Consider the following 144179-nt stretch of genomic DNA (forward strand, 5'->3'; position numbering starts at 1 on the left):
CCACCCTGGTCATGGGCAGCCTTGCCAGCCTCGGGCAGTGAGCACAGCACCTCGTGGCTCTTCCTACCCACTGCCCCAGGGAAGCTCACCCAGACGCCTGCTACAGCCCAGCTTGTGATAGAGAGACTGAGAAAAGCTGCCGATACATTTTTCTTCGGTGTTTTCAGTATCTTTTTTCCAGTTTTTAACCAACATCTTCCCTGGTTCTCAGCTGCCTTGGTGGCTATGGCCCAGGACATGGTGGTGGCCGGAGAGGGGCAATGGGTAAAGATGTTACTGGTTCCATTGTTTGAGGGATATGGAGGTGGACTGGTGCATGCATGGATGGGGTCCCCAACAAGTGTCTTTCTTACCTGGTAAAGCCACGTGCTGAATGTAGGAAATGTAAGTGGAGAAAACGGTGCAGAAGGGAAATGGAAGATGGCATCACCCAACAGCAAGGCAAGCTTTCACCCTCAGGAAAAATTCTGCAAAAGAATCAACAGAGATTTTAACGTTTTCACTGCAGTTTATAAATAAATAAATAAATACATAAATAAATATTTTATATATATATATATATATATGCATGCGTGTGTGTCTATGTCAAATTCCCCAGCCGTGGTATGCTGACCACTCAATTGAATCTGTGAAGAACATTATACAGACCTACAGACCTAGGAATGACAAGGATTTTACAAGGGGCATATACACACACAGGACCCTGAAGCCTAATAAGGAAACTCTTTACCATTTGTTTAAAGACTACATAATTTATGTTTTTCATCATCTCACAGCGGAGAGAAGGTTGTTTACTTTGATTTGTTGATGCAGCAATTTTAAACATACTGTAGGGTATGTGGAGTCTATCTGGAAAAAAAACATCTTATTGATCGTGCTGTAACCAGCCCAAAAGCCATGGCATGTAAAGAAGAAAACTGTTTGTAAAGAGTAATGTCCCATTGTCATTCGTGTTATGCACCATTGCCCGTTATGCAATGTTTGTGATTGAAGCCGCCTTGCAGGAAGAATTACAGGAAAAATAAAAAGCAAAGTTATAAATCCCAGATTTGAGTTTTATCTTGGAGGCAGAAGGAGGGAGAAGTACCCACAGAGTCACCGTGGGGTGCAGTGCTCCTGAAACCTGTGAGCTGAGGTTCAGGCTTTCGGGGGCAGGTAGCTGTGAAACCAGAGGAACAACAGTGAGGTGACTCCATGGAAAATCTGCAGTGATAAATTGTTTGCTCTTAATATAAGCAGGTTCATAAACCAATCATCTGATCCCTGAAGCTTGAGAGAGACCAGATACCAGAAAGTACATTTTCAGCTGCAGAGCTGGCAGAAATCATACCTGGGATCCTGACCCAGGTATAGCATTACATTGTGCTTCAAACAGGCTTGAATATTGGAGATGTCCTCGCTAGGTTATCCAGCACTGTCACGTACGGTTAGGCTCTTGGAAGTAAAATGGGCTTCGATTTTATCATTGCAGGCAGAGAATTGTGCCTTGGGTGCACAGAGTCAGTCTGACGGTGCTTCAGGAGCACAGGGCGCTCTTTGCCAGGCTGCCAAGCAAAGCACCATCAGCTGTGGGGCTGATTGTGGCCCATCACTGCTACCTGGAGGTGAGCAACCTGGGCAAGCCCCAAAGATGCAGCAACCTCTGGGGTTGCCCGTTCTCCCAGGGTGCCTGGCCAAAAGGTCCTTTCTCAGTAGCAGAGTGGGTGCAGTGATGATGCCAACTCCAGCTTGACTGCGGGAACTAAGCTGAAGATGAGGGTGACACCATGATTTCCCTCTGTGCACATCTCATCACCCCTTCCACCCCTCATTCCCTGTGGCGAGGAGTTTAAAGCCCCTCCATTTGCTCCGGTATCCTCGCATCTTCTCTTGTTTTCATTTGCAGTACACAAGTGTGCTGACAATTGTAAATGGGGCAGCAGACCTTCAATTCTTTAAACTTTTTACAAGAAAAGAGTGCACTTTGCCTAATATGGGCTGCTCCCTGGGCTCTTTGCTTACATCTATAATTTTAAACAGAAGGAGTGGGGTTTTGCTGGTGGTTTTAATTCCCTCCTTGCTCTCATTTCTTTTACTGTAAGGAAAATGTGGCCCTGTAGTTTTACTTTTGTGCAAAGAGTTTGCTTTCAGGCAACACAGGAGAGGCGATTATTTAAGCCTGATAGCACATTTTCATAGAACTAGTATTCAAATTGTAGATATACACTGAAAAAGCCAGGTTCTGCCTTCAGTTCCTGAGCCGGATTGAAGTAGGTGGGCTAACCAAAAGAAAGATCTAATTCGAACCTCTAGCTTTGTTTATAGCTCCTGCTTTTTCCATCCTGAATGCTCTTAACATGAATTGTTACTCTTTTTTTCGGGGGTAATGCCTGTCTTTTAAGCGTAGTTCCTAATGCAGCTGGGAATTTATTGGCAATATCTCTTATCAGAACTTCTTGCGTTGTGCCAGACATTCATTGCAGCATTTTATAGAGACAGTAAAAAATCACTTCATTGTGCAGGGACTAGTCCCTGTCCTTTCGCTTAACTTTTTATTAGAGAGAGAAATCAAGATATCGAGCAACAAAGTGACTAGTGGCTAGACTGGACTGGGAAAATCCTCTTAACTCTTCCTCCCCTTTTCCAACTGAGATATTTTTTGACAAAATGGACTTTTAGCTGCATTGAAGCATTTTGGTTTCTCTCAGGAAAACCTGAATTTCTTTTACAGAGTAGAGAAAGGGGTTTTTTTTACCTAAAAATTGTTTCTGCTAGCAAAAATGTTTCAGCAGAAATGTTTCAGCTAAATTTACTAATAGCTGTGTGTCCTCTGTTCTTATCTATTAGTAGGATATATTCCTGTCAGTACTTGAAATTAAATAGATAGCTATAAATACAAGGTAGGTTCAGCCTCTGAATTCTTATGTTCAGATGATTCACTCTGAATTCTCTTTCTTCATGGAATAATTCTTATTTTCCTGTTTGGGAAATGCACTTACTTTATCTTCAATGCCCATTTTGCAGTGAAGACCTCATCAGTCGCCGGGTATTAACAGCATAAACATGCAGACTCTTTTCAGCATCTCACCCTTCTGTTCCCTTAATTTGTACTGTAGTGATACTCCAGTTGTCATTAAAAATACATATAGGACCTGCTGTTACGATAAACTGCAACAGCTAAAGGAGCATCAGTCAGGGCGAGGGTGGGGAGACCATCACCGCTATGTCTCTTTTGGAGACTTTGAAAGCCTGAAGTTGATGCCTGCATGGTTCAGTGCAGTTGTCCAGGTACCAGGATGGTACAAGGTGGTGTGACAGCTCACCCAGACGCACCAGCCCACTCCAGTGACCCATCTATGTGCTTATTAGCTCCAAACCAATCGTTCCTAACCCTCTCTCCCAGCCACTTGCAGCTGCCCTGCCCCATGCTCTTGGTCATGTTTGCGGGAGAGTACTGGGATTTGGTGAGGACATTGGCAGAGGGGAAGACCTGATTTCTGTTTTCTCTTTCCCTTTGCTGTTTTCCAGACAGATGAGTTTCCTGGGCTGGCTCACGGCGATGTTGCACGGTCAGGTATGTAGCAGGAGGGTTTCCCTAGTGTTGGGGAGTGAAAAGCATGGAAAGTTTCAGGGACGCTGAGAGCAAACCACGCTGTTGAACAGGACCCCCTCAACCCCCCCGGTAGAGCCCAGGTGGCTGGAGCAGCTTCTTGTGAAACCGAGGCCAATTGCCTCCAACAGGCTCTTGATGAAGCCATTATGTTTGTGACTAACTTCTTAAATATCTGCTTTCCTTCTTAGGTTCTCTCAAGAGCCTCCTGCTCCGCAGTTGACTCACACGCTAGCAGGTGCTGCTGGCAGAGATGGCACGTGCCGGATTCTCCACCCCTGTCTCCATACTGAGCCCCAGTGCTGCATCCCCAACCCTGGGGAGGGATTCTGCCCAGACCTGTCCTGCCACCAGTGGGGTCAGAGAAACAATGCTGTGAAGTAGCTCACAGCACCCAAAGACCCATCTAGGTGAAGGGAAAAAAAAAAAAAAAGTCAATTTTACTGTTTGTTTTACCTCTCAATGAGGAAGAAAGGGTTTTGCAGTGAACAAGAGCCCTGGCATCAGAAAGCAAAGCGCTTTTCACCCGGAAACTGTCTCATAATTTCTGTGATACATTCATATTTCTAAGAAATCACCGTTTTCAGTGCTGAGTACTGCATGGAGCAGATTATGGTGTTGTGGCTGGGCAGTCAGGGTAGGCCTGTGAACGAGTTAAGTCAGCTGCGTGGTGGTGATGAGAATTGGATTTAACTGCAGCTGTTACACCCCTGACAAATGAACCTGCCCTCCTAACAGTCTTTCTTAAGGGAGTGACAGGAGGGGGCAAACTCACACGATGCTGTAATGAAATAATCACCGGAGCACTTGTCCGAAAATTGTGCATCTTGCATTGCCTGAGAGTGAAGTAATTCAGCAACCTCAGCCCTGTGCTCACTATGCACTGAGACTAAGCGTGGACACAAGAGATGTACCTCATTTCATGGGTCAAGCAGGAAGTCAAGAGAAGGGGTTGCATTTCCTTGGGTCAGGGCAAGGGGATTTTGGCCCTGGTGCAGCTGCAGGGTGTGTCCTCTGTCTTCTGGCAAAGTCCTGCTGTGGTTAAGGCATGATTTGGTGTGCTGTGGGCTACAGGAGAGGAGGGCAGGCAACCACACGTCACACGCTCTCTTTGCGATGAAGTTCCCTTGGTGGCACATAGGTCACATCCTGGTGCAGCAGCTCCATCCATCTGGAAAAGACTAGGAAGGGTTGTGCAAGCAGCGAAGGCTGCCCAGATTCCCAATTGCTCTGCATGGATGCTGGGTTTAGCCCATTGAGACTGAAATGGCACAACCCAATTATTATGGGAGCTACAGCTGCTTCTTTGCTCCAGTGAGCCGTTTGCCAGCCTTGCTCTGCTCTCTTCGCTGCTGGAGGCCCTGCATAGCGTCAGCGAGGGCCGTGCAAACCAGCCATGAAAAACATCACCTCAGAGATCTCTGCAGCAGGAGGAGAGAAGGCAGCAGTTGTCTGTGTGCAAGGACCTCACACCATGTTATTAACGTTTAGTGGCAGGGAAAACATCATCAGGAAAGACTTTCCTCCCCAGCGCAGGGGCGAGGCCAAGTTCTGCGTTGGGACCGTGCTGAGCCAGCTAGTGGATCTATACAATTTCCAGACCCCTTCCTTGCTTGTCCTTAGCCTGGGAGAGCAGATACAGCACCACTGAGCTCATTCCTGCTTTTCCTTCCATATTAGGCAGACCCCTAAGTGTCGTGTCCTTCACAGAGCTAATATGATCTCCAGATAGCAGCAGATGGCACTCGATGGCTTGTGTGTGTTCTGTCCACAACTCCTCATGCATGTTTCACCCCAATCTGGGCTTCAATTCCCTCCCCCAACATTATACCCCATCCCATCGTGTCTTGGGGGTGCAACCACTGGACCATGCTCCTTCTCCTGTATAAGGATATCCAGCTGCCCCCAGTGGGTGTGGGCTCCTAGTGTGTGGGTACCACTTGGATCAAGGCTACAGATGCTGCAGAGAAATGTTCCTCAGAGAGGTGGCAGAAATATCTTTTCATCTTGGCCGGTGGCCTCCCTGTGGCCTGTCGCAAACAATTAAAAAGATAGCAGAATAACTGAAAAACGACACGTATATTTTCTTCACCTGGACCTCTGCTGATGTCTCCTCCTCCCTTCCTGCACTGTTGAGCTGCAGAGGAGTGAGATCATCCATGCAGCGGGTCAGCCCTTGCTGCCCCACCTGGTGCTCCTATGCTAAATATAACCAGGATGAGTGGCACCAGCAAACACATCTAATTGTCATGCAGCTGATTTTTATGGTAGATGTCTCGTGCTGATTTTCCACAGTAGTTATCTTAAAGATGGAGTGTGCACAGAATGAAAGCCTTGGAGATGCTTTACAGATGCTTGTCTTTAATGAGTGAAACTTGTACAGAATCTTGTCCTGAAAACAGTTGGATTTCAGATGTTTGGAATATCTGCACAATACATTTATCTTAGCTTGTGGCTTCAGCAAGGAGCACATTGTGCATTCTGTAACCACGGAGCAAGGGAATTTTGCCTCTACCTGACAGAAGAAATGGTCTAGCAATTGGTTTTGCATGATTAATGTAACCAAACGTTAAGTGTGCACATGAAATGGAACAAAGTGTTGCTCATGCAACTCCCGCAACGTGGTAATCAATCTGGGTCCAGAGCTGTGAATTTATTTTCTGGTGGGCAGATAGATAAAACCTTCTTTAATGCACAGTGAAGTGACATAATCCCAGGTGGGCAGAAACAAAAGCTTGATTTCACGTGGTTGATTCCCACAAATGAATCCATCATTTTGACACTTGGTGTAAACCAGAAGATGAGAAACAATGGGCTTGCTTGACAGTGAAGAGTAGATTACACTTAGGGACATGGTTTAAGGGAGTGTTAGGAATGGTTGGACTCGATGGTCCAGTGGGTCCTTTCCAACCTGGTGATGGAAATGATTCTATGATTATATGGGTCACCTTCTTGGGCAACAATATACCCTCCACCTGATAATCTTTTTTCCGAGCTGCTCAGGTGGTATCCTCAAGCACGGATCATGGCAAAGGCCAACTGGCATAGCTCCTCGTTCCTCCTTTGCAGATACTGCCAGTCCCGTGTCATCCTCTGCCATTGGTTTCTCATCTCTGAAGGTATTTGGCCTCAACAGCCGTCTCTTCAGAGCCTGAGCAGAGTTCACTGCTATGTGCTGAAATTCCCTTTTTTTCCCCAGCTATCAGGGAATGGTAGTGGCACCCTGAGGTCTTCCAGCGTAGTGGAAAGGTCATTTCACGTCTCATCCTTAATGCCTTCGAGGCTAACTTAAACATAGATACTATACGAGGAGGAAAAAGCTGAGACCTGGGACAACGTTCAGACATTTATGCTTTCCCCTCCCATCGCAGAGCAGCCTTTGCAGCCAAGGGGAGAAGGTGTGCACTTAGCTCAGAAAAATAAACAGTGTTCTCTGCTGCATTCCTGGACGTAATGTTTGCAGATCTGATATTCACTTGTGCCGCTCCGGCAAGCATTAGTTGGCTCTAATACTAAATATTTACATAGCATGTGTCACGTGTGAGCTGTGAGGAGGGGAAGCATCATCGCTCCCACTTACAGGGGAGTTAAGTCACTTGTCCATAGCTCTGGAAAGACCCTAGCAAGACCTAATAGCCAGCAGAGCCCCAGGACAGAGGGCTGCTCTCTTTCCCTGAGACTTTGTGAGCCATCCTCTTGAGGAAAGGTGTCCCTTGGCGGTAGGAAAGGAGCAGCAGGGAACTCAGCACAGGCAACTGGATAAACCTTTGAGTGCCCCATGGAAAATGAGGCCCTTGCATACACCGTGGTGGTATCACCGGGACCAGGCAGCTGGACCTGGTGCATGGCTTAATTTCACGTGGGAGACGATGCTAGAGGATTTAAAGGAGCAGCTGTCCCCTAACTCCAGAGATGACCAGACTTCTGAGAGAACTCATCTCTTCCAGCCTGCACAGCAAACAAATGCTTGCTCTTTCTGTTGACAACAAGCCATAAATTATCCTGTTATATAAAAGCGAACGGTAGCTCAAGGAGCTGTGCTCTGGCCAGCGAGTAGGCATTTTGTTTCAGCAGGGAAGGGCAAAACCTTTGCCTTTAAGTGAGATGCCCCCAGTTTACCCAGGTTGTTGCCCAGCAGCGTGCTGGCTTTCTATAGGTTTGTACAGTAAAGGTCGCAGAGATAGCTGGGGAATAACACACTCCTCTCCCTCCATGTCATGCGGACAGAGCTGAATGTCTCTTAGGACTGGTTGTCTCCTGCATGTTTATTTTATTCAGTGGTATCATGTCAGTGTGTCTGTCTAAATATAGCTTCTGTGAAGAGCATTTCTAAGTTTCCTGTTACAGTTTCAGTCGCAGTTACCTTACAGTAAATGGAGGAAAATCAATGTAATCTCCATTACATGCTGCGTCTAAATGTGCCTTGCTGGAAATTCTGTCCGGATTGATTCTCCTCTTGTGGAAACCGCCCATCCTCTCTGCCCCTCTTTCTGTCTCTCTCTGTCTCTCTCTCCTTCCTTTTTCATTGGAATAAACCACAATTTTATAATTTAAAAATCCTCACTCTCCTTTGTCTGATGTGCCCCGCAGATAAGGCTCTCTCAGGAACTGACAGTGCAGAAACCATGGAGTCCCTGGACAGAGTTGCAACTGCAAAGCCTGGATTAATTGACTCAGTGGCATTTGGACATGACCGTTTCAGCAGCTTCTACAGAATAAATTGAGCAGAAGTGTCAAATTCAAGGTAATCTCTGAACAGCAAATATTAGCCTAGAGCTTACTTCTTACATCTTTTACAGGTTAGATGATCCTAGAAGTAGCGAGAAAATGATTAATTTAAAAAACCTTATTCCCTTTGCCATGGTGTTTAAATACAGCTCTTTTACCCATCTGCACTGCCTTCCAGTAACACGTATCTGCAGATACACAGAAAAAATACTATTATCAAATCCCTGTAGTGTCAGTGTCAGCCGGTCACCAGTAAACAATCACAGCTATAAAATGATCCAACAGATGTTATGCTAGAGATGAGTAGTCCAAAATAGAAAGTATAAAAATACATCTGCAGGGCCAAATCACAACCTCTTTTTTATGCCTCGCTCTGCCATTTCTGGCCCACAATCAGCTCCTCGATTCCAAATGTAGGTAGTCCTGCAGCCACCAGCACATGCTGGGATGGGACAGGGTGGGGGGATGTTGTCGTATGGGACCCTGCTCTCATTATCCTAAACAGGTTCATTTGAGATTTAGTATTATAATTATTATCTGCCCCTCAAATATCTCTGCACTCCAACACCAATTTGCCAATTCCAGTAGATTTCAAAAACGGTGCATATTAATGTATACTTTTAAAGACTTGGAGCGGAGGTAGAATTTAATGCCCGGAGGAGTTGTGTTGGTATGTGCAAAAAGAAAGGCATCAAAGCCTCAGCTGCTGTAGAAAAGGGGAGTGGGTTATAGCAGAGACAGATCAAGTCACAGAAGTGGATGACACCACTGTGCTGCTTATGGTAAGATGGGGCTGGATCTGGAGTCCTACGCTCCCGTCATGTGTCTCTATTCCATGAGTCCAGCAGAGCTGTTTCATCAGAAGACTTTGGTTTTTTTTTCTAGCTTCCACATCTGAGATTCTGAGAACAAAAGGAGACCAGAAAGTCCTCAGGAGTTAAGGAGCTGCTTTACATAAGGATATCTCTCAAAGCCAGGAGAAAAATGCAGGGTTATTTTGTGAATTTTTTAGAAGGAGGGACCTAGAAAAGGTAACAGCAACATCCTCTCTGCGGAGGAGGGTGCTGCAGACAGGAGGACCCCAAAGAGGGACCCTACAGGCCTGTCACCATCACGTCCTCGGGAGCTCGTTCCTACAAGTGAGGAGCAGATGACACCAGTCATTTTTGCCTGCAGTTGTGCTATCTTGGGCTGTGATCCTATCAGACCTTGTGAGTCAAACAAGACGAGGCCACGACAGCAGCTGGCTGGGACATTTCCAGGAAAAAGAAGCAAGCAAGCAGCCTTTACAAATTTGCTTTTACAAATCTTACCCTCTGCTCAGTTCAGGGCCCATGCAAGGAGAGTTGGACGTGGGACAGAGTGGGACACTAAAGCCTCAAATCCGGAGTCGGTTCAAAGACCCCAGTCCAGGGCTGTGACATGGTATGGGCACGAGGTAGAATTTCAAAGATCTCCTGAGCTGTCTAAAGAGTTTCTTTGGCTTTAAAGGTTGTGTCTTCTGCTTAGGCTAGCATCGAACAGAGATGAGTGAAACCGACACAGACCCTGAGCAGAAATGGGACCTGCACAGCCAGAAAGGAGGGATGGGATCAGCGGAAGGGAGAGAAGCAGGTAAACTGCTGGGAGAGAGTAAGATGTTCTGCTCTGATCTCTGAAGTAACCGGCTGCTTCGATAAGAAACAACAATGGCCAAATAAGCCCTGGCAATTTCCATCAGTGCCAAGCTCCAAAGCAGGAGAGACGATCCAGACGACACAGGCCGTTGGCACAGCAGATATCCTAATGCCCAGGATGGGGCTGGCTGCCTCTCCAGCCTGCTTGGGAGGGCTGGTGTGTGATGAGCCTGACCCTCCAGGCATATCGGTCCATGCTGGTGCAGCATGTTCATCAGCCACAAACCCACGGAGCAGCTGTCCTGTGTGCTTTCACTTCCCTGGAGCAGATCTGTCTGCTGGAAAAGGTATGGGAGGGCAGTGCCTGGTCCCTTGGGCTACAAACACTGCCCTGTCTCTGTTGACAGGAGAAATGCAGATTATGTATTTTGATGGCTCTGGGGACAGTAGCCTGTAGGAAATAGTCACTGTTGTTCCTTCCTGCCTGTGGTTGTACCCCAACAGTACAAGACAACCCCATGGTTCTATGTTTCGGATGAGATGGGGGTCAGAGGCTTAGCAGCTCTCTGCAGGCAGCTCTCCGGCAGGTGCTAATTTCCTGTTTCACAGCACTAACAGACAATTTTAATGTGATCACAAGACCTCCCATTCCCCAATGCCTTTGTCTGGGGGTGAATATGCTCGCACCATCTCAGTTTCACAGACTGAACCGTGGGACACCATACGCATGTGGCAATACAAGAGCTACCAAACCCACAGAGGTGGCTTTGTAACGGAAATCAAATGAGATGTCCTCTAAAACACATTGTCTGGAAAGGTTGCAGCTCAACGCCAATGCAGGTGATGGCCCTCCAGTGCTGCCCCAGCACAGGCAGTACACAAACTCTTCCCTGCCCAGAGGATAGTGCTGCCAGGGACAGTGTGCTTCAACTGTCTGCACCCTCCACCCAACGCCTTCTTGAGCTTGGGCATACAGAGCTATCTGGAATGTTCATATTCCTCATAATAAAACCAGAACAACTTTTCAAGGTTGCCTAGCTGGTGTTTATTTTCTTCTGAGGTGGCTCGTACGTCTCTAATTCTTCACAGATTAATTCTTGCTCCCTGTGTTGTTTGGGTTTTGGGTTTTTTGGTTTTTTTTTTCCAATTTTACAGAGACTTGGAGCTGAACTCATTTACTCTAGAAAGAATGCTTATTGCTTCAGCTTCTCGACCCGGGTTAAAATCAATAGCATTAAAGTTTCTTTTAAACACTTTACTTTATCAAAGCAATTTTCTCAACATTCCAGCCTGCTGTCAGTTTTTTTCACTGTTATTTGCAATGCATTAGATGTAGTAAGAGTATTTCACAATCCCATCTGCTTTCAAAGACCTTTCTAACAAGGCCTGCAATGAGACTATAATTCATTTGATGACCTTGGTCAAAAAAGAACACAGGACCCAAGGTGCAGCACGTGCAAAGGGGTTGATAAACTCACAGGTCTTCTTATAAAAAGGGGTTTATGTGTTAATATCTTGCCAAAGCTGGCTGGCCTTGTGTACATCCAGCAACATTGCTAGAGAGAAGCTAGCTATTTATTCAGCTCATTTGAAAACCTTGAAATACATTTCTGCTCTTAAATACACCCCATAGGCTGGCAAATTTTTGTGCCCATGAGCTGATGTTTGCAAATACACTGTGCCGTTTTCTTGTCAGCTGAACAAATGCGCGTGCAAAGTTGCTCAGCTGCAGAACTTGAAAAGTATAATCAGAGAGAAGAGTTTGGAGGAAGGAAGGTGGGTGAATAAATTTGCCACGTGTGAAATATCTGGGCAGGTAAGTCCCCTAATGAGAGGGCAGCTGGGTTTTTCATGTGTGGTGTCCTTCTGCAGTGCAGACTTGCTCAGCTGTTGCAAAACAGGGCTGCAGCAGACTCATCACTTCCATGGGGTTTCAAGCTCTACACGGACCAGGCTTTGAAATTTCCCCTTACTTCTTAAATCAGGTCACCTCTTGGGTGCTGGTTGAGGCATTAGAAGTCTAATTTTAGGCTCTTGGCTGCAGTGAGCATCCCTGTGAATGCTCAGCTCCTCTGCCAAGCTTCTGTAGGCTGGAGTGGAAATTTGCATCAGGGAAGCTTTACTGTCTGCGCTCCGAGTAAGGAATAAGAAAACAAGATGTAGAAAGACCATCTGGATAGAGCGACATCTGAGAGGGCAACACGTGCAATGGAGACAGAATTAGTTATTTTGGTTTTCAGCATAGTTTTAGGGCCAAACCTGTGATGTTTCCTTGTCTTTCCACCCTCCTCACATCAGCTCCTGGCAGCTGCAGGCTGCCACCGTGCTGACTGTCCCTGAAGCCTGTCGAGCAGTCCGTGCTCTGTGCCAGCACTAGGAGTTACCCATAGGAAAAAAAACTGAACCAGAGAGTAAGTGTGAGCAGCATGAGATGCTGTTTGCCCTGTTGTCCCATCTCACATCTGCTGCAAGCAGGGAGGGAGATGAGAATGGCAGAAAAATTGTCTCTTGTGGGAAAAGAGGTGGGAGCAGGAATGGATGGCCAAGACTTTTAGGAAGACAGGGATGTCTGCTTGCCACCCTATGCCTGTGGTTACACATACATAACTAATATTCTGAGATAGCCCTTGGGTTATCTGATGATGCAGATTTGCTAAATACCTGTTTGCAAAGGACAGTTCTTTCACAGTAGTGTAACTTATCTGAGATGCAGGCTGTATGCATGAAAATACAGTTCTTTGAGCTCCTCAATTCAAAGCACTGTGATGTGATAGTGAGATACATATTATAGGGTCTTAAATCATGTCTAGAGCACTGATTACTAATTCACATAGTCCTGTCTCAGCATGCACCGGGATCAGGATGAGACCTGGGAGAGATTCTCCGGGGATGAACTATTCAAGTGTTCCAAATTCCTGCTTGGCGTTTGGGAGAGTTTATTGCTTAAGTGCTACCTTCATTTTCCAGCATTTCGACTTGGAGAAAGCCTGTGCTGCTTGCAGAGAAGATCCTGCGGATGTTTTGGACACAGCAGTTACATCCAGCCCCTGCCTTACACAGGGTTATAGACACAGGGCTGCTAGCAGAGAGTCAAATGCTGGACCTTCTAGTGGAATGACCTCTGCAGGTCAAAATTTCACCAGGAACATTCCTGCTCTATTTCATACCTTTTTTTGCATTGTTTCTTAGAACGTAAAACCCAATTGAACAGATCGGCACGGTACCACTCAGATAAATGCAAATGTTTTCCAGTGTTTGAAGGAACAAGGGTGTTTACCGTGTCCCTTCACCCCAGGTCTCCTGTGCCCATTTGCTACACAGCATCTTGATAGGTAACTGCATCGCTAGCTTTACTCCAGGTGTTCATTACACATTTTACAGGGAACATCTGGCCCACTCCTGCATTTGCCCCCACTGAGCCACTGAGGGATTTTTGCCTCTTCAGAGATTCTGGAGGATGAACCTGCAACTGATCAGCCTCCTGTAAATGGGTGGCTGATTTTCAGAAGAAAATATTTTTTTAAATAATGTCTTTGTATTTAAATGACAATGTTAAAATTCTACTGTAAGTTCTAGTCCAACATGTCATACCCAGGGGTGAGATCTGTGGGATATCTGAGGCAACCACTCCGACAGTGCATCCAGAGACATTAAGTAAATAAGGCGCTGTAGGTAATAAAATATATCCACGGGAAGAATTTAAACAATCATCCTGAGCCCACTTGTGTACATGTCCTTACAGACCCGTACACAGGGATTGCTTTCAGCAGCTGTGTATTCCAGGGCATATTTCCAATGGTAAGAAAAATACTCAATTTAGAAAATAGTGACTTAAGGGCAAAACCTCTGTTTCCCCAAGCACCTCTGAGAAACCCCTAAATGCATGAAGCTCAATACTGCTACTGAGCTGTTCATATTTAAATGAGTCCTACCTAAAGAAGACCTAGTTTGCGTGCTGAAGATGACTTTAGATAGGGGAGTTAATTAGTTTGCAATCCACAGCTGCAGATATCAAATGGAAAAGCTTGTTGTTTTACCTAGCTCCACAACTCTACAGAGGAAATAATGGCCAGGCACTGAAATTGAGATTTACTCCAGTAGCCTCAAGTGAGGGCTGCTGATAAGCAGCAGGAGCAGTCGGGTGGTAAGGCAAGCAGACAACATTTCAAGAAGCCGCAGGGCAGGGCCTCATTGGGACAGCCTGTAACAGATGCTGCAGACACTTTCTTGACCAGAAAAAAGGTTCTGGAGGGAAACACAATGGCTCTGTAAAGAGGGAAAAGCAATTCCCCCACATATTTCCCTCCCCATGTCCTTTTTCTGGTCAGCTCTGTGGCCAGAAGTCCTGGAAAACCGGTGAGTGCTCTTTTTCTTCAATAGCATTTGGTGTTGACTGCACCTCATAAGCCAGATATATCGCTTCAGGAGCTGTGCCAAAACAATCAAGGCAAAAAGAAGTCTTGCTATCTTCCTGCGTAATGAAAGTTAACGTAGACCCTTCTCTGACAACGATGAAGTTGTATTTATTTGCATCCATCCTGGTTTGGCCCCATGGTTGCAAATAAAACCATATCATTTCCATCAAGACAGAAAGGAGCCAAAAATTTCCCTCTGATTTCGGAGAGCTCTTGAGGTGGGCCTGCTTCATATTTCCAAGAAAAACTGTGAAACCTGAAAGAATTAAGTCAAAATCCTTTATCATTACAGTGTGAGACTCTTGGATTTCTTGTGGAGGAGATAGGAAAAAGATGTTTGAGATTATCAGAAAGGCAACCTAATGATCATGGTTACTAAGGTCGTATACACGCCACAGGCAAAGGTGTGTGGACAAGCTCGCACCAGGCTTACGCTCCCCAAGCTGTTGCTACTGATCCTGCAGGCATCTCTGTGCTGGGCTCGGTGGAGCTGCTGACCCCACAGGTGACCCAGCCTGAGAAGCTTCAGCCTGTAGAAGTCACGCTTCCACATGAGGATGGAAGAAAGGATTTCCTGATGGAGAATGATGGAGCCATGAGGCTTCCTGGGGCCCTCCATGGTGTAGGGTGCTTCATTTGTGCTGTGGCACAGGTCCTTCTGCTCCTGGGCACTGTGGGCAATGATGGCAGATAGCTGTGTGCCACCAAGCGCTTTCTTTGCAGCCCACACTGAGCAGATCTGATCCTTTGGGATCTGATTTCTTCTTTTGTGATGATTTTCATCAGTGCTGAAAAGCAGCTGTGCAATGAATTCAGTGCAAAAACATCCCCTTAGAGAGGTACCAACACACAGCTTACTGGGGAAAACACCTTCCTGTAAAAGAGCCTTTTAAGCACAGCTTGGTTTAACTCCACACACTCTCAGTGTGGCAGCGATGCAAAATTAAGAGCTTTTGGCTCATTTGTCTATAATTAAACTGAGCAGGAGGCAAAATATTCCATTATGACAACTTCAGAATAGAAAGAAATAGGTCTGAGCAGATGTAGATTTGCAGGATAAGCAAATTAATTCAATTCTACTTAGTTCCCTTTACTGTTTGAATCCTTTGTTCCTTGATTTAGAGTGTCAAATACAGCATTCATGCTGTATTCATTACAAAAAACACATGCCAGGAGAGACAGATTAATCTGCAGGTAGAAAATACATCCAGTATCCTTGTAGGTCTGTTGTATTTCCCTACTGTCCTGCAACCTTCAAGACCTTGGCTTTCACCCAGGGACAGTGTTCTACAAAGAAATACACCATTCTCAAAGCCTTTGCAAGTGAAATGATGCCTTCAATGCTGAAACCTCTCAGGATTACAGTGCTGTGTTAGGTTTTAATAAATAAGCAGACTGAGCTTCCCGGTCTCCGAATTTTCAGGTGAAAGCATCGTGCCTTTTAAAAGGCTGTTTGGTGGCCTGGTGTTGGGAGGCAGCCAGACTGACTTCCACACGCAGGGCTGGGTGATGAGTCCCTCCCTGCAATGTCCACCTGTTGTCACCCAGGGCAGCACAGTCCTTGAGGCTGGAACTTTTCTTGGAGGACTGGAAAGCCCAAGCCTGTAAATAGTGTTAATGCAAATCACTTGGAAATAAGTTCAATTGAAAACAAGCAAGAAAGCAAACAAACAAACAAAGGATATTTCCTGAAGTCACACGCTCTTTCTGAAAAATTGAGCTTGGGTTTAAAGGAATTTTTCCTTCAGAGGTCTTGGAGAGGTCTGTGGCTCCTCTGACTTCCAAGTTTAGACTGAGACATAATTCAGCCCTTTTAATAATTGAAAGGCATTTGAGTCTTCTTATTCCAAAGGAGCAGATAAGCAGCTTTCTAAGTACTAAAACTCAGGCTTGTTTTATAAGGGGCATTAGTACAATAGTCTTTCTGTGCTTAATAGTGTGTTTCATACCCTAATAGGAATATTAGTGTACACACAGGCTTAGGGGAATTGTCTGATATTTTCATTGTTTGGCATCTGCATTTCCTGAAAAGTGAATATCAAACTATTGTAAATTAAGACTGTATCATGAGCTGAGATGCATGACCTTTGTTGTGAATATGAGAATTCACTGATACGCTGAATGGCAACAGCTTGGTGTTCTAATTTGGTAAAGGGGAGGTGAGCACATACAAAAAATCAGTCCTGAAACACAGATCTCTTGGCAGAGTGTGGATGGTGGGATCACAGAAACAGGTCGAGAGAAACACGGGATCCCTGCCTTTGTACTGCAACACAGGTCCTGAAGTCCTGGTTCTTCACTGACCATTTATTACTTACTGGATTTATGTAGAGAAATGTTGAAAATAGCAGAAATTTTAGAAGAGTTAATTTGATCTGAAGCATCCGTGCTCTGCACACAAACGGCTGGCGGGTGTGTTGAACATTGCATCAGTTTAATGGCCTGGAATATCCGCTCTGTATCGAATACTGTGCACAGTATCTAATGTCTCTGGGTAGTACAAAGAGACAGGCACACAACCTTGTGCCTCAGAGCAACCCAACTGCCCAAAACCAGTTAAAGGGAGGGAATTAATTCCTGACATGCACAGACGGCCCTTGTTGACTCCAACACCTCATCCCTATAGACCAGCCTGGTGTGACACCAGGGGAGACCTTATTACTCTCTACAACTGCCTGAAAGGAGGTTGTGGAGAGGAGGGAGCTGGGCTCTTCTCCCAAGTGACAGGGGACAGGACAAGAGGGAATGGCCTAAAGCTCTGCCAGGGGAGGTTCAGGCTGGATATCAGAAAAAAATTCTTCACAGAAAGAGTCATCGGGCACTGGCAGAGGCTGCCCAGGGAGGGGGTGGAGTCGCCTTCCCTGGAGGTGTTAAGGTGGATGAAATGCTGAGGGACATGGTTTAAGGGAGTGATAGGAATGGTTGGACTCGATGCTCCAGTGGGTCCTTTCCAACCTGGTGATTCTATGATTCTATGACACGGCAGAAAGTGTGCTGCTTCGCTGGCGAAATGAGAGGAGCTTCAAAATGCCCCAATGCATTTGATTGCTTTCCTTCAGGTAAACACTTCACTTTTGTTTTGTACACTGTATAGGATGGGTATTTGCAGCTGGAGAATGTCTGCAGTGGAAGGGCACATTGCACGAGACACCAGAGTACTGCCCCTACAGTCCCATGGGCTCTTCCCAAGTACCAAAGGCTTCCTTGTGCTGTGAGTCTTGACTGGAGGTGGGTCCTGAGCCCCTGACGCATACAGAGTGGTCCTGCCTGGTTCCAGATTCCTTTTCCAGACCTACCTGCTTCCAGGGGCTCAGCACAAGGTCTGTACTTATCTTGACAAATCACCAAAATTCGTATTCCACATAAAAGTTCTAAGAATGGCATGTGAGGAAAACCAAAGTTCCTCATTTTTGTGTCAAGAGTAAATGCTCTGTGTTAATTCTGCACTGCTATATGCACATTTTGAATGTGCTTTATGAAGGCAGCAAGGCAAAAATAGATCTCCAAGCACCAGTCCTGTGATGCTGAACTGCCACAGTCAGCTCCAGCCCTCAAGACCATCTCTGAGCTTTTCCAGAAACAAAACCTTACAGAACAATGTTTTACAAGGAAATGAGTCACTTTGTGTTGCATTGCATGTTTCCATTTCTTCTCTTTCCCCACCAGGCAGCCCTGGGTGGGTGCCCGGGTGCTGATGGCAGAAGAAAAGCTGGAAGAAATGCATCGTCCTGCAAGCAGAGCTTTGGGGCTGGGTCTGTGGGATGCTTGTGCCTCAGGCCCATGGGATGCTTGTATTTCAGCTCTGTGGGCTTGCCCTCTTCAATAGCATCACTAAACCATTCTGGAGCAACCACCTGGAGGCAGAGGTGCAAGGGAGTGGGCAGTAGCCAGAGCCCCTGCACTCGGAGGCTGGCTGCATGAGCCCAGTTTCTCTGGAAAAGCATCTAAAAATAGCCATGGGAGATATGCCACAGGCTGTGCACTCCCCGTGCCAGGTTTGTTTTATATTGCAGTAGTGCTGGGAGTCAGGCCCAGGCCACGTGCAGCGCCCGCCCAGGATCAAGGGCCAGGGACTGGGGGGAGGCATGTCTGGGCAGCCGCAAGCCAGCGACCGCGGCCAAACGCGATGCCCTGCAGCCAAACGCGATGCCCTGCGCTCTGCACCCCTTCCCTCCGAGCCATAATTCTAGCTGGGTGTTAGTCAGGCTCCCGTGGTACCCTCATCCCTCTGACCCACATCCAGAGCTGCTCGGGGTGATTGTTCAATCTGAGGAGGTCACACGAAGGATCGAGGTGGTCTCAGTTTCTTTATCCCTTGTAAGAGGGTTTGCACTATAAGACGATACCTTACTCCAGAGCAGCCTGGTCAAGTGGAAATCAATACTAGCTAAGTAAATGCTGATCATCCTGCTTAGAGACTTGAATTAAAAAGCTTTACCAATCAGCCTTGATTGATAGAAAAAGGACAGGGCATTAGGATCAGTCATGCAGCTTTAGAAGGCAAGACCATCACCTCAGCTTTTTTGCTTCTTTTCATGTTTGCTGACGCCTCCCCTATTAATCAAACTAGGAGCAGAGCAGTATCATTACCCACAGAATATTTACGCATCATTTCTGCCAATGAGAAAAAACCAAATCAACATATTAATGTCCACCTAGGAGCTAAATCCTGTGCTAGAGAGAGCTGTCACTCTGCTGTGATCAATAAACCCGTTAGCCTTTGCTCAGTGCCTGGGCTCTGTGAGAGCCCCTGCAATCAGATCTTATTATTTTGATGTATTGGTGTTATTTTGACTGTGCTCATCTGAGAAACTGGGATCAGATTGCATGGAAGAGCAATAAAAGAAAGATAAAAAACAGAAGCCAAAAAAAAAAAAAAAAAGCCCACAAAGGCATTAGAGGTAAAATAAAGTCATTTGAAAAGATGAAGCTGGCAGCATGACCAGGAAGATACAGCAGATGAAAGCGTTGGGTACAAAGCTGGGCCATCTCCTGCGTATTCCTCCGGCTGTGTTCTGCCCGGGAGCTGCTCAGTGAGACGCTGCAGGGCTGCTTCAGACGGGGCAGCCTCCACCCTTACATCAGCTGGCAGGGGATGCAGAGATAGTGACTGCTGCAGAGGGCCAACGTGAGGATGTGTGTTTTCCATACATGCCCAGCATCGGCCTAGTGCTGCTCCCTTTTTGCACTGGGAGTTTGTTGCAAGCCTCCAACTCCCTACTCGGTAACCATATTGCATAAATATGAGACAAAAGTATTGGAGGCAGAGGTTGCTCACCACAGCAGATGGGGTTTTCTGAACAACTAACTATAGTTGTGCAATAACTAAGCACAGATTTTGAACGTGATATTGACTGCTCTGCCTGCTTCTGAGGTTTCTGCACTGATGCTGGATCCCCAGCTACCCCAACCATGATAGGAAGAGACAGATTAGATCCTGACATTCATCCCAAAGACCAAGGAGACACATCGTGGATGTGCCCCTCCGTCTCCTGTTGCATCTGGAAGGTCCCAGCCCCTGGGGCTGTGTTTGTCCTCGCTATGCCTTAGGCTCACCTAGGGGGTTGCAACCCAGCAAACCCACCAGAGCTGGAGCCAACGTGCTGCAAAACTGCCCTAGGGCTCCACACATGATTGATAGCAGCACAGAGCGGTGGGACTGGCAGAGTGGATTAGCAGCTGATGGATTGCTGTAACTCAAGCTCTCACATCTCCGCTGCACCGCCAGCTCCAGGGTCACCAGTGCTTTGGCTGACCAAACCTGGCCAGGCCACCGAGCTTTGACTTAAAGTCTACTGAAGTATGAAAGCTGTGGAGGGGGAAAACCCAACTAACATCTCTGGGGAGACCCATGGGGAGTGTTGAGGTCCTTATAAAGTCCCTCACCAGTGCTTTGGCTGACCAAACCTGGCCAGGCCACCGAGCTTTGACTTAAAGTCTACCAAAGTATGAAAGCTGTGGAGGGGCAAAACCCAATTAACATCTCTGGGGAGACCCGTGGGGCCTCTTGAGGTTCTTATAAAGGCCCTCGCTTTCAATATTGAATAGGAAAGACGAGCTGGAGATGGCATGGCATGTGAGTGCAGTACCTCTGGTTTTATTTTCCTGATTTTATCGGAAAAGGAGCACCCCGAAACCCCAGGGAGGGAGCGGGGAGAGCTTGAGGGACGTAACGAAGGAGGTTACGCAAGGAGCAGAGCAGGTTATCAGTGGGAGTGCATTCCTGTGGGGCTGAGCGGGCTGGGCAGCCAGGGCCTCTTTCACAAGCCGTGGGGATCTGTTTGCACAGCGCCCGCCGTTTTTCCCAAGAACATTTCTTAAATTGTTTCTAGCACTCTCAAGTGCGTGATTGTGCCTTGTCCAGTTATTCCAGAGAAGTATAACCTGAACACCCCATCCCCACAAACACACGACGATGCTTCCAGCGGGACCTGCACGGTGAGGCGTGTTTTATTCACCACCAGTTCCACTGACCAGAATTTCTCATTGGAAACCCAGTTAGTGACTGTGGCCATGAAACCCATCCCCATGCCCAGGCTTGTAGGAGCAGTCGCAGCTCTGGAGGGGACCAGCAGGCTGAACACACAGTTTCCCATGGCCTCAGCCCTTTCTCATGGCTCCCGGGAAAGCTTCAGAGGTGGCAGCCAGGCTGTGCCACCCACAGGGCACAGCCAGCACCTGGCTCTGCCCACCAACACTTGCTGGGGGCTTTGAAATAGGCTGGAGAACAGGACCAGATACCCCAAAGCAGTGGGGCAAGGCTCATTTATTTTCCTACCACCTCTTAAAAACTCCAACAGGACAGGGTTCAAACCAGGATGTGTTTAGATGTGATGGACAGGAACTCGGATGGCAGTGTTCAAAGGGCTCTCATGAGGGTGGCCTCAGTCCCAGGAGGTCCCCACTCTCACACGTGCTGCTCGTGCAGCACCTGGTGCATCCCCAGCTGGTTGGACTTGGCCAAGCGAGGGCCGGCTGCTGGCTGCCACAAGCATATTTTTAACTATCATAGCAACATTTTGCTCTCGTAAAACGATAAAATCATCTTTATCTTACTATTGAATGCTTTACCGATCGTATCTATACCCTGAGCACGGAACCACAGGGATTTTTCTGTTGTCAAGGCTGGGGTATGAGAGTAGCCATTAATTGATGATGGTCAACAGCCATTCTTGCATTGCCCATTCCCAGCTCATTTTCATCGTAACCAAGGGTCTGAAAGGAGTTTCTCAGAGCACGATTGTTTTTGAATGTTTTATTAAAGACTGAAGCCAGCATAGGATACTGATTACTTCAGCCGCAAAGCAGTACAGTGCTTGGCTGGCAGGGCTTAATACTTATCTGATTGTATTTCCAATTACGAGAAATGCACTGAGGCCAGTCCTGAGGCAGGCCAGAGAGCTCCCGGCGCTGCAAATCTGGGCCATTTAGCTACGTTATGACTTCTTCTCTTCCCTCGTGATTCATCTGCAGAGCAATTAAGGCCCTTGTAAAAATGTGTTCCCAATTAAAGAACAAGACTGGCTTTCAAGTATTGGACAAATGGAGGAGTAACTTTTGCAGTAGCACTGTATTCGTTAGAGCATCCTTCTTCTAGTTGATAGCAAGGAAAATCCTGTGTGAATGAAGAGTCCTGTTGGGAACCTGCTCTAAAGTCCATTGAGTCCTTCCTTAAATTAAATTTGAACCTGGACCGGGGCTGACGCTTTCAGAGTTCCACATTACTGCTGTGCTGTTTGCGATGCAGAGAAGGCAAAACCCCTTTTGAGAGGCTGAGCCTAAACAGGAGCTAGATTGCAAATCACTGGTACCTGCTGGCCAGACTACTTGGCAGCATCCCTGGGACTGCAGAGACTGCGCTGTGCCGCTGCTCAGGCAGCATCCCTGCCCCGCTGCTTACCTCCTCCCTAACGCAGCCACCGAGACCAAAGCTGCAAATCCACCGTGTATGCACGGGCCTTATTCTGATCCCTCTGAAGCAGCTACATGCTTCAGGCGGTGGCTCCTAACAGCTTCAAACAACCCTATTAATCTGTGACAGCCTCCCCTGCCAAAGCACGCAGGGTGGCGAAGGCGCAGGGGGCACAGCAGGAGCTGCACAGCCAGACTTTTATGGCCACAAAGGCCAAGTCGCACCTGCTAACAGTTGTGAATAGACTTGCAGACAGCACCAGGTGTGCCATTTCAACAGATTTCACAACTGGGTGTGCCTTTCATCTATGTTTAGAGCCCCGGCGACGGGATGAAGCATGCTTGGCAATTGTCCTAATTTAGCAAAAATCCTATTTGTCCAGCGGGTCGCCCTGCTCGGTCAGCACGTGTATTTCAGGGGCAATTATATCGATTGCCCTTGGCCTGGCCCCGGCCGTGGCCCTGCGGGGAGTTGGAGAATGCCGCCTTTATCGTTGGCGGGGAGGGATAGTAATGAGGGAGCAGGTGAAAAGGCAAGCAGCCGCCTGCCAGGGGAGCGCTTCCAGCAGTGCAAGGAGCATCCCCGCCAGCCCAGGGTAGTGTGGGTGGCTGGGGGACCCCACACCCCATCCCTCTGCCTGCCCCCACCCAACCCATGGTGTCATTCAGCTCATTTATTTAAAGTGTCAGCCTCTTAGAGAGGGCATTTTAATCATCTCTCTGTTTGGTGCTCAGTAGCACAAGTCCTGAGAGTAGCTCAGAGCTTGTAGGTACTTTACAAACAGGGCAATAGACAACAATAATAAATCAGATCTGGGTAATTGCAAGGCACTGGTGACGTCTCTTCTGCCACCTAATAGTGAGCCTGACAGAGACATTATATTTCAGGATTTTATAATTCCAGGCTTCATTAGAATCCTGAGTCCTAATTTCAGGTTCTTTAGCTTATCTCTGTAACCCAAAGCCGTATCGTAAGGATGAGAGAGATGCTAAGATTTGGGTTTTTTAAATGCAGACCACTCGATTATACTCAATAAAACAAAGGCGCTGACCTCATGGAGATGGTTGGATGAGATCAGATAAGATTTTTGCAGGCTGGAGTTGGTATTCATTAGCAGCAAGTGGGGACTCTGCTTTATGGACCAATGTGTGGTGACACGTCCAAAGGATGCATCTAAAACACAGACATGATTTCAAGATTCCATTAGAAGCACTTTTTTCCTGGTTGGGATTAGCTGATGTATATCGGATTTGCTCTAATTATGATCTTTGAAATGAGCAAAGTGGTATCTGAAGTGCTCTGGTTGTACTTACACAAATACAAATCATCTACTGCTTTGAAAAAGAGTTCAAGCTCTTTCTCTCACATGTTCCAAATTTCCTAATTCCTCATAAAAATCCCCACCAAATTTAACAGGGAAACAGGAGAAAGATGGAGATACATCAATATACTTAATACTGCAAAGGCAAATACTGGACACGACACCGTTTTATGTACAGCTTTCAGTATATTGCATCACCACAGTTTCTGTGGAAAATTCCCAAACCGTGGAAGGGAACCAAAGTAATCCCTTGACCATTTCATTTCTGTTTGAGAATTAGAGACTGTGGGTATGGCTGGGTAGAGCACAGAGCCTGGGTGCTGCATCCCTTGGGGTGTGAAGGCTTCAGAGCCACCGCAGCCGCTCCCCCCCGCCTCGAGTTTTCATGTCTGATACCCTGAAGAGGAATGGATGGGGAGGTGGAAGCGATGCTATTCAGCTTCGTGGCTGGATTTATGGATCGTGGAGGAGCGCTGAGGGACTGCCCAGCTCACACAACTGTCCTTTGTCACAGTTATCCAGAAGAGAAATATAAACTGCATCAAAAAAATGGTTTGTCTGAAGCCCATAGCTTGTACTGATAAGGTCACCTTGGAGCACAGCAGAGGGCTCATGCTGTGTGGCTGTCCCTGTGCCCTTGGGACCCCCTTCACCTCCCTCTATGCTGCTGCACCATGCACCCCCTCTTCCCGCACAGCAACTTCCCACTTCATCCCATGCCTGGGAAATGCCTGCTGCTGCTCAGGTGGTGGTCCCTCCTCTGCACCCCAGAGCTGGGCTGTGGAGCACACAGGCTTCAGGCTCCTACAACTTGCAAGCCCTGCGCTCTGCTGTCCAAATGATGGGCAACAGCCTTCTGCTGACCAGCTGCAGTAGTTTCAGCTGGATTTTGGCAAGTCTAGCACCACCCTTGGTGCTCCCCTAACACATGTAGTCTTGAGGAGGGACGGGACTCGAGAGAGACAGCCACATGTCTTGGAAAATATGTGCGTGTTTCAAACTGTCGGGCTCAAAGACACGCAGCCAGGGCACAACGAGCTGGCACCAGCTGTGTGATGCACAAAGGTGTCAGGGTCTTCATCCTTCTCCATGCTGGGTATGGCTGTGACTCTCTTTGGTGGTCTCATAGTTTGCGATGTGCGTATTGCGTGGTGGCACAGCAGATCCAACACTGGCTGACTGCCCTCCTCCTGGGTTGTGGATTCCAAACCGAATCATAGAATCATAGAATCACCAGGTTGGAAAGGACCCACTGGATCATCGAGTCCAACCATTCCTAACACTCCCTAAACCATGTCCCTAAGCACTTCATCCACCCGTTCCTGGAACACCTCCAGGGAAGGTGACCCCACCCCCTCCCTGGGCAGCCTCTGCCAGTGCCCGATGACTCTTTCTGTGAAGAATTTTTTTCTGATATCCAGCCTGAACCTCCCCTGGCGGAGCTTCAGGCCATTCCCTCTTGTCCTGTCCCCTGTCACTTGGGAGAAGAGCCCAGCTCCCTCCTCTCCACAACCTCCTTTCAGGTAGTTGTAGAGAGTAATAAGGTCTCCCCTGGTGTCACACCAGGCTGGTCTATAGGGATGAAGTGTTGGAGTCAACAAGGGCCGTCTGTGCATGTCAGGAATTAATTCCCTCCCTTTAACTGGTTTTGGGCAGTTGGGTTGCTCTGGAGTTTTGTCTATGTGTAATTCTGAGGCAAACAGTATAAATATATGAACACTGCTTTGAAAAGTTTCAAATTCTGCCCCCCTCCACTACACTGATTTGTTTCTCCAAATTACTGCAGTATACAGCAAAACCAGGTTTTGACACACGCTTATTAGCCTGACACTAAGGAAATCAACAAGTTACTGTGTAATGGTTTTGATTATTTTGATAGATACTTTGGTAACTACAGCCTGGAATAAAAGACATTATTATACATATTGTAGTGATTTGTAAAGGCCTCAGCAGGGATTGGGACATATTGTACTCAACACTGTAAAGATGCAAAGCAGCAGAAACCCTGCCCTAAAAACCTTCTGATGTAAATACATCAGACAGACAGAATCGATTTACTTTTCGTGGTAACTCAGCCCTCGGCTCACCACAGAGCTGGTGACAGGTCAACACGAACGTGACTAAACTGTCACAAAAGGTGTCTGACTCCCACAGACGATGGCTTTCTAAGGACCTTTCCTCCCTGACAGTGGGAGAACCAGCACTTACCACTCCTAAAAGCACTTTTTTTCTTAAAAAAAAATTATTTATACACCTATTTAGACACGCAGCGATTTTAAATCAGCCACTGGACACCACCACACACTTGGGTTGCATTTATTCCAGTTGCTATATGAAAGTTTGTCTATTTGCAATACTCATCTACTAAACATGCTTAGTACCTGAGTCATCCCAGAAGCATATGTAATGTAGTCATGCTAATTAACATTAACTCAGTGAATAATATGAACCAGTGCATAATTAAATTGCCAGAGTTGATTCTCTTCCATTCATGCTCTTAACAGCTTCACATGTCAGTTATTCCACATCTGAACTATGCTGATAGAAGAAATATTAGGCGTTTTAATTAGATGGTTTTATTCAATCAAATTGCGTTGCTTAGGACGCCTGTGCAGGTTGTACAGGCTGCAATGTAAACCGCACAAATGATGATAAAATCTCCCAACGAAGCATGTGTGATCATTCGATTTCACGGAGTGTTATCGGAGGGGTAAGTCCCATTCTTCCCGTTTGGGTGATAAGGAAACTGAGACCACAGAACACCTCAGAGAAATCACTTGTATTTGTCACCTTGGAGCAAAATTAAAAGAATTCGGCCTCTCAAGTCTCACTTCAGAGGACAAAGTTCGATCTAATTAATCAAGTATTACCCATAAAACAAACAAAGAAGGCCCCATCACTCATCACTCTATCACCACTGCTGATGCTCAGCATTATACTGGGAACAAACAGAAACACATACTCTTACAGCTGGTCTGTTGTCGAAATGACACATGAGCAGAAGGATTTACAGACAGGTTTGCTTATGAAATAAAGGTCCGCATGTTCAGAAATGCAAATGTTTTCTCTGCCCAGGAGCTAAACCCTTCTGAAAGCTGTGCAGAACTCAGGAATGCAGTTAGTAGATCTGTGACCATTAAGTTTAGCTGCCTTCCTCCCCCCAAAATTCAGAAAACCCAGTGAATACACAGCTATGTACAGACCACGGTGACAGGTTTGTACAGCAGCTTCTGGCCCTGAGCACCTCTTTAAAATAGTGGGAGAGCAGTGCCATGAAAAAGGAAAACTGGGCCCATTTACTCAGCCTTTGTGGAAAAATCAGCATTTGCCTCCCAAAGGCAAATCCTGGCCTAGTGAAGCCAGTAAGGTTTTGTTAATGATAGAAATTAGGTCAGGATTTTAATTCAGATTTTACTTCCGAATTTATTTCAAGAAAGATTTGCTTTGTGATACGCCGAGTTGAACGAGGCGAGCAGTCTTTTGTATCCACAGAACCAGCAGAAAAGCCTTTCTTAAAATCAAGGTGCTTTGATTTTATTTTTTTGGTAGCTTGGGTGCTATGTTTTCTTGGAACCACATGAAGCTGAAGATGACACCCATCGTCTTTGGGAGAGTCTCATCATAAGCAAACTTCATGGATTCTTCTAAAGGTATCTCTACAACTTCAATCAGCTCTCCTTCTTCAGGCTGACCACCTCCCTCACCAGTTCTCATCTGGTCTGTTACTTCTGCATAAAATAATGTCTGCCTGGAACCCGTCACACCAACTCCAGACCTGGAAAAAAGTAGAGAGAAAACTTATAGATAAAAAAGAATGGAGCTAGGAATTAGGAATGCAAACCTGGATCCTTAACTTTCTGTCACTAAGCAACATCAAAATGCACGTTCTTACCTTCTGTCAATGTAATTTAGAACCTATCCATGCAGTTTCACGAAATTGATTGCAACTTTCATGCAGAAATATCAGCATTTTTTAATATATTTGCATATGAGAATGATCTGTCTTCAAATATATTCTGCAGCTTTGGAAAAATATTAGTTTGTGAGAAAATAAAAAGATATAGTTTTTTGAATTGCTGAAACAATTGTTCTGCCTATACTGAAGTCAATAAAAGTTTTTTCAACCGACCTTGGTGAGAGCTGGACTGCACAAAGACTCACAGAGATTCACAAACAGCAGAATGAAGGTCTTCAGTGTATCTGTGTGCTATGAAGCTGCATTTGCTTGCTTGTTTTTAGATAAATATTTAGATGTTTTACTCTTAAGAAGATTATGTCCATCCACAGCTGGAGTCCTCTACTCACGGACTGGATAGGTACAAGAATAGCAAGGCAGCCTGGAGTCTTTCTCTATCCTTCCTGAACTTTAGCCTTGACCCAAATGGACCACGGTAAGCATACATGTATCTGAAGTAATTCAGTCTCCCCGCTAAATTTGCTACAGTGGATTTAATTGAGGATATTTTGGATTATGTAGTCTTTCTTCAGCTAGACCGCTTGCTGTGTTAACTCCTTATTTGTTAATCCTCTATTTCCTTATGACTATTTCATTGCGATATTATTAAATAAGGGATAAGAACATAATCTACTCATATACTCCTTCCAAGAAAATATTCACATTCTAATTACAACTTCTTCACGTAACATGATTACAAGCAACTTTTCACATCGAATTTGGATCCAAAGTTCACTGAAACTGTGAATGAGGTACTAGGGCGAGGTAAAAAGTTGCTTCCATATTATCATACATACAGAGGACTCTAAGATCAGTAGCAGTGCTAATGAGTGCACATCAGTACTCATCCACCCATTAGCAACTAAATCTTTCGAGCATAAGTCACGACCCATAGTAGGAATTAATAATTTGTCTCTCAGTTTTCCAAGAACTCTGCAAATTATTTTGTTTGGAGAACTAACAACGATTATTGAAGTTAATTTCTTACATCACTCTAGACTCTTTATTTAAACACAAAATAAGGAGCAAAGCAGTGAATTATTTTACTAAGACTGCTATTGACACATTCTGCAACTTTAGGAAAGATGTTTCTCAACACCAGCATCATTCCTGTACCTCTACAAAGTGCTCCATAAACTTAGGCATCTTTGGCACTTCCAGGAACTTTGAAGGCTGCTACAGGATTTCTTTCATTCTGCGTTCATCACTGTATTTCAGTGTTGGTAGTGAGGGTTTTGATACACATTTTAACTGACAAAATATGACTTACAGGTCACCTACAGGATGCAGCAAGAGGCCACAGTAGCAGTTATTCCTCTCACTTCTACTCTCACTACAATACACGACCTCCTTCCTCATTAAATCTGATTCAGTATTTACTTTCCCTAAGGACCTCTTTTTCCACAGCCACTGCCCTTGGCATTCATATGCCACTCTGATGACCATCAAAGATGGTTTGCCAATAAAAGAGCCATCCAGGGCTGACAGTCATCCATGGGCTGACATGTGCCACTGTCACTAGATAAAAATGTCTTCTCAGGACTCCCTGTGCCACAATCCCTTATCTCTTCTCTACTGGGAAGCTGCCTGGAAGCAGAAACCAATGCAAAATTTGCAGAAATACACACTCAAAGGAGGACATCCCCACATGTTTGCTCTTTCTTACCTGAGTGCCTAACTTATCTTCCTCTGGTGCAATTTTGCCATGACTTATTAATTAAAAATCAATAAAAAATTCCAAATGAGCTATAAATAAAATCAAAATGTGCTGGTAATAACACTCATGTTGTTCTATTCTATAATTTCTCTCTGAAAATAGCAAATTTAATATTTCTAAGACTACTTAGAATCCTCTCATTATTTGAAGTAGACTTTGGAGGCTATTGTATGACATTATTTACAAACATATTCACTTCCTTGATTTATCATCTAACTACCCGTCCATTTCAATAGTTTCAGACAGAGGGTGAAACATACAGGAATATAATTTAGTTCATAAAAAAAAGGCATATTTCTTACGTTCTTTTAATTTGATATTTCTCTAAATGCTCTGGCTTACTCTGCCAGTTGATCATTTTTGCACACGGATTTCTGTGTGGAATGCTCTTTACTAAATTAAACATTCTCCAATCTTGCTTACTCTTGTCTGTCACATTTCCAGACAATTAGATATTAACGTATCTTGTCCTTAGTAACTTGTCCAAAAATCAACGCTATTGACATTGCATTTCCTTAGTACCTATGATTTTTACAGAAATCAAAAGTTAGCAGGTTTGTTGCTTTGAAGCTGTTCTGAGCCTACATCTCATTGAAATAATAAAATGTTTTAGCACAAACCCTTGGATAATGTGTATACATTTCAGTGATTTGGGGCTGGGAACGGAGGAGAAAGAGAGGAGAGAGGGAGAAGGTTGGTCTGCCTGGTAAATAGGCAACGGGTAGCTGCTACGTTTTCAGTATTCTTTCAGGTTTAGCGGTCACTAGAAACTTCATAGGCTTTTGCACACTTATTTGTACTTTCTGAGTATGATGCAGTCTATAACGCAAAAAAAAAAAGGAATTTGGATGTGCCTTTATTTGTGGTTCTATTGCTTTCTCTGCTACCTTCTTATTCTATCGCAAGTCTGGGACATATGCTTTTTTCTGGGACATATGCCCTAGTATTTCACATTACAAATAAAATGCTTTTGCCATGGTCTGAAATGAGTCACCTATTAACAGATTACGGCTATATTCATTAGCTTTGCATCTGTGGAAATCACAGGGGTCAGCACACCCGAACTGCAAGTGATGAGTTTCACTCTGGGAAAACTACCTTCCTTATAAAGGTGTCTGCCTTTCCCAGTACAGGATAGTCTTGGTTTGGGGGAGGGCAAGCAGGGTCTGAACTCACAGCACCCGCCCAGGGTGAGACTCTGGGCTCCAATTCCGCTCCACGGGTTTAGCACCATATCGCCCAGACCAGGCACGTCATGGCTCATACTGACCCAGACCTCCTAAGCCTGGCTTGACCTAGCTGACTGTTCCAGATGTATTTTGATGTGTCTGTACAGTGCTTGACTCTTATTTACCACTGTCGGACAAATGCAAATGATCTTTACAAAGCACAGCTCTGTTTTTCCTTGGCAACTTTATCATGAGGATCAGCTTCCTATGAGCAGTTTACAGCGGTTTCAATTAACAGCTACAATATTCTTTGTCAAATCATCAGGGCTTAAGCTCACATACTTTGTAACTCCAACAGAGAGAGATTTTCAAAACCAGAAGCCTATTAGTGCTAAAATGTTAGTGTTGCTTCAGAGACAATTAGAAACCTCCATTACCTTAGACAACAGCAAGCGTGCCGACGTGAGGATACCAAAGTGGTGTGGTTTTCATCACAACAGCAATTGAGATGCAAGTATAACACACCAAAACAAGACCGTGCTGCGTTCCCGTATTTCATTTTAAATAAACACTCCAACACCGTGACTAAATTATGCCATGGCTTTCAAAGCTGTGGGCAACACACTTGTAAGCGACAGCACGGGGAAGAAGCAGTTTCTGCAGTACCACTGCAAAGTGCTTCTCCTCACCTCCTGCCCAGGGGTGGGACGGGCTGAGGAACGAGGCTGTAACCAGAGTATTTTCTATCTACTTCCTTCTTGGAGCAGGGAAAACACGAGAGACAGATTGTCATTGCAATCTGTTTTTGAAACACAGCAATAGCAGCTATCACAAAGCCTTTGTTTAGCTCTTCCCTGTTATTAAATGCATAAGGAAACACGTAGCACACGAAACAGAGCTCACAAAATGGGACTTTTCATTTGCCACATCTAAGCCTTCATAAGCATAAATATACACGACATACATATTTTTTTATCACAGGTATGTCATTGCTTTAAAAACAGAAAAGTTTAGCGTGCCTAAAAGCCCCAAGTGACACTGAGCCCACCTTGTACATTTGCCGAGGCTTTAGTAACTGTGAGTTTCTTCTTCAAACTGAATGCGTGTGCGCATACTGCGTATTTGTAAGCAGGGTTGAAATTCAAAGCACATACTCAAGATCAGCTTTTCCTTCTTCTCACGTCTGGAAGCTCATCTATGCCAACCAATTATTACATTCATGATTATTACATTCATAACTACTACATTTTTAATTTGAAGGAATAAATGTGTATGAGGAAAAAAACAGTATCTCATACTCTACTCATCAGCTGCGATGGGGGGAACAAATAAATGACTTATCATTGTGAAAACTTTTTAGTTTAAGTCACATTTCTGACAGACAGCAATTAAAAGCTACGTTTATTATAATTTCTTAATATTTAACAAATATAAAATCTATAAACAATCAATACTTGGGGCCTACGGGAAAGCTGGAGAGGAATTATTCATAAAGGCTTGTGGGGATAGGATGAGGGGGAACAGGTATAAACTGGAGAGGGGCAGATTTAGACTGGACATTAGGAAGAATTTCTTCACCATGAGAGTGGTGAGGCACTGGCACAGGCTGCCCAGAGAAGCTGTGGCTGCCCCATCCCTGGAGGTGTTCAAGACCAGGTTGGATGTGGCCTTGGGCAGCCTGAGCCAGTGGGATGTCCCTGCCCATGGCAGGGGGGTTGGAACTGGAGGGGCTTTAAGGTCCCTTCCAACCCAAACTATACTATAATACTATGATACTACGATACTATGATACTATGAATACTTACCTGTTCCTATCAACACAGAAATACATTTTTTTGGTTTAAATCTGACAGAGTTAATCTGAAAATTTCCAAACGCAGTATACTCTTTCATAAGGTATAAGCCATATGGATGCAGAGTTTGGTTATGTAGTGAATATTTAATTCATGTTTACAAATAAATATGACACAAATCTCTGTTATTTATGCTGAAATCAAGATCTATTTAGGCATGCACCATGTAAACTGATGAATAACAACTTGCAGCTCCTATCGTCACTTCTTAGGAACTTCGTACAGTTCTGACATTATAAGCAGCAGGTGCAGGAAAAAAACCCATAGAAGTAATTAACATAAAATTATATTACATTATGCCATCACCCAACAGGTGTACTAGCAGGTGATCTTTCTAATTATAATGCACTCCAACATTTTCAAGGCTATTATTCTTTCTACATAATAACCTGGGAACACAATCCATTTTTTCCTCCTTGCACAGCGGCTAATAGGTATAGCACAGTAATTGGAAGATCCAATATTAATTCTCTGAATACTCTTCTTTGTTGTGCACTTTTGGAAAAAAATCACATGTAGGAAGATTAAAGTAAGTACCACTGTTAATATAGTCAGGCCCTTAAACCAATGTATCTGATTTTTTTGCAGCAGGACCGGGAACCTGCAGCTCCTATTGCATCCAGTTCAGAGCCAAGTGTTCATCACAGTCTCTGGGAGAAATAAAGAAGGAATGAAGCAAAAAGGAAGTTGAACCAGAAGCTCTGGTTTGATCTTACCCTGATGCCCTGAAGCACTATTTAAGTCCAAATAATTCTATAAATATTCTTCAAAAAGACAAAAATTTTCAAGAACTAATACTGTAAATTGCAATAGCAATAATTACATCTTCAACAACAACATATTTCCCTGCCCCTGTCTTGTAAGAAACAAGTCTCAAGGAAGATAACTGGAAGTACTTCAACTTAAGAAATGAACTCACAGCTGAATTTCACATGGGATTCAAACTGAAAACTGCAGGGATACCATGACAGACAGAAAATTCGTTATGCCTGATGTATGAATAAACCTGAAGTTGTTCATTTACTAAATTTTGCATGTAGGGAAAAAGACCCCAAACAAACTGGATGGAAGCTCACAGATTTATTTTAGAGCATTTAAAAGTGAACAATTTAACTGGCAACCATTTTCATGAAGCCTCGGTTTTCAATTATACTACTACCGTATTGGCTCCATATTATTATTGAGCTAAATCTCTCCTTTACACCCATCACATCCACCATCTATGCTATTTTTGACTGAGGCCATACATACAGTCGATAGGAACTCAACACACCAGTAGGCATCAAAACTTTCAGGAAGCTTCCAAAAGGAGACTAATTGCTGCCAGAGTAGAAAGTAAACTTTTTTAATACCAAGATGAGTTACTTATTGTATGGCAAGCACAAAATTAGCGATTTGCATAGCCACGATGAGAAGAGGAAACTCACAATGTAGGACGCAAACACTACAGAATTTCTTCAGCCTAATTCCTACATCTATCTACGCAGCAAAATGAACAATTTCCCTTTCAATTTACCTTCTAATTGGCATTTTTCTATATGAGGAACAGACATTTCTGATTCCTCTGACCTCCTCCAGTCCCTCTTATATGTTTGTCTGTTTGATTATCTGCCCCCAACCCAGTCTCCTTCACTTATCCATGCCATACTGATCTCCAACTTGTTTCAAAGATTTTTACTCAGCATAAATTCTCATTGACTCCACAGCTACTCTGTGGATCATCCAAGGCAATTGAGTTTGAGATGTGCTTAATTCAGCTCCTGACTTCTGTCTGAGAAGTATCACGTCACAGGAGCTTTGACAGAGCTTAAGAAAAGTGTCCAATGGTTTATTTGTGCTTTTGAAAGATCTGTAGCGGTATTGTTGTTAAACTTTGCTGGTTAGCTGAGACATTAAAAAAAAAAATTCCCCCAAAACCACTGCCATGTGCCCTGATAATAAATGAGGAAAAAAATGCTACCTTCAGATCACTTCCAATCTTAACGGCTCCCACAGCCTGAGAATAGAGCAAAGTTCTACCTGAACACAGTCTCAGTACTTTCCTCATTTTGTTAAAGAAAATTTTATTCCACCACCATGAATGTACTTTTCCTGAATCCATACAGTCCTCAGCCCATGTTTTCTCTGCATTGGTCCTTCATTGCTTCTTCTTCCTTTTCTACCTGAGGTTCTTCTATCCCATTTCCCTCTCCTGCAGTCAGTTCTCCCTACACATTGTCCCTGATTTCCCGTTCTCCACTCACCAGACACAGAACCGTATTGTCCTCCCTAGCCCAAAAACGTTTCTACCTTTGCATTTGATGTATCTCCTGCTTTCCATATAATTCTGTCAGGTCTGGGTCGAGTCCTGCTTTTATTCTGGTCAGGCAATTTCTTTCGCATGAACGCGGCTCTATAAGGGTGTCACTGGGCGTACGAGACAACTCCTTGTGTTCATACCAAAGGGTGTGATGACATAGAAATCCTTGTTTGTACAAAATCCTTTTTACTGTGCACTCAACTCTGAGCTTTTGTCTACAAAAATCTAATCAACTTAACCCCATAATTATGAATTATAGTTATCTAAGCATTTTAATATTTTATTTGCATCAAGAAAGGAACAACAGCTAACAGATTTGTCAGGAATGTATCAAGTGCAGTTCAAACAAATCTCAGCTAGGATACGATAAACAGATCTTGTGGATAGGGGCAGCAACACAAACAATATAACTCCAGTTTATCAAGGCTTTGAACACTACCTAATGTCAGAGTTTCATCAATAAGTTAGGAGATCAGGGTATACTCAGAAATCAAAGACGTTGTGAAATAGGTGCAAAACTAGTATGAAATGGTACTCAGAATGGGTATCACTGTCAAACTGGAAATAGAAACTAAATAGGATTCCACTGGAGTACATCCTCTATTCAATAATTTAGTATTTTGTTTTAGGACTTCTGTGTTGAAATACTATAGACTGCAGGTAGAAAAGCTGAGGTAGATCATTTATAAGAAGCCAGAGATGAATATTAGAACACAAAATCATCCCAACCGCTTGGAGAAATGGTGTGAAAAAATAGTGTACAATTCAGTGAAGACCAGTTAAAGGCTCTGTGTTCAGGCACGAATAATGAACAGCACAAACAGATACGAGGTAAGTGACAGCACCGTACTGCTGCAGAAAACAGTTTTGAGATGGTAAAGGCATTGTGGACCGCAAGGCAACAACATAACGCCACTGCAAAAAAAAAGTAAACATCATACTACAGCATCTAAACAAAATAACCTGTAAGACTAAGGAAATAATGCTTTCACTCTATCTGACATTGGCAAAGCCCCCACTAAAATACTGTGCTCCACTTTGGGCACTATGTTTTTAAGAAATATGCAGACCAGATGGAGAGAAGGCAGAGGACAGCAGAAGGAATGATCAGACGTCTAGAAAACATGGTCTAAAGAGAGAGCTTAAACCAACTAAGATGGTTTTGCATAGCCAAAAATAAAATAAAGGGGAGACACGTTCAAACAAATCCACGGAAGGTGCAGAAGTACTTCATGCCCACTGGGAACAGAGTAGTAAGTCTTGGACTTGAAGTAAAGAAAGGGAAATTCAGGCAAGACATGAGGAAAAACTTGTTCATGGTACAGATTAAGTTGACACTTCAGACAGATCACAGAAACCCTCCACGAGATGCTATGAAATGATCAGATTCTAGAGAAAGCACGGTTCTGTGTTTTTCAGAAGTCATTTAAATCCACCAGAGACTGATCTTTGGAAGAGGTCTAGACGCGATCCTCCCCAAATTCCTTCCAATTCTCTTTTTTCTAGGCTTCACTCTAACCTGATGCACAGGATCAATAAATAACATAGAGCAACCATTACATGGGTCACCGGGATGGCAGGTAACAGTAGAAGTGCATGATGGAAGTATTAACAGCATGCATGTGCATTAATGTATGGCTGTATGTCAATGTTTTGTATTGACAGTCACTGCATGAAACAGCAGCATAAATAAACCCCAGAAGTTCTTACATGTAATATAGCCATTACAGAAAAAAAATGTCCGTAGCAGACCAGAGCGGAAACGATTACTTCCTGCCTTTGCAACAAATCCCCAAGGATGACACAGATATGCCAATCTTTGGCTGACAGAAGAACAACAGGGCATTCCTAATAGGAAGACCATAACATTTAGGATAAAATTCTAATAAAGAGCACAATGAGGGTGATGAGGCACTGGAATAGGTTGTCCAGGGAAGTTATGGAAGTTGCCCCATTCCTGGAGGTGTTCAAGGCCAGGCTGGATGAAACTTTGAGCAGCCTGGTCTGGTGGGAGGTGTCCCTGCCCATCGCAAGGGTGTTGGAACTGGATGATCTTTAAGGTGCCTTTCAACCCAAAGCACTGTATGCTTCTGTGATTCTATGAAGTCCTCAAAAAGAAACTCTAAAATACTATCTGCAACCTTTCATATTAATCTAAAATAAGAAAATACTATCTGACTTCAGCACAGATCCTCATGGTCAGAAAGCTGTGCCCACAGAGACAAAGCGGGATTGGGGGATTAACCTATTAACTCCTCTTCGCATGGGTCTCCACAGAGAAAACTCTAATTGTGTTCTCTCTTTGCAAGTCAGTGCAATTATAAAAAAAAAAAGCAACTGGAAGAACAACCACCTGTAAGATACAAAGACATTTATCAAGCAAAAAAACATACAGTTTTAGACAGATGTAAATTGTTAACATTGAGTTAAACTTCTGCACTGAAGCTACTAACTTTTGCAGCTACAGAAATTATATCCTACGCTTTCTATTCTCTGTTTATGTACACAGACACGTATTTATACACATGTATATATCTGCACGCTGTGGCCTGTCAGTGTCACCCAACCTATGAAATTCTAGAGACAGCTTTTGCTTATACATCCATCAGGCGCTTTTTCTTTCAGCAGAACAAACCTCTAATCTGGTTTCAAGGAGTTGTAAAAGACAGCTCCTGTGATTCACCCCCTCTCCTCAACAGAAGCACTGCTTGTTAATCCAGCAGGAAATAACATTTGCCAGGATTGACAGCTGTGGATTTGTATTCAATTCCCAAATTAAAAACCAATGACAGGGCCTACTTCAATGGAGACGTCAAGTAAAATAAAGAAAGTAAAAAAAAATTCTTTCTCTGTAAAACACAAACATACATACATTTTGGATAACAATAGTAAAAGCTGGGGAGGAGATACAATGGGATTTAAGCTGTGTGCAGTTTCTCCTAAGGGTTTTTTGTTGGCTTTTTTTTTTTTTTCCCCATCCAACAGCTATTTTTCCTCTTACATATTAAGTTTGCCTTATTCCTAATGTATGTTTTAAAACACATTAAAATCCATTTTGGTAACTATTTAAAATCCTGAAAAAAAATACAACATGAACATTTTCACAGTCAAAACAGAAAATCTTCATATATTACATTAATTATTGTAAAAGTCAAAGAAGCCTTAATTATGATCCAAATATTATCTAATAGCTAGATCTATTGGTACAAATTCTCATGTTTCTACAAAGTTGTGTTGATGGAAAATCAGAGTCCATCTCGAGCGGCTTCTATTGTTAATCAGAATAATAAAGATCACAGATGGAAAATGCCTGATGCAGTAAAGACAGGCTGCTTTCTAGCACTGTAATAAACTGCTCTTAAGAGCAAAATGCAACTTTCCCTAGTTTTTTTGAATAAATCCCAATAGTATCATTCTTACTCAGAATGTAATCCTGTAATTATGAGTTTATTATCCCTCAAGTCTCACTTGCAGAAAATTACACCTTTCACATAATTTCAGATGTCTAAGTTTCTCCAACACACGGCTAATACAAGAGAGCAGGGGACGTGATAAGACAGTCAAACCGATCCAGAAATTTGTGAAACAACAAAATGCAGTGTTTCATTTACTGCTATTTACCTGTAGGAAGTGATCCTCCTTAGGTGAGTAATGGGAACACGATAGCCACACTCTTCTAAGACTTCCGCACAGGCAATTTCTTCTAAAGAAAGGTCTGGTTTGTCTACAATGCCAGCACAGAGTTCATAGGTGACTCCTACCGAAGCAGGTAAGGGATCCTCCAGGCGACAGAAGCTCTCCTTGTCCTGATTCTGAAAGACTTGAGGATGATGCCTCTCTACTTCACACATGTAAACCGCTTTAGGACAAAAACAACAAAAAAACCAAAACAACAAACTAAAGAAAAAGAAGCATGAAGGACAGCAAGCAATTCAGTTGTGTTACCTATTAAAATTATGACACACTGAAATAGGAATTTTAGAGAACATAGATTCTTTCGCCACTATTGTAAAATTATTCTTTAAAATCTATTTCTGCTTAAATAATTTGGAATGAGTTCATGCACACCTTAAAAAAACCCATATATATTCCCATATATATGGAAGCTAGTTCATCCAAGAATTCGTCGTCCCAGAAGCTCCAAGCAGCTTCCATTTGTTGGGCAATGCGGATATCAGGATTTAATTTAAACTATGCAGTTATCTTGCAGGAAAGTTGGGTTGCTCATTATGTACCATGGGCACAATGATGAGTCTTTCAGCCTGTCAACTCAGCTGTTATTTAGAAAGGGTATGAAAAGCATGTATGTTTGTTTGAAAAAAAAAAATAACCTCTTTTGAACATATAGTTCCTCGCACAGATTCCTGTGTCGAGCCTGGAAAAGACTTCTTGAATAATCTACAAACAGCTGCCACTGTAATGTACTCCTAAAGAAAGCGCATATGCCAGATTCTAGTCCTTATTCAAGCAAAACCTCTCACTGATGTTAACAGAAATTTTGCGTGAGTGAGAACCACAGGACTGGATGCTAACACAGAAAGAATCACTACTGACAATTCCAATCATCATAACTGTGCTTACAGGTATAATCCCACGTGTTTCTCCTTTGAAATTCCTCCTGTCCATGACTTTGCTCTTCATGAAAGGTTACCATGAGGTTATAAAATGTCCTGACTCAAACTATTTTAAAATTTGAAATTATTTTTTTCCATTGAAATACTTTACATACGTATCTCATATACGTATAAGATAGTTTTCAAATGAGCTTATCTTTTATTTCCCATTCTAAATCTTACAGAACTGGTATATAGAGGAGCTCAAGTTTAATGGACAATTTTTTGTTCTTCCAGTCACTGGATTTAGCCTATTATTTCTCAAAAACATCATATACAACAAGGTCCCTAAAGCAATGTTGTCATATAAAAGTCAAGTGCCACTGTGACTCTTCAAGCAGTCTCTGGGGAGGAGTCTATTCCCCAGAAGTTTGGGCCGAGGGTCCTTCTGTAATATTTCTTGCCTCAGAAGCACGATATAGTGAGATGAGAACCTGAAAGGGAGATCTCTACATCAGTCCAACAAGAAAGATGAAGTGCAGAAGTTTGTCCCCAAATTATTCTTTTTCCAGATTTAAAACTTTCAAAGTTGATTGCAGTAGATGCATTTAGGCCTTTGAGATTCAAACATTTAAGGAAAGGAGGTTCCATTTCTTAGTTGGAAAACATGACTACAGCTCAGTTTTCTTTTTAAAAGGCAGCAAGAATGTGGCAAAAAAAATAAATATTTCAGGCAGGTTGTGAAGGACAGATCCTCGAAAGGTGTCTAGTGTTGTTATTCTAAAAAAGCCTCAAAGCTATGACAGTTATCATAAATGACAACTACTTCCAAGATCTCTCCAAGATAAGACAAATACTCTTTATATTGCTTTCTCAGTATTGACTCATCCAGACCAGTAAATACAAAAAGAAACAATGCACACATCCCAGTAAAACAGCTTGGGCACTAAAAGACGATGCAGGTAAGAGCGTGGGGACAAAAATATGAAATTATGATTAAAGTAACTCTGTTACAGGTCTCCCGAAACCCTGAAACCCATCCTGTTCCCATTCTCTTTCTCCCTCAACACACTGAGCTCCAAGTAGATCAAAACCTACGTTCCCAAAAGGACCTAATCCAGCAGTCCTCTTCAGAGCAAAGTCAACACTCAAAGCACACTATCAGCTTTTCTCTGTAGATAAGGAAGAGAAGATGTGGTGTTAGCCACTTCTGCAAGAGTCTAAAAATTAGAACATTCACTGAGGAATCACAGTATGAATTCATCATCAGCAGGCTCAGAAAGTTTCAAACTCAAATTATCTTCCATAGATGAGCAAAGCCTGGAAAACCAAGATGCCTGCTAGGATCTGGGAACAGAACAGTCCCCCATACCTCTCCTGAAGGTGCAAAATATACTCCGCAAGCGATGCACGAGGGCAGATAAAGAATCAGACAGAAAAGCAGTCTTATTTTCCAGGGCATACCCTTCAAAGGTTGTCACCTTATTGCAAATGCACTAAGAGCTTGGAGAAGAGAAACTAGAAGTCAGAACTCGGCTCCCAGCAGAGTCACCCACCCACTAGTGCTGTGTCTGATTGCTCCCTTGTCTTCTGGTGGCTTATGCCGCTCTGGTCAGAAACTGCCACTTTGTCATCACCAAGCAGGCTCCTTCATCACCAGATGAACACATGCAATAAGCAGGAATACAGTGAGCACTCAACCAGCTAGTGCTCATTAAATACTTTGACTCATTACCCCACAGTCACTCTGCTGTAAGAAATCTCAGAGTGGAAATGCCAGGACAATTGATGCACTCGTCATCCTTCCTTTTGCATCCTTCCTGCAAAAGGATAGATGGCTCATCCAAACTCATCAAATAACATCATAACTGTTATTCAAAGCAGCCTTGTGAGATGATTCATACACAGGGACCTGTTTGCTGCCCCTAAAGAGAAGAAAACAACAGTAGGGACTGAGTGGTTAGCAGGATTTAGCTGACTGGGGAACCTGCTAGCTTTTCTTTAAACTTCTCATTTCTCTTTGATTGCAGCGGTCTTTCGCACCTCCTGAAACAGAACGTGACTTATGATTCAAACCTTTGATACTTTCCATTTTAAGTCAATAAAAAAACAAACATCACAATCCATTGAAAGGTCATTATACTTTCAGTGCTAAAAACAGGGCGCGTGTTCATAGGTACCAGACCTAGTGTTTCCCGGGAACATATTTTTAAATTGTATTTGAAAACATTTGGTCAACTGACTACCAAAATGAGCACTGCCCAAGGCCTTGGCCAATCAGTGACCAGTAAGGAGCTAATATGGAGACTACTAAGACATACGTGGAAGTTTTTTCTGTCTGCTCTTTCCAAATGTGTCATTTTCTGATCACTCAAGATGCAATAAGCCCACAGTATACTGAAAAACATGGTCCTTTAGCCTCACCTTGATTGTGTGCTCTCGCCTCCCCACGAGCCAGCACAAATCCTTTCAGGACAGTAACAAAGGTTGCCTTATCCTCAAAACGTTCTGTTTGCAGCCATATAAGACCTCTGGTGTGGCTGCATAAGGGCTGGTGCTTCCAAAAGGGATGGGTGGGAATGTACCTATGGGGAGGGTTGACTGGCTTTACAAGCAGCACAGACTTCAGTGGGAAAACCTGATCACGACACTTCACCCTAAGGAAAGGCCAGCACATATGTCAACCAGCACACATGCAGGGGACGTGCCTGGATGAGTGGCAGCTGTTTGTCAACAAGTAGCACACCATTGCCTTCCTGGTGGGACCTGGAAAGCAGCAATTGATGAGAAACCTGGGGGTGCTGGTTGACAGCCGACTGAACATGAGCCAGCAGTGTGCCCAGGTGGCCAAGAAGGCCAACGGCATCTTGGCTTGGATCAGAAATGGGGTCACCAGCAGGTCCAGGGAGGTTATTCACCCTCTGTACTCAGCACTGGTGAGACCGCACCTTGAATACTGTGTTCAGTTCTGGACCCCTCACCACAAGAAGGATGTTGAGGCTCTGGAGCGTGTCCAGAGAAGAGCAACGAAGCTGGTGAGGGGGCTGGAGAACAAGTCCTACGAGGAGCGGCTGAGAGAGCTGGGGTTGTTTAGCCTGGAGAAGAGGAGGCTGAGGGGAGACCTTATTACTCTCTACAACTACCTGAAAGGAGGTTGTGGAGAGGAGGGAGCTGGGCTCTTCTCCCAAGTGACAGAGGACAGGACAAGAGGGAATGGCCTGAAGCTCCGTCAGGTTGGATATCAGAAAAAAATTCTTCATGGAAAGAGTCATTGGGCACTGGAACAGCTGCCCAGGGAGGTGGTCGAGTCGCCTTCCCTGGAGGTGTTTAAGGAACGGGTGGATGAAGTACTTAGGGACATGGTTTAGGGAGTGTTAGGAATGGTTGGACTCGATGATCCAATGGGTCCTTTCCAACCTGGTGATTCTGTGATTCTGTGAAAAGCCCTAGCCTTTATTTTTGCTTTGCGGAACGGGCACCAAGGCAGACAATAAACATGGAATGGAAAGATCACTATAGTGAAGTAAGTAGTGTGAAGGCATCGTTTCCATCACCGAACTACTATGCGACGTCTGACTGGCCACTGTCCCTGAGGCCAGGTTTCTGAGCAGCTCCAATCTCTGGAACAGTTTAACTCCAAGAGCAGTCCAGTCAACTAAGGCAGATCTGACACTTCTGTATGGATGATATAATGAATGTGTCACTGTTCAGTACATATATATGTATGCACAGGCATGAAAGCTTCTTCCCAAGATTGCCTCAAAGAGAGCAACCACTATAGAAGCCTTTATATTCAGCTTTATATTTTTATTCATGGCGAATAAAAACCATTGCATTATAGACAAACAAATAAATAACCACTTTCAGTTTATAATAGTCAATATAGTGCTTCATGAGAAATATGCACTGTCAGTATAACAGTGCTGCACAACAGCGAGGAGCCTGTCAATCAGCGTTGGTAAGAAAGGACAGCATGGCACCATCCTAGAAAGTTTCCTACAATGTCTACCACGAACAGTCTTGAAATGGTCTCTTAGCAACAGTCAGTGAAATAGCTTGTGATTTTTTTAATTAACATGCAGAGAATATGCATTTCATTTTTAACATCCAAAAATTAAATACTGTTTTGAATTAAAATAGCTGATACAAAAGCTCAGGGAAAAAATGGAGTATATTAACCTAAATCCATAATAATAATAATAAAATGAAGCTGTCCACGTACTGATGAAAAAGAATACAGTCCTGAATTTCCCTCATTGTAAAATATACAACATTAAAAAAGAGGAATATTTAAGATCAAAAAAACCCGGGAATAGTGTGCTTCTACTCAGAACCTGTCTACTAAATACTCCATAGGTCATGAAGGAACTTCAAATAAAAGTAATCACTTGCATGATCATTGTAGAACTGTTTATAATTTCATTCAAAAGAGGACAATGGTTAGCCCCCAAGCAGAACGTAAGACATCCCTGATCATTCATTTTATCTGTAATGGAAATTTCCCTGGTTAGAAATTCTGACCAACTGAAAAGGGTGGACTATCTTACAAAGAAACAGAATATAGAACAAAGATTTTATCACCACAGATGCACCAACTTCTAACTGCTAAACCCTTAAAAGCTTGCTGCACTAGAGAGCAAAAGTAAATCTAAAAAGAAGAGGATTACCTGGGCGGAACTGCTTCACCACAACAAAGCACTGCCGAGAAGTATTAAAGATCAGGATTGACACACTGAGGAAGAAGATAAAAAACAAAAGATCAATGCTTTACGAAGGATTAATGCAGCACTATTAAACTTATATCTTGTGAATTTAACTATATAAATACATAGAGGACTTATTACTAAAGTCATAATGCAACAAGATCCTTGTCCAAAATCCATCGCAAGTGATAGATAATGGGTTGTAGTACCAAAGCCCATGAGAACTTACACAAAATTATGTCAATTTTGTCTCCTGACACGCAAAGTAAGCCACCAATAAATTCCTTCTCCCTAAGAAAAAAAAGAATCGAACTCAAGGATCACTGCTATTAGATAGATATTAATGAGAAAAAAATCCTTCAAAATAAAACCATTTTCTTCTTTGATGTCAGTCGCAGATCAGGATAGCCTAAGGCACAGTCCAGTCTCGTTCAGAGCCAGACTTTTCTGTATAAGCACAGAGAATCTCCATTCTTTGGCTACTGGCTGAGCCTGGGCCGTACAAAGACACCACCAAACCCCAATTTTGTACAAATTTAGACCAGAAGTAGTTTTAACTCCTACCACATTCAGTAGTTTAAAAGTCACATTTTAATCTTTCCCCTGTCCTTTTTGGTTGTTTGACAGGTATGTCATAGGGAACCTGGACAGGCTGAGTATTTGGAGATGCTCTATATGTGTGGAGTACTGAGGAGTACTGAGTGCAATTTTTTCCACTTAAACTAAAAAAAAAAGAAAAACAAAGTCTTTCTCCTTAGTTGGTAGCCCTCCAAAAACAAATGTATATTTTGCACATTACCCTGGTAGCATTCTCTCATTTGTTATGCCTCACTGTATGCAGTTGGAAAGTTAATTCACTATTCTATGAATTCGACAATAGATTAGACTAACAATGGCATATTTGCAGAGTTGAGTCAAACTTTCAACTTTCCTCGTAAAAGAGCTGTATGTTTATTTTCACTATTTGATTTAATAATGAAGTCTCAGGCTGCCAGAGAAACTGCTATTTGATGATTATTAAAAATAATGTTAATGTTTATTATAATAATATATAAAAACCAAAACAGAGGGGAGAAGTCCAGATGTTAATATTTATATTCATGGGTGCTATTCTCAAAGCCCCATACTGTGTATTAATGGCTTCCTGCCCCAGGAGATGTCATTTGTAGGCAATTTTAAAGCAAAAGGTTTAGCTTTTGGAGAGGCTGGAGGGAAACATTGACTCCGTTTACAGGTATGAGGGTTCTGACCTAACACCAGAATATCTCGGCGTTATTGTATAGGCTGCTGGAAGAGATGAAATTAAACCACAGCCTATAATGTTTTTGAGTTTACGTAAGTATCATTCTTTAATTTTTCTTTTTAACCCCTGCATGACTGTTCCTCTCCCCAAAGCGGTACTGTCTGAGGGTAAGCACTGAACTAATAAAAAGGTAAAAGGAACTATTGCTGCTGAACCTTTGCTTTTTGACCACGGGTCTAAAGATGTCCACTGCCTGAAATTGGAGACAAGAGAATAGGCTTCCTGAAGCACACAGTTGCCCTTTACCTTTCTTTAAACCCACTACCCCCCTGCCCGATCTCTCACTTGGCTTGCCTTCTTCAGCACGTCTCATTAAATAACTCATACCAACTCATTAAAAATGGCTCAGCTATTAGGCATTATTTTTTCATAAGAGTCAATCACTTGAGTTTTTTTATAGAACAGATGGGAAAATTAAAAACAATCTGTCAGAATTAAGGAACGAGATCAAATTAAGCTGGAAAGGAGTAGCAGCAAGTTATTACAATTGTCTGCTTCTCACACCATCTTGAGACGAGAGGGTACAGAAATGGCAGAAATCTGTAGAACTTTCTATTTAATTACTTTTAATTTTCTGAGAGACTGACAAACAATTCTGAACATAAATTTACATTTTTTAGCAAACCACAACACACAAGTTCTAACATTTTTTGTCAGAGCTGGAGAGTCATGGAGGAGAAAGTTGTGCGTTACACCTTATTAGGAGGAGTGTGACATGACAAATGTCATTTGGTATTTCTTTTTCCACAAGAAACAATATAACGTGAAATACTTTCATAGGTTAGTAGTTTTGTAAGTTCTGAAAATAAATTTGAAGCTTCATTTAGGACTCTCATTTGAGTATTATAGAAAGTTCTAGAATACTGTTCAATTGATCTAAGTGGAGGATGCCCTGAGTGACTGCTTTCAATGGGTTTCCTGACAGCTGCAACAACCCAAACACATGGGTTTAGCTGTTGAGTCTGACCTAGATGGTAAGGAAAGTCTTTATCTTCTGGAGTTTTAAATCATCATACAAAGAATCCACTACAAAATTATTTTGAGATTACTATTTTTATAGATGATATAGGCTACCGAAAAGGACTACTACAAAAGCAGAGGTGCAAATAAATCTTTCATTGGTATCCTACCACAGGATATTACAAGTGTTCGAAGTTTCCCTTTAAAATATTACAACCAAACCTATTTTAGAATATTACAGATGCACGTATAAGCTTTAAAGTGATCAATACATTTCAATACATAAAATCAAACATTCACAATTACTTTTGGGAACACTTTCATCAACAAAAGATACAGAAAAGAAACAAAGCCCAAGCTGTGTGTTATCAGAGAAAAATCACACAGGAGCACTAGAAGAGAAGAAAAAAACAAACAAAGAATAAAAAAAAAAAAAAGCCCAGACAAATTTCCTGAAAAGGCAGGAAACCTAGACAAGAATTTAATCCGAAATGGATAACAAAGGTCCTAACCTAGCAAGAGGCTTCATGTGCCCATGTCCCAAAGAAGAGCATAAGATCGCTTTTTTATTTTTCACAAAGGAAAAGAATACTCAGATGTAAAAGGATCATGATGGATCCAAATCTTGCCTCCATACCTTTAAAACAAGCTATAACGCATCTGCAGAAACGAAATACTGTCTCAGGTTAGAGCTGCCAACCTTTTGATTTTTGGTGGCTGATTATTACTATTTACCATATTCCATAGCTGTATTCCATACAGCTACTCCTGCAGCAGCTGACACTCAGGGAAATTGTTGGTGTAAAATGAGAGGTCATTAATGCAAACACAATGCCACTGAGCCACAGATCTGCACCTGGGACTCCCCAAGCACACAGCACAACTGTCACATGTAGGTATCACCTTTAGTACCTCCACAGGCAAGAGGTGGCTGAGAAGAGAACTCTTCAAAATATGGTTTATGTGACATTTAGGAGCTATAATATCCTTCTGTGAGGCACAGATCACCTTGGACCAATGATGGAGATTTGGCTCCCTTCCACTGCTTTATGGACTACAACCGAACAGAAAGATGACACGCTGAGATGTTGTTCACGTTTGTTGGTGCACGTCTGTTCGGTGTGTTCCATGGCTGGTGAAGACCACAGGCACGCTCAGCCTTCAGCCTACCCCTCCTCGGCTTCCTCCTGTAGCAGCTCTTGCTCCCTTTATACATACAGTAAATCACCCCTCCTACTACAGGAGACATTTCCTACAGAAAGCAAGCACGTAAACAAGTTGCTGTGCAATATGTAGGAAACTGTGCATAAATACAGGAACAATTAGGCAGCTTAGGTGATTTTAAGAAAGACATGTACCTCAAATGTCAGCAAGATGTATCTACAAAGACCAGCTACCCTGTACTTCAGCTTTTCCTGAACTCAAGTTTGCAGTTAAAGTGTGCCTGGTCTTGGTATCTAACAAAACGTTTTCCTAAAGGGATTCCAACTATTCAGTCAAGGATCTCACCAAGCAGTTGACCATTTAAACTTCAAAGAAAATCCTGGCTGAAACACCTAAAAACTAAGATTCTTTAATAGGTATTTGGCTTCTCTTCAGTTCTCTTCTTCTCTCCAGGTCAATGCGCAGAAATGACGCACAAGTGACCCATCGACAGCTGCAATACAGGAGTCCTGTATCTTAATTCCTCCTCCACCTTTAAGGCCGTCATTGAAAGAGACGATATCCACCTGTATACAACCTTTAGAGCTGAAAACACCTCTTACAAGAGTTCAGAAAATTACTCTACTGTGTGCCACTCACCTAGGAAACTATTTCCAAAGCTTTTCATCACTGCAACATATTATTTATTGAGCCCACGGTAACTGATGCTTCATGACATTCCAGCAGAGCAGACGTTTATACAGAAATACTACTGCTACTCACACACTCAAACTTGAGAAAGGAAGGTGAGCAATGTGAAAAACGCAGCATTTGACCGCAGCTGTTTAGGAGGTAGGGGCCAGATGAAAACTGACATCCTGTTAAAATGTGCACGTACACACACAAGCACGGAAAGTGCTTTTGAAATATATCCTAGTAATTAAGATCAGCAAATGAGCGTTGCCAAAGCTACAAGAATGTATACTTCTAAGGATCTGGTAGTTGGAGAAAGGCTTTAGGGGGTTGGGTGGTTTGGGTTTTTTTGTGGGTTTGGGTTTTTGAGGGTTTTGGGTTTTTTTTTGGTCTGAACCTTTTTTTTTTTTGCCTTTTTTTGTTGGGTTTTTAATTTTTTTCTTTGGTTTGTTTTGGGTCTGTTTGGGTTTTTTTTTTTGGTAGAAATCTAATTTCACCTTGCTGTCATTTGGCTTGGTAATCTTCTATCTTAATGACTTGTCAGTTGTTGACCTTGGCTACAGTTAATCCACAAGCAACTGCTAACACTTACTAATTGCTTTGCATAAGACAAACTTTTAAAATCCTTTAATAAATAAAAATTGATTCAGCCTTTCATTATTCCTAAATATGACCTTAATGCACGCTTTACAAATGTGAATTTGCCAAAGTAAAAAAAAAAATTGAAAACAAAAAAATCCCAGGATAATAATAACAAAAGAAAGGACAAAATCCTCTCGTGTTTCTGTGAATGAAATAAGACTCTCAAGGCTGGAGATGAGGATCTGTAAAAGATAATCTTGTACTAATACTATAGTATGCTAAGAAATTGATGAGGTAATACAGGCAAAGAAACTGACCTTTCTTCAACCATTGTAAGGGCAACTTGGGATCTCCTCGTGTAAATGTCTAAAACAGGTATGTGCTACACACACATTCTAGAATTGAACAAGGGAAGATAAAGTACCTAAAAAAAGACTTGGTCACATTGAAAGCTTGGGCTTCCCCGCTATTATCCTCAGTCACTTCCACCTACTTCTAAAGCCTAAAAATTATCTCAACATTAGCTTAATGTCTACACCATTGGTTGTGCTGCTTACAAATAATAACCTTAGCTCTATAGTGGAGACTCTAGAAAATAATGTTATTAATTTAAAAAAACAAAAACAAAACACCCAGTGCACCCGAGCCTGTATTATTTCAGTTCCCACACTTGAGGAGGACACTGAAAAAAAAAAAAATGGGAGATTCTGCAGAAGACAAAAAGCAAGTAATTTATTTAATTAGTCCCCTTGACTCTCAACAGATATTTTGGTATTAAAAATCCCTTTGATACAATCAGAAGAAAATAATGAAATGTAGCGTGCAACCACAGAAGTATTTAAAAGAAATTTATTCATCTCGGGTGGAATGCATGGGAATATAAAACATATATATCATATTTTTGCCTATATGGCTCATAAAGGAGTAAATCAGAATGAAAGGAAAGTTAGCAAAAAAAAATAAATTAGATGTCCTGTAATTATTTTAGCTTAAAAGTATAAATCTGTTTTTCTTCTTGAAGTTATATGAATTTGGTTTTCTTTGTTCATACAGTATTGACAAATTCATCTTTCATGTTGTTTTCTGTCTCAAGAAGATAACTCCATCAAATCTTTTTGAAATGTTATGTTTGAGAAATACCCCAGATGAGGATTAAAGTACTCCAGTGAACAAGCGTAGTTTTCTTCTTCAAATCAGAAATGATTATGCTTTCAATTTTAAAGTGGTAGTCGAAAAAGCCACAACCTTGTGTAATAGATAACAATCCAAAGTAATTCTTTGTGAAGACTCATCCTTCAGGAGGGCCTACTTCATCTCCACTTATTTCAAAATTATTTTCGATGACCATCAGAAAGAACTGTATGCAGACTCTGTGCTATATATGTATTCAAATTAACCATCCATTTCACAGCTGGACACATCCCTGAAAACTACTAATGGGGTATCTAAAGCGCTGTCGTCTTCCTTTTATCTGAGCAGCACCTACTATTTTAAGCTACATTTTTCAGAACAGACACGTAATAAAGTTGTACCCTTTGATTATTCTCAGTGCAATTCCTTTAGTTTCCCAGAGCTTTAACCATAATGCAGGTAGTCCTGAGATTAAATGTGTGTGCTTGCACAGTCTTTACTCGTTAATTTAAGTCTTCCTTCAAAGCATTTTGCATTTTTCAAAGGCCAACACCAATCCAATTGGCTGCTTAAAATGCAGCCTATTACAAAAGCAAAGCTATAAGCTCTTGACAAAAACATTCAGCCTTTCATACTAATCACAGAGAAAGTGGATTTGGAAAAAGATAATTAGAGATGTCTAGAAGACTTCTGTATTCTGATGAAATTTGAATGCTTTCTCCAGTACAACTTAACTATTTAATACTAAGTAAACCAGAATAAAGTGGAGAGAGACGTATGCTTAAGAAAATAAACATTACTTTGGAAAAAAAACCAAAAGGAAGATTGGTTTCAGTAAACTGAACTGCAGCAGGAAGTCATAAAGCAGGAAGCATATGTTTGGTTAATCATCAGATCACTGGAAAAATGAATGAAGAAGTGCAAGTCCATAGATGCGCACTCTTGAAACACAATCTCTATCTACTTGTAAAGCAGTAATTTGTACCCAGCCAGCCAATATGCTGCAGGACACTACTTTGGAATAAATAATCCTCCCAGCACCCTGTTTTCATATGACAAAGGAAAAAAATAGAAAGTAAATTCGACTGCAAAATAAATGAGACATCAAAGCATGTTGCTTCTCAATAACATTCTTTAAGTGTCATATCTTGGCTGGTATCCCAGGATACCCGTGGAAATGACACATTGCATCTCAATGGGATTCTTTCAACAAAATATTTTAATAAATAAATTCAGGTTTTATCCTAACTTATTTGGTTAAATAAAGCTCTGTAGGCATTATGTGCAACAGATGTCAGAGCCTGATGGGCTTTTGTTCCAAATCCTAATTATTTGTGAAACTGCCATTTATAAATGCTGTCACATAATAAGACCAATAAACAATCCATCTAAATACCATAATTATGACTTCCTTCTGAAATGGCAAAAATCAAAGTCCTAAAGCATTTTTTTTCAAGGACAGTTCACAAAATAAAAAGCCTGTGTTCTGCCCTACCTAAAGTAAGGGACAAAACAGCAACTTTGTTTCTCACTTACCAAAATCCAAATATGAAGTGAATAACACAACCCTTTGCCAGGCATAAACGTATAGTCTCACCATTATTCACGAGAAACACAGACTAAGAAAGTCAGTCAATTTCCCCATTTTGAGAATAATGTTTTCAATAGTTTCGTCTCTTCCAAGAGACCTTTTCAGATAAAATTCTAAAATACAGACACTCAAAATATAGAACATTTCATAGCTTTCAGAAGATTCTTTTTACCGATACCAAATACAAGCCATGACCATGCTACTGGCCTCAGACCACATAAAACTTTGGCACTCTTCATAAAGAACAGGTTTAATTCAATATCTGGAAGCAGAGGGAAGCATCTTCTTAATTTCAGTGACTATAAGAGAACAAAATTACCCGCTTATTTTGCGTATTATCGTAAATACTAAAAAAATGAAATTCATAAAGTTTTAAACACAAGATGCCTCTAAATTGGCTACCAGAAATCTGGATTTAGAAATTTGGGACTAATCAGACAAAACTCCTGCACAACTGTTTAGTTTTAAGATTTTTTATGGATTCTGTTCTTAAAATTAGGCAAACATTCAGCTTCCTAATGAAGTGATGCCCTCAATCAAGATTTTATTGCCATTTTACCCTGTTTCAGTGACACAGCAGAGAAGAGTTGATATGCTATATGGTGCTTTCATGTCACATATTTAGGAAGGTGAAAGAAGAATCTGATAATTCAGCTTTTGATTTTGCATTTTTCTCTGATAACTTCAGAGCACCAAACACATTTATTTTTTGCCTCGTTGCTATGATTTTATTTAGATTGGATCCTAAGGTAACAACATAATAAGACATTTTGAAAGACAGTAAATACGCCTGCAGAATTCCTGGCACACGAGCAGAGAATCTGTCAAGTCTTCGCTTAAAATAAGCCCCCAAATCGAAAAACAAAAAAGCACAGCATTAAGTGCATTTTATTTGCAAATATCATATGCAAACAAATCATGTAATTACTTGGGCTGCAGGAAACTAATAGGGTACTACGTTTTTTCCTTCTAATAGCAGGAAAAATATCATTTTTCTGATAGCGTCCTTGATAAACAGATATCACGTCTAAACCTGAGCGTTTTCAATAACAGTGATTACAAAACGTGCCTTCCTAGATTGGTAAAAATGGTTTCTTCGTGTTTAAATTAAAAAATACCTTCCACTTGAGACACTATTTCTTGTTCTATCATTGATTACTGATGAAATTAAAATGATTCCAGGCTGCTTTGTAACATTCCTTTACATTTTTGTGATAGGTAGTAATTTTTTCTCTTCAGTTGTGTTATCCTTTGCATGAACACGCCCGGCCATCATTACCTTCTCTCAGCTATTATTTCCCTAAACTTTTCATCATTTTTGTTGTTTGTTGAACTATATCCAATTTATTTTAAACAGTGCCTTATCTTCTGCATTATCTTTGAGGATAATCATGAAAATTCTACAGGTAAGATTTACAGCACATCACTGCACATAAAGGGTGCGTGCCACCCAAGAAAGATTTTTTTAGTTTTACCTAGAAAGATATTAAAAAGCTGTATTTTACTCATGTTACAGCTACTGTGATAATTCTTGCACAAAGGAAGCATCTGAGTTAAATTTCATGGTGTCTTATAATACATCAGGACATAAACCAGAAAAATACATACGGGATTAAGTTTCCATAAAGCCCAAATGATCTGGCGTATGAAATAGGAGAAGGAATTTCATCCACTGCTATAATGTGGTCAGGGCACATGACTTCCACTCTGTCTCCATAGCTGCCTGCTACAACCAGGGAGCCAGAATAGCAACCCTGGCTCCTCCAGGCCACTCGTGAGGCTCCAGCGACCCATCACCTGGCCACCTCTCGTGGACACAGCTCGGGATGCGACAGACTCCTCCCGGTGCAGCTGTTTGGTGGCAGCATTCCTTACTCCCCTCTGTGCAGCCGCACACCCCAACTTCAGTGGTGCTCAAATATCAGCCATCGACCAGGTAACTTCAGAGCACAGTGATCGGTTGAGGATATTCATCTTCCCGTTCTAAGTTATGCTCATTTTTCATTTGCCTCAAGAACTTCCTTCTGTTTATCCCCGGCGCTGCCATCCCACACTCAACACACCGAGGTGCAAATTGCGATGCTTTCCATCGCTCTGCAAACTCCCTCCTGATGGAAAACTATACTTTTCAGTTTTCTTTGTAATAGATGAGCTATAAAGCCTCATTCCCGAGCAAACAGTTAAATTAAATTAGGAAATAATTTGTTTTAAATGTGAAATAAATTAATCTCTTATACGGCAGGATATTATTTCCTCCTTTCAGAGAGCTAAGAAAAGACAAAAGGTTTTTCCATTAAGAATTTGGTTTTTCCATTAAGAATTTTCCATTAAGAATTAATTCAGGAACTATTACTGAGCTCTTTACACGTTTCTGTAGTTGAAACCAGCAGTATAACAAGGGTACAATGCAGAGTTGTAAGGTTTTTGCTCCTAATACCTTTTCCTTGTCACATGATTATTTTCAGGGTTAAGAGGAAATGACACAACAATCTCACATGCAATTTAGCCTCCTCATTTTTTTTTCTTTAAAATATAGTGTACTTTATAGTGAATTTTTCATACCTTTAAATAGAGAAGTAGATATAATTTTGCTTTACGCCCATTCACAATGCAATTTGGAAGCTGTTCTATTTGTCAACCAGCAAAAGGTACGGTTATGTTCCTGTTCTTGAACGTTATTACTCAAAGCACAGAAGCAAGCAAATGACTGTACACTGACCTTCATCGGTTCCCAAATTATGTTTTTTATAAGCCTTGAATCTGTTTAAGGCGATCTGTGGAAATCTGAAACAAACTCGGTCTATTGCTTTATAAAGTAGATGGGTGTAAATGAGTTAAATGTTTCATTTCAGGCTCTTAAAATGTTAAATATAGAAAAAAATAGGATGAGGGAGACTAGAACTGGAAGGTGAGGTTTTAGAGAATATTTTCTAGTTACAGGCATCAATGATTATTTTGTTATCTTTGGTAAGTTTCCATTTCTGACAGAAAACCATCAGAAATCTGCAGAAGGAAAATGTCCTCTTAGTATATTTATTTTTAAAGGCATTGACCTTAAGATAACATTTAAAAGAAATTTAAGAAACATTTAAGATTTAAAACATTTAAGAAAATTAAGAAAAAACCTCCTCCCCCCTCAAATCACACCACCACAAATTGCTACCGCGTTTGATAGACCCAAGGCTAAGAAGCACATTGAAACAGATCTTGCATTTAAATTTTAATCCCTTGCACTCCACTTGATTTTCATAAGGATATGTTTAATATTGAGCAAATGCCTCACCTGAGTATTCCAAGGAAAAGTAAACTTAATTAGAAAAGCGTAAAATAATAAAGCGCATAAAATAACTGCAGAAAGCATTTTTCACTGTATGTCACTGCCTAACACGACAGGCCAGGATTACCTAACACTTAGGAGCAGCATCTCAATAATCCTTTTCAATAATTATAATGGAAAAGAGTTAATAGAGGATTTTTAGTTTTCTCCATTTGCTTTTAGTTATCTTCACCATTGTTTCTCATGACATAATAAAACCTTGCAATGAGCTCTGATAACGTTCATCTGCATGTTTTGAAGAAAGGTTAACTTAAATGTAACTCTGCAGGACAAGACCAATAGTAAACATATTTTCCAACAGAAAAAATGGCTTATAAGTTGACAGACTTCTTGACAGGCTTACAAATTTTTGACAGTTGTAAGATGGGAACTGTAACATTCACTAAGTATTTAATCTACTTATAAAGGCATAGAAACCTTCAGGTTGTAAAAGGCTTTTGGAGATCATCTCATCCAACCTCCTGCTCAAAATCAGGCTAACTTCTAAGCTAGGTCTGATTTCTCAAAGCCTTGTCCAGGCAAGGTCTGGATTTCTCCAAGGACGGAGGTTCCTCAGCCTCTGTGAGTAAAGCTGTCCAGGATTTAACTGCTCTCCATAGATGCATCTTTTTGTTCTGGCTCTTTCTCCTGTTACAATTTAAACCTAAATATGGTAAGAAATGCTGCTGCTTTTGTAGATACCGACACTCAGTTCACTTCTAACAGCACAGGTTTTGAAGGTTTGCCTTGGTAACAGTTTATAGTGTGACCAGTTATAACTTTGCACAATTTTTTTTTTGGCTTTTAAGTGGCATGGAGGGATTGAGAGTAAGCATTTATTTGTTCAGCATAAATTACAATTATGCAAAACAGAGGTGAATCCAGGACTGATACTCTAGTTCTGAATGGTCCTAATCTTAAATTCAGGAGCCACACACTGTAGACTCAAGCCCAGATCTGAAATAACTAAGAAGAAAGAAAAGAAAAAGTGGTCTCCAACAAAAATCCTGCTATTTCAGCTTGTGCTGCTGTTACGCCAGCTTGCATACGGTTAAATGATCTTGTCCTACTGCAATATATGGTGAGACTTTAAAAAGGTGACTCAGAGTTAAGGCAAATGAAATTACTACTGCTGTCGTCATGGTTTTGTCTTTAATTTAATCAGCTGTTTATCTGAACAGTTGGAAATGATAAATTTATACAAAAATAACTTCATCTCTCTTGCTAAATATTTTCCTGTATTAAGTTTATCATCAGATACAAAGCTATTGAATATTGATTTATATTGAAATGAGAAATGAGAAAGAACACTACGGTCCTAAAGGAATGCAGCACACAAGCCCTCAGTTCACCGTCATACGGCATGAAATTCAGTTTTAAGCACACATTTACTTGTGCTGCTGGAAGAGGATGACAGACAAATACACGAGTTAAGATCAGTGTCTGGTGGTATACGATTAGAACAGTACTTTTTTTTTTATTCAGCACCATTAAATTAATTATACATATTAATTATATGTAAATATAATACGTACATATCGGCACTTCTGGCATATAATATGTATAGATCGGCACAGATCTGGCATTCCAACGTGCATGTTCAATATATTTAAACTGCCTTATTTAAACAACTTGGAGCATTTCACAGTGTCACTGCATTTTCAGAAGTAAAATAAGTTTCGAATACTTTTGAGTAAGTATTACGGAAAAGGAATCTTCATTGTAGAAAACCCCTACAATCTTCCTGGAGAAGACATACGAACTAGGAAATACTAACCAGCAGGACATGTATTCTGGAAACCTCTCCTCCTCTTCAAAATTTTATCCTGCATTAAGAGTGATGAACTTCTAAGAGCTCTCTAAGTATAAAGTCCTCTATAATCTTCAGCAACTAGACAACATGACTTTTCCATATAACTAGCATCACAGCTATTCTATTAACATACAGTAAATGTAGGGCTTTAATGCTTTATAAGGAATTTTGAGCCTGAGTAATTTATCTGATATTAACTGGCTTCATATTCACAAATAGAATTCATGTAAAACCATGGATTTCCTCTACAGAAAGTTCATATTCTTACCTTTGGTGTCAGAAGTTGCATTGAATTTACTTGTGAAAGAGTGTTAGACATTCTACAGTTTAAGAGTAGTCACTAATAAGTTAGGATGGCAGCTGTTGTACATCTGAAGCTAACAAATGTTATGTGACCAGCGATGACTGGCATGACATGTGGCTGTAGCCTTTTTATACAGTTATGTTCTCAACTATTTTAAAAATGTCCACAAAAGTCCTTCACAAATACTGTTCCCAAGAAGTTCATGGAAAACTGATCCTTTAATATTTACTCCACTCAGTTAGTTGCATATATTCACACATTATCACAGAGCGAGAATCAAAAGTTTAAACAAAAGTAGTAATACAAATGATTCATTTAGAAGTCATGTTCTCAGCACTGTTGACTTAAGGCTGGATTCACTTGCTTCAAAGTACAGGGCATATGTTAAATTTCCAGCAATCAATTATCATTTCAGCCTTTGTATCTGCGATTAGAAATCCAGGCACATGCCCATATGGATAGACAAAGTGCAAAGACAGAACTGTCTTCCAGGCAAATTCCAAAAGCAAGTGTGAAGTTCAGTACTGAAATATCACTCCCTTTTCTGTCCTCATTCTCGAGCAGTACAAGCATTTTTGATCTATTTAATATTTTCTCGGTCTTCCTGCAGCTTTAACCTTCAGAAGCTTTATATTGATAAAAGAAGTCGATACCACTTTATGTCCATCCCAGGTGCCTACACCAAAAAAGACTTACTGTAAGGATTAAGAGGGTTTCAAGAGAGAAGAATTTCCAAAATGCAATTGATTTTACTCCCTTCACGCACAAGAAACAAACATCTCAAACATTTCTCTACACGATTCAGGCTACAATTTTTTTTGTCATTAGTGTTTTGCTACACTGTTACACTTAATAGAGTTAGAAAAGTTTTTTTCTAGGGAAAAGCTGATATCTTTGCATTTTATAGTTATCTTCTAGTCCCTGAATTTTTGGTGACTAGATGAAATATTTATACCTTAAAAAATGACATGAGACTATTTTAGTATTTAATAACTCTGAGACTAGGTCTGTTTCCCCTAGTTGTTATAATTTTGCCTGAACTGATCTTTGAAGTGAGGAGTTAACTGCTTTTCTTCCCCGATAGAAGAAATACAACTGGAAAAATAGAACAAAGTTGCTGGACATCCATTTCTTCCCGTGTGCTTAGGAGAGGGCTTTGGAGTACAGACCAAAGGACCCAAGAAGTTCCAGGCATTTGTAAAGTTGCTTTAATTAGGCCTTACCTGAAACATCCTTATATAGCAGTGATGGAGAGGATTAAAATAAAAAAATAAACATAATACTAGGAGTTGCTCAAACATAAAACACAATCTCTACTTTATTCCAAGTAATTGCCAGAGAAAAAAAATCAAGCAGCATGACCATAACTTTAGATTGCTTCTTAACAGCCTTTATATTACGACAGTACCTGGGACTGTATATTCACAGGTGAGAAAATACGGTCACATACTTTGGACTAGACCATTTAATGGCACAAATAACAGTGTTAAGTAGAGGGGAAGAGGGCAAGTTCTTCTTTCAACTGATATATTCACTCTCAAAAAAAAGATTTCATACAATCCATACTTTCAGTTCCTTATGCTATGTGATCATTAAAATACAAAATACATCATGTGCCAAACCCCTAACATTCGAGCAGCTGAGAAAAGACAAAACTTACTGAAAATATAATAAACCATGAGGAGATTTAGAAATTCTGTCTAAAGTAGTGAAGAACCACGTGTAATATTACACAAGAAGTGAGAAATGAAGAGGAAATTGGAGGACAAAGACGTGACTCCACATCCACAAGATTTGGCCAATGGAAGAGAATACAGTATGAAAAACAACATAAAGACAAAAGTAAATAATGTGATTCTATCCGTTACCTGTCATGTGTCCTCATAAAATCCCAGAACTTCTTAGTGCCATTCTGGGGAGAGAAAAAAAATAAATCAATCAGTAACATTAATTCCAACTGAAAAGAAACTGTAATGTAATTTAAGAAATCATAGCTGGTGTTTCTTTGAAAAGTTGGTATAGTCGATTTTATTTACCTTTATTCTGGATTTTGAAAGTAAGTGTTATAGATGATGAGAACTGTCTTAGGACAGTACAAAATCTTACATCCATAATATTATGCCACCAGCCAGCTTAAGACTGTAGTAGTCTTTGGGCTCAATTTTGGCCACAGTATCGACTTCAGATGCCCAATCCAATTCAGATGTGAGGAACCTATAAACAGCTACATTTTAACCAGTAAAAAATCCCACAGATCTAAGATAATCCATGCCCGGAAATGGTCTTATCTGAGGAGGACAGCTCAGCACTTGCCTCCTAACTAATATTTGGGAGTCAGAAGCCTTCATTCTAAGCCCTTACAAGGCCCGACAGCTGTTACAGCGCACTGCTTGCGGTGGCAAGGATATTGTCAAACAGTAGGCTTGAAGTCACTGCACTCATCCAAGGACTGGGAGACTTAAAAAGGATCCTTTTCTCAAGCTGGGCCAACTTCTGTACTCAGCTATCTTAAAAGAATGACAACCACTGCAGCACAGCTGAAACCAAACCTTGAAAACAAGTTTTCTTCCACAGTTTTATTGAACACATACACACACGCCTACATTTATATTATATCTTCTATGATCAACTATATCAGTTCATAGATACCAATTAACAAAGACACGTATATAATTCTTTACCCTGCTTATTAGAAGTGTGAGGATATTTTTCAGCTGAAAACCAACTCAAGACACTTCACTCCCAGGTCAGTTTTAAGCCTATATAAGGAATCAGTATGTAGCCAGAGGAAATTCTTTTGGTTTATACCTTTCTCTTATTAGCAAGGAAAGAACTAGACCTGCTGAAAACCTACACGCCTAAAATACGCTTGATGTGAAAAGTAGAACAAGCTCTCTATAATAAAGTATGGTTAAATGGATGATCAAACCCTGAGCAACCGGTTAATGATTTAAAGCAGGTAAATGTGAGCAATGTTAGAAGAATCAAGTTCAGTTGGTGGGTAAAGGTGCCAACCAATATAGACAGGCCCTTCAGCTCTATTACAGATGTCATGGCTACCAAGTACACAACAGCTGGTGGGGATTAGATAACAAGCACTGTGGTTCAGAGATTAAGCTCCTGAGCTTTATGAGTTTACTAAGCTTTTTGGAAGGGTGACCGTTTGCTTGCTAGCTGGGTTTTCCTTGATTCCCACAACTCTAATTATAAACAGTTGTTCACTTCAAGAGAAACTCTAGTCTACTCTTCCATCGGTGTCCACACATACCTTCTGTTAGCATTGACAGGAATCAAACGCATGCGTTAGAAGAGAAGTCCTGTCGTTGCTTAAATGCAGTATAACGTTGAAAGAGAAAGAAAGAGAGCAAATTTTCAGTGTGAGTTTAAATATAAAAGCTGTTGTTTATCAAGCTGAGCATATATCCAATCTGTTCCACCTGGTGAGAGATAGAGGAACAACTCTGAAAGGACTGTGACACAATACAGAACTTCAAGACTTGAACTTCATAGCATAGGCTGTATTGTGTGGTAAGACAATTTAAGGTATTAAATGTGTAAGGTGCGCTCAATCCTTTTGTAGGTTTATTTCTACCTGTAAGACACATATTTGTGGGTTTTTCTCTGTTTGCAGATTGCTGTGCAATTTCCTATTTGACATGAGTGAGTTAGGAAACCGAGGACCAAGGATAATATCTTCTGCATGTACTTTCATATTGGTTTTTTTCTGTTTTAACCTTTCTCTGCCCCAAATGTTAAGACGTATTACCATCATCATTTCTCCATTTTTTAATGTCCACTTACAAGAAATGTGGTTGTCCTGCCAACAGAGACGACAAAAAGGACTGAAATAAGGCTCTTCTTGCATTAATTTATGCTCTGAATCCTGTGATACTATTTCCTAATGTGTGATTCCAGCAGCAATCTTCCTGCCTCTTTCCTCCTGCCACCATTTTGCAAAATATAGAACCTGATTACTTTGGAGCACTTCTGAAAGGGTTTCAAATAGCTGCGGAAAATTACACCCTAGAGAATGATCCTCATCCAGATGGGATCCATCAGATTTCAATGACCTCTCCTCAAGGATGAGCCTATTATCATTAACAGAAATCCACCTCCCAGACGTTTGCATTTTTTCTAACAGAAAGTAAAAGAAGGAACTTAGTATCTAAAAAGAAATTAATCAGGAAATAAAATCTATGTTCTCTGCTTTCTAAGTAGCTGACCAACATGCAAGGCACTTTCTCTAGAATAAGATTTGATTACGTTAAGATTCAAATTCAAAACCAGCCTGAGGCTAAATCAATTTGAGTCTGCCCATTCAAAATGTTGGTTATCATCCTACACTCTGACTGGACCATGTTTGTTAAGCTATTTTCTGCCTATATTTGAATAAAAAATTATTTCATATGATCAACCTGCACCTGTCCAAATAAATAAATCAAAAACAAATGAAACATTCCAACATCTCATTGTTTATAGTGGCAGAAACTCAAATGAGCCCCATTCATGCCCTGTTGTCCAAGTCAAATGTAATTTGAACCTAACTGTATGGAGTTGAGTTTCTATTGTACCCAATGCGTGGTTCTTTCCTAACAGACTCGTATGAAGGTTGCTAATTATTAATAGCATGTAAACAGTTACCAATGGTTCTTATGCTGCTTTACATACTTTACAGAACATTAATCCTAACCAGTTTCTAACCAACTATATCAAGCTGTATGTAATATCTCTATCTTATTTTTAAGACAAAAATATTAATTGCTGAAACTGATCAAGATTCATGCTTTTAAAAGCCATGATTACTTGTTAAACTGTTCCGTTCCACGTATCCTGGCCTTTAACAATGCTCTCCTATCACCACAGATAGCTGAAACAAATTAAAGGTATCACTGGTCAACCTCACTGCCAAAAAAAGAGAAATATCTGTGAAATACAAAAGCGCTCTCAAACTCTTGATGTTCTTCATTTTAATAAACATATATATTTGCATTATTATCAAATAGACCATTCTCCAATACCTAATAAGGATCAAAGTATCTCACAATGAACTGAGAAAAGCAAGAATAATTGCTTGGTGGGAGAGCTATCTAAAAACTGACGACAGGAAGGAGAAAGGACTATATTATTCCATTTGAGAAGGATTTTAAAATGATTCTTCAAATAGAAAATGTGTTCTGTAATGTTTTATAGCGACCAATATGTCAAAAGTATTTTATATTAATTTTCATGTGTTCAGAATAGCAATTCTGATACTGCAACTGAGTTGTATAACACACATTTGATGCATTAAAACTTTAATCATAAAGTAATCACACTCTAGTTCTGTGTTCAGTGATCAGGTTCTGTGATGTTGCAATGCTGAACTACTGCACATAGTATGTGTAAATTAATAAAGCTGTATTCCAGGAGAGGCAGAATGTGAGACAACTTCGTTTCACGTTACACAGAAGACAGATTACTTACATAAGCACAAATTGCTCAAGAAAGCTGTATCAGGTCAGATGAGATGTCCATCTTGCCTAGTATCCTTCCTCTATAGCAAAAGGAAGATTTAGGAACAGAGGAAGCACACAGCAATGCTTCCCCAGAATACTCATCCAAATCTTTGATGAAAGGCAGAGCTGAAGGATGTCAAAAGACAAGCCCTCAAGAAGGCATCCAAATTAAACAGAGTCCTTCTCCATCCCAAGAAAATAAGAATAAATAGCCATTTCTGTGCTATTTGAATGTGCAACAGTGTTGCTACAAGTCCTGCTTATCTTGTCCGTTAAGACTGACTTGATAATGGCATTGAAAACTTAGTCAGAATTAATAGAGTATCCTACCAGCTTGACAGTCTGCACAAGGAGAACTCAATCCCTTCTGGTTCAAGGAATTCCAGGACAACCACGCACTGCAAAGAGCTCCCTGTGACGCAAGTGTTGACAGTGGATGCAAGCTCAGAAGATGTGACTCCTACCAGCAGAGAGCTGTTTATGATGCCACCCATACTTGATCACCACATTCTTTGTCCTCCTTCCATCCTTGAAATTATTTTCCTAACTATCTTCCTGCACCTGCTTATCACCAGAATTACAGGCAGGAGCCTGTTCACGCCGTCTGCTATGGATAAGTTGGACTTGTCTGCAGCCTATAATCAAAATACCATTCTTTTTCCCACCTACACTCTCTCTGTCTCTGGCTAAAATGCTTTAAGAATCACTGCACCAGGGATACCACTGTCCTCTGCTTTCCTCCACTACCTTAGGCAATATAATGTCTGAACAACATGGTAAATTGCAATCAGGATACACACGCAAAGGATAACTTTTGCTTACATGTGACAGACCCTGGATATGCTTTGAAACAAATCCCCTGGGAGTTTCCCTCTACTCTTCATTTGGGGCACCCTGAATGCCTTCCTCCCTCTTTTCCCTGAGGGCAGCTCGTGCACATCCCTTGAGAAGCTCCTGAAGAATCTCATACATCAGGTATTTGTGTCTCCACACATACCAATATTCAGCTCAGTGCTGCACTGATATCATCCGGGACTTCAAGCCCCAACTCCTGCTACCCAACCAAACCAATTCCCCCTCAGTTTGGCTCTGTTCTCTGCTGTTGTGTACAGCCCTGCTGGGACTCATGACAATTTCTGCCTAGATGAAGCTTTTTCAAATGGAGGGAATTAAGTACTTAAACACAATTTCTAGAGAGAGATCATAGAATCATAGAATCACCAGGTTGGAAAGGACCCACTGGATCATCGAGTCCAATCATTCCTAACAATCCCTTAAACCATGTCCCTAAGCACTTCATCAACCCGTCCCTTAAACACCTCCCCAAGGACCAGCTCCAAAGACCCTGCCAAAGAATGAGATCCGTTTATAAATAATGAAAGTGGAGTAGAGCTGTGGTGCCCCAGTCATAAGAAGACCTGCAACTCTTCAACGCTACTGAGTTTCACGATTAGGAACACAAAAGGACAGTGGTGCAGCAACCGTGCAGCTAAAGGTAACCTAGGTACAGTGCCACACTAAGGGCTGATATGGCAGAAGTCTGTAAAATCATTAATGGCTTTAGGAAGGTGATTGTGAAACAATTATTCACTGTTTCTCATAATACAGAAGGACTCTTTCATAGCTGGCTGTGTGAGAAGGAAGCCTAGAGCCTATCTGGGCCCTGAACCATCTCCTTTCAAGGCACCAGTGCTTAAGCCCAGCAGCGATGCAGAGAAATTTGCCTTGTTTGCTGTATGTGTAAAAGAAGTAACAGATAGCTTCTGAAACACCTACGTGCAAACTGTGTTATATATAAGTTTTATACTTGAGTAATTAAAGGTTTATACTTCTTAGTTTTCATTAAAAGTTTAATTCTGAAGAGCAAACTTTACATTTTCCAGTGGGTCCTTTCCAACCTTGTGATTCTGTGATTCTGTGATTTTAGTGTAACAGGTGCAAAAACACTCACAAAACCTCTTTAAAATGCTTCCTTTAACTCTATGTAATAATTGTTAAACAATGTAATGCAAGGGTATCTAAAATAAATCCTCAACACAAACGTTTACAGTCACAGATTTCCTGTAGTTACTCTGTTGGGGGTTCAGACCACACAACAAATCAAAATTTACATTGAATTTGCCCTGATTTAAATGACAGCCAAACTTCTTGTAATGACCTCTGGGCAGGCAATATGTGACTGAAGCAGAAAGAGTACTTCACCAAAATCTACTTAAAGCTTCTCCTATTTTATTTGCCTTATTTAAGAATTTAATGATTTTTAAAGCTACTGAATTGAAGACATTGGCCAATGTCATCTTCCATGTTTATCCACAGGCAAAATTCTGCTTGGACAGACTTGCCAAGAACTGTAAAGACACACCAAAATCACTCCTGTAAAAATGGTTCATAATTGTATAATAAATTTTTAAGGAGATTGGTAACAGGCTAAGCAGGCAGATCACTTAAAATGTTAGTGACAAATGTCCGAAATAAGCAAACTAACTTCATATATGCCACTAAAAGAGGGCAAAAAAATTCTGTCCATGACAATGATTAACTTCTTACTGTTTACATTACAGCAGAGACAACACGATGTTTGGCAACCCATTGTGATAGGCACTAAATATATGTGGTGGGAACAGTTCCTGTTCAATGATCTTACAGTTCAGTTAGAGCCCAGACAAAAGTTGGTGTAAACAAACAGAGGCAGTTAAGGAAAAAAAGACAAATACATTATGGTATAGATAAGCGTATAGATAAGCTACATGCACAAGTTATGAGGGTTAAAATGGCAAACAACAGTCATGATCCTCTTGCCTCTACCAGTTGGACTGGGTTTAAAGCAGTTATCCAAGAAGTAAATGGTCCATGTTTGTGAAAAAACTCAACTCGAGAAGTTGAAGCAATTATAACATAAAAATAACTCTGTCCTCATTGCTCCATTTACTCTGTTTTCAGGCTGGTAAGACACAAAAGCAGTTGATGTCCTTAATGAAAACGGATTATGACAATCATTCATGAATCAAGTAATAACACTATAGGTAAAGAAAACCAGATAAGATAATTAATTGGCAAATAACGGTCTTAAACCAGAGTCAGCAAAAGCAAGCAAGTGTGCAGTCTCTATTTAATGATTTACATGTAAAACTCACTTCAGGAATAATCAGATTTTGCTTTTTTCCATTCTTAAATTTTTTTTTAAGGTTTGAGGGTATTTTTTTCTTTAAAAGCATGTTTGAAACTTGTTTTTCTATTGCACTCAACCAATCTTCTCTAAATTGATCTGCACAGTTTGATATCGTTGTGCACAGCAATGCCTCTATCTGGAAATTCACTGTGCATTCTTATTGAGGTGTCTACCTGTTCCCCAGAACTGCATGGCAAGAGAACACCAGATTTGTCAAGTTATTAGATGGCTTTTTATCCGGTTAATCCAGATGAGCAGCACGCTTCGGGAATCAAGTAACTGACTCATGAAGACAGACAAAAGTCTACACCAACACAGCCACATCCTGCAGCCTCCCGCCACCTTTATTTCCTTAAGTGGTTTTAGCTTAAAGCTTTTCAGTCATATTCACCTTTTTACGACCGATAAAAGCTCCAAGAAGTAAATTTGCAATAAAAGCAACTCACTGATTTATTACTTTCTGGTTTATAAAATATATGCTCCTACAACGGGAAAATACGCCCTGAAGACACGCATGAGCTACTGCCTCTGCTTAAGTCACAGTTCTTGGGCTAAAAGGGGGGGATTTTCCCTGTGCTAAACCCAGTAGGACAGGAGCTACTGGGTGCCAAAATTTAGGCTGTCTTCCCTCTGTCAATGAACTTTTCCCTTCCTTTCTCCACTCACTGGAGCAGAAGTGCTCCTATTGGCTGAGATTTCTTTATTACATTTCTTTTTTTTTCAGCTTAATGGGATCTGATGTCACATCTGTAGCAGTTTTCAGTTGAAATGTGAGGATTTATAATCTAACATAAAATATTTCTTGCCAGCTGAATTATTAATGCTATAACTCTTTGTTATATATAATCAATACATAACGTTACCAGTGCCCACAATGATGTGCCCACAGAACTTATACTTTCAGGCCAAACTTAAGACTTAATATTTTATGCCTCTCACCTTACTGTCACACAATTAGTGACCAAATTACCTTGCACTGTCTAAATAATTTTCATAATATTCTCAGCACTATGTCACATTAAAAAAAAGATGTAAATTAATAAAACAATAAACCATCAGCTTTGACCCCCCAAAATCCATGATATTTTTTTAAAGAAATAAAGTACTAGTAGTCAGCATGATAGTGTAAAATCTGTATGATGAACAGAAATCAGACAGAGGAAGATAGCTAAAGCAAGTTTGGACTTGTGATGCTTTCCAAATAAGAATGGAATGGAATGGAATGGAATGGAATGGAATGGAATGGAATGGAATGGAATAAAATAAAATAAAATAAAATAAAATAAAATAAAATAAAATACCTGTTCTATACATTTTAAAAGTTTCATTGCTTCCTGTTGAAAATTTTATTGGATTAATAAGTTAGTGGGGTAGTTTGTGTTTATAGAAGCTAGTGAGCTGCCATGCTGTATCTAAAAATCTTCTTCATCCTAAAAGAAACACGGCAAAGGAACAGTCAAAAATTCAAAGGCAATTAATATTCAACTTTTTAATCTCAAAGAAAAAACCTGTCCTGAACAGACTATCTGCATATGAAAAGTGTGAAATAACAACTTATCACAGCTTTTTTGACTACTTTAAAGGCTTGATATGTGATAAATCGGAGAAAGCTGTCTTCTTTCTTTATAATTACAGATTTCATAGAAAGTATTACATATCTTTCAATATGAAATGAAGCACTTTCAGCTTGGCATAAACCAGGCAACTCTATTAAAAAATATATAAAATCAATAAAATTATTCTCATTTTCATTAGTTAAGTGCTTGGCCCCTTTATTTTTTTCCTTTTGTATGTATACACGAGCATTACAGAACTGTCTTCTGGTTGGCTATCATATTACACAACTACTAATTTAAATGTGAAGTGTTACTATTAAACTCACTCAGTCGTAGGGTGCAGTCCCTTAACAGTGTAAGTCAATGGAAACCCAGGCTGTACATCCCTGCTCTATCCCTACCCCATCACCAATGTAACCATGCAGTAATCTGGTTTTGTGAATTGATCTGATAAAAACCCAAAAGTGCTCTACTATACTATAGTACTATAAAACCTACTATAAAACCCCAGGAAAAAAATTGATTTTCAGTAGTTAACATGAATGCAATGCCATTACATACATCCCAAGTTTTCAGCAAGGACTATTAAACAGAACAGCCTTGGTTTACTCAAAATTAGGATGGAGATGTATCTGATGAGTAGTGGTCTAAAGAAAGGCACATGCACACAAAAAAAAAGCCTAAATTACAATTTCAGTCCACACCCACTAATCCATTCCATCAGACTGCACACGCTGGAGTAAATGAAGCCTCATCTTCAAAAGCAATTTGCAGAATTACTTGCTGATGTTGAAGAACTACTTCAAAAGAGGTTAAGTGTTATGGAATTTTACTGTTTTTTAAACAAGCCACTGTTTAAAATCATGAGGAAGGAGGGGAGTGTTTGTTTTTTAAACAAAGCTTGTAAGAGTTCATTGCTAAACTATCCAGCGTGTTTATTTTAAAAGCATCATGATTACAAATAATGGCATTTTGCAGTTTTTAACTTACTCCTATTCAAATGCTTCAGTTAGAAATGACTCTTTTTACTACTTTTGCGGGAACTGCATCCTAAAATACGAAGTCATAACTTCTCAACAACGTCCAAAATGAGTGTCCCATCTGAAGCACAAACACTACCGCTGCTAACTGGCTTTAAATGACAATACTAGCAATTTCATAAGTAAGACTAAGCTAGCAAAAGCTCATGGGGACAAATCATCCTGTAAACACTAAAGAACAACGTGCCAGCCCCAGCTGACGCAGCAGTTGCCGGCACAGCAGGGTAAAGTTGCTCCACTGCGCTCATTTTATGTATGAGGATCTTGAACAAGAGACAGAGGTGCTCAGCTCGATGTGACAGCGAAGTCTTTGGGGCATGGACTTGACTTCTTATCTGAAATTATCTGGAAGACATAATGGTACTTCTTGAAGACAGCATGTTTACCGGTGGAGACCACACCAGGGATACCTCAAGAGACATAAAACCTAAGGTCATAGACTGTAATTTTTACAACCCATATCAATTTTCTCTTCAAAGTGAGGGTTCTTCTGGCAGGAGTCTGTAATGAAACTGCAAACAGATGGTTATGGCAATAGAGTTTACCGTTCAAAGGTGCATTTTTTTCACACTTTAGGAGGTAAAATAAACAATAGAGAACACATTAATTTATTCAACTGTTAATGCAATACTGGGCCAAGCCACTTTGTTCATTTTATGTACATCAACTGCCAGAACAATTACAACTAAGATACTTGATGTGTAAGTAAACTTTCTGGTATAATCCTCTGGAAGTTTACTTTTCAGGTCACAGTTTGTTTTTTGTGTGTACTTTTCAACAATGGAGTTGTTGCAGTTTAGCTTGGCATTCAGCTATCAGGATGATCACTTACCTTGAATGAAATTTATAAAACATGACAATTAAGCATGTATAAGCGCACTAAATTAAGTCAAATCTCTTTTCTCTCCTTGTTTTTCTGTTTTTAATATACATTATTATCAAGAATGACTGCATAGCCATATCAAACAAGTTTTATTCCAAGGCAAATATGTAACAGCCTACTGAAATCTATATTACAAAGAATACGGATATGGTGCTTGTGTTAAGAAACATGATATGCACAAAGGTCAAATTTATGACTTTTCTCATATCATTTTACTGCCAGGTCAGCATATAATTTAAGGTTACAAGTTGTGATACAGATGGGGCTTTCCTAGACCTAAGTTAACTCCAATTATAATGAAAGAAACTAATTGCTAATAGATAAGAATTCTCAGACTCTAGTATATTGCATACAAATGACAAAATTTAAAGCAAGTATGCAACTTTTCTGTGTTTTACTTAAATTTCTATCGTATCATTAAATTTTGCTGCATGTATTTTCCCATTTTCGCCAAATTTTGGTTTCCCTTTGAAGCCTGTTACACACTCTTCTTTTGCAGGGCTAAAAGGAACTTACACTTTGCATATTTACAAACTTACTAACATTGTTTTTTCCACAAAATTACAGTAAAACATGAAATCTGAAACTATGTCAGGAAACAGCTAAGGAATATATTGCTAATACTGAAAATGATTAAACAGGGATGATATAATTTGCAAACCGTGTTTTCAGCTGAGGTGACTGCAAAGTACTTTTCTGTAAATAAGTACTGTACTTTCAAAGAGATGGATTACCTATCTCACACAGCCACTTATATCCATACTTGCTGAAAACCTGCATAGGAAAGGCCATTTTTGTCTGTATTTTTCTATTATTTTTAAAGAAAAAAAAATCATACGATTTGCAATAACATTTTATCTGCAAAATTACTATCATAGGGACAAAACCCCAGAAAATTTAAACTACTAAAATTTCTTTTGCTATGCTTTCTGCTTAATCTGACCTAAATCAGCACTTCTGTCAAAACACTATCACTTTCCCTTTCCCTGCTTTCTGCAAGGTCTCCTGTGTGCAAACAGCACCAACATTACCACAACCACACACTGAGCAACACTATCGGTGTCCCCTGGTTAAAGCAACTCACCACAAAAAGCTTGTCCATCGCTAGTCATGTTGCCACTGCATAAAGTTATGCGCCACACAAAAAAGGGGACAACTGTGCCTGTAATTTCATGTCTCACATTGTACAGTTCTATCTGTCAAATAATTAAGGACGTGTTACACTTAATATTGTTCAATGGGATTAATATACATTATCTTTTAAAAGGATCAGAAGCTACAAGTAATTGAGACAATTGTCCTGGGAAAACAGTGGTTAGAAATGGTAATATTTTGTCTTCTGAATTCTGTATCAGGACAAGCAAAAGTGATACTAACATTAAAATATACCTAACATACTAACAGACATACATTAAAAGCACATCTCTCTGGAAAAAAAGAGCATGGAACACTTTTGTTTAGTTTATTGTACACGTTACACATCCCCTGAACATTAAGAGCAATAAAAAAAAAATCCCCTGAACAACCTAAGAAGCTGAGAAACATAGAACCGGGAGGCACACCTGCCAGCTGCAGCTCAGAGAATAAAAGCCAGGCAAACACCTCAACCAGAAAGCTGCTGAGAACTCCTAGGTGTTCTGTGTTTCGTTTAATTTCTGGAGTTTTCCTTATTTGTATAAATTATTACATATTCATTGAGTTAGAAACAAACAAACAAACAAACATGGCCTTTGTAGTTCAGTAATAAACGAATCTGGGGAACACGAAACACGGGTTCATAGCCCTGCTCCACTTTATAATCACTCATGAACAACTCTAAAACACAGCATTTATGAAAGCACTTTGTAGCATCAAATAACCTTCACTTTTACGGTGCTCAGCGGAAAGTCGAAAGATTTGAATTTAAGACTTTACTCTGAACCCCTGTCATTTCAGGCACACGACAGAACGTCTAATCCCCTTTACTGAATAATGTCATACTCTGTGGTGATATCTACACAGCAATATTTGTCCTAAGATTACAAAACTATTTCTGCTCCGCTACTTAACGAAGCCTTAATGAAGTTCAGTGACGCTAAGTCACTAAAGACAACATTTTCCAAACTGCTACATTTTACTGAGATATAACTAACGATAAGAAAAATAAACTTTGGTTTAAAATTTTTTAGAAGAGACAAAAAGAATGAAAAACACCTCCAGGAAATCTCTTTTAATCTTTCCTGGTCCACTGGCAGCCGCTTCTTTTGACTACAGTTACTGAGATAAAGCATCTGACTGTGAAATTTCAGTCTAGTTATGTTTAATGACAGGCAGGGGAAATAATTCTGCAGTCATCATAACATACCTAAATCAATTATGACTGTAGTAGCTGTTCCGAGATAGCGATTCAATATAAAGTACCCACTGCGAGTCTGAGACCCCACAGTAGATGAGAAACCTCACTTCATATTCTTGAACTCCTTTCTGTACTCATCCTGTGCACTCACAAGTCAAAATATCCTTTCAGGAAGAGGATAGATAACTGGACAAAGATAGATAGATAGATAAAGATAGATACTGGACAAAAAGATAGATACCGGACAAAGACAACTTTGGTCCAAATCACATTCCCACAACTCATGATTCCCGCGACCACTTATTGGCATCGTACCGTAGAGAATCTGAGTCTGCTGAAGACAACCTTGTGTCTCTCTCTGAGTGACATTCACCTCACTGACTCCAACAGGATTTAGGGCTCTCACCTCATCTCTGCCCGCACAGCAGGTAGAGAAGCAAACATAATTATAGAAAGTAGAAGGAGAAAATCAATCTTAAAATCACCAGTTCCAAAGCAAGCACTAACGCCCACAAGCGTCATTTCTTCTTTGCTACCGTAGGTCATGACCCTCACCCATGAGAGGAAGGAAAAAACTGTCCTTTCATCATTAATTTCACTGTGCCATTGAGGAAAACAGCACTGACAACACCATAAAACCGCAGTTTAAGTTGCCACTGGTATTTCAGCCAAATGCTAATCACCACCATCAATGGTCTAATATTTCTCATTACCTCTTTAATCATTCTAACAAATTCCACTGCAACTTATACAGGGGTCTGATTAAAATCTTCTCCGGTTGACAAAGAGCCAGCAGGAAAAAAACGATCCCTTTTCTGCAACAGTACCAGATCACTCCATTTTAGATAGATAATAAAGCTGCACTAAAAACTATGCAGTTGATGACTGCTGTTTTAATTTCAGGCACAAAAACTACCAACTCTGTCACCTGAAGCAGAACGCTGATAAGAAAGCCTCTGTGTATGCAGCTGTATCATTAGAATTGGATCCAAAAAAACCCAGGACAGAAAACAATCCTTCGTGCATAACTTCAACGTTACTTGGTTTTGCAAAGGCATCTGTAAAGCAATAGCAATATGTAAAATAAGTGTGATTTTTAAAGTGATTGACAAATCTGTCTATGTATTTATAACTTATGAAAATATTTCTGATGCAGACATTGAATTAATGCCAGAACAACACAGCTCGATGAAATGTACACCTTGCTTCACACACCAGTTTTGGACGTGCCAACACAGAACCAGCAATAAGAAGACCAAAGTTAAGATGCAGCACATAGGAGATCCTAAGTTTTACCAAAGTTGGGACCAAAGGCAGGGGCAGTACCACAGTGTCTCCATGGTGAAGCAAGAGCAGGGAAAGGTGCCTCCTACACACCGAGTCTCAGAGGAATTCAAGGTTACTGCTTACCGCAAATGTTTTCATAAACAATATCCTGGGATTTTTAGCACATCTCCTCAGCAGTTCTGAATACCGCGAGCATGTTAAACGTACTCATTGCTGCTTCTGTTGGCTCCTTCAACAGAATACCGAAACACCTTAAGCTCTGAGACTCAGTCCTGAGCATGCAGAGGCATTAAAGCAGCATCTACAGAAAAGCCTGAAATTATGCACAAAGAATTAAGTTGATAAATTCACTCCACAGATTCGGCAAGGCTAGTCTGAAGAATTGACTTCCACAAGTAGTACAATTACATGCCATCCCTTGAAAGAGTAAGATACACTTCTCCAACAACAACAACAACAACCAAAAAAAAGTATACAAAAGACAGCCCTGCAGAAAGCTCTTTCTTTTCTCTTTCATCCACTCCCCGAGGCACAACTGTTAGGTGTGGTTTGTCATCCCACTTCACGCCGTACCGCAAGGCATGCCACTGTTCTCTCATAAGGGCTGCAGAAGAATGCACAGACAGAGGGGAGGGAAGACACAATGCCAACTGGCATTCATCTGCTTTTTTTTGATAAATACTTCAAAAGCATTTATTCCAACAGTTTTTCCGTTTAGCGAAATAGCTTCCCCGACTCGCTTTTTTCAGCCCCTGGGTGTGATTAAATCTGTACTCTTCCACACCCCCAACATAATTCTTATACTTAAATCTTGACATTTATATTATTACTTTTACAAATTAATCTTTCTCTATGGAGTGTACCATGCTGCTCTAGGGAAGCTCGTATGTTCCGTGAGTCTTGTGAGAGCTCTGCCAAGAGGTTTTAACTCCTAGACAGATCAAAGAGAAAGAAACGAGATAAAAAGAAGCAGGGTTCTCCAAACTGACATGTCAACCACCTTTCCTCAACAAGAAAAAACAATGGTTTACAGAAACAATCAGGGACACAATCAGGTTTCAAGTTTGGATGAACAATCCCCTAAAGTACAACAGTAGTCATTTCTGTACTAATGATCACAGACTGTTTTCACTGAATTGGAGGCCAATAACCTCACATTATGCTTTAACCTATCTGAGCAGTACAAATCAATTCAGTTACAGATCATATTTTAGGCTATACAAACTGCAGTGTTACAGCAATGTAACTCCAAAGAGCAACACAAGCTGCCTACTTAAGTCCAATATTTTGAAGTGTCAGAAATGTTACAAAGCTGAAAGCAGAGTGCTAAGTGCAGACTTACATATGAAGTTCTAAAATAGATGTGCCAGAATATATGATAGCCAAGTTTGCTTCTAATCCTGCTGCTTCATAAGCTCGACAAGCATAAGTGGCCAAATAATAACAAAGGTATGTCTTAAAGACAAAACAAAACTGAATGAAGCCAACAGTGATAGTTTATTTCAGCAGTTCAAGATAAGAATACATACAAGAGCTATATAGCCTCATATTGTAAAGAAAATTTTTAATTATCTATGATGTTATACTCGGTATACAAATTTACCCGCTTCCCCAGTTTTTTCCACATCTTGACTTCCAGCTCAGTCTGTCAGATCATGTAATTTCTGATTAAAAAGCACTGAATTGCTGTGACTCCAATCACCTTCCTTTCTACATATATATATATATATATAAATCTATTAGTCTAATTGTTTTAGACTTTGCCTGAACTTTATCCTAAAAGTAGAAAAAAAGCAAGTGTTGACCTGGCCTCACCAATGAGAAGAGCAAAAATACCACTGGGTTCAGCAAGGTTGGAATTAAAAAGTTTATAAAATATATGCCAGGGATCTTAGTGTCCGGCCTTTCCTAGATAAGACCCATTTATAGTCTAGAACCTTTTTATGTAGTATAACAAATTGCTACATCCATTCCAAGTTCATAAATAACTACTGTAGCTAAGTAAAACATCAGCTAAAATGACAAATACCATTGAAAATAATCCCTAAAATAGTAATACCAAGTTGTCAGACTCTATGTAGCTGATTTCATAGTCAGTACTCCTACTCGTAATTTAAATGATCTTGTATGTCATGGAAATCTTACAAAACTACTCAAATAATTTCATGCTTTTTGATGAGATATATACCTTTTCTAAGCCTGTCTTGTGCAGAAAATCCAGTAATTACAGCCATTGCACATTAGGCTCTTGGGAAAAACAATTTTCTAAATTAAGAATCAGATCTAGAGTTAGAATCATGCATAGATGTAGCTGTGTTTAATCCCACAAAGAATTTGTTAATTAAAACTGGAACTACAACACTGAACTTTTCTGAAATCTTAGATGGACAGTGAATAAGGCACATTGTGCTTTATCAGCTTGCTGAGGAATTCTTCTAGTGTTTTAAAACAACTGTATTTGCTTACTAAATATGCACCTTGATCATATGCAGCATGACATATCAGAACAAGCATTTGGCTTAAAAGAATAAAGCTCAAAGTCTCAGTGGAAATGTTTGTATGCATGCTTTTTAATCGCTATTTTTTTTTTAATTAGATCTAATATACAACTTTATAAAATACACTATTTACTGTCTGGGAGGACTGTGGAGGGAAAAGAAGGTGAAGAGATGAGCGCGAAGTAAGAGGACCAGGTTCCAGAAGAAATATTCCCATAATTGTTAGATGATACATAAAAGTACTTCGCACACACTGAACACATGGAACATACCTTACACACTGCAACACAAACTTAAAAAAACTATTTCAGAAATGCGTATGAATTTCAAGCACTAGATAATTAAAAATACCACAAAAAGGCGTCTCTATATACAGGGGAAAGAAAATTAAAACGCACAGTAACCAATACCTACATTTTTATGTTTGTGTACTTTGTCCTCTGTATATCAGGAAAAAAAACCTCTGGAAAAAAAAATTGTGATCTTGCACATATGCACACACACAGAGGGTCACAAAAGCTATGAAAGAGATAGTTAACACAGGTTCCTGAGCATTTGACAAGCCATTAAACTTTCACCTTTAGGTAGTTATGATGATCTGATGTCTCTTTTATGATATCACTCATTTTTTTTAATTAAAATCCACAATGTGTTTAACAAGCAATTCTTCCATCAATCTTTGATGTGTTTTACTTATAAAGCAATGACAGTTTTCAGTTTAGTCTCCTCAAAGTTCCAGAGAAACCATTTTCCACTCACTTGCTTTGAAAGCCATTAAAACAACTTGATGAAGAACAGCAGCAGGGGGCTAATAGAAGCCAAGGCTTAGTAGCAATCTTTAGATTTTTCTCGTAAGACTTTCTCACAGACCATCCTCACAAAGATCCCCAGGGCTTTTCATCCTCTCCTTTCTTCCCAACCCCCCGAAAAATCAGTTCAAAGTGATAGATGCAACTAGCTCCTGGTTTTGCTATTTTTTGAATTTTCTTTTTACCTCTTAGTTTTGATAGACGCAACTGAAATCTGATTCCCATAGTGGTGGTGATCTCACACCTTTGTGTTGGGAGAAAATAATACACAAAGATTCAAGAAGAAACTTGGAAACATCTTCTAACCTGTTATCTGTTCTGAAGAGAGCGCTGGTACAGAAAATGTACCTGTGGCTTAAAAGTCATATACAACTGGCATTCAGTTAATTGAATTAATTAGTGATTAACTGATTAGTGATTTATATGCAATTCTGGGTTTTACTGCAGTATTTCTGAAACCTTCATAATGTCAGTGACCCTGTAACATTTTAAATCTCAGGATGCAAATGAAAGAACTACCCAAGCCAACTGCAAATAATCTTCATGTACATGTAGAAATCAAAGTTTTATGGAAAACAGAACTATTAGGGTAGTACTTATGCTGATGAGAACCAGTATAGCATACTTTTTTATCTGTTGTGCTGTCCTTACCACAATTTTATTTCTGCATTATTAGCCACTCAAAGTACTATCTCTGTTGATCACTAATTTTGGGGAACTCTTGGAACTCTAGTGCTCTGTGCTCTACAGACTCTTAAATTACTGAATTCAAGAGCTGCTGCTATGGTCAAAATATCACACGTGACATTTCTGCAGCATGAACAGTTACTTCCACAAAGCCGGGCTACAGGACATACCTCTTCATACCCGATTCTAGTTACAATCGCTTGTTCTTTTAAAAACTACAGCTATGGTTACAGTACACATGGCTAAGGAGCAAAGAGACACCAAAGGAGGCCAGATACGTGTCTCCTCATTTTGAGCATAGGGGCAGCACATCTGAGAGATCTGAGGTCAGGAAAGACAGATGGTGGGCATTCGCATTACATCTAAGTCACCTCTTGTCCTTACACCACTGAGCTTTATGTTTTCCAGTTGGTGAGTCTCAGGGTTTGTGTTTCTACGTTATTTTAGCAAGCTCGTATTTGTAAAACAAAGTGGGAGAATACATTGTGACATAAACTTCTAGACTGTGTGAATAAATCTTATGGAAACTGTCTCAGAGCAAAGTCAACAATCATACTTCCTGCATCTCCTCCTTCTGCTAAAGCAATATACTACTAAAATCTTAATGAGATCTGTTCTTTTAATGTCATTTTCTTTAAAAATTAAAAAAAAAGACAAAACAAAACACAGAATTTCCAAGTCAGTGAATTGACATACAAACCTATCAGCAAGCACACAAAAAGTTTCTGTTCACTTTCTGAGATAATTATACCATAAATATTGGAAAAAGATCCATCAAGACTATAAACTAAAAATGTTTGAGAAGTACAGAAACAATATCTTAAGGAACGGGAACAGTTCTGTATAATTTTAGACCAGCATACAATCACTCTACAGAATTGAAAAAACGTAAGGCTGGAAGGACCTCACAAGATCACTCAGTACAACTCTTTTAACGATGGCAGGATCAAACATATGTTCTGTGAGTGCTATGTAATACATGCCAGATAGAGAATATGCATCTGAGCGTTATTCCATCAGAGCCTCCATTCAAACTATTCTATCATTTGTGCAGTTTTAGGTTTAAAATAAATACTTGCAATGCTATATATGAAATAGCACTGTAAGACCATTACACTAGAAGTGTAGAGTGCGTAATGCAAGCTCCTGTGGAATAACCTTTTAATTAAAATTATCACTAGCATTACTTCTTTCCGTACTAGTTTTCAAGTTAATGCTTACTTCTCCACGAGGGTAAACTCTTTATTTTTCCCCCTCCTACATCTTATATTTTCAGAGAAAGCACATCTCTCACCTTTAGGAGTTTAGCCTCATTTCCCTATAATGTATTCATCACCGCTCAGCACATCTGTCCCAGCAAATCCCATTTCCTGTCCTATTCATGAGGCTCAGCAACCTGGAGCTTTAGTGATTGCCGCCACACTTTTCCCATGGCCTTCTCACCTCTCAACCCCCCCATGCACCCCGCTCCCATTGTTTATCATCTGTTCTACCCTGCTGCAAACTGCTGTCAGATGTTCACTTATCCCTAATCTTACTCACTGCCTTTGATATTCTTTCTAATCCAACAACCTGTCAACTGAGGCATCAGCCCATGTCCAGACCAGCTGCTCTGTCACAGGCTGTAAGATTCCCTCTCAGCTCCAAGAGGTATTTAAAGGATTTTGACACAGCGACCGCAATGTGAAACAAATAATTAATGCTGTTTTGATCAGTGATCAGGGCTTTAGCGTGACATGAGCTGACCACTAAGAAAAACTGAGCTTTACTTTGTTTAAACCTCAGTAAACTTTAGTATTATTTTATCTAACAAGATTTTGATCAATGTCTGAAGGCAAGTACCAAAACGCTAAATTCTTTAACTTGTTTTAGTTCAAAATTATGTAGAATAATTAATCTGAATGCAAGTCAGAGGGGCAGTTAACTTTATGCGCCTGCTGTGTAAAATGTGCTTATTTATGCAACATCGACTTGTGTAGTTTTCAAAGCACGGGAACTGACCTTTTATGAGTTATAGCTGAAAATACAAATGTATTTTCAATAGGGCAGCAGTTGAGTTAAAGTTGTTATTCAAAATAACCTTGTGTTTTCAGGAATATAATAAATTCTACCTTCATCCCATATAGATTATCAAAACCAGACATTTTAAAGAGTATTTTGATTTATGGAAAATACCTAATTTTCATAATATTCAGATTTGCTATAAACTTAGAATTTTACAATGTTCATCTGCTTTAACACACACCAAATACACATAATGTCATAGGTAATGCATTTTTTATACTGTGGAAAAGAAGTTTTAGTATTTAAGCAAACGTATTTATTTTGATCCAGACTGAAAAATATATAAAGCATTTTGTTGTTGAAGAGAATGAATAGTATTTTATTTCTCAGCTCTAAATGCCATTACTACAAAAGAGACAGTACCAAACAAGTCAAAAAACTTACTTTATACCCTAGAGTAGTCCCATTTCACACATAAAAAAATCTAATAAAATCTCAGTGATGGATTTTATAACATGGTTCATTCACTTAGAACTAAACCACTTTCATTTTTAGGACTTGTCTATACCAGGACATCAAGAAAATGAATCTGAAATAAGTACCTTGATGAACTTGAATTCTGCTAGTTAAACTCCATTAAACCCCTGTGTGGACACAGTAATTCAGTTTAGTTTACTGCTCCCTTAGGGCATGCGCTGGAAAGTTAACATGGATTAAGGTAGGGTATGAATTCAAAGTGCAATTGTACTTTGAAAATAGTTTAATGTAAACAGAACCAGACTCTTTGTTGTAGAATGAGACATGGAGTTAATCAGGAAAGTCCTGTGCAGACAAGCCCTTGCAGATGAGGCTACTGGAGGGGTATTGTCAAAACCAATGGTTTTCAACCTTTTCATCTGCAGACCTAGAAACATCTTCCAGCAAAGCTGCAAAGACCTTGGTTGCACATTAAAATCTCCTGATAATTGATCTGCTTTTCTTCATTGACTCATGTGGATGACCTACAAGTAGTCCAATGGTCCTCAATGAGCCATGTATCAGAACTTGAAAAAACCACTGGCTTAAGCTAACTTACGTATCTCCTAATTCTCAGTCTTAACTTCATAGCTGTTGCACAGTAACCCAAGTGGTCTAGCTATTGATGACACTGAATCAGATTTAGATGTTTGTTTTTATAAGCGCGGACAGATTTCAGTGCTGTGCAAAGATGCTACAAAAGATGCTCGATAGAGCCTTATTCTTTTCAATATGTGATATTTGCTGTCCCAACTTTGTTACATCATAATATAACTGACCTAAAAATATAAAGTTTTGTCACTACCAACTACTTTTCATGTATTTGCTTCAAAGAATTCTACATTCGTTTGTCAAAGCATGCTGGATGAAGAAATTAAGACTAATAGAATATAACATTCACTGAGACAAAAACAAGCACTACTGATCTTTTCAACTGCTACCTTTATTAACTAATTCTTCTCATTTCCCCCTTTTATAATTCATAAATGTCTCATACAAAAATAACTCGTACAAATTTCCAGAGCTGAATTCAAGGTAGATGGCAGAGCCAGAAGCAGATACACCTAGATTCCTTAATTTCTTTTCTTAAACCTGTTTCTTAATTCCAAATAACATTGTTTCTCTCAAAGGAAATTATGTTCCCCCCGTATTTAACTCCCTAATGCTGTCATTGCTAAAACTTTACATTTCTTTTCTTTCAACCATATAAAATAATTACAGTGCACTTCAACCATAATTCGCGGTTAACAGAGCAGCGCTCAGATCAGTCAGATCAAAAATCTGTCTCATCCAGGATCGTACCTCTGACAGAAGCCAAGATGCCTAAGGAAGAATATGTTGTTAAAATGCTCTTAGCCTCCTGCAATTTGCAGCTCCAGAGACTTCCTGAGCTAGAAGCGGTATGTTCGCATGTAAGATTAATACTACATGCTGACATAACAGACTTGACAAGCTGAAGAAAATGAGACAAATTTTGCAGCAAAAATGGCACCTCCTTTTACTGCACTACTGCTTTAAAAAAAATGAACTGCAAATAAATGTGTTACTCGGTAGCATATTTCCTACTCCTGAAGCCTTTTGAAGATTCCACAGAAGACTGACTTGTTTGAACAGGTAACTTAAAAATCTGTTTACTCCCTCAACAGCATCATTTTTTAACTGTCAAAATAGAAAAGAATGGTTTAGGTTTATAAAAAAACCAGACAGAAGTTCCAGAGAATATTTGAGGCTGTGCACATTCATGTTGCTATTATCATATATAAAAAAACCCTCTGAATGTACAATCGTATTGTTAATACTGTCGTAACACTGCACCATTTTGCTTTTTCCATCTCCAAAGTTTTCATGACAGGCCTCGCTTCTCTCTGCATGTATGCATTAAATCAGGATTTTAGTCTTCAAGACATCTCCAAGACAGTCAGATTCTAAGGCACAGAAACAGAGTGGTTGCTAATGGTCATAAAAGAAAGCAGCAGCAAATCTAAGACTAGAAAAAAGAAATTCCTTCTTCACCAATGAATTGCACACTACTTCTGAAGTACATTTTCTACCCATTATAAAGTTCATGATGTGTTAAAATCTACAGTCGTCTTGAAAATTACTCTATAACGACAGTAGAACTCTTTATAACTGAATTCCCTTCACGTGGAATGAAAACACCATGCATTAAAAAGAAATTTAAGGGACCAGTTCTTGTGTTTAACTTCAAAATGAATAATTCTAAACACTAAAGCAATAGAGGAAATGTGATGCTCAGGCACTAGACTACTCTGATGTGAGGAAGGAACATGGAGCTCACAAAAAAGCAAATCGTTCCAATTTACCACTGCTGACTGTACGGTTCAGTTCATACGCATGGTGTTTTTAAGGTTTATCCTATATCACTGGACCAGATGCCTAATCACCATTCCACAGTTTCGAAATACAAACTCACTTAAACACATACTGGGAAAATTACGGATAGCTGATGTTAGTCTAGCAAACTTCTAGAAGTTCCCGGGCAGAATGCACATGTATGTTTATGCAATGCACGGAAACAGTGGCAAGAGTGCCCTTGCCAGCATAACCTTCAAAAACAAAGCTATAGGAGTCTGGGCTAGATCCACAAAGGCTTTGATATGTGAGCCCTGGGCAAAAGTTTCTGTAACAGGTCAAGATGTTATTCTGCCAGCCAGATGCTTACCCTCCGCTGATGTTCTGCCTCCTCTGGAAGGATACTGTCCCCAGCACTAAGGTGACCAAAAGAACATGCAAAGGCACTTCCCTCAGCCCCACGCAAAGCTTAGTACTTTAGCTTAAAGGGCTGATGGAGGTGGATTTGAACTGGTAGAGCAGAGTAAGAGCTGGAGCAAAACTATTTCCCTTCTGTTGATTCTCAAGAGGGTAATAACCGCTAGGACTGGAACAAACAATTGCATACATTAAAGTCTTACATTACTAAAGCAAGATTTACCAGAGGTCTGTCTGTCAAAGTCCTGTGTCAGCATCCAAATCCACCACACAGAACAACTGAAATCCCTGTTCAGGTGCTGATTAAGAAGACTATGTTCAGTCTGGATTCCTATTTGAATACTTAATGCTACCCAAAATCCTAACAACTCTGCTCTACTGTTAATACTCAGAGTCTACTTCACGCCTTAGTATCGCCAGAATCATTAAACTTGGGGGGCTTTTTTTGTTTGTCTAATATATAGGCCAGTGCCTGGCTAACATGCACAAAAGAAGCTGAAGATTTGCACACAAATGTGTTTCCCAGCAGTGAGCAAACTCTCCTGTGATGTGGGAAACAATATTAATTGAAGCAAGACCTTGCAGCCTGACTCTACCACATCCCAGGGAAATGCCCTAGCCCTTGGGCATTGAGTTAATCTCTCATTAGCCATCCCTCTGGTCTCTTGAATACATTATTTATGAAAAGCAGAAAAATGTCAATAGGAAAAAGTGAAAAGAGATTTACCATGGAGTTCTGGTAAAGAAGCCAATTCTTCATAAGGTGATATATGTTTTGTTTTTTTCAAAAAAGCCACTTTTGACAACAAATGAATTTGTATTTTGAGGGCAAATACACATTAAAACTAGCTAGATGCTATCCTATATGTGAGATAAATTAATTCTCTTCTGTCAGTATCGAGACAAACAAAAATATGTAAATGACATTTCTACTGACAACATGAAAATGTTATTCATCAGGCTATGTGAGGTACCTTGTCCACCTCTCACCCTTAGCCCACTCCACTTAAAATAACATGGCTTATTTGACTGAGGGGCCCACCTGGAAGAAGGGGTTGACAGCTGAAAATCCCAGGCATAAAGTGAGGAGCTATCTCTATTTTGACGAACATAGTTTTAAATTGCACCCTACTCCTCCACATTGCTTCTAACCAAATCTGCCTACAGTTTGCTGAATTCCATGAATCCTTTACTGCACTTTTATTTCTACCTTTGCACTACACAAGAACAGGACAAATCCTTTAAAAAAGTGGTCGGTGCAGTGATTTGTTTACAGAACCAGGCTACTCCTTATAACTTGAATGCCTCAAACCAAACAGCATGTTGCCTCCATCGATGCGGTTCAAAACCTAGAATTCTTTCAGAAGTGTGTACACTTTCATGCTTTACAAGCAAACAGCACTCATTACTTCTATTTAAAACAATAAGGGTGGGTAGAGGAAGAGAAAGATGAAAGACCTCATAAGAAAAGATCTCACAATCCTCTCTATTAGAAGTGCATAAATTGCTGCAACTTCAGGAACTCCTTAAGAATTATGACAATCCTCAGTACATAAATAGCCAGAAGGCTACATTTTTTTCTCATGATCTTTTGGAAGAGTATTAATATGTAACCAAATGTAACTGGTCGCATCCAAAGGACAGCTCAAGCTCTTTGAACAAGGGGAACTCAAGCACAAACCTGTAAAGACACTGCAAAAGTTTTGACTCAATTGAAAGTAACCGCCTGACTAGATTTTAAGCATATACAACTCTGTCCCTGTGTGTCCCCACAGCTCCTTGTCTGAACATCCAGATAGCCGACGAGAATACTCAGCTGGCCGAAACACTAATCCTGTCTTTGGGCCTACAGTATTCAACATCTCAAGTGCTTCTGAGAAACAGGCAGACAACCATCCGAGCCTCTGGCTCCACTCTGGATCAGCTGTGACCACCACCTTCTTCAGATGCATAACCTGTGTGGGCTTACCACAGTATTTGCTTAGATTTCACTCTCCTTCAGGATCCTTTTCGGATATCTTGCGGATGGTCTGCAAACCTGCTAGAGCAACTGTGGATTACAACTCAGTGAGATGCGGGTTGAATGGATAAAATCAGACCTGCAAAGTAAACTAGGAGATAAATCACCTGTATCTAAATTTATATGTAACTGCTGAAAACTTAACTGGTTTAGCAATAGTGATGGGATCAAAATTACCTCCACACAAGTAGTGTAATTTTTACAGGAAATGTCTCAATGCTGTAACATACACGTTCCTGATGAAATGTTTACAAATCAATGCTGCAACATAAGTGTTCATGAATGCTTAGATATAATCTTAAAATTACATGTATGCAAAAATTATTGCAATCTCCTGTTTGTACAGGAAACCCGTAGTTGTAAAAAAAGCAAACTAATAAAATAAAAATACTCTCATTCTGTACACATCCTCAGACAGAGAAGTTTTATTGAAATATCAATGCCTATTTCAGGAATGCATCTGTTTAAAAACAGATTTCAAAATCTCAGTCTTCAAAGTCTAACTTATCCTTCATCAATATTATATAATACAAAAATATGCACCAATTAATCCTTTTCAGGTTACAATGAAATAGAGGGGACATGTTATAGCTTCACAAAAAGGACCTCCACAAAAAGTCACCTCAAACCCTCCTGTTAGAGCACGATGCCACACATCGCATAAATATCAAAACTAGTTTCAGTTTTCATAGTGCAACAAACACCATCACTGAATTTTTCCTCATTTAAATTATTCTGTTATTCAAAAAGACTTTTTTTTTTTTAATTAGATATGGGATAAATTCAGCAAGCAGGTGTGGGGAATTCATAGAGGGGGGAAACTAATTTTACTCTAAGGTAAAGCTGAAGATTAAAATTTTCTCTTCTTTTCCTAGCTAGTGAAAAATAAGTTGGACAAGAGGACGATCTACCCAGCATAAAACCATTAAGATTGAGGGCTAGATTTCAGAAATAATTTTTTGTTTTAGATAAGTGGTGGAATTTTCAAAAATTATTAGGCACATCAGGCACCTAACTCCCTTAAATCTAAGATATTTGGCTCTTCAGGAATTTAATGGAGTTTTCAGCAGGCCTAATTGACTTTGAAGCAATTAGTCAAATGACCAAAAATATTTACCATTTTCTCTGGTTAGTAAGTCAGTTTCTAAATGCAAAAGACGCTTTTAATAAAGGTAGGGCTTGTCTCTCAGGTCAGGTATAGGCAGTTGTGCGCTCGCTGAGCTTGTGCTCTCAGCAGGGTGGACCCAAGCCAGCTTCTGTGCAGATGCTATATAAACTACATTATCACGTTCATTTTAAGGCAGTGCTGCAGCCAAGAGAAACAATTTCTGCCCTCAAACAGCCCCCAAACGCTCATCCCTAACCACCACATTATCACCTCCCCTCTGCCAGCAGAAGGATTTGAATCAAATCTAAGCCTAACTTCTGTTTTCAGCCAGATTAGGTTTGACCTGGACCAGATCCCTGATCCAGCTCACTATTTTGCTGCACCAACACTTGTGCAAGGAGAGGAAGTAGCAAGACGTGCAAAATGGGCAAGGCTACTTCTTTTGGCGGCAATGCCGGTTTTCTCAAATCACAGCACGTGACCAAACACATCCTTGTTTCTTACTATACTCATCACATTTAAGGCACTTGTACTCAATTAAATGTAATTTTGTAATACTGTTTTGTACATTTTTAATTAAATCCCAGTTTTCATGTAAATACGGCATGACTCAGAAATGAAAATGAAATTAAGATGGAAGACTTGTCACTTATAACCTAAGCCAGCAAAAATTAGAACATGGAAGAATGTTCTTCAGGTTTCCTTCTGAAAGAAGAAAGCTCTCTTTAGGAAAATCATGCACAAAATCTATTATAAAAGGTAAAAAAATCAGTTCATCTTCAATGAAAGCTATTTGAACCTTTGCTTTTCCTCTCCTGTATCTTATCTCACTGTTTGACTTCAAAACACCTCCTCCATATACATTCCCTCTTTTGCCTTTTCAGCTGTTGTGTTTAGAAGCAAAGGAAAGGATGATAGCATAGTTTGGGTTGGAAGGGTCCGTAAAGATCATCCAGTTCCAACCTTCTGCCATGGGCAGGGACACCTCCCACTGGATCGCATTGCAGAAGACGTAGTCTGCAGCAGGCATTCCTAGGGCTGTCCAAACTCTTCTGTGTTTCCACTTACACTCCTCTGCTGGGGTAAAAGCTCACCCTGGACCAGCCAATGCTGCATTGCCAGCCGGTTTTGTGCATGACCTCACTTGCAGGCAACGTTCGCGCATCACTTTACACTGTGAGAAGCAACTTCTCTCTCACGCCTTGCATTCCTGCCACTGCTGGAGGTACCAGTTCTCAGGGCTCCTGCGAAAGGTGACTCAACGTTTACATAAATATAACAAAAGGGATTTCCCTCCCCGCTTCCCACCTGCCTGCGTGGAGGCTGGCTTGGCAGGGCAGCAGCATGCCTTGTTGATGGAAGCAACAACCTGCTGTACTGAGGGCTGGCCAGCAGCGAGGTCAATCTGCAAACCATCAACACCAAAACAAGGCCCCACATGAAGAGATGCCCTGCTCAGCGGTGACCCGACAAAAGCAGGTTGGGGTTACGGAGTCACCCCCAGATCCCAGGGAGGCACCAGGCGCCCACGGAGGAGATGGATTTGGTGTCATGCCCCAAGGCACTACCCAACAAGTAATATCGAAAATACCTGTAAATAAAACTCTCTTAAGACTCCTTTTGGACTTTTAGAAAGCCAGCAGCCTTTACCAGGCCTGGGCAAGAGGCAGGAGTGATCTCTATCGATTGCGTGCGGCGAGACAAAAGCTGTTTACAGAATGTATTTCCCACTTATATACATATGTATAAATTTTCCCAGAAATCTTATGCATCTTCCATTACTTTCCAAGGTCTAATTTTAGTGTTATTATGAAGCTTTGCAAGAGTCACAACTCTTGCTAATTTGGAGCTGTCTGCAGCTCTGCCTGACCTTGCCTTTGAGATAGGGAAAGGCCGCAAACAGAGGTGATGTCAGAAGATAAGACATCTGTTCAGCACAGAGCATACTCAAAACAAGGTATGATTTTCACAGAATGATCAATGCCTGGGAATAAAAAAAACATTTTAAAGGAAACACACTATCAGAGGGACATTCTGTCTCACTCGCAAAGAACACCATTACTCAGATGGAACTTTATTTTTGGCTTCAATCAAAATATTCCGCTTTTTGTCACAGTAACTATGTTTTGTATGAACACGGGCCCCTCCCGCAGCGCCCTGGAGCCCCGGCAGAGCAGGCGGAGGGCGGCCCAGGCTCTGCCCGGCGGGGCTGGGGGGCTGCGGGGGGTGTGGGGCGTGTGTGGCCCCTCTCTCCGCTGCGAGAGGCTCCACTCACCTGCCGGTAGCAGAGGCGGAACGGGCGCAGGTAGAGGGAGGAGGCGCAGGGCTGGAGCGCCAGCAACTCGATGGCCTCCATCCTGCCGGGCAGCGGCCGCCAGCAGGAGGAGGAGGAGGAGGAAGGGGAGAGGCCCGCGCAGCCGCGGCCGGGCAGGGACGGGGCTGGGCCGGGAAGGACCCGGCTGGGCAGGGCTGAGCGGGGAAGGGCCGAGTGGGCACGGCAGAGCGGGCAGGGCCGAGGCGAGCCAGGGGAGAGCGGGCAGGGACGGCTTGGCAGAGCCTGGGCTGAGCTGGGCAGAGCCGAGCTGGGCAGAGCCGAGCCGGGCAGGGCCAAGCGGGGCCTGGCAGGGCTGAGCCAGAAAGGACCCAGCTGGGCAGGGCTGAGCTGAGTTGGGAAGGAGCCGTCTGGGCAGAGCCTCGTAGGACTGAGCCAAGCTGGGCAGGGCCGGGCGGAGCTGAGCTGGGAAGGACCCAGCTGAGCAGACAGGGCTGAGCCAGGGCAGAGCGGGCAGGACCCGGCTGGGCCCAGCTGAGCCGGGCAGAGCTGAGCTGGGATGGATCCAGCTGAGCTGGTAGGTCTGGGTGGGCAGAACCTGGCAGGGCCGAACCGTGCGGACAGAGCAGTGCCAAGTGGGCAGGGCTGAGCCGTGCCAGGCAGAGCAGAGCACAGCCAAGCGGGCTGGGCCGAGCCAGGCTGGAGCCGGGCAGGGCTGAGCCAGGCCTACCCAAGCGGGCAGGACCTGCTGCCCGTGGTGGCTCCCAGCTCAGCGCAACTGGCAGCTCCCTCCCTTGCAGGCCGGCCTGCGGAGCTATGGCAGGATGGGGTCTCCTGTCCTCTTCCCTCTGAGAGGAGCCAAGAGAAAATTTGTGGAGAAGGACACGGAGGACTGTGAAGACGGAGGACCTTCTCACCATATGAGAAGGTGGACGTGAGCTGGCTGTGTGCGCTTGCAGCCCGGAAGGCCAACAGTATCCTGGGCTGCATTGAAAGAAGGGTGGCCAGCAGGTCAAGGGAGGTGATTCAGCCTCTCGACTCTGCTCTTATGAGAGCCCATGTGGTCCAGCTCTGGAGCCTTCAGCACAGGAAAGACATGAACGTGTCAGAGAGAGTCCAGAGGAGGGTCACAAAAATGATCAGTGGGCTGGAACACCTCCCATATGGAGAGAGGATGAGAAAGTTGAGCTTGTTCAGCTTGGAGAAGACATCAAGGAGACCTTATTGTGGCTTTTAAGTATTTAAAGGGGGCTTATAAGAAAGATGGGGAAAAGCTTTTTAGCAGGACCTGTAGTAATAGGACAAGGGGTAATGGTTTTAAACTAAAAGAGGGGAGATTTAGGTTAGATATTAGGAAGAAATATTTTAACGCTGAGGGTGGTGAAACACTGGCACAGGTTGCCCAGAGAGGTGGTAGGTGCCCCGTTCCTGGAAACATTCAAGGTCAGGTTGGATGGGGCTCTGAGCAACCTGATTCAGTTGAAGATATCTCTGCTCACTGTAGGGGGTTGGACCAGAGGTCTTTCACGGTCACTTCCAACCCAAACCATTCTATGACTCTATGAAATACTGTTGTTCACTCCCAAAGCAGGGACGTGACAGCAGCAAATGGTGACCTCATTGCCTCAATACTTCTTTGTGATCTTTTTCTCCAAAGGTCGGTCAGTGTTCTCCAATGGTAAGTTCTTGCCTTGTTACAGCAAAATTGATGGGGTACTCTTGCACTAAACAGAAACCAGGCTTCTCCTTGGAGGGCTTGATGTAACCTATATCATGAGTTCTACCACAGGTTGTGCCAATCCTGACTGTACATCAGGTATGGCAGAATGAGGACCTTGCTGTTGAAAGAAAAATGTCTTATGTGTGCCTGTGTGTTGTGTTCATGTCAAAATGGGAGTTGTATGGAAAGTGCAGGGGGCCTACATGAAAGCTATGGAGGGGCTTTTTATCAGAGAGTGCAGGTGCAGGATGAGGGGCAACGGTTTTAAGCTGAAAGAGGGGAGATTTAGATTAGATCTTATGAAGAAATTTTTGACTGTGAGGGTGGTAAGGCACTGTTACAGGTTGGCCAGAGAAGTCGTGTCTGCCCCATCTCTGGAGGTGTTCAAGGCCAGGTTGGATGAAGCTTTGAGCAACCTGATCCAGTGGGAGATGTCCCTGCCCATGGCAGGGGAGTTTGAACTGAATGATCTTCAAGGTCCGTTCCAACCCAAACCATTCTTGATTCAATGAAATTCACTGGTAACCTGCAACACGTTATTTGGTGCTTCTCAAACTTTCAGGGCCAGGTTCCAGTTGTGACCATGCATCTAGCCCATGGCAGAAGAGTAAATGCAGCCTCATTCCACTCATCTGGCTGTTTTCAGCCAGGAAGTTACAAAATAATTACCCTCTCCCCTTTTACTGCATTTTTTTAAATAAATCACTGTTAGATGTGATTTCCTGAATTTCATGGGAGTTTGATCATCATCATGCAACATTAGGTTAGATTAGCTCTGGTGTTTTAGTATTCCTAGTAAAGATTTTTTAGATTCATGAGCAACAGGGCTCACAATTTGTCATGGTCATTATCTCTCTGATTTGTGTTCAGTTTCCATGCAGATGTTTCAGTGTACAGCTATTTCAGTTGCTATATAAATCCAATTATTTTGCCAATATATATTGACTGCACTGAGAATAATCTGAAGTTTCTGTCATCAGTTTCTTTTTTCTCTTCTAGACTTCCACTGCATCACTAAGAAAATTTATTATCATGTGCTAGTAAGAGTCTTAGCAGTATGGCTAAAAAGGACAGATCCAGCAATTATGAAACTTGCTACGAAGTAAATGACGCAGTGCTCGTGTTTCAGAACATTTACTATTAGTTCTGCTAATGCAAGTGAAAAAATAAAAAAATGTTTTGTGAGACTGAAAAGTGGTTTATTTGAAAAGTGGTGTTTGTAAAGCTATCGTAACAAACACGCAACTAAATGTGTTTATTAGCTGACTTTGGAAGTATTTGTGTAACTATTTTTGTGTCTTTGGGTATGCCTTAATATTTCTGCTTTGTTCAGAATGGTCTTGAGGTCATTCAGCGCTCCTGGGAACTTAAGCTATATTTTTTCTATTAAATTATTTCATTCTCCCAAGTCCAATTTAAGTATAAACACAGTTTCCATACACAGCAAGTTTACAGTATCTCTGTTTGTTTATGTTAAAAGTTACCGGCTACCCAGGTCGGCTCAGCCAGTTAGATTGCCCTCTTCAATAAACATTCTAACACCACTTTAAGGTTATGAGTGTGTGTGTGTTTTGGGGAACATGTCATAGCATGTGATGGATTGCTTATTCCATTCTTGGTCTTAGGTGGGAAGCATTTGGAGTTCTGATGTGTCGCAGACCTCATCTTGATAATGTATGTGGAACAGTAGAATGCAGCGTCACAGGAAAACACATTTCAGGGTGCTTTAGTGTTAAGAGTTGCAATTGAAGTAGTCTTCTTTGTTGGAAAATGTTCTTTGTGAATATGCTAGCTGAACTAACAGGTTGAGGAGCTGCCCTAGCGCTACCATCCTAAAGGTGAAATCTGAGTAAGAAAGTAAAAAGAAAAAATTTGTCCTGCATACTGCGTCTGCTGCTGAGCAGCCAGACCTAAATTTCATTAGAATTCTTTATTAAGGCCTAGATATCACATGCAGTAAATGCCTTTGCCTTTGCTAAAACAGTCCTGGGAGGGAAATGCTCCTCAGCTCCCACTTACTCCAAAGAACAATAACAAAGTGGTATAACCTAATTTTGGATGGGTGAGATGGACTTCTGCCTTCCTGTTCCCTTGCACTACTCTTGTAGCTCGCCTATGCTAACTGACACAGTGGTTCTTACCTGGCTCAAAATGCATTGGGTTCACAGCAGAGTGCAAGAGGACATAATCCTTTACTCAGCAGCTCAGCTCAGGGATCAGGAGGGCTGTGTTCACACATGTAGACCCACCAGGACAGATGTGTTCACTATGTACTCACCACTTCTGCTGGAGTAACTTAATTCCCAAGGACGTTAGGAGACCAAGTGCGTTTTCTCAGAGTACTGCCCGTATGGATTTAGAGCCTTGGGTAATAATCAGCTTGAAGATCTCTTGACTTCCCTGTGTCTCTGCTGCTTTTTTAAAGCAGAAGTGCTAGTGATGGTGTTCTTCCAGAAACTCTTGAAAATAGACATTCTTAATGCTAGAGTGTTTGAGGACTGTGTTCATGTCTGTTAACTTCAGTGAGATGGTTCCAATACTGCACTTTAGGCCCATGCTAACTGCTTGCAAAATCTTCTGGTTTTGATTAGCACTACTCCGTACAATTTACATTTCTATGATACTGTCCCTGCATCATCAGCTCCCAAGCTTCTTAAATCCTGGATTACTCTTGGCAGTCAGAGTTCCTTTGCAGAGCACTATCCATATTTACCATTATGCTGCTAATTGAAATAGCTGCCAGGGATAGGTGTCCAAAAGCCAACTGCCTTGTGCCGGCTTATCTTCCTTGCTAAGTGTTACTGTTAATTTGACTCCCTCCAAACCAAGAAGGTGTCAGAATGACAGGTTGCCTTTCATTACATTAAGTACATTCCTTTATCTTCCTTAAAGTGGCTTCTGTGAATGTTGTTATGAGAAGTGTCCTCAAGGATTCTTTATTTTCCCGTAGCTGCTGGTCTTCTGCTGTAAAATACTGAAGTCTCAATGTTTTGTCTCCACAGGATATAAGAGGTCTGAGAATGGTTTGTATAACAGCATGATAAAGACCCTAATAAAGAAAAGGATGGGACAAGCATGAGTAAAAGCTTGTTTCTTTCTTGGAAAGAAAGCAGGGTAGGTTCAACAGGTGAAGAGGGCAAAAGAGAAGTGTCCTGTCTGGAACTAAAGAGTCACTGGGATTTCTTATAGAAAATGAAGTGTTCACATTAGCATTAAAAGGCTTGTTTTACAGGCTACAGTTCCTTAATTTAACAAACTTCTTTTTCCTTCGAAGCATTGTTTGCTCACTTGTTAGTTTGTGAGTAACTTTTACTACCAGTAAAATATCCAAACCATTTTTTTTGTTGTTTTAAAAAGAATCCCCTTCAGCTTGAAGTTTCTGCCAGCACGGTCCTTCCCTTCACTGTAAAGGCAGGCAGACACACAGTCCATGGGCATGTACCTCAGAGAGGGTCAAGTTGCATCCTCATTAGCAGTTTATTTTATCACTGTTTGGTTTGGGACACAAGAGGAATGTTTCCCACGCAGGCCTGGTGCTGCTGCCCTTCTGCTCCTGGTGGTGGCTTCAGGAGCCACGCTTGCCCTCTCACTTCTGTGCCAGATGTGGGTGTGCGAATAGTCCAGACAGTCCTCAGCCCCACTGTTTACCCTGAATTGGCACCCAGGAATGTCCCTTGGCGTATTTTCCTCTTCCTGCTGGAGCTTAGCAAGGTGCCTGAGCTGCCGGGTTCGTTCATGCCTCGTTAGGTAATGCATTTTCTGTAGTGATTTTTATGTACGTGAGTCTCTGCAAGTGCTTTTAAATTCTGACAGGCTTGCTTTGCTCTTTGATGTGCCATTGTTCTTGAACAAAAGTCATCAAGCCCTGAGCCTCTTATGTCTCCAGACGGCTCATCAATATATTGCGTAGTATCATTGTGCCAGCAACGTGCCCTCGTGGCCAAAAAGGCCAATGTTGTCTGGGGATGTATCGAGAAGACTATGACCAGCAGGTTGAGGGAGGTCATCCTCCCTCTCTTCTCCGCCCTAGTGAGACCACACCTGGAGTCCTTTGTCCAGTTCTGGGCTTTCCAGCACAAGAAAGACCAGGAGCTACTAGAAAGATTCCAGCGGAAGGCCACAAAGATGATGAGGGGACTGGAGCATCTTTCTTGAGGAGAGGCTGAATGATCTCAGTCTGTTCACCCTGGAGAAGAGGAGACTGAGAGGGGATCTTGTCAATGCTTAAAAATATCTAAAGGATGGACTCTTCTCAGCCGTGCCCAGCTACAGGACAAGGGGCAACAGGCACAAACTGGAGCATAGGAAGTTCCACCTGAACATGAAGAGAAACTTCTTTACTGTGAGGGTGATGGGGCACTGGAACAAGCTGCCCGTGGAGGTTGTGGAATCTGCTTCTCTGGAGATATTCAAAACCCACATGGACATGTTCCTGTGCATCCTGCTGTAGGTGAACCTGCTTTAGCTGGGCGGGGGGGGTGAACTGTGCGACTTCCAGAGGTGCCTTCCAACTCTGACCATTCTGAGAGTCTCTGATTACTTTCTTACATTTCTTTTGGTATTTATGAGTACTTAGATACTGCAAGTACGCAAGTGTGAGCAACTAGAGGCATGCTAGCTTTGAGTTCTCAGCTTTCATTTCTAACCCTCATGGTTGCAGAAAAAGAAAAGCCAGGAAATATAAGCTATGGCAAATGTATGGGTTTTGAGCTGCTAAACACAGGTCCTGTGCCAAGGCAATGCCTTATATATAGTAGAAAGGGCTTGATGTTGGGGTGACAGATCACCTGGATCCCCAGCTCGGGGCAGAAGAAAGCCGGCAAAGGCTGCTGAAGCAACGGGTGGTGGCTGACCCAGGATCCAGCTGCGTGCCCAGGTCAGCCCCATCCAGCAGCAGGCAGCTGGGATGCCTGCGGAGCCATTGTCTTCTGTCTAGGAACTACTCTTAGAACTTTCTTCTCCTCATCATCTTCCCAGGCCACATGCAGTTGTTGTTGAAGTCACATAAGCGTATCAGGAAGGATGGACACCTTTGCTGTAAAAGGCTTAGTGAAAAAGATGAACGAAAATGGCCAGAATCCAGTATATTTTGTAATCTTATGTTGGGAATTCTGACAGCTGGCAGCATGAAAACTTGTCCTCTTCATGTGGTCCATCCATGCATTGCCACAGAAACGTTCATTTTGTGTGCCTCTCTGGGGATCAGACGCAGGTTCTTTCCGTAATGAAGTGGCTGTTGTGAAGTTTGCCTTCTAAAGTTTACCCCTTAGGCTCCTGTGGGAAAGCAAGCCTGAAGCTGCCAATATCTGGCTTTTAATTATTATTCAGTTCTGGGGCATAATCAGCCCTGGTTACATTCATGAAAGTCAGGAATCATGCTTATGCAATTCTTCTGGCATTGTAAATAGAGCCCTAGAGAAATTTTTATTTCAGTAGTAACTTTTCTGAGAAATGACTTTTTTTTTATTTAAATAATTTACATTTCTATTATGGAATATAAAATTAGAGATCCACACTGCAATCCATAACATTACGTTCCTACAATTTTATTCCCCATTAGTTGGTTCAGAGCTGCTTTGATCATAGGAATAGCCTCAGTATGGAGAACTCAGAGTAATTATTCCTGTATGGCTTTGCAGAATTTGGTTCATAAGGACTCACAGCATAAGCAAGACAGGAATTGTGTGTGGTATTGCGGATACGCATCACTCCAAGTTAGAGGAATGTCTCAGTTTGTTGCCCTTAGATGTTTTCATTAGCTCCTCCTTGTTTTCATAAAATTGAAGTGTGTCTCTCTCAGTGAGAAAGGACTGTCTTAGTCTTTACTTTTTGAAGTCAAACACTCCTCGGTGACTGTACAGGAAAACTCACCTGTGTCTTTTAGAGTAGTGTGACTTCCCATAAGAGCTGAAATTTATCCATCTGCCTGGTGAAATGAAGGGCTGATATGAAGCTCTTTTATCAGTATTTATCGTTATTAAAATACTTGAACTAAATATGGTAAGGAAAAATAATTGAAACATATTCAATGTAGATATAGATATGGATAGCATGACTTGTAAAATCGATCTCTCTAAAAATAGTGGAGGAAAAAAGCTCTTCAACATAAATATGTAACTAATATGTCAATTAGGCAGTTCATTAGATATTCATAATATAGTATGACAAGTTGCAATATGGTATAAAGTAGAGAGAGAGAGGTGAGAACATGGGAAGTAAATGCTGATTTCTAGCTTTTCAGCTGGGGGAAGAACAAATCATAGTCTGTGAAAAAATAAGTAACAATATGCATGCAAAATTAAGATACTTTTAAATTATTTTAATTACTATCCACCAAATGTTGCCTACAGCTAACAGAGTGAAGACGATTAGAGGGAGGACTTCGATTTTTCAGTAAGCTCCTTTAGTAAGGAGGGAAAAACAGAAAATGATAACACCTTGTTGGTTGTATTACCCTACCACATACAGCTGCAGTCTGGATCTCATTGTGGTAGAAACTGTTCAAATACGGGCAGAGAAAGGGTATCTTTCCTGAAAGAGCTGAAAACTAATTCATGCAAAAGAACAAGACTAACATATAGTAATAAGGAACAGCTGAAGGAGAGTAAAGGAGTAAGAAGAATCTGCTTTTGTTTCCGCCATATGTATGCAGTAGAGCTGGAAGGAGAAAAGTATTTCGATTTCTCAGGGAACCTTGATGTTCAGATAGTTTGAAACTGCCTGTAAAAAGGACTGGAGCTGAAGTTTTTGGATAGTTGAATGTTGGCCATGGCTCTAGCCATGACCCTGGTATCTCTGAGCTCTCCAATCCCCGTGATACTGAGCTATGCCTGGTAGCTTGTCCTGGACTGCAGGCATTATAAGACCAAGGGTCCTTCATCTTCAGGCAGTTTGCCTAGCAAGAGTTGTTGTAGCTGTGGGAGCTGGAAGGCCTGGTCCTCAGGAGACTGCCAGCTGGGCTGCTCAGAAACCAGGACTGGCATAGCTCCAATGGATGGTTGCCTGTTTTCCGAAGGAATTCAATTGAATACTTGTCTGTATGGAATGTTTCTGATCAGTAAATTGAGACATTCCAAAGAAAAAACATAGTCAGAGGTTTGGGTTTTTTTCAACCAGACGTAGGAAGCAGGTAGCTGGCTTCTATTTTGACATATTTAAATATAAAGACATATATATGTGATTTATGAGATAGAAAGGTGAGGAGACACAATGGGCCATTTTTCTGCCTCTTCTTCATTAGACATAATGTATTTTCATATTTATTTGTATTGCAGCAGTACTTAGTAATGCAGAAGTTTATTGTTCTCATTGGTATCAAAACACAGAACAAACCACTCTAAATGCTTTTGTGAAATTCTTGTGGTTAGAAGGGAGTTGGAGGACAGCTCTGGGGAAGGACAGGGTAAGTTCTCCATAACTTAGTTCAAGGGGGTGTGATTTTTCATCAAGGAGTGTATGTGATTGAAGGACAGCATGGAGAACACAGCCTAGGATTGCTACAGCAGTGCGGGATGTGGGCTGCAGATAAGGGGCGACAGAATTTCAGTATAGGAAAGTTGAAGTCAGGAAGCAATACCGAGGGATCAGACTGACTGAGTTGAGGTGATTTTGCAAGTAACCGGCAATTAGTTGAGCTTATCTGTTGTTGAGAATTCACTGGAAAGTTAGAGTTAGGGTCCTTCAGCAACTGGGTCTCCAAGAGACTGGGTCTGCATAAGAATCAAGGTTCTGAAAAATAACGTCCCGGTCATCTTACACTGGATTCTGTTGACATTTACATTTTCTGACTTTTGAGTACTTGACTTGGAACCTTGCCCTTTTTTTTTTTTTCCTGGAAATATTCTGCATATTTAGAAATTTTCAATTCTTCTATTTTAAAAAAAAATATGCAGCGCAAAAATCAACCCTCCCCACCCTTTTGTATTTGTGAACCATATTGCTGGAGTTATTATTTTGTACTCTGTTCTTAGAGGCTGCAGAGGCTTCCAGAGCACTTCAATTGGGGGTTTGGCCATTAGTATGCTCACAGTAAAACCGAGCCTAGAGATATCCAATTGTAATCTCTGCTGATCTCCTGAAGCAGCCTATTTTCACTTTATTTTTGCAATGCATCTTCTCTTAATGCCTATTCCTTGCCTGCAGCCAGTTCATTAGAAAGCCTGCAGAATGGAAGAGACTGATGTATCTAACGTTGATAGGTCAAAAGACCAAAAGAAAGGCACTGTGTCTTTGTACCTGCTTGGGTACAAGGATGTTGCACCTCAGCTGAACAAGACTGACAAGACATGGGGCATTAGGTGTGCAAGGGGTATAATTGCTTTTTGAGTAGCTAGAGAGCTAGTTGCTTTTTTTGCTGCGACTAGATCTGAGATTCTTATAACCAAGCAGGCTGTATATAACCAGAAAAATGCCCATATAACACATTAACCCCATAACCATATAACCAAGAAAATGCTCTCCTTCATCACCATCAGGAATTCTATCCCGTGTTGACCGTAGTGCTCTACAATAACTACTACATTTTTTTACTTGGTATTTTAAAGATATACAATCCATGTATGCTAATACATCTGCATGAGAGATTGTCATGACTCAGTGCCAATCCTTGGCAGAAACAATGGAGCAGACTCACAAACAGGTGGTTCTCGTCACTGGGTGCATAATGCTGTATGTATGCATTTTAGCCTTTTGCCTAACGCCCTGATCCCGTGGAGAATGCAGGTCTTTCAGGACTTAGATATGGATGCATTTGCTGGAGAAGATAACCAAGTGCTGCTTTCACCGAGGCATCCCCCTTGGTACCTTTATAAATATCTCCAGGCGATCAGGTAAAACGATAGTACATAATCTGTCATTGCTAAGGACAGCATTGCTGGTTTACGTACGTAAGAACGGAAAATATATTCAGAGTGAATGTGGATGTTCTGTTCTTCATTCATGTGTGACCAAATTCTAATCACTTTCAGTCTGCCATAAATCCAAAATAACCAGCTGAAGTCAGTGTAGTTCCTGAGGATTTGTGCTACTGTAAATGAGAACAGAATGCAGAATTTTTTTCTCCCTCTCTCTTGTAATAGTGACAAGAAAAGCTGGAATGCCAGCTTGGCATTATTTCTTTCCTTTGCTTGTGTTGTCATAAATGGACATCATTTAAACCTTCTTTTTTTTTTTTTTAATATTTGAAATATAACAGAAGGAGAGCCTTGATGGTTTCTTATTTTACCAGAATATAAACATTGAAAGTAATTTTTCTTTTACACATGAGTTAGGAAGTATAATTTACTTGAAAGGACCCTATTATATACTCAGTACTATATTTGTTTATCTAATTGAATAGAAGAGCATTTACTGCAGTTTCAAAGTTAAGCCAATAAACATTTGTCTTTGTGTTGCAGCAGCGATGTTTGACAATTGGATTGGGCAACACCCATTTTAACTTATGCTTATTTTATAGTATTGACGAAGCAAAACATTGAGTGTGCTTTCACTCCCTTGCTTACACCGTTGCCACAGGTTGGGTATTTGGCAAAAAAATGCCAAAAGCCTTTCTTACAAGTTGCTTGTGTTACTTCCATTGTCTGTGTTTCCAACAGCACTGGCTCGCCTCACAGCTTTACATTTTGCTTCACATATCCCGGGATACATTCTGTGTGCACCAAGGCATAGAGAAATGAGTGGCAGGATTTTAAATGGAGCTGCATGTATAATTTCTCTTAAGAAGAAATCAGCAGAAAACAAACCAAACCTTTTTTCTCTCATATGCCACACTCACACCAAACCTTCTGTCCATCCACTCTGCCTACTTCAAATCCAGAAACACCGTGTTTATAACAGTGCTTAGAGAGGTTTTATTTTCACTATCTATTAGATGGTGCTGTTGGCATTCTAAGGAATAAAAATATTTAGGATTACTATTTTTCTTTCTTTTTTTTCTTTTTTTTTACTCTCTAAGTGGTATTCAGGATTGCACTGTATCAAATAGCTCCTGGAACATCCTTCCCAAACAGTTCCTTTTGGGAGCAGGATCACCGTGCTCGTTCTGAAGCTGTGCCAGTGCCTGAAGTACGTGGGGACTACAGATGAGATCTTTGTTACAGAAGCATGGGTTCGATTCACCATTCCTGGCTATGTAGTAAGTGCATTCCTGACTGTATATTACATCGTTTTTATTTTCCTGGGATAGCATTGCACTTTGTCTCCTCACTGAAAGAGCTACGTTCATTAGCTACAGGAAGTCCTGCTAAACATCCATAACCTTACATTAACAGCTGCTGGAAGGTCTTTGAATGCCCAACGATCAGGGGAGAGTTTGCAAGAGATTTGGTGTTCTTTGCTGTGTTTTTTTTTTTGCTTCAGCCTGCTTAACCATCTAAACTTCTGTGAAAAAAAAAAAGGGCAGTTAATCCTTAAGGTTGTGAAGAAAACTTTTAAAACATGCACTGCATGGATATCAATGCAGTAGTGTCTGCAAGCAGAAAGATATGCTGAGAAGCAGTCTGAAGGATTAAAGGAAAAAGAGCTGCAAAGCAGTCATGCAACTTCGATATCATCAATACAGTACAGGGGATCTGCAAGTCTGCAGGGAGCCCTGTCTTGTTTTACATTGTTGATAGATTTGGTTTTGCCAGTGGCTCAAGAGAAACCCAATTTTCTCTCCTGTTGATTTGTGCTCCCTCCGTTTTGTATAGACAACTCCCATTACTTCCTTTGGCAGTGCACATGGATAGCTGATTCAGTAATGGACCTGATTGGAAAAAAAAATTCCAATCTATAGAAAATAAATTTGTGTTTCTCTGCTTGCTTTCTGCACTTCCCACACAGGGACAACAAACCTCTAAACAAAAACTGTTTTAAAAGCTTTGGGTAAAAGAAAAGCATTTTCTCACAACTAGAAAAAAAAAAAAAAAGAAAAAGATCATGACTAAAGAATGATGAGTTTTTTGAGTTCAACTGTTTTGATCACTATCTCTGTGGGTGAGATTTAGCAGGATTTCTACAGAACCTCTCCAGAATAAACTGTTGTTCATGCTACGAGGAATACTCCATGTCCAGCTTCAATCCAGCCTATGGGACGAACCTTCTGCTGATATAATGTTGCTGGTTTGGGTAGAAAAAAATGAATCCTTACATTCTTCTAGATTTCACCTCTGTAATGGTAAAACAATAGGATAATCAAAGAAATGTCCATCAAATGGGTTTAGATGTTTGTATTCAGCACCCTGTAACACGTAGGTGCCTGGCAGCTCTAGGTTGTTGTTGCTGCTGCAAATGCACATGCAGGACCATACACGGTACCACTTGCTTTAATAGCAGTAATTAGTAGGCTAGTAGAATAAACAAAGATTTTATGTAAATGAGGTGTAATCCATTCATGGATGATTCTGGGACAAAGTCTGCATCCCATGCTTGTCACCAGCCAGTGCCCTTATCGAAGTATACAGTGTCCAGTATATGTTTCACCAGGTATTACTGCAAAATCTTTATAACAGACCGTCTATTTTTCGCATTAGCTATATTGCTCAGATAGCCTGGGCCTCAAGAACAGCTCCACAGTGTCAGTAGTACCTGCTGTATTCTCCAGTTTCAGTTCAGGTCCCAGCTTTAACTCACAAAAAAATTGCAGTATCTTTGCGTACCTGCATTTTGCCCATTGCACCTACACAGGGAGATGCTGTATTGCGTTGCAATACCAAGAATTACTGGTAGGAAGCTACAGTGAGGCAAGTTTCAAGAAGAAATAACATGTTTCCAACAATGGGGACCATTCATCACTGAAGCACAAGTTCCAGGGGAAACCATGTCCTCGTAGCTGATAACCAATACCATATTGTTTTGAAGTTTGTGGGCAAGTTGACAGATTTCACTAAGTTTCAGCTGTTACAGGACACAACGTGAGTAGGGATTTCTGTGGGGAGAAGTGCGTGGCAGAAAGCATGTTTGTTCCAGTCCACCATTAGCTCCTGTCTCCTCTTTCCTGGTGTCCACCTGTGTTCCCAGTAGAGAGTCTCAGGAGGACAACCTGCAGCACTGGTGTCTTTTTCACCTGCAGCTCAGTGACAATAGGGCTTCTCCCTTGCTGTGCGAGGCGTTGTAGGGGGAAGAGGACTTAGGTTTCATGTTTCTGCCTATTTATCCTTCCTCTTACTCTTTCCTCCCTTGATTTGGGGGAGTTAAGTGCTACTGGGTAAAAAGGGTGGGAGGTCTGCCTTTAAAGGAGATGAATCCTCGAACAGAACAGGAGTCGTCAGGCTGTTATTTCTGCCTGGCTGCAGATAATAACAGAAGTCTATGCTTTTACCAGGTTTTGCATCCAGACAAGACAAGATGCTTGAAGCCCTCAAGTGTTGTTAGTATCTGCTGTCGGCCAACAATGTAGAAAGTGTAGCACTCGAGCCCCAAAGTCCTGGAGATTGGCCATGATATAGTGAGGATTCAAAATAAATAAGTATTTCAGTTTCTCTGCACTGAGTCCTTTATGTTTTTCTATACAAACTTGGAGGCTTGACGAGTCTTTCTTAGGATTGTGCTTTCTTGTCTTCATATTCTTAGATACTCAGTGCTGTAGAATAACGAAACACATCTGAAGACTTGTGATAATAGCCTTAAAACTGGCAACACTGGATGCTACTATACCAGAGAATGGGACTGTTGTGAGACTGAAGGTGAAGTCTTGATTTTAGTTGCAGAAGTAATTTTAACAGACACCCACATGTGTTTAATAAAACCAGATTTCCACCTTTCCAACTCCAGTTTTAATCATAGCAGCACATTTTGCAGTTCCCACTCAAGCCAAGCTGTATGTGGTAGTAATGGCAATGTTGTAGAAGCAGTGAGAGTCGAATCAAACACCATCACAACTGATCTCATGCTTCTCAGCTAGCAAACTGAGCAGGAAAGTGTTAAATCTCTTCCAGCAATGCTACAATGGGAGACGTTCCAGTCATCTTTACTTCCTAAAGTCACTTGCAAACCAAGTAACTAAGCAGATCCTCCAAATTAGGTCATCTGCTTAATTCTGCAAGATTTTTATTAAAATGAAATGTGTTGTGTGTTTCTCCTCCCAGACAGAAAACAAACATTGGCATTTAGAGTGGTGGAAGAGGAATACTTGGTGCTGGGCAACTTGATTAAAGTGTATTCCTTGTAACGAGCGGTGCCTCCCTTATCCTGCCATTGTGTTCAGGCAAGAAAAAAAAGGAGGGCCTGCCCTTTTCCATTGTATAGTCACATTTTCCAAGTTCAGCCAAAATAGGTTTTATAAAAAGCTTTAAAAACAAAAAAGATGAACTTTGTCTTTTAGTAAACCACTGAGGCAACTCTGAAATGAAAGCAATCTTGTGCATTTTCTGCACAAGTTAGTGCTCTGTGTAACCTGTCAGAGGAGGAAAATAATACTGATAAAAATGGTCATGGGATAAATGTTATTTGAGCTTTGCTTAAACGTTTGCTACTAAAATTGAAGCTTTTCTTTTTACTTAAAATACTGGGGAAGGTCATAGAGGAAGAAACAATTTGCAGCAGAAGACACTGCGTTTGAACTGTTATATTTTTATCACTGCCATCACCAATGCCATCTACATTTATCATCTGCCAGCGTACATTAAACTAGCAATCTGCTAATGTATTAACAGGAATTATTAGCTGTAATGGCTCAATTCAGTCAGCTTTAATGGAAGAATCCCAGACTTTCTGCATCGTGTTTACCATTACCCAGAGACAGTTGCTTATGGGCATTCACCTGTGTGCAAACGGGGCATGAAAAAATAAAATTGTGCGTCATATGCTTAGATTTTGGAAACATTAAAAAGAAGCTGTAGTCAGTAGATAGATATAGGTATCCTCAAAAAGAAACCAGACCAAAGAAAACCCAAGTCTTAGGCTAAGCCATGTCCTCAGCTCTGTTTTGTGGCACTTTTATTTGTTTTAAAGACTCAGCATGGATTTTCCTCGGTGTCTTTACATGATGAGTTTTACTGTACTGGTTCCACCAGTGCCAGACTTGGTAAACAAGGTTGTACCCAGGGAAAAACAGACATGGTTAAAAAGGTCTGTGTTGCCAGCCAAAATCTGGTTGGGTTAGTATGGGCTTCTAGCAGCCAAAATAAAACAGTTGTGCAGGGCCAAGAATTTTTGAGATAGAGAGGGCTGGAGGAATTCTAAATATGCTACAGAAGTGGAAGCTACAGAACTTGGCAAAATCCTTGATCTAGTTAGAGAAACAACGCGTCTTGCTAGCCAAACAACAGGGTGGTGTCGAAAGAGAGAGTGAGATGGCAAAACCCTTGGGCAGGAACAACAGAGGATATCCAAGAAGGGGTGTTTGAGACCTGGGTCTGGATGGAGATTAAAAGTTATCTCTAATGAAATACCCATTTGATGGGATTTTTGTTTTAGTGTAAATTTAAATTCCTGACCTAAAAGTCTTCTTTAGTATGATCAAGGGATCTGTACCAACCAAATAATCCTGAGAGATCAAAAAAAACCCCGCAGCGTTCTTGAGAAATACATAAATGTAACGTGTATTTCTATCTGTACTTCCATGTATGTCTGTTAAATGGAAACAGTTTTGACATAATAGTTTAAATAATAGAGATAAACATTTCATGCCAGAATAGCATTAAGAAATTACAGTGAAGAATCTAATTTCCTTGTGCTTATCTTTAGTTCTGTATCGACACCTTTGTTTTCAGGTTTTCTTCTTTTTCTTCCTTACTTTAGGGATAATTGCACTCACTGTAGCTGCTTCATTGACAGAATGAAATTTATCTGTGGAACCTGCATTAGAGAACTTCATCATATAAATGCTTGTGCCTGGTTGGCAAGAGGATTAGCATAGTGATGTGGATATTTTTAAGGTCCCAAATTACACACTAATGTGTATTGATTGACAGGAAAGCAGTGCACATACCAGTTTTTCAACACAAAAGAGATAGATGCATTCAGCCAACATGGCTTTTTTTTCTGTATGATTTTCTTTGGTTTTAGCACCAAGCTCAATATAAAAGGAAGGTACTTTCAGTTAATTAAAATTACACATTTTATCCAGGAACACTTCAATAGATAGGTGTGTAAAAGGTAGAGATTTTATCTCACTCAAAGAGAACATGGTTTTTGTTGACTCTCACTCTTTGAATTTGTGTTTGTGGCTTATTACCATTGTAATCAACAAAGTATAAATCTCCTTCTAAGCGCTTGCTCTGCTGGTGTCTGCATCCTAAGCCTGGGTTGCCGTAGCAGAATTCATGCCTGTGCCCCTACAGGGCCTGGAGCCTGACGAAGGGTGGAGACATGGCTCGTGCCAAAATATGCGAAGAATTGAAATGAAGATTCTTCTAACCCTATGCAACATGCGTTTTTAAAAAATGCCTAGATCTCTCATCAAAGTAAAGTGTAATTAGGGATATTATTGCGTGCTTTCTTAATTGGAACAGCTTGTGACAGCAAAGTTATTTGGGAGGATTTCAACCTGACAACGGAGTGTAAGTGTTGTGCGTGCTCTGCTTGGCTGGAAAGGCAGTCTGGCAAATCCTCGTGCGTGACAAGCAGCTGAATGGCCAGGGACAGTGGAACTGCCCTGTGCCCAGAGTGATTCATGTGCAGAAAAGCTCAGATTTTTTGCTGTAGTCGTAATAAGATGCTGTTAAAATTCCTTTAGACTGCTAAATGGGGTCAAGTCAATCCCCTGTGGACGGTAGTGAACGTGTTAACAAGTCATACAGTAGTATTAAGTGCAATCCTTCCTCCAGAAGTATAAAGGATTGAACAAAATTTTGACCTATCTTGCAGTTATTGTCCCAAACTTGAACCCAGTGATGTCAATAAACAAACAAGAGTGCAATCGATCAAGTCCTGAAAACTTTATTCCCCTGATAACCTGCCATGACAAATAGATGGGAAGAATTCCCCTAGAGAGAGAGCACGGAGAGAGACCAGTAACATAGGCACAGTTGGGGAGGGATTGACACCAGATGGGGAAAAGATGCCTCTGTTTGTGTGCAATGGCTCTGCACTGCCATGGCCAGAGAAATAATACCTCAGGGACTACTCATCCAGACAGTCTGGCTAAGGGCCAGGTATTAATGTCTCTGGGTTCCCTTGTGGAAGCAGGGGAAGTGAAGAAAAGTGTTAGAAATGAGAATAAGATGAAAATGTTAACAGTGTCTGCTACCAGGACTCTTCTTAGCCAGCATACTGCTTGTGCAGCCCTACGGTAAACAGAGAAACAAGTTGGTTATATTTTACTTGTACTACTGCTAGTTTTCTTATGGTTAATAAAATAGTCTTTTATTTTCTTCAATACATTTCTTGGTGGAAGGAGACTGTAGCTGGAAAGATTTATTTTAATGCAGTGCATTGAGAATAGCTATTGCCTGACACTCAATAGTTAAGTTATGATGCATCGGACACTGGAGTAATAAAAACCTACTTGCTTTGATCTTGTAGTTAAAAAATGATTAAAGTATAGAATTGCATGTGCCGACATTAGACCTCCACCCACAGAGAGATTTAAAGCGGTCAGGGGAAAAAGGAAAGTGGAAAGACAGCTTGAATATAATAATTCAGAAATTGAGCTGCTTTGTTATTTCAAAGATGGTCGGAGTAAAAGGGATTTTTTTCATACCCTATTTGTTATACTAGATCTAAAAACCTTATCCCATGACATTTCCTCCTGTGTATAACCAAAAAGCTGAAAATTGCTAAGAAGAGGTAGCATAGCAGAGCGCTGTGTTTCTGTGTTTTCTGCTGAACTGAACTCAGTGAATATGAAGATTTGAGGATTCCCTCTTCTCCTCTTGGTACCTCCACGCTGCTCAGGGTGACCCCTGCCCTCCCTTCTGCTTGTTTCTGCAAACAGAAAAGACTAGAGTATTCAGCAATATGGTTTGTAGGGATGAAAAGGTTTCTACTTCTAGTAGTATGCATATTGTCCTCTTTCAGGCGCATGAAATTACCTTGTGGAATTGCAATTATGAACTTATTACTGATTTATCTAGTCGTTAAAGAATACAGAGATGTGTTGACTCGGGTTTCTGGCCCCTGCCACGTAAAATGCCCCAGTGAAGGCACACCCTTACACCCACACACGATCCTGGTTTAAGTCAGTAGGAAGCCTCTGGTTTTGAATAATCATTTTGTAGCCAGTATAGAAGACTTAAGAGAATATATTAGCTGATGCTTGCAGTATTACATATGCCCAGCCAAGTTTAGTTCTTTCATAGCAATGGCTCTACAAGTGCAAAGACAACATTTGATCTTGCAGTGTCCTTGATTATATTAGAAAATTTTGTTTCTCTGTCCAATTATGGATCCTTAACCTTTTGTCAAACATTCTTCAATGAAAGGAAAGGTTTTTATGATTAAAAAAATGAAGTAGCTTTTGTTAGAAATTACCCTGGAGATCAGACAGAGCCTTAGATCAAGGACAGTGATTGGGTTCCAGTAGTCCTGGGTTCATTAGTATAGACGTGATGACCCTGATCAGTAACTGCAGTTTGTCTGATGTTAATGTTGCTGTTGTCTGAGAATAAAAACCTAGAAAACACACCGTGTCATCTCTGAGACATGAGGTATACTAGCGCAAGGAGACTTTAAGACTCTGCTTTCTGGGGTCAGCTTTCATTTAGACAGGAATCAATGTTTTTGCATTTTAATTGACTCCCATGTTGGCAATGTCCTGCTGTTCTTTTACTGTGTCCTTTACCAGATGTTCATTGCTGAAGCACACGCTTTCAAAGAGTGTGTTGGATTTAGGGATCAGTAGGATTTTTCTAATGCACTGTTTTGATATGCATTGCCCTTCTCAATATCAAAATTTAAATACCTCATGTCTGGCCACTAGCGTGGACAAGAAGCTCCTTTTGTCCTTCCAAACAGCAGGGATCCACTTGCCATTTGAAGAGGTCCCAGACTGCTGCAGGACAAGCTCCTGAGGTGGCCTTTGGGAAAGCCATACTCATCCTCCCCATGTGGACAAGGGGAACCTTCCAACCCCGTAGAGTTTTCTCTGCGTTGTTTCCTGAAAGGATCATTTCTGTCCTGATCATCTGCAAAGCACGCTGAGATTTGCAGCAGGATGCCACGTTGGATGAGAAAAACAGTGTAAAACTCTCAGATTATTCTGTTGGAAGGTTTGTTTCTTGGACAATTTTGTATTTTCATTCCTCCATGTGCTCCCAGAGACAACAGCATGATGAGACAGGGTTTGCCTCTCGAAAGTGCAGCATCTCAGTCCCTCTGGGGTGTTAGTCCTTGAGAGCTTTGAGGTTTAGGATATCGATTAACATCGATTCAGTCTTGGCAGCAATTGGAAGTAGAAGCTTAAAAGCATGATGTTGCAGGAGATGTAATATAGTAGAAGTGCATAACACATGAATTAGGTTTAAATGGGGAGAAAAGTGACAGTTCCACACAAAAGCATGGCAAAGGAGATCTCCATGTCTTAGCCAGCTTCACCTGCACTAACAAATGTTATCTGCCTATAAGGATATATCCTTTGGGAAATGGGCACTCTTAGGCAGAGCTGTGAGTGAGAGGTGCCTACTCAAGAGTCATGGAGAACAGGGCATCACATGCCTTTGGGTTCCTCTAAAAATGGATGACATAAGGTATTCGTGGTTCAGTTCAGAGGGCTGAAGTTTCACTTGGTGTTTTACCACAGCATGATAGAAATGGATGTGTTTTAAATGGTCAAATCCTCTATGCCAAAGAGAAATAAATAATGTTTTCAAGTTAAAATAGCAAAGAACATCTTGAAACTTGTATCTATATAAATAAGCCCTCTAACTAATAGTAAATGACTATTTATAATTGCCTGTTGGGATGCCTGACATCAGATGGTTGTACTAGTAACATGAGAACAGTATCTGACAGGTTGGGAAAAACACATGGCAGGAGATGGGAATATTGATTTGTAGGCAAAAATTGGAAGGAGGAGGAGAGAGAACAGCCAAGAATGTGCTTTGCTTTTTAAGAAAGTGACATTCCTACCACCAAAACAAAAACCTGAGAAAGAAAGCACATTCCAAAATTATATCATCACATTCCTTCTATACAGACAAACATGCAGCACTATAGCTGCTGTTTCCTGTGTTTGTGATTTCCCTCAAAAAGTGTTTCAGCAAGAGATGTTTTCAAATAGGAAGAGAAATCAGTTTCAATGCCCTTTGGAGCCTCTTGGCAAAGTCAGACCTTCTCTCTGAGGCCGAAAGTGACCTAAATAACCATGCCTATGTTGGATAATACATTAGCTTCTAAATTTCTGGAGTAGGTAGAAAGTAGGTTTTCCTCTCTTCAGTGATGCTTTATAGAGAATATCTATATATTCTGAGCACCAGCTCTGTTTTCTGTTGGATGATCTTGGCTGACAGTAAACCCTGTGTGAGATTTTTGTTCGTGTTGTACTGAAACAGAGTCTGCAAAATGTCTTCGTTTTCAGGTTTGGAAGTGGCCTGTGGGGCTGAAGAAGATTTGTGTCAAGGTGATTCACCAGTGTAGCAAACCACTGCAGTACCTGACGAGGGATGTGGTGATTCTCTGTCATGAGGAGACCGGGGCAAGCCATAGTTTTTAAACCAATAACAACCACAAACTGAGACCACAGGGCTGTGCAGGAACTTCTGTATGAACTTCTCTGACCTGGGTCAGATTATCAGATCACGGTATCATGGCAGCCTCTCGGGCCTTAAAACCTGTATGATTACAAATCTGTGAATTTCAGTCATTGTCTGGATTTACTCTTCACCTGCTGATGAAGTCATCCAGACCTGGTGAGCTCTGAATGCACGGGCTGCCACAGCCAGACTTCAGTGTGGGTCTTTGCCTGTGCTCTACCATTTCAGATGTGGAGGAATGGAAGACGGGATGAATTCAAGTTCACCTGGAAGTATTTTACAAGCTAGCAAACCTATATTACAGCAGCAACACGTGCAGAGTCTCACTGAAACTGCAAGGCAGGTGACTTGCTTTTTTTCTGCTCTTTGCTGAATTCCACTCTGGTAGAACTTGGTGATTTTCCACAAAGTCAACCCTGCTGTGACTGAAGGGAGAAAAAAATCAGACCTGATGCATTAAGAAAAGTAAATCTTGAGATTCCTATGCTTTTTCAGTGTGTAGACTGCAAAAAAAACATGGATCTATGTATATTACTAATATGTTATGTATGTTATTCTGAATTCTGTTACTATGAATTCACAAACCCTGAATATTATCATCAACTAAGTGAACTCCTTGGAGATTTCCTTAATTATTTCCCCATATTCCTACCTTCTGTCATTAGCATCCTAAAGCCATCATGTAGGCACTGGCACTAACCTCTTGAGTGATTTCTGACAAGCTAATTCTCTCCTTTCCTTTCCATTTCGGTTATCTTTGCCATATCACATCTCTCTCACTGATTTCAAATGCAGATCTGCAGAGGCAGGGTCTGCCTGTGTAAGCATGAAGACAGAGTTACAGTGCAAACAATAAAAACCTATTAATAAAAGGACAGACATTTACGCAATTCCTGTCTCTGCCGAGTAGCTCGATCCTCGTAACAGGTCCATTTTGCACAAGTGATGCCAAATTATGACATCTTCACACGCACCAGGGTTGTTGTAAAATCTCATTTGGCTTCAAGCAAACTTTTTGGGTGAGGAACAAATCTGATGGTTCAGCAAAGAGAATTGCCATAACAAAACCACCTCTCTCATAGCCTTTTCCTAACCATTCTCCTTCTGATTGCGTGGAACTCCAAATCCTATTCTGCTTTTATATAGTGTGTGATCCTCCTCCATCCTGCTGCCCCCAGACTGACAGCTGTTCCTTCTGTCCTTGAGGCATTGAGGGAAAAGTATGCCTGGCTTATAACTCTTCCTCTCCTCAAAGCAAATGACAAGGCTATACGGCAGTTGCATGTTTCCTTTGTTATCCTTTTGTTTGAAGAAATAGGACTTGCACCTGACTGAGACTGCAGAGGCATTCAGTTAAACAAAGAAGTTTTATTTTAGCAACTGTTTAATGAAGAGGAAACTAATAGACAATCTTCTCTTCCTCCGGGTGAGGAAAGCATTGACAAATGCTATATTTACTCGTGAACTATGCAACCTGCAAAAAGATTTAATCCAGCTTATCGGGAAATGAATCCCCCCCTCATTTCTAACATGAACTTCAGAGAATGCGAGCAGCTCACACGGCACTGGAAACCCATGTTCCTAAAAGCATTTGTGGTGTTAAACAAACAAAAATCCAACAAACAAACAAAACCTGTGAAAAAAGGACATTTTTAGGCAAGCAAGTCTTCTGCCTATGTCATAATTTGGGATACACTTGTTGAGATAGGAAAACAAGGTGGCTTTTTGCTCTTCTTCCTCTGGGTGCTGAGTTAGCCTAGGGGCAGCGATGGCTGAACTGGACTGGTTTTAGGACTGTACTCAACAGATGGCATATTCCATGGAGCTCCATCTCCAGGACTAAGTATTGGCCTCAGTTACTCAAGGACTTTGGCGTATTTATTGCTGATGATGATTCATAAGGCACTTGAGAAGACAACTGGTTCTTTATATCTCAAAACAAGTTTCCAAGGCTGGATAGTATAGCTACTAACTGAGCTAATTAAAGTAGTTTTTTGTATGTGACAGGAAAAAGCTGATAACATCAAATCCTAATGGAGAGAGATGGGAGAATTTCCCTGAGATACATGCTTTGCCGCTGAGAAAGCAGAGCTTGGCAGATGGAGAAAAGGGGAACTGATTTCCGATTTAGCCTTCTATTAATGTTTTATAATTTTAAATTTAGCAAATAGTTCACTTTCTTCTGATCTTTGTGGACTCCAGTTTCCTTACTGTGGACCGCTAAAGGGAATTCTGTAAAAAATATCTACCTATACACATATCAGAAGTCTCTCCTGTCCAAAAGAACAGAGCACTCTCAGTACAATTTCTGCAGCAAATGTCCTTCCTACTAAATGAGGCTCAACATCCTCACTCTGTCAACATTTCCTCTGAACGCTGTGGCTTAGGTCCAGGTTTAGCTGGGCTTGGCTTTTCAGGTACAGACGGGTAAGAGACAGCAGAGGACACGAGTTGTTCTTCCTCTCTTAAGCTGGCTGAGCAATTAGGCTCTTGGCAGAGAGAGGGTGAGAGATGCAATATGAGTCCTCTTCTTCCTACTCTGCGTGGGCTTGAGCTATGGGCTGTAAGATTTTATCCAGTCCGTTCTTATGGCACTTGGAGTGCTCTGGCATAAGGCCATCGAGGCATATTGATGGCATCCTGGGATATCTTTATAGAGAAATACAGGAAAGTAAAATACATATCCACCCACCTTGGACACTAGGGACCATCTGAGAGATGGATGCTGATTCATTCCACCCCAAAATAGTACAGAGTGCCCACTATGAATTGCCTTCTGCCTCTCTTTTTATTGATTATAATTTAAAATACAGCACATAGAGATCTGGCTTGGGACTTAGCAGCCTGAGATTTAGGCAGGGAAAACTGGGCAAAAAGCTTTCAGCTCAAAGGACCAGGACAGGAGCAACAGGCAATTCCTCCCATGCTTATTTTGTCCTGTGCTTTATATAATATCAGCGTCTCAGGGTTAACCCCTGGCAGCATCCTCATCACTTTCACGTTGCCAGCCCGTGTGCAGGTTGAGGGGGCACTGGGTGAAGAGTACATGCTTATAAATCAATTTGGGTTCTGGTTATATGAACATGAATCTCTAGCAGCCCTTCCAAAGCCAACACAGCCAACAACACTCTTTCTGTGCTACTGACACTTGTAAAGCAGTGAATGAAACATTGAACATTGTAGCTTCAATCAGCAGTTCCAAAAATGATGAAATCCTATGAGGTAGTGTGTCAGCTGAGAGCAAACAGAATCACAGAATGATAGAATCATGGAATAATCATAGAATGGTTTGGGTTGGAAGGGACCTTAAAGATCATCTACTTCCAACCCCCCCTGCCATGGGCAGGGACAGTTCCAACTAGACCAGCCTGTTCGAAGCCCCGTCCAACCTGGCCTTGAGCACCTCCAGGGATGGGGCAGCCACAACTTCCCTGGGCAACCTGGGCCAGTCCATCACCACCCTCATGGTCAAAAATTTATTCCTAATGTCTAGTCTAAATCTTCCTCCCTCCAATTTAAAGCCAAAATAGGAGTATGATGGTGGCCAAGAAGGCCAATGGCATCTTGGCTTGTATCAGATATGGGGTCACCAGCAGGTCCAGGGAGGTTATTCTTCCTCTGTACTCAGCACTGGTGAGACCGCACCTTGAATACTGTGTTCAGTTCTGGGCCCCTCACCACAAGAAGGATGTTGAGGCTCTGGAGCGTGTCCAGAGAAGAGCAACGAAGCTGGTGAGGGGCTGGAGAACAAGTCTTACGAGGAGCGGCTGAGAGAGCTGGGGTTGTTTAGCCTGGAGAAGAGGAGGCTGAGGGGAGACCTTATTACTCTCTACAACTACCTGAAAGGAGGTTGTGGAGAGGAGGGAGCTGGGCTCTTCTCCCAAGTGACAGGGGACAGGAAAAGGGGGAATGGCCTGAAGCTCCGTCAGGGGAGGTTCAGGCTGGATATCAGAAAAAAAATTCTTCACGGAAAGATTCATCGGGCACTGGCAGAGGCTGCCCAGGGAGGGGGTGGAGTGGCCTTCCCTGGAGGTGTTTAAGGAATGGGTTGATGAAGTACTTAGGGACATGGTTTAAGGAGTGTTTGGAATGGTTGGACTCGATGATACAGTGGGTCCTTTCCAACCTGGTGATTCTATGATTGTATGATTCTACGATACCATAACAAATCAAGAAGAAAAGCAGGTTGTGGAGCGAATTTTGCCCCGGAGGGTCTCCCCAGCAGGAAGGGAATCTTTATTTGGAGAAACACGACTTCATTATGTCGATTGTAGCATATTTTCTTATCTTGTGCTATTGCACAAAGAGAAAAGAGGCGTCTGCATGGAAGCTGAATATACTGGTGCTAATTTAGGTGTAACTGGGTGTAAAAACACAATCATTTTAGAGCTGGGGGAAAGTACTGATGGCAATTTAGCGCTGCATATCTCAGGGTCTCAGTCAGCTTGCACCGACTTCCTGCCACTATCCGCCATTATGTATCAGCAGGAAATTACACTTTTATGAGTGATTTACCTTTAAACAAACACTACTACACAAACAATATGGTATTGAATTTGGTGGTTTGCCTTTTAAGTATTACAGTGAAAGATTTTAACAGCTGTCTAAGCTGATAACTACTACCTAGGATAAGAATATTGTTGACTGAGTTATTAGTCAATTGTTTAACTAAATCTAGCTGCATCTCTCTCTTTTAACTCTGTGACATTTACGGCCTTTTAAAACAATATAGTTCCTTGAAACATGCATGTAACTGGTTCCTTGGGTGGGAGCTTTGTAAGTAAAGAATACTTTAGGAGATCAGATCACACTTTTAATTTAATTTTTCGTCATTTGTGTTTTATTTATTTATTTTTCTTAGGTGATTCCTGGAAGTAATAGTCTCCTAGAAGTGAATTTCCATATGGTTTTCTAATTTCATCAGATGAGCTGCAACCACAACTTGTTGATGACTAAACTGCACAGCTGGATGAATTTTGGTGGAAAAGCACTGAGGCAACATAATGAACCCATTTTATATCTGCTGCTGTGACTTTTCTAAGAAGATTTATCCTAAGGTGGCAGTTCATTTTTCTGAATGCCTGCAGCCTTCGAGGAGACTCTCAAGTCATTGCAAACTTGGACACAGTGCGTGTGGAGGAGGTTGACCTTGCAAAATTCTTGTTTTGTTTTTGAACAATTAGAACTAACTTCAAGCCCAGTTGAGACTTCCAGACTTTGAGGCTCCAGAGTTTGGACTGGATCCAGGGCCCAGTGAAGTCACCTGGAGATTTTCCATTGACTTCACTATGCTTTGGACTAGGCACTTTGTAAGGTTATTCCCATGAATTCAAATGCCTAAAGCCAAACATGGCTTTACACAATTGAAAATCACCTGCTTTGTATGTTTTCAAAGGCAGCTCCACCACTCAGCAGTAACAATACAGAATTGGGTTGAAAGGGTGAAAACAAATGTGGATATGGAGTGATTCTTCAAAAACCCCGTAGCAATGCTCCAACTCTGCAGCACTAAAAATCAGATTTTTAATGCAGATTTTTTATGATCATTCCTGAAGTTAATTTAAAGGAAAAAAAACCCCAACATGTTAATATTGCAGAACTAGAGGTCTCTTCCTGTTTTAGGTATTTGAACAATACTCACTGCATTCTTTGAAATGAGAAATACCTAATGCTTCAGGGTATTCCTTTTGTTGAATCAGTTCTACTAGTATTTTAAACAAAATTTCTTGATACCAACTCCAGTGATCATAGAATAACACTATCAGAGAATGGTTTGGAAGGGACCTTGAAGATCATCAAGTTCTAACCCACCTGCCGTGGGCAGGGACACCTTCTACTGGATCAGGTTGCTCAAAGCCCATCCAACTTGGCAATGAACACCTCCAGGGATGGGGTATTCGTGATGTCTCTGGGCAACCTGTAACAGTGCCTAACCACCCTCAAAATAAAAAATTTCTTCCTAAGATCTAATCCAAACCTACCCTGTTTCAGCTTAAAACCATTACCCATCATCCTATCTCTGCAATTCCTGGTAAAGAGCCCATCCCCCGCTCTCCTTTAGGCCCCCTTTCAGTCCCGGAAGGCTGCTATAGGGTCTCACCAGAGCCTTCTCTTCTCCAGGCTGAACAAGCCCAACTCTCTCAGCCTGTCCTTGTATGGGAGGTTCTCCAGACCTCTGATCATCTTCATGGCCCTCCTCTGGACTCATTCTAACAGATCCATGTCCTTCCTGTGCTGAGGACTCCAGAACTAAACACAGTGCTCCAGGCGAGGTCTCATGAGAGCAGATTAGAGGGGCAGAATCACCTTCCTCAACCTGCTGGTCACACTTCTTTTGATGCAGCCCAGAATACGTTTGGCTTTTGTTGAGGTTCTCATCCATCAGCACCCCCAAATCCCCAATTCATTCTCTACCGAGCCTGTTTTAGTGCTTGGGAGTGCCCTGACCCAGGTGCAGGACCTTGCACGTGGCTTTATTGAACTTCATGTATTTCACACACATCAACATCTCAAGGCTGTCAAGATCCCTTTGGATGGCATCCCTTGCCTCCAGCATGTTGACCACACCACTCATTTTGGTGTCAAACTTGTTGAGGGTGCGCTCAATCCCATTGTTCATGTGTGTCATAAAGATGTTATACAACACTAATCCCAATACTGACCTCTGCGAACACCACTCATCACTGATCTACTCTTGGACACTGAGCAGTTGACCGCAACTCTTTGAGTGCAACCATCCCGCCAATTCCTTATCCAGCAAGTGGTCCATTCGTCAAATCCATTATCTCCAATTTAGAGATGAAAGTGTTGTGTGAGACATTATTGATAGTCTGGAATTGATCTATACCAAGAGCCCCTTTTCATTAACTCACACCTGGAGTGGTTTGCCCATTGCATGAAGATTCAGTACTTTGGAGATGAGCCATTCTTCACAGCTTCGCATCTACCAATAGTCTAGTTCCAAAGACTCAGATTCAACCCTGAATTCATGTGCGACCTACAAATAAAGGCAATTTAATCTCTTTTAGACCAACTGTTATTTTTTTGAAAGTGTAGTTCCCCTTTGCCTGTAGGTGCTCTTTGTAACAGACACCTGGACTTCTTAGGTCAAGCCAATATCAGTCTTAAGTTTTTTCTTTCAAAGAGGGTTTTGAAAACTCTTCTACTTTGGTGTATAAAATATGTGGGTCCTGATGTGAGTGCCCAAAATCTTAGAGCTGTAGTCCCTTCTTTTTCGTATTATGTGGATGAAAAAGAGAAAAAGAAAGCTTATGGAGGCTTTATATAGCCTTATAAACCTCACGATCTACTTCTATTACTTGTTTCCTGCCCATGTCTAAGTTTTCAAAGACTCCTTTCTTTGTTAGAGGGCTAATTATTTTGACTAGTAGGCCAAAGCATAGATGTATATTGGATTAACAATGACCATTAACTCTCACTCAGCAGGCAGAAAACTTGATTCTGATGTCCTTGATGCTGCTGTAGAGGAAGATTCATGTCCTGGAACCAAATCACAGAATCACAGAATCACAAGGTTGGAAAGGACCCATTGGATCATTGAGTCCAACCATTCCTAACACTCCCTAAACCATGTCCCTAAGCACTTCATCCACCCGTTCCTTAAACACCTCCAGGGAAGGTGACTCGACCACCTCCCTGGGCAGCCTCTGCCAGTGCCCGATGACTCTTTCTGTGAAGAATTTTTTTCTGATATCCAGCCTGAACCTCTCCTGGCGGAGTTTCAGGACATTCCCCCTTGTCCTGTTCTCAATCACTTGGGAGAAGAGCCCAGCTCCCTCCTCTCCACAACCTCCTTTCAGGTAGTTGTAGAGAGCAATAAGGTCTCCCCTCAGCCTCCTCTTCTCCAGGCTAAACAACCCCAGCTCTCTCAGCTGCTCCTCATAAGACTTGTTCTCCAATGGATATGCTGTGATACAAAGGAGGATGAGACGAGAAGCAGGCTCTGGAACTGCTATGCGCAGCTCCCTGCTGATGTAGAGAGCGAATCCTTGAGCGAATCATAGAGTTCCAGTTGATTTTTCAGCTCTTCATTTATTTGGGGGCACAAGACCTATTTGTCACAGAAAAATAAATCCTCTTCTCAAGCTGGTTTCCTTTTTTATTGTTGTTTTTGTTTTGCAGTCCATACCAAAGTGGGAAGAACTGCAGGTGATGATGAATTTGAGGCTCTTAAATGCATAAAAATGGCAGAACAGTCTTGTGTACAAATAGAATGAGGCACTTCTCTGTAAAACAGGTTGTCAAAAACTGCCTCTTAATGTCGAACAATAAAATAATCTTTTCAAACCGTTTAATGTCCAGGATGAATGAAAGAATCTGTGTATGTTTTACAAATGGCCTGCTTACTGCCAGCTCACATGCTTGCTCTGCAGTTGTAGTACATTAGAATTCGAAGTAGGATGTTGTTAGCAACTCTTTGCGTGGGGTGGAATTTGAATCAAAAGCTATAAATGACCTGTGACATCAAAAATGAAAGTGCAATTGCTTTCTCACATGACCTGTTTCTTTTAGTGTCATTAAACTTCATCAATGATTAACCTTTGGTTTAACAGTGCTTGTCATTTCATAGCAAATCAAGTAGAAAAAAATGTTGTCTACCTGAATAATTCCCTAGAAAATGTCTCTGAGGTACATTTTACAGTTTGAAAGGTGAGAGGCTGGCCTAAATTTGTGGAATAAAAAAGCAACTACAGTGCAAAATCACTCTGTGCAGTTGAGAGAATGAGAAACATCTGACTATTCATTTGACTTATACAAATCCTGTATGCAAACCCAGATTTTAGAAAGATCTCGTGTCTCCTTGCACAAACAAGACAGTGTTCGTCTCCCTCATAACACATGAGAAATAGTAGTGATTCCACAGAGCCTTCCTTTCATTTATGTTGTTTTAGCATAACAACTTTATGTAGTAAATATATACAAACAATGTGTCTTATTCCAAGTTTGTCTGGATATGGTTGTGTTTTTTTGATCTTCATTTAGATCAAATGAGTTCTATTACTTTACACTGAATTAAGTTCTAGCTGGAATTAATTTCCTTTTGGCAACCAATTAGGATGTTTAAAGAATTTACTTTCATTTCTTGATCTCAAAAGTATTTGTGGACAGTTCACATGGACTATGTATTACTGTGCCTAACTGCTATCAGCCTGTATAATTACCTCATTTGCATATGCTAACAAGGTACATTATAGGTATAGTGTTTTCACATGCCTTTTATCCAATAAGTTCATTGTACCCACAAGTCTCGTGTTCTCCCTCTCTGTCACCAATTTAACAAGAGTTGTGAATTGAAAACGGTTTCATTCATATGGTGCGTCTTCACAGACAGACTTCACTCAGAAGAGATACGGCTTCTGCTGTTCACAATCTTTATTTATTTGACATGCAGAGAGGGTATGTTGGAACCCCAGGTAAGATGGGAAGCTTCATGTGGTAGACCCTGACTGAATTCAGAATTTCACAAAAATTTGTGTGCTAAACAAATCAGACTCCTAGAAAGACGTCTTGTCTTCGACAACCACCTTTCATCCGAGGGCACGCGGAATGATTAACCTTTGCTTCCTTTTCTTAATTTCCTTTTCAAAAGCAAAAGTTGCAGTAAGGATCTCTTTCTGCTTTTTTTCCTTTAACCAACTAGTTCAATGCACATTTGGACCAGTATTACCAGTTCAATGGGAATTTTATCAGGTGATACAGCCATGTTCATGTGCCTCGTACCCAGTTACATTTGTTTTAAAAGAAAAGGATTTACATGTAAATTTGCACGAGGTGGAGAAAAATTCTAAGAAGTGAGTTTTCTTCCTAAAATATTGGTACAAAGCATGTATATTCATGCACAAGAGTCATAGTGACATAATTTCTCTGTTAATATTGTTGGTATACGATGACCAGGTGCTCACCTAGTCTTATTCGCAGCAGCTTGCCATACCAGCATGTCTTGGAATTTACACATTCGCGTTTTGATGTATACCTGCTGTAGACCAGCTAGACTTCTTTTCAAACTACCCGGTTTTCATTTCAACTACAGCTGGTCAGCATGAATCAGGAGTACTTTCATCATGGTCAGTGTATTCGGAACAGTATAGGGAAAGTATAAAGGAGAATAAGGATAGGTTTATTATCCCCATGATCTTTTGTATCTCACCCTTTTTTAAATCACAAATATTCCCCAGGAAAACTGTAGTGCCAGTTCCCTTTGCGAAGGAAGAGTGAATTGCATTGAGGGGTACTCAGAACTGGCTGCTCTTGTCAATATATTCAAATGATCTAATCCATCAAATAGGGCACATGTTGAACATGTCCTATATTTTGAAAGACCAGCGTGGAGACATTTGGCAAACTCTTACGTTTTACTGCCATGCAATAAAAACTCACTAATCGTATTAACTCAGTGATAGATTAATTAGTCAATGGAAAAATGAAAAGGAGAGAAAAACTAGGGGAACAGCAAGACAATAGCATGCAGGCAAGAGGTAAATTAGTTAAAAGAAGTAGGAGAATATGGTTTTCGGTTACGCTGTTTTCTCCTTTTCCCTTCTTTCTCTCTCATCCATGTCACTCCAAGGAAAGCATCTGGCATCTGTAGCCCGTTGTGCAGTTGGATTGAGAGGAGCATATATTCCACTACGTGTCTGGCATGCTTCAAAAGTGGCTGGTGACTGATTGTGTCTTTGCCAGCAGCTACTGATTAGGGAGACTTGCTGTAGCTGTGGATGTCTGGCAGCACACGGGGTCAAAGAGGCTGAGGGCAGGAGGAAACGTCTGATTAATACCTCTCAAAGCGCTGACCACATATACTGCCACTTGGTAGGCACAGCCTGCAGGGTGGGAAGAATTCTTAAGTTCCCGTTAGCATATGCGCTGTACACACACTTAGTAAGAAGCCCTTGGCCTAAACAGCTTGCCGTTTAAATAGGCAGGAGCAGCAAAGGATGGGAGAAGGAAGAAGAAATTCCACTTTCCGCAGGGAAGGAACCGCAACCTGGAGAAATAACAGGCTTTGGTGACTTAGCAACAGTGGTGAGAATTAAATCCTATTATTTCAAGCCTTCATTGAGGGTCCTGACTGCAAAAATCGTCCTTTGCCTACGTGTACCCTCTGACTCTAAGCCATTTGACTACTTCCCCCAATAAAGCAGGGCATTACTCGCCTTGGGCGTGGGTTAGATGCAATCGTCAGTGGAATTTTAGTGCCTCTCCCTGCAATTTCCGCTACAGCATCCCTGTCATTGTCAATCTGCAACACAGTTGGGACACAGCTCTTTCTGTTTGCAGGAGGCACAGCTGCCACTTATCCTTTTCACTGGGCTGCTCCCTGGCCACACAACCTGATGTAGGACCAGGAGACAAAATGAGACACAGATGTGCAGATGGCAAATGACGATAAAAGGATCCTGATGCGGCCAAAGGAGCATTCCTGCATGGAAGCTGCTAGTGGACAGCTTCACCCCTGTGCTTGCCATGCAGGTGGGAGCACAGAGTAGCTCAGGGGCTCTCCAGAGCCACTTGCTCATTTCTCTGGAATGGTACTAGCACTAAATTACAGCAACACGCTGGTAATTCAGTCCCAGTGTGAATGACAGGGCTGGACTAGTATCTTTGCTGCATGCCAAGAGGATCTCTGCTAGAAAATTCACGGCCAGCAAGACACTTGAACCACGTTTGGCTTTACAGACAGCTTTCCAAAAGAAATATATCAATATAAAATGAAATTCAGCTCTTTGCAAAGACATATCAGGCTTTGTTGACAGGGGAAGTTTATTCAAAGGCACCAGCTCTCTAGGGTTGAGCTCTCCAGGACCAAATCAAATCTCTGCATTTCTCATTACAAAATTAAGAGCCTTCTTGAACCGACACTCAGGACTTAGACTTGTGGTAGTCCACAGGAGAAGCTAAGGCAGAATATCTTTCTCCGAGCATTGTGTGATCTTATTATATCACTGATGCAGTTCCATTGCTGTGGCCCTGGTGGGTTGATCTTGTCATTGGTCTCTTAACCCACATCTGTCCTCAGTTTCCATCAGACAATCCAGTGGCAGCTTCTGCCCAACCATTAAGCTGTGATACAAGCGCTGAGGGTTCCTACGGGACCGCAGCAAGCCTCAAATTACTGGAGATGAAAGAACTTTCTTCTGACCTGACCTTACATCTCTTCTGCACTAACACTTCTCCCAGATGACTCAGGAACTGAAGGAGGATTTTGAATACCAGTGATCAATGCAGCATGGATGGGTGGTTGTCCATGCTTTTCTTACTGGACTGGGGTGCCCAGCAGTGAAGACTCGCTCTCTGGCTCTACCTTGGGGAAAGAGGAGGAGACAGCTGTGTCAGCCCACCCTCCTGCGCAAGAGCCAGGACCAGCTCCTTGTACCACAGCACAAGAAGCAGAGGAATGAAGTCAAATACTTGAACGAACAGAAGTACAACAGATGGCAGTGAATGGAAGAGGTCATGATTTCTGGTTAATTTGTCTGCCTTTCTCAGCAGTGACATCAACTATGTGCATCAGGTACCTCAACCTTTGGTATCTCAATCTTTGGTCAGTTGTTATATGGTATTCATTTGTGGTAAATTGCTATTGCGTACCCCGATATGGCTACTCCTCTGTCAGCTGCCACTGGTGGCACCAGAGATTGGTTTAAATGCCCTGTGTTTTCATCATGTGCGATGGCCACCACCAGCCAGAAACCTAGCCTGGAAGCCTGGGAAACCCAGTATCTTCACTAGATGCTTTTATTAGGCAAACGTTCCCACAAACAAAGCTTGAGTATGAGAAAAAGAAAAGGAAATGAAAAGCTGGCATAGCATAAATTTCAAAAAAAAGTGATAGACAGCAGCTCCTAGGGAAAATATCATAATTTGGGGAGGAAAGGGGGGAATTGCTGAGCAGTGCGTGGTGCAGGGAATGTGGCCAGGACAGTGCCAAGGCCATGGTGAGGCTCTGCACCCAGCGCTGCCTGGCTCGTGGGTGTCAGATGTGGCCTGTGGGTCTTGACATCCTGGAAGAGCAAGTCGGGCCGCTCTGGGCACCAACACGTAGGGGAAGGGGGACTTGTTTCAAGCTTGCTTTCACCCTTGCAGAAGTAAACTATTCAGCCCTATGTGTTCCAGCCCTCTTGGGGGACATGCCACCCCGTTCGAGGATAGGTGCATTAATAAACCTACAAATAAATCTGTGTCTAGTTCTCATCTACAGCTGCTAAAAGAGATTCACTGCTTCTCACCCCCATAACACCTCGGCAGTAGTTTTTTGGTTCACCTGCAGTTTGAACATCCCACACAGTGGTGTTCCTTCAGTGCCTTGTTCTTCCTTCGCCACTTCTGTTGGCTGGTATTGGGGAAGTTCAGGTGACCTCTAGCTCTTCAGGGATGAAATGCCTCTCCTGCTTTCACTGGTTAATTTAACCAAGGTGATTCTGGTTTGCTGGAGAGATAAACCCTTGCTGGATTTTCTTAGCTAAGCGGCAGTCCTTAGTTTCTTCAGTGAAAGCTCTCCAGTGGCCATTAAATCAGCACCAATGTTTCCTCCTGAGGTTATTGTCAGGTACTCACAGTCTGATCTCTGTGGAGATCAGAGAGACCGTGGTGGTACACAGGGCCCAGCAGAGTCTTTGCTTCCCCAAGACGCTTTCCTGCTACTTCTCTTCCTCTGTTTGGTCTGAGCTCCAGCTTCACACAACAGTGTTTAGTACTTTCAGATTCATTATTTACCTACATTTTGGCCAAAACACTCTAAATATTACTGCAAACACGGCCTGTCTCTTTTAACTGTTTCCCTCTGCTTGCTGATAGAAACAAGAGGAGAGCTCTTCCCTGGGGACAGTCTGCCCATCTGGAGTACTCAAGGGTTTTGGGACTGCTTTCCATCCTCTTCCTGGCACAAGCTCCTTGCAGGCCTGGGCTGCATGTTCACAGGTGTATGACATTACTGGTAATACTGCAGCAAGCTGGCTTTCATCAAGCATCTGGCATGAAGACTGTCTTTAAAACGGCAGGTAGGTGCCTGCGCCATGGGAAAATTGACCAGGTTTTCTAATCACTCATATGGAGTTATCTGGACACATGGCTACCTTTCAACACTTTTGCTGACGCCAAAAAAAAGAAACTATAAAGCCAACATGCCTGTTGAAATATCTGAGTGTACTAAGCTGTCACGGGCTTGTTTGGGGTCAAAATAACATGAGTGCTCCATTTCTTTGTTTTTAATTTTCCCTTTTTTTCTGTCCTGATTTTCTTGTGAGATTGTGAATAAAGAAGACACAACTCATGTACTGAAAATATAAGTAATTTTTCTACTATCCAACACTGCTTCTTAAAAGCCCTGCATAACCCAAACCACGTGGTAATGGTAGAAATAAATATAAATATCTAAATTATTGTTCTTATAAGACCTAAACACTTCAGGAAATGCAAACACAGCTACAGCCGCCTTATCACCACTATCAGTACCACAAACGTAAAAAGAAAAGAGTAGCTATACCACATCACACCATGGTCCATCTAGTCCAGCATCCAGTTTTGGACTGTAATCATAAGCAAATGCTTTGGCAAGATTAAGGAAAGGTGAAACCTAAAAGATAAATTCCCATGATAGTCTTCCAGTATCCAGCTGTTCTCAGGTCAGGGACTCCCTGATCTGGGTGTGGTTTCTATATATTTAGCAACCTCAGTGCATTTCTCTTCTGTGAACTTGTCCAGTCACTGCTTGAAACCCTACAAACTTTTATCATTCACAACATCCTTTGACAAGCAATTCCATAGATCTACTATCGCATGCAAAATAACCACTTCTTGTTTGTTTTGTATCTAGTTAATATACAGCAAAAAAAACAATGGACATCCATCCCTATCCAACTTTTCTGTGATTATATTAAGTGGTCATGCAAATTAATACCAATGTCATTATTCAGATTTGTCTTTACATCATACGTGGAGCTACGCTGACATGTTCCAGCCTAGCAAATGCTCATCTTCTGCAGAACTTGCTTGGAAAGGGCACAACACTTTTAATAGCTAATAAAAGAATGCATTCAAAAGACTTTCCGGCCTATACAAAGAACTGACCAATTAGGACAAGATGTAGAGCTTGGTATTCCATTGCATGGCACTAATGGAGTTACACTTGGAAAAACTGTGTGTAAAGCTCCATGGGTTGGAAAGGAAGTAATGTCCATTAAATTCGTATGTAAAAAAACCAAACATGCTGCAGCACTCGAAAGCGTATTTTTCATAGGGACGCTTCAAGACACAGAGAAGAAAGTCTATATTAATCCAAGAATGTCAGTGTTCGATGATGTAACATTAGTCCTTACAGATTTTCCCGATGGCAAGGGGTGATATGGCTCTGCATTGCACCCCAGTGAACGAGTGGTGCCCGGCACCTCCCAACAGTTATGACTTTTCATTTATCATCGAGCAACATCTTGTTCCTTTTCTTGAGTTTCCCTCCACTACTGCCATTTGTGCCATTCCAGCCAAGACGTTTTTAACTGAGAGCCTAACAAGCATTAGGAAAGCAGTGAGGCCCACGGAAAAGGGAGCCAGCATCTCCTGTGACTCCAAGGGCACATCTGCAAAGAATTGCAAGGACGATGCCAAGCCAGCCACAGCTGGGAGAGGCAAAATGGCAAAGGATGCACAAGGAAGGGGGGGGGTGGAAGGATGGAGCTCACCACCTTTTCCCGCAGGACTCGTGCAAAATGCCTATAATGTATGTTTTATTCATTCCTTGCCTTTGTTCTCTAACCATCTCTTGAGAGACGTTTCAAAGAAAGGGAGACAAGGAAGAGACTAGAAGTCTCCTTTTAGGTTGAGGAATGCAGGCTCCACCCTTGCTCCCAGCTCCATCCTTTTTGTGCTGCTGCAGCTGGGGAGTCTCCCTTGAGGCTCTGACTTAAACCTGGGGTTGGTCCTAAGCCAAATGGTCCAAGGATCAGGGGAACCATTTTCTTCCCCCAAGCTCAGGACTGGCCTTTCACTACCATGAATGTAGCTGCGGTGTGGGATGGGGTCAAAGGTCCTTCTGAAAAGAAAAAGACTCCATTCCTTGCATCACAGAGGACCTGTAAAGATGTTGGGGTGATGGGAAATAACCAGATAAATGTCAGCAGCTTGTGCAGTGCTGCTGTGCATAATATTCCGAACATGCACAGGAATAGCAGTGACCTGGATTTAGTTCCGTGTTAAAAAGCATGGTGCTACGGCAGGAACATTCTGTCCTGCTTTCAGGTTCGAACTTCAAAAAGGATGTTGACATGTTGGAAAGGCATCAGGGAAAGGTACTTGAACAATCTGAGACCTGGGAAATTTTATGGTAGGAGACTGAGAACCCAATGGAATTCGTCTGTTTGAAAGAGGGGTGACTTGATTGCGGTCTACAAGTATGAGCATGGGGAAAATGCAACAGATGTTTCAAGAAGAAAATGAACCCATAATAAAATCCAGTGGTTGGTTGTTGATGCTAGACCGATCCAGAACAGAAGTCAAGTGAAAAAATGAAGGTAATTAACCACTACTTATTAGAGTGAAGTTGTATTCTCAGTTAAATCGAGGATGAATGACTTCCCAAAATCTCCTCTACAACAACTGAAGATGGCGAATTGCTGATGGGAGATGATTTTATATCAGAGTTATACAGCAGGTCAGATAATCATCATGAAAGCTTCCATGATGAAAACGAACGTCCAGCAGAGTTGAGCTTCTGTGCCAATCCGCTTTAATCTTCACTGTGACAACCTTTGGGTGTCCACATTCACATTGTGTTTATATACCCCAGAGAGATGAATTAGAGAAATGTTTCCATGCTGGTTAATCAAAATCAAACATCACTGAGAATATAGCATTCAACTTCAGGGCCTCAGAAACTGAGATAAAGAATAAGAATAATAATAACAATAAAATAGCCTCCTCTCCCCCTGCTTTTTTTTTACACAATAAGTCTGATAACAACAGTAACCAATCTGCCAGCAATGATTCTAAAATATATTGCTATTTTTGAGAAAATGCTGTATTGTGTTTGGTTATAGTTGGTACCCTCGCCTAAAACCAGTGTGATCTGGCCTGCTGAGAGAGACGAGCATTAGAAACATTTTGTGTCTGGTCACTTGAGCTCTGGGGACATCCACTCTGCAACCCGGAGGCTTTAGCACTGTCTGGATTCGGACCTCCATAAGTCTAAAGTTTTTTAAAAATCATATATATGAGTTCACACGTGTGTCTAAGGGGGTGAAAAAAAACCCCTCACTTTGTGTTTTTAACTTAAAATGGTTTCTAGGTGAATGTTCACACATCCATTCTGTAGTGACCTCTGCTGGCAAGGGCAGGACCTATAATCTTCCTTCATCACCATTATGTGATGTGCATTTACAAGCATGTTTTATTAGCACCTTTATCTGAAACTATCACGTTACACTCAGTGTCGTTATTGCAGGGCAACACGGTTAAGGTTATGGAGCTGTCATACAAGTGCAAAAAGTTGCCACGGGGCATATGAAGGTGGTAGTTAAATAGAGATAGTCAAATCTGATTAATAGCAACGATAAAGTAATGTCAACATACAGCAGTCTGGATGATTAAAAAACAAGGTTGCTGGAAATTAGCAATTGTTACAGGTAGCTTAAGGATATTGTTATTTTTTTTTTCACCTTTTGAAACATGCCTACGGGCATATGTCTGCCAACGAAATCATTGAGATATTTCTCCAGTGTGTAAAGAATTGCTGTCATGCAGCAACTCATAAAAGATATCCTTTGCTCTTCTGGAGAGATCTGTGCTTTTAATGGCAAAGAGTCTCTGTTGCTATAAATCAGATTAGCGCAACTTACTTCATTACTTGCTTACCCTGACAGAGAATCTGGCTCCAAATCTTTGCATTGCAGTTGTCTAAGAGCACCTACCAATACTGGGTTAGGTTTTGGCCCTTAGACAAATCCCCAGCGTTCACTGTTGCAACTTGCCTTCTCATATCTGATCCTTTTTTTTTTTTTTATAGCTTGTTTTTCTTTCTGTGATCACCATTTGTTTGCCATTTCAGAAATGGTTTGTTTGCAGCCCTACCTCTAATCACTAAAGATGTATTTCCCTGCAGGTTGCAGAGAGGAGCAGTGTTTCTAGGTACTGTCCTCAACTGCAACGCAGGTGGAAATGTTAAAGACTCGGCCACCTGCCTGTCCTGAGCAATTCCCTCATTACTGTTACTGTCTAAATATGCATGGCTACTTTTAACTATGAGCAGGAACTCCGAGCCAGAGCATAGAGCAAAGAGAACAAAATTAGCTTACAAATTAACATGAAATACATAACCTGAGTTTTGGCTATGTGTTGGTGCTCTCTGAGAGCCTGTGGAAGAGAATAACAACAGGGCAGTAGATAGTGGTATTTCTCCAGACTGCTGTGCAAGCCACCAGTGACTAATCTGACCCAAACCCAGTATAATAAAAGGGCAGTAGATAGTGGTATTTCTCCATAATGCAAATATGGTATATCCGTAGTGGTATATTCATAATGCAAATGACAGCCCTCAGCTTTTGGACACATGCTAACCTAGGAGCAGGAGGCTGCAAGAGGTCTACTTCAGAGGTTTCCCCTCTCTGAGCCAGTTTTTCCCCATCACTTTGGGGTTGCAGTAGCAAATGGAGGTGGGATGTATTCCCTCCCCTGCAGTGGAAAAGGCTCATGTGTCTCATATGTAACTGTGTTTCTCAAGCAAACCATGCAGGACCAAGTGCTGGAAGGCAATGTAAAGGAAGAGAGAGGTCGTATGATTCCACCATGCCTTGCCAGGGCAGTGGGAAAAAAGACAGCTAGAGTTCTGTGTGCTGGAGATCTTCCTATGTGAAGCCCTTCACAAAAACTCAGTTTTGCCCCTCTGTGGCAGAATACCCTGCTACCTCCAAACCTCTCGAAGGGAACTGCAGGGAAGAAGTGGTACATGTAAGTACCACTGTGTGTGCCCCTTGTGCCTCCTGTTAGACAATTCCCTGGTCAGACCAAGTCACTGTTCCACCTGTACTGGGAACAGGCCATCAGCTCAACAGCCTTACCTTCTTCTCCCCCTCTTAGGTGACTCACTGTATCACTGACAGTCGAGGACATTAATGTGGCTCTCTGGGAGTTTGGAGTACATTCACGGTGTTTCAGGTCTCTTCCTGTGAACTCCTGGGACTCAATGAACTTGGTCTGTTGAGGCCAAGGTGCAGGGGAATCTCATAAATCTTCTCCAGCTCTATCGTATGTTGTTTAGTGCACCTCATCACCTTTGACGTCTCTAGTTATAATAATCACTTTTAAAACTGTACTTCTGCAACGTTAGTAATTAATCAAATACCTTTGTTTCATTAGCCATAATAACTTCTTTGGTTTCATGTTCTTAGGTGTTCCTCTTTATAGACCTCTCTCATAAGGAGTGTCTCCTCCTTAGCACTCGGTGACTCCAGATGCTTTAACATTGCTGATAAAGTGTTTAATTGAAAGATGATAATTTTTTTTTCTCTCATATCAGACCGGGATCTAAAAGGGTTGGGGTCAGCATCAGGTCTGCTTTGCAGCTGCAAATGTTGGCTTTGCTCTTTGAGCCCTGTAGCTCCTGATTGACTCTGGAGAGCTGTTAGCCTGTGCTTAGGCTCTACACCCCCTGCAGCGCAGAGCTTCCTCCACTGCTCCCATCCCAACTCCTGCCCCTGTTCCACGTCTTGTGTGAGGTCTTTGATTGGTTTAATAGGAAAAGGGTCTGTTGCTAGAGGTAAGGAAAACTCACCACAGTCTGTAAAGAAAAGGAAAAACTAAGGAGTGAACAGAGACTGTAGGTTTTGCTAAAAAGGGAAGAAAAAAAAGAAAGGATGTTAAAACCCAATACGGTATTTGTATTAATTAGAGAGTGGCAAAGGTGTAGATGCATCTGCAATACATTTCATTACGTATTCCACCCACTGAAAGCTGGTAAGTTGGGACATCATCTCTCACAGCAATGTTCACTGAAGGAACATACGCCAAGCTGACTGGCAAAGCCTGGTTATTTGGTATCTCTAACTTTGTAATTTATGTCACTAAGGATATTACTGTATATTTCAGAGTCATGCGACACAACAGGGACTTTTTTTCATTCTCTTCTTTTTCTTCTGGCATAATTCCTTTTATATTTTTTCAATCAAGCATAGGAAATTAATTCTAGCATACTTCTGGGAGTAAAATAATTGTATAAAATCATTGGGTAACAATCTCTGCCCAAACATGCATGCAGAAAGCAAGTTCTCATAATTATGGCTAATGCAAAACGAAGTCAAATTATAGAAGCCTCCAGCATGATTTCTAATATGAGAATGATGAGAAGAAGAGATTAGGCTTATCACAGACAAAGCTTGTAGCGCTGGGATTTTAGTAATTCAAAAACAGCTGCACTGCTACAATGCACTTAAACTACTTATCTGCAGCAAGACATTCACAAATACTGTAGCTTAGCAAAGTGAGGCAAAGAAAGGCTTTTCTGCTTAATTTTACACGCTGATACAGCAAAATGCTGAAGTACAGACATAATTTCCAGCACGTGGAGGATCTCCATAGGCTCTGCTGGGAAGTGCCAATTGCCTGGAGGTGAGCAGGTGCTTCTCATTCCCTGAGTGCTCAAGTGGTTTGGTTTTTTGGGTTTTTTTGGAATGAGGCCTTATCTGAACCTCTAGCAGCTCTATGCATCTGCCACGGGAAGACCAGGAATCCTGGGAGAAGAGCCTGGCAGGATCCCAGAGCAACACTCACCCCCTCTTTTCTTTGGTGAGGAACTGCAGTGCAAAACCCAAAGCCTGGTAGAAGGCAAAGTTGGCAGAAAGTGTTTAAGTGCTGGACATGGTGTGGATCCAAAATCTGTCTCACATCTGTACTGCCACCCTGTGTGGCACAGGTTAGAGATGAAGCCTATCTTAGAAGAAATGGATCTGACTGAAATTTCCCACACCCCAATGAGGTCCTGGCAGAGTGATGCAGCCAGTGCTGGTCTGGCCATGGCAGGACCAGGGGCTGTTTCAGCTCTTGTGCTTGTCATCCCTTTTCCTTTGGAGCTATGTCAGGCCGCTTGACCTCATAGTACTGAGTTCCTCAGCTCTGGTCTTTGTGTCTGAAAACTTCTGCCCCTTTGAGTTGATTGCAGTGAGAGAATACCCCCACTGGCAAAGACAATCGTCTCTTTTGGATAACCTTAATAACACATGACAGCGGGCATGAAGAAATACAGCCTCCAAGCAACCATCAGGTGAATTAGCCCAGCTGGAAAGGAGACAGGCTGCAGGAACAGCAGTGCTGAGTCAAGCTGAGAGGTCACCTAGACCATATCCTGCCTCTGACCAGTCCGTAGTGGATGCTCAGCAAAAGAGTACAAGAGCAGGGCAAGTACAGCAATATTTCCTCTACCTCATCCTTCCAGTTTCTGGCGATTCGGAGTTTAGAGACTTCCTTAGCCAGGGCTGTATCTTCATCTCTTCAGTCTAGGAGCCTTTGATTTTCTTTTCTTTCAAGAATTTTTGTATTGCTTTTTGAACCCATTTATACTTTTTGCCTCCACAACATCCTACAGCAATGAGTGTCACAACGTGGTTACGCATTGGGTGTGTTTGCATTAAACCTGACTCTTAATCACATAAATGCTCCCCAGTCCTTGCGCTATGAAAGACATGCTTTTATCACATTCTCCAGGCCACTCCTGATTCCACATATCTCTCTCATCTGCTCTCCCAGCAGTCTCTTTTCCAGTTGAACCGTCCCAGCCTATATGATACTTCTTTATTTTGAAGGCTTTCCTTAATTTTGATCTTCCTTGTGATCTCCTGTGAACCTTTCTGGTCCTACTCTCTTTTCCCTGGGCACAGCAAGCAACTTGGCTTGCAGTGGCGAAGAAGGCACACACCATCAATGTACAGAGCAACACAGGGATGAGGGCAGACATCTTTTTGTTTTCCCGATTTCATTCTTAATAGTTCCTGATGTTCAGCTTTTCTTTCTGAGTGTTGCTGAGCCTACGTCCTTACATTATGTACTGAGTTGTGTACTTACAGCACTACCCACAGTGATTGCAGAGTGTCTTTCCCGACTGGTAGTAGCTAATGTAATGTCCATTACCCTATAAACACGGGTAGGGTGGTTTTTTCCCTTGTAAGCATGAGTTTGCATTTGTTATCATGAAACTTTTATTTGCTATTTTATCATTCGCTAATGTGAGATTGCAGTCACTGCTGGAGTGAGATTTTCTGTGACTCTTCACAACCAACATTCATCGTTTTACCGTTCACCCTTAGCATTGTCTTTTTGCTAACCTAGACAAGATTAATCTAGGACTAATGCTTAGAGTCCCATCACTAAAGGTGGCATTGCACACAAGCCATCAGGCTTTGGGTTTTGTGCCTCTGTGATCTTCTCTGGACTAAAGAAGTGCTGGACATCTCAAAAGGAGAGACGACACCAACAGACTACCTCGTTTCTTGAATTACAAACGCCAATTACCTCACCATTATAGAGCTGGAATGCCTGATTAGTGAGATGAGTGTAATGCACACACTTGGGGCTATTCCAGGCACTGGAGCTAATCCTGGTTGTGGGGTACAGTGATAGGCCTGGAGCTATGCAGGCTGCAGACTGGATTCCAGGTTGAACTTAAACTGTTGATTTTTTCTATGAATCTTTAAATATCCCAGGACATTTATGCTTTGAAGGCACACCTCTTGTGATGCTGATCTGAGACAGTGGCACAAAATGTACAGGTGTAACCTTGAAACCCACAGGTTATTTGTCAGTCCTGTCTCATCTCATAAGCTGGGATCTTCTTTCCCGTGTATAGTTTGACTCCATAAATCCTAGGGGTGCTGCGAAGGGTCCATCAATCGACTGCTCCATTGGGAATCAGTGACATAGTGAGGCTGGGGATAATTTTTGTGGTTTACATTTCTTCAGGTTTGGCCATTGTGGGGTGGAGAGAAGTTAGCTTTCCTTGCAGCAGATGCTGGGGAGGCAGAGCCAGAATAGGTTGTTTCCGCTGGGAGCTCATGGTATGAAATAAATAAGGGGAAAGTGAGAGTGAAAGACACATTGTATAAGATGTACAACTGGCGAGATGCCAGCATAAATATTCATTGAGTATGTTAATTAGCAACTATTGCTGTTACTCATTAACTAATTTATTCAACAAATAGCATTCAGGCTACTCTAGAACACTGCATACTGTTACTGCTAAAAGGGGTATCAGTTTCCCTGGCTGTCACCTGGAGACATTGATACTCCCCCATCTTTGCAAGTACTTTAATATGTGGAGATGAAAACTACTTCAGGGGGCCAATAGACCACAATGTATGACTTATAGAGTAGGAGAAGTCCAATCTTATTCCCAGCAACATGCATAAGAGATTTAGTTCATCAGTTCAACATCAATTGGAGAAGAATGGCACATCTATGAAAAGACTTCTGTTTGGACAACAGCAATAGAGTGTGTGTTGCAGAGGGTCTGCAGAGGGATGGATGGGCTTCTCTGTGAATTGACTTCCTTTAAAAGAGAAGAGTCAAATCAAAATAAAGAAACATGGGGGTTTCCACAGAATCTGGTAGGGCCTGGCTATCAAAACTACAGCTGACAGCAGAGTGTTGCAGGAGAGGTTGGCATTAGTAAGTGACCAGATGATAAAACAGTAAATGGAATTCAGTGTTGGAAAGTGAAATGTAATGTACTTTGGAGAAAAACAATCCAAATATTACATATGCATGAGGGCTTCTAATATAGCTATTATGAATCAGGAAAGGAGAACTTCAGCCACTGGGACAGTCCTATGAAACTATCACGCTGGTGCTCACTGTAGGTCCAAAAGGCAGATAGGATGTTAGTAATTGTTGGAAAAAGAATACAGAAAAAAAATAGAAAATATTATCAAGCCATTACATAAATTCAAGTGCATTCAAATGAGTCTGGTCACCCCATCTCAGAAACACAGAGTAGAACTAGACTAGATCTGTCGCTGTGATACAATAGGGTACGATAGTTGTGGAGGAATAACTTCAATGCAAAGACTGAACAAGTAGAGTGGAATCTTCTGTATGGAAAAAAGTGATGATGAAAGGCAACATCTGAGAAAAAATGCTATAAATCCCAAAGGACATAGAGAAGGTAAATACAGACAGATGTTCTTACAATAGAAGATCTGGGAGACATGCAAAGAAATGACTGAGCAGCAGACTCAAACAAGAAGAAATATTATTTCATACCACATCTAATGGATTTTTGGAACTCCTTCCCCAGGGCATTATGGAGGCCAAGAATATAACTGGTTTCAGAAAAGGAATAGAAACATTCATGATTAAAAACTCCTTTAGTGTCTGTTGAATGCAAACGTTTAGGAAGTTGTTGATTGCTAAAAGCTGGGAGAAGGCTGTACCCACAGGAGGATAAGTGTATCATCCCCTACTTTGGACTCTCTACAAACCTGCCGCCAGTCATTGTCCGGAACAGGATTCTGGGGCACCTAAACCCATAGGTGAATTTATGTATGAATTTTTATCTTGACGCTCTGCTGTAAGGGCGAAAAATTCTGATTGATTTATCAATTAATTCATCTATCTATCTATCTATCTATCTATCTATCTGTCATTCTATCTAGCTACCTTTGTATCCAGATAATGTGTGTCATTTAGCAGTGGCTTTAGCTTCACAGTGCACTTAAGGCAAATGCGCCTTGACATGCAATTGAGCCACCAGAGGTACACTGTCATATACAGCAGATGTGGGTTGCACCGTGGTACTAACGACTCAACCAGAGAAAGTCATGGGCTGATGGTTATAGCCTGCTCCCTCAGAACTGTCTGTGTAGCAAGACGCTCAGGCACTAACAGCCAGTAAATTCAAATATGTCAGTAGCATCCCCAGGTGCTGGGCTGTGGCTGCCTGCACAAGCAGACTGTTAGAACATCCCCTGACATGAAATTGGACCATTCTAACTCTGATCCTGGGCACAGCACTTAGACCAGCCCAGGGCCTATTTCCAGTAAGTGATTACCATGTGAACACTTTGAACGAGCCAGTTCACTAGCGCAGACACTGCCTTTTCCATGCCAACTGGCTGCAATGCCGAGGAACACTGCTGTGCATGGTTAATTTATCAGTGTACGTGTAGCTCCTGTACCTGGATCCAATTACAGGATTAGGTCCACAAGAACAGGGGAGATGAATTTGTGAATCGAAGTGTTGCAGGTCTTTTCCCTGTGAATGGCAACATTTTTACACGAGGCCAAAGGAAGAGAGACTACTCAAAGAAAACCCCGAAGATTGTTATCTGAGACGTAAGAACTGTGTGCATTTTGGAACTACATCAGTAACAATATTAGGATGCTCAGCTGGCAAGTAAAGAGATGGAAGAGGCTCAAGGACTCTAAATCCCAGCAGGGAATGGCCTGGAGGAGAATCGTAACAAAAAAAAAAAGGGAAATAAAGGAGTAAATGAAAACATAGCTGACAATGACCTCCTAGCAGAGCTTCTTAGGACTAGTACGTTTTAAATAAAATATAAAGTGAAGTAGCAATTAACTAAAAAGACTATCCAAGTCCAACCCCTACAACAAGTTGTAATATGTAGAGAAATATGCATTAAATTCTTTGATGGGTGTTTAAAGTATGAGATAAAAGTAGTGTTGAGAAAATAGCTTTCTCTCTCCTATCTGGTTTATCATCACCGGTGACTGTAAGTCGGTCATGGTAACTGCCTACCATTTGGTACTGCTAATTTTTAAGGTGGTTGAGGCAGAGATAAAATGTAAATGTGTGCTGTTCCCAAACTGTTTGTTGCATTTTATTGAAGCATGAAAAATATCAGAGAGCTGACATTACTCATGCTCAAGCTGACAAAAAGCACTGCATGAAAACAGAATGGCTGGCCCTCTTCCTGTATTAGCAGGTTGCAATGAGAAAAACTTTGACTTTCTGAGGAGCTTGGAGCTTCCTGATTTAGCCTGTGCTCTAACTTTGAAGCTGGATAAATCTGCACTGAGAGTCACGCACAGAGCTGTCACTTTCTCTGGTGTGGGGCAATGGGGGCAGTGGGAAGGATTAATCACACTGGTTCGTGTTGCAAAGGGGGAACCGTGTGTGATGAGGAAAAGCCAATAGACATAGGAGGATTCTGTGCCACACGAGAACAGAGGTGGAGAAGCAGAAGCTGGGCCAGCAATGCTCACTTAGTCTTTGCCCAAAGACATCCTCCAGGCTGCACTTCAGTAGAGCTCCTCCTTGCTTTTCTATTTTGGTTTGCTCACAAAATGTTTTCTCACACCACACAGGCACTTTATTATTATTATTATTATTGGCAATATTTTCCAGGTTTATTTGGAATTTCATGCAACAGCTCACACACAGCCGGCCTCTTTTTAAGACAATGAGGAGTCTTCTTTCTCCAGATGAAGTCCTTACGGCAGAAGAAGGTTTTAAAGTAGGTTGGGCAAGCAAGAAGGATGGTTTTATTTCAAATGAAAGCAACATGTATCTAGGAATCAAAAAGATTTCTGCAGCTCACACTTAAAAACCCTGGAGAGTCCCTTGCAGGCAGGATATCACCTCAGGGAGAGTCCATCCCTCCCTCAAATGCCCCTATGCACTGGCTTTAAATACAGATGAAGTTTATCTCTTCATTCAAATAGCTGCAAGCTCCGGCTCCAAACCCACCCAGATTCTCTTACCTCCTGTGGGAAACTGGCCCCCAGCACAGCTCCCCAGAAGCAGCAGTGGCTTCCCCCACAGTGGGAAAGAGGGATGCCAAAGCCCCTCTGGTGAGTGAGTGTGTGGAGAGTGCCCATCATTCAAGCCCAGGGCTCCATCCATCATGCGGTCGATGAGGAGAAGTCTCACACTTTTGGGGCTGGAGGAAGAGGAGGGGTGGGTGGTTCATATCTGACAGGTCTCAAGGGATGTCACAAATCCTAGGGGATCTGCAGAAGTCAGGTGCATCCACAGAGGCTGGATGCTCCACACCTCCCCCCTGCTCCTCAGCATACAGCCTGGAGACAACACGGGAGATGTAGTGGGGCTCTGGCCTTTTCCGGGTTTTCCAGGTAAGCTTTGGGATCCTCTCCTGGGGACAAAGTTGCTCAGTGGCCCTTCCTCAGTCCAACCACCCTCGCATCCCAAAGTGGCACTGTTTGCAGGCAGTGTCTTCACTAAGGTCCGGAAGAAAATATTTGGGAACCATGGGATCATATTTACCTTTCTTCCTTTGGGAATATCCCTTCAAGACATTGCTTCCGTAGATGAATCCAGGCCACATAATTCTATTACAGTGTTTGTAGAAGAGGTGAGGGAAGTGAATGCTTTTACCATCCTCCCAAGGGAGATGTATTTCAAATAATGGCAAATACTGTAATTTCTAGATGATGTCTATCTGTATTGCGTATCCTTCCTCTGTCCGGTTACTGGAATAAAGCATATCCCTTAGTAGCACTGAATATAAAAAGGAGCCCTATTTTCACTCAGAGCAAAGACAGTGAGGTGGTTGATTGTTTTATCTAGTTTAATGTACGAAGACTTCTTAATGTCCTACAAGGAACGCCTCTATAGAGCAGCCTGCCAGCTTTGTGCTTTAATCCTTTAGGCTACGAAGTACAGGAGAAAGGACAGAAAAACATTTCTTTCTAAGCTACAGCTGCTTAACCTGTTTTAGTATTTACACATTTAGAAGCCAACAAGTAATGGGCTTACTCACTAACAAGAAGCTTGGTTTGTGCCACTTTTGTTTTCCTCACAGCTTTTTTGGGCCCTGATTGCCCATCAACAATGAACTGGGGGAGATATGTCATTTCATATGACTTGGCTACAAGGCACATCTTGGATTTCTGAATGCTTGTGTCTATTGTTCCATTAGTATATGGTGTCCCACTCCCTTTTGAATAAAGACAAATATTTTTACATATGCAGGTCATCAGATAGCTCAAGCCAATTCTATTTTGACTGGATACTGAAGAACCATACTCAGAAACCAGTCACAAGGATTCTGCCTCCTGCCTCTTTGTCCACACTTCTTGACAATCAGTCAGTTGTCCTTCTTGGCTTTTTTTGCATGGAGCAGCTGAGTAAAGCCACATGCTCTCTGGATAATCAAACAGCTGATCCTTGAAGTGTGCATTGGCAGTCGTGACTCAGTAGATATGGAGACATTGTCACTAGCTGGCCTTATGATATGCTCCTCGTGGCTGCTGAATAGGCAATAGCACAAAGGGATGAGGGAAGACATTCAGGGCACATGCACAAACCATAAGTACGGTATGGCAAAGCATATCTTTGTTTATGAGGGATGTGTAGCCATCAGCCAAGTCTTCATTTGTTGCACATGGATGTCACATCCTTGAATACAGTACACCTGCACCTATGCATTTCACTCACTAGTCCAGCTCTCCTATATCTTCTCTTTCAAATGCTTACCTTATGCAGAGGAAACTTTCTGGAGATCCGTTGCTGGATTAAGGAAGGAAAACATGCACAGAGACCCATTCTTCCCTTTAATGAGATGCCGTCTCCGTTTAACTTGTTTCTGGCAGAATTTTCAAGCGTTGCAGATCTCACATTCCAATGACATCAGTCGGTATTTTGCTCTTTGGCAAAGGCCACCAACTTCAGCAGCTTGCTGCATTCACTAACGGTAGCAGAGATTACCTACAAAACAGGGCGGCAGGCCTAAATAAGCAAGTTGCATGCAAGGAGCTAGATCCTTAGCCCAGCTGGGGCTGCTTTGCCCAGCTCCGGCAGCACAAAGCTGTCACCAAGCCAGCCCAAACAGCTGTTGGAGGATTCCCTTGGCGCAAAAGAATTCCTGAATGGCAAAGAGCCACTAAAGCAACTCCTACACAATCTCACTCACTGGTCCCCAGAAATCCCTGACAGCTGGGACAGCACAATGGGGCCAGAAGCACCTGTTACCATTCAGAGCAGCCTAAGGGCTGCTCTATAGGGCAATGAATGGCAAAATGAGCACCCAGCATCTTTGGGAGTGCACAGAGGCCTGCCTTTTTCACCTCACATCCACAGCCGGAGATGCACCGTGGGAACACTTTTAGAAGACACTGCCGTGGTAGAGTCAGAAACTCATGGCTCTCCGTGCTTTCTGATGTTTGCATTTGAGGAGACTTGGGTGAAGGAAGAAGGAAGTCTGAACTCCTGCAAGAGGAAGGGCTTTGGAAAGAGCCAGTATGGATCCACTGGAAATCTCAGATGTCAGCCTCCTTCCAGAAATGTGGAGCCATCTATTATGAAAGTTCAGGAGGTTCAGGAGGTTCAGGTTGGATATCAGAAAAAAATTCTTCACAGAAAGAGTCATTGGGCACTGGCAGAGGCTGCCCAGGGAGGGGGTCGAGTCGCCTTCCCTGGAGGTGTTTAAGGAAAGGGTGGATGAAGTGCTGAGGGACATGGTTTAGGGAGTGTTAGAAATGGTTGGACTCGATGATCCAGTGGGTCCTTTCCAACCTGGTGATTCTGTGATTCTGTGTGTGAAAGCAAATACTGTAGCTTGGCAGCTTATTTAGCTAAGCATTTCAGGTAAAACCCAGGGCTTTCTCTCATCCTGCAGTCACAGCCAAGCCTGCTGGAACCTCTCGCTTTGTCTTGCTTGTCCTCATGATCAGCTGGCCTTTGCCAGTTCCCGTTATCATTGACCCTCAAAAACCATCTTGTTCCCAGCTCTCCTCTCAGTCTAATAAACCCCCCTTTTTATTCAATGCCTATCTACCATGAGGTTCCTCACTGATACTCTTAGGCATTTGGCTCTGCTCAGATCTTGGCTCTGACACCTGAACTTCATTGTTCATTTGGCACATGACAACCGAAGAGTCCCTTAGAAACACAGAGAGAACCCCGCAGAGGATGCTACATGTACAATTTCCTCCAAAGGGCCATAAAAGTGTTTGTGTTGTGGTATGATTCTAGAGAAGGCGTAAAGCAGAATGAAACCCCTGATTATGCTCAGTTCTGGGTGCTAACTTTTAGGTCAAATTATCTTTTTTTTCCCCAGGGTCAAGTTATGTCTGAAGTTCTAAAATAAAATCTGTATAGATGATACATAGTGAAAAACAAAGGAATCATTTGTTATTTTTATTTAATTGTCTACACACCAAATTCCAAATAAATTGAAAAAGAAAAATCAGCTCTGTAAATAATCCTCTCATAGTGCTTATGACGGGATTCATCCCCAGCCCTAGACAGATTTCACTCAAATGACAGTATCTGCATCAAGATTTCGTGCAGCATCTGAATGGAGCATTGTCTTTGTGCTGTGCTCTTAACACACTCTTGCTCTTATTAATTGGGTACTTAATAAGTATTTGTGAGGAATCCACCTTTCATATTCTGCCAGTGTGAAAGGGATTAATATTGAAAAGATCTAACAAAGAACACAAAGACAGGCCCCGACCCGGAGGCCTCGTAATCAAGGGTTTAGATAATGCACAACAGGTGAATGCCTTGGTAGGATAAATGGAGACAGGAATGAGGAATGGAAGGCAATTGTATTTGCCTAAACTAATAATCACAGTGATCTCAAGAGTCACAGGTGGTCACTAGCTGAACCCATGATTCAACAGCCAAAAAAGGTTTAGTCCAAAAGCTTACAAGATAAACGTGCTCTATGTCAGCAAAATTCAAAGCATTTTTAAAGCCACAGGAAAGACTCCCGTTAAAGAAGACTGAGAAGCTGAAATATTTACCTCTGGGTTTTAATCACTATTGGAAGTAAAATTCATGGATGCAATAAAGACCGTGGTTTTATGGCATGTTCTAATGCCTCGGTAACTATTCTCAGCAGATATCTCTGTGTTCCTCAGATCATAAATTACCTGTCTCTTTCTCTCTGAACCACACAAGCCAAAGCCCTGTTGGACACCACTTTTACTAGCAATCCCTTCTGATGCAACAAGCCAAAGGCACCAACTGCTTTTTGTCGCAAGTGACTTTGCTTCCTGACATCTTAACTGAATGCAGAGCAATAGTTTTCAACCTGTACCTAGTTTTGAAGACTGGTACTTTCTGGACTAAAGTTCAGTGGTGTGCTTAAATACATCTCTAAACCTTCCAAGCGTAACAGTTGGTCTGATGAAAGCTGTTCCTCCGCCTGTCGAATTTTGACCTTTCTAACTCAGAAATTGCAGATTTCCTCCTTTTCTGGAAAACTTGTTCCAAATGCAAAGCAAACATTTTAGTTCATCAAGTCAACGAGTCTCCATTGTACCTCAGAAGGGTGTCAAGCAATAATGCATCTGAGACTATGTAAGGATGCAATCAGGGAGAGATCAGAAAAGGTGGCAGAGGACAAATGCTATTCTGTTTAAGAAGAAGAAAAAAATTATTCTATGTTTCTAACAAAAAAAACACTAATTCCAAGAAGAATATATCACCAAGATGTTGCAAGATGAGGTAAGAAACTATATTTGTGACCAACAGACCTTTGATTTTACAGGCAAGGAACAGTTTGCAAGCATCTTTGCTTTAGAGATATTATATACTCCCTCAATAGATGCTAGAGGGACATTGTTGCCACAGAATAAAACCCTAAAAAGAAAGTCCTCAATAATTTTGTGTAATACTGTGGCAGATAGGGCAAGCGACCAACAGAAGTAACCTAATGTAAAGCCAGTGGAAACAGACTCAGACTTAATGTCTGCACCACGAAGAGTTGCTGGTATAGCCACATCAGGCAGTGCCTAGAGAGGTCCCTTCCTCACACAGGTCATTCAAACAAACCCCCTTGCTTTCCTTTTCTGGGATAACACGTTCGCCTGTGGGCTCAGCCAATGGAGGTGAAATGAGTCACCCTGCCAAAAGCGCAATTTTCCTGATATAAGCTACATTCACAATAAGGCGTTTTGCTGGTGGAGAATACTGTTAAAGCTGTATTGGCAGAGTAAAGGGATGTGGATCTGATCCACAAGAAGCTGGCAGGTTTGCATACTGTGTATTATCCCTTTCCAGCCTTCTCTTCTGAATAAAAAATGGTGTGGAATCAAATTTCCTCCCTGAATTAAACATGAATATAGATAAGACAAAGTAAGGACCCAAAGACCACAGCAGCATACTTTCTTGTGCTTCTTACTATTCAACATCATGGCAGCTCACATATAGAGCAGCTCTAGAAACCATCTGTCATTGAGCAGCTCTTTATTCAAATGAAATCAACTGTGAAGTAATCATGGTTCTCATTTTTATTATCTCTCCTTACAGTGAACTTGATTAAAATCCAGCACACGGTATGCAAACAGGCTGTTGTAAATTTGTACTCTGACAAAAGGGGAAAGAAAGTGATCTGCCCACGTGCCTAGAACTTTGTCATTATACATGGGGACAAAAAAAGGAAGGGGCATACTGGGTTGCATAAACAAGTTTGTCCGGACACAAACTGTCCTAGCCCTATACAAAGGCCACGTCTGCTGCGTGACACCATCAGAGGGGCCGAGGAGAAGCTAATTTTACTAGGACATATAAAAGGCTTGGGCATGTTCTGAATAAACCAGATAGCCTGGCTTCAGCAGCACGTGCTTTAAAGTCTTTTGCCCAGAAGGATGATCTGAGCTTCTAAGGAATGAACTTAAAACAGACGTGATTCTCCTTTCACTTCTGGCGGTGTAAATGGGGAGTGATTCCATTGTATGGCTGGTATGAATGAGACTGGGAAACAGTCCCAATCAGTCAATCATTCCATGCTTTGTCTATTCATTAAACCCCTCTTCTCCTCTGCACAGATGGCCAATGTACTATTGTACTCTAAGAACTGCCTAAGTTAAAAAAAAAACCAACAAAAAGGAATATGCCTGACAAGTCAGCAATAAATGTTTATTTTTCAAAAAAAGGGGCGTAATTGCCTGCTTCTACAGATAAGGCTTAAACTGTACTCAAATATGTAAGTAGATACAGATATATATACACACATAGATATACAGAATATACATAACATACACACACAAGCACATATGTGTGTGTATATATATCTCACTCCAACACCCACACATTTCCCAGCACAAGGCAAAAGGTGTGATATTTTAAAATCATAGTAGCTAGCACAGTGTTAACAAACCTGTCTTTGTTCCTCTTCCAAGGCACAACCAGAGAGGAAGACTGCGAGCAACAAGAATTTGGTAAAGTGGTGTTTTGCAACCATGCCGCCTCAAATCAGGAATATGTCCAGGAGTAGAGCCATGAAGTATGTGGGCTTTGCCACAGCTCCTGGGACTGATGGCTGCATGTGATGTTGTGCAGTAGAACAGGAGAAGAGATGGTGTCTGTCACCCAGCAGTCACTAGCCCATCTGTGTGACCCGTGAGACACGGTCTGTGGAAGACTGGGCTATAAACTCAGCTGTCCTTAGCCCTAAAGTGCTCAAGTATCAAATTGCTGTGCCTTCTTCGAGCAAAATCCTATAGAATAATTACCTGAGTTTAATATATCACACGTCTCAGTTCCCCCCAAGTTCTAAGGAATATATCAAGGATGAGTTTCCCACATTTCCCTGGGACATGCTACAAAATTCAATCCCTACTGAAATTTTGGGGATCTGACTAGTCACAGCAACCCAGAATACATTTGGTGGTTATAATATTCACATTGTGTGCACTCATGTTTGTCAAAGTCTTTTACCATCATAGCACGCTGCTGAAAGGCTGATCCAGGTCACCCCCTGAGTGCGATAGTATGAGCAAACAAATCCATCACCTGCACCCAGCCAGTGGCTTCTTATTTAGTTGGCATGCAGAAGATCATCAACAAACTTCTTAGACAGTTTGAGTCATGAAGACGGTGTGCACAAGCCCATGCATGGATGGGCTATACCCAGGCTGTTCAGGAGGCACTAGCTGAATCCGAGTTTTTTGAAGCACTATCTGGGGCAAAACTGCCTGTGATAAGAAAGACTAGAGTTTGTTGCTCAAGTAAACCTCCCAGGTCTATTGTGTTTTGTGATGAATCCTGATCAGGTCTGCCCTGGGTAGTTCTCAGGAACAGATATATGTGTTCAGTTCTGGAGTCCTCAGCACAGGAAAGACATCGATCTGTTAGAGTGAGTCCAGAGAAGGGCCATGAGATGATCAGAGGGCTGGAGCACCTCCCATGGGACAACAGGCTGAGAGAGTTGGGCTTGTTCAGGCTGGAGAAGAGCAGGATGGGAGGAGATGTTACAGCAGCCTTCCATTACTCAAAGGGAGCACACAGGAAAGCTGTGGAGGGGCTCTTTATCAGGGAGTGCAGTGATAGGATGACAGGTAATGGTTTTAAGCCAAGAGAGGGTAACTCTAGATTAGATATTGCAACAATTTTTTTTTATTGTGAGGGTGGTGAGGCACTGGAACAGGTTGCCCAGAGAAGTTGTGGATGCCCTCTCCCTGACGTGTCCAAGGCAAGGCTGGATGAGGCTTTGAGGAACCTAATCTAGTAGAATGTGTCCCTACCCACGGCGGAGTGTTGGAACTGGATGATTTTCAAGGTCCCTTCCAACCCAAACCATTCTATGATTCTATTATATTCTTCCTGAAACATCCTCAAATCTGTTAATCTGCTATTGGCCAGACTGGAGGTGTTTGTAGCATCTGGATATGGACATGGACATGTCACCCTAACCTGTGCGCTTCTTGCATTGGCTCCCAAGGACCAACAATCACAAGAAGCTGGGCACAAGCCATAGGTCACTTAAGATGCTATTTCTCATCTCTTGTTCTCCATTAGCTGTTGCTTTGCAGAAAACTTGTGCTGAGCCTGGTGCATCACTGAAACAACCGCGCATGTAATAGACGTACACAGGGAATGGAGTGGTTTATGCTGCCTGACTGACTCCTGCTCCCAGACCTGATAAGCCATGATCTGTGAGTCGTGAGGCACTTTCCTCCTTCCCTATAGTGCCTTTGATGCCTTGTAGACACAGTTCAATGAGGATGGACTTCAGCGTCTTATCATACTCTGGGAAATATTTGGCCTACTAAAGACTGGAGAGTTTTGTGTTTACTAATGAGTTTTCAAGCCTTTTTGGTCTGTAAATTTTGAAATATTCCTTGTGAAAGGTAAGGATAGGGAGCATTGCTTACAGATTGCAGGATGTTCATGGTAGCTCTGGTATATGTCATTGTTTCCTGTGCGAAAAAAAAATGCTGCTGTAGTTCTTAGATGAGGAAAATTATGCCAATAAAGAGAAAACAAGGGAAAATCTGAAAGAGCATGGGGCACCTCTGAATATACAGGATGCAGCTGCAAGAACAAAATGTCTGTTTAGTCTGCGATAGGTAGGAATTCAAATATGCAGCATCCAAGAAATAAAAGGTTTTACCCAGACAATAAACAGAAGATGGTTACTTTGGAGCGGCATATAAATGGTGAGATTCCTTGATGATGATTTCATACCTTTTCCTGAGGCGTGCTTTGCTGGTACATAAAACCAGTATCTTCCCGTGTCCCACAGGGATTTATCTTTCTGTTAGTCACTTGAGGTGGGGCTGTGGGCAGGGTCAAGCAATCCACCTAGAGGTGAAAATGTGGGAGCAGCTCTCCCTCCCGCTTCTTTTCTGGGGATTTCATTTGCTGTGTTTTGAATAATGAATACCAAACCAAAACAAGAATGCAGCATCTGAAATGTTTAGAAAACACAGGGCCCCACTTAGATGAAAGCAAACTGTGTTCCCTCATCAGGTGGATGGAAGTCTGCACCCTCCTTGTGTTATCTGCTCCTTGCTAACCTCAATTCACCTTTATGGCATCCAGGGAATCTTTGCTACAGGGCTCATGTATC

The 144179-nt window shown here is 41.5% G+C and overlaps 1 protein-coding gene and 2 long non-coding RNA genes across 10 annotated transcripts; 2 read left to right on the plus strand and 1 right to left on the minus strand.

Annotated features, from left to right (window-relative positions):
* Positions 1 to 3464: 3464 nt before the first annotated feature.
* LOC128852358 (uncharacterized) lies at positions 3465 to 9378 on the plus strand. Its single transcript, XR_008450158.1, has 4 exons — positions 3465 to 3553; positions 3781 to 3999; positions 8180 to 8333; positions 9203 to 9378. It is a non-coding gene; the product is annotated as an uncharacterized LOC128852358 (long non-coding RNA).
* A 15339-nt stretch (positions 9379 to 24717) lies between these two features.
* NUDT14 (nudix hydrolase 14) lies at positions 24718 to 90670 on the minus strand. 7 transcript variants are annotated; one of them, XM_054066880.1, is made up of 6 exons: positions 87079 to 87207; positions 85767 to 86047; positions 58535 to 58578; positions 43795 to 43859; positions 38196 to 38433; positions 24724 to 27356 (listed from the first exon to the last, which is right to left on the minus strand). In XM_054066880.1, exons 2-6 carry the CDS (start codon positions 85803 to 85805, stop codon positions 27116 to 27118), a joined length of 627 nt encoding a protein of 208 aa, XP_053922855.1. In that variant the 5' UTR covers positions 85806 to 86047; positions 87079 to 87207; the 3' UTR covers positions 24724 to 27115. The 7 variants fall into 7 exon arrangements, 6 of the variants coding, with proteins under 6 accessions (XP_053922852.1, XP_053922855.1, XP_053922856.1 ...); XM_054066881.1 differs by lacking the exons at positions 85767 to 86047; positions 87079 to 87207 and adding an exon at positions 80761 to 80860; XM_009564390.2 differs by lacking the exon at positions 85767 to 86047 and having other exon boundaries at positions 24726 to 27356; positions 87079 to 87209.
* LOC128852228 (uncharacterized) lies at positions 88638 to 115371 on the plus strand. 2 transcript variants are annotated; one of them, XR_008449944.1, is made up of 4 exons: positions 88638 to 88753; positions 98748 to 98927; positions 108231 to 108748; positions 113267 to 115371. It is a non-coding gene; the product is annotated as an uncharacterized LOC128852228 (long non-coding RNA). The 2 variants fall into 2 exon arrangements; XR_008449943.1 differs by lacking the exon at positions 108231 to 108748.
* The last annotated feature ends 28808 nt before the right edge of the window (positions 115372 to 144179 follow it).

Source organism: Cuculus canorus, chromosome 5 (genome assembly GCF_017976375.1).
Source record: "Cuculus canorus isolate bCucCan1 chromosome 5, bCucCan1.pri, whole genome shotgun sequence".
Classification (NCBI taxonomy): Eukaryota; Metazoa; Chordata; class Aves; order Cuculiformes; family Cuculidae; genus Cuculus; species Cuculus canorus.

Coding starts and splice junctions, on each gene's coding strand:
- NUDT14 (XM_054066877.1), bottom strand. CDS start 87,995: ATGGTGAGAAGGTCCTCCGTCTTCACAGTCCTCCGTGTCCTTCTCCAC. Junction 38,434..43,794: donor GGTGAAGCAGTTCCGCCCAG/GTAATCCTCTTC, acceptor TTTGTCCTAAAG/CGGTTTACATGTGTGAAGTA. Junction 27,357..38,195: donor AGGAGGATCACTTCCTACAG/GTAAATAGCAGT, acceptor ACTTTTTTCCAG/GTCTGGAGTTGGTGTGACGG.